Source organism: Pecten maximus, chromosome 2 (assembly GCF_902652985.1).
Source record: "Pecten maximus chromosome 2, xPecMax1.1, whole genome shotgun sequence".
Taxonomy (NCBI): domain Eukaryota; kingdom Metazoa; phylum Mollusca; class Bivalvia; order Pectinida; family Pectinidae; genus Pecten; species Pecten maximus.
Window position 1 is genome coordinate 50,346,849 of NC_047016.1, and position 121,896 is coordinate 50,468,744.

General features: G+C 37.2%; 8 protein-coding genes and 1 pseudogene across 11 annotated transcripts; 6 read left to right on the forward strand and 3 right to left on the reverse strand.

The window, feature by feature from the left end:
* Positions 1–4,882: 4,882 nt before the first annotated feature.
* On the forward strand, positions 4,883–7,412 carry LOC117322379 (sodium- and chloride-dependent creatine transporter 1-like). The gene is made up of 3 exons (XM_033877249.1): positions 4,883–5,097; positions 5,454–5,585; positions 5,960–7,412. Exons 1-3 carry the CDS (start codon positions 4,920–4,922, stop codon positions 6,322–6,324), a joined length of 675 nt encoding a protein of 224 aa, XP_033733140.1. The 5' UTR covers positions 4,883–4,919; the 3' UTR covers positions 6,325–7,412.
* LOC117343585 (sodium- and chloride-dependent creatine transporter 1-like) lies at positions 7,148–15,076 on the forward strand. Its single transcript, XM_033906018.1, has 10 exons — positions 7,148–7,204; positions 8,572–8,706; positions 9,123–9,226; positions 9,994–10,118; positions 10,402–10,514; positions 10,823–10,951; positions 11,702–11,801; positions 12,481–12,581; positions 13,587–13,757; positions 14,707–15,076. Exons 1-10 carry the CDS (start codon positions 7,148–7,150, stop codon positions 14,854–14,856), a joined length of 1,185 nt encoding a protein of 394 aa, XP_033761909.1. The 3' UTR covers positions 14,857–15,076.
* Positions 15,077–16,888: 1,812 nt separating this feature from the next.
* LOC117341571 lies at positions 16,889–19,360 on the reverse strand. Its single transcript, XM_033903422.1, has one exon. The coding sequence runs from the start codon at positions 19,153–19,155 to the stop codon at positions 17,308–17,310; it is 1,848 nt and encodes a 615-aa protein (XP_033759313.1). The 5' UTR covers positions 19,156–19,360; the 3' UTR covers positions 16,889–17,307.
* Positions 19,361–22,095: 2,735 nt separating this feature from the next.
* Positions 22,096–22,186, reverse strand: LOC117322552 (annotated as a pseudogene).
* Positions 22,187–31,865: 9,679 nt separating this feature from the next.
* On the forward strand, positions 31,866–40,191 carry LOC117322380. Its single transcript, XM_033877250.1, has 2 exons — positions 31,866–32,100; positions 32,732–40,191. Exon 2 carries the CDS (start codon positions 32,822–32,824, stop codon positions 39,131–39,133), a length of 6,312 nt encoding a protein of 2,103 aa, XP_033733141.1. The 5' UTR covers positions 31,866–32,100; positions 32,732–32,821; the 3' UTR covers positions 39,134–40,191.
* A 2,273-nt stretch (positions 40,192–42,464) lies between these two features.
* LOC117343595 (ornithine decarboxylase-like) lies at positions 42,465–56,923 on the forward strand. Its single transcript, XM_033906030.1, has 8 exons — positions 42,465–42,555; positions 52,028–52,125; positions 53,557–53,653; positions 54,266–54,342; positions 54,990–55,162; positions 55,588–55,725; positions 55,888–56,053; positions 56,717–56,923. The coding sequence occupies exons 1-8, from the start codon at positions 42,465–42,467 to the stop codon at positions 56,921–56,923; spliced, it is 1,047 nt and encodes a 348-aa protein (XP_033761921.1).
* Positions 56,924–64,006: 7,083 nt separating this feature from the next.
* On the forward strand, positions 64,007–83,137 carry LOC117322381 (peroxisomal trans-2-enoyl-CoA reductase-like). Its single transcript, XM_033877251.1, has 8 exons — positions 64,007–64,130; positions 64,734–64,867; positions 65,615–65,780; positions 66,994–67,075; positions 67,486–67,582; positions 68,113–68,220; positions 68,799–68,910; positions 82,165–83,137. The coding sequence occupies exons 1-8, from the start codon at positions 64,007–64,009 to the stop codon at positions 82,245–82,247; spliced, it is 906 nt and encodes a 301-aa protein (XP_033733142.1). The 3' UTR covers positions 82,248–83,137.
* Positions 83,138–86,737: 3,600 nt separating this feature from the next.
* LOC117322382 (methionine-R-sulfoxide reductase B2, mitochondrial-like) lies at positions 86,738–95,539 on the reverse strand. The gene is made up of 5 exons (XM_033877252.1): positions 95,300–95,539; positions 91,720–91,838; positions 90,726–90,802; positions 89,849–89,996; positions 86,738–89,225 (listed from the first exon to the last, which is right to left on the reverse strand). Exons 1-5 carry the CDS (start codon positions 95,427–95,429, stop codon positions 89,130–89,132), a joined length of 570 nt encoding a protein of 189 aa, XP_033733143.1. The 5' UTR covers positions 95,430–95,539; the 3' UTR covers positions 86,738–89,129.
* Positions 95,540–97,944: 2,405 nt separating this feature from the next.
* On the forward strand, positions 97,945–121,052 carry LOC117322383 (STE20-related kinase adapter protein alpha-like). 4 transcript variants are annotated; one of them, XM_033877255.1, is made up of 15 exons: positions 97,945–98,027; positions 99,980–100,110; positions 102,192–102,206; positions 103,187–103,270; positions 103,690–103,704; positions 105,936–106,059; positions 106,862–106,980; positions 107,897–108,005; positions 108,384–108,507; positions 110,246–110,417; positions 111,217–111,321; positions 111,987–112,056; positions 112,818–112,947; positions 115,369–115,493; positions 116,846–121,052. In XM_033877255.1, the coding sequence occupies exons 6-15, from the start codon at positions 105,999–106,001 to the stop codon at positions 116,917–116,919; spliced, it is 1,089 nt and encodes a 362-aa protein (XP_033733146.1). In that variant the 5' UTR covers positions 97,945–98,027; positions 99,980–100,110; positions 102,192–102,206; positions 103,187–103,270; positions 103,690–103,704; positions 105,936–105,998; the 3' UTR covers positions 116,920–121,052. The 4 variants fall into 4 exon arrangements, with proteins under 4 accessions (XP_033733146.1, XP_033733145.1, XP_033733147.1 ...); XM_033877254.1 differs by lacking the exon at positions 103,690–103,704; XM_033877256.1 differs by lacking the exon at positions 102,192–102,206.
* Positions 121,053–121,896: the final 844 nt, after the last annotated feature.

Consider the following 121,896-nt stretch of genomic DNA (forward strand, 5'->3'; position numbering starts at 1 on the left):
CTTTAGCTAATCGTCATTTATTTAATTTAAACATACGCTATGTAATATTCAATTCGTGAATAAATATAGACTAACAATATACGGGGCATTTATAAAATAACAATAAGCAGTGAAAGTATAGGAAATATATATGAAATAGGTAGGCTATATAATTTTCTTTCTTGTTTGTCCAACTAAATTTTCATTTCCAATTACCTGTAACTAAGTGAAGTCTCTATCGTGATAAACATTGTTTGCTTAATTGTTTTCTTTCACCAATACAAGGACAGTAATGTCCTCTGACCAAGACAAAATAGTCTTTATTTTTTCTTTATCATTACGATTTTTCTCTTTGCTTAACGTTTTCTTTTCTGCTTGCTTCCTTTCTTTAAATACAGTGTAAAAGTAATATTTGGTAAATCCATCAACAGATGGAGTAAGGTGTGTGTATGTGTGTTAGATTTCTGCAATTTTATGATACTGTAATAATGATTATTATTTCTGAGTATAATTGTATACTATGTACTTTACGCGGTATGAACACCTTTGAAAAATAAAACAAATACAACAAAAAAGACAAAATAGTCAAAGTTGGCACTTACTGCTTTCTGCTTCATGTTCATTTTGAATTATGGCAGTAAAATCGGTATGAACGTTACCATTTAATGAGGATGGGTTGGATTTCCAGATTATGAAGTGACCAATGATTGACCACATCTTCTTTGGTCATCGTCTTCATATGACCCTACATGTTTATTTCACTGGGAAAGCTGTTCTAAAAATGTCTTTAGCTAATCGTAATTTACTTTATCTAAACATACGTTATTTGATATTCAATTCGTGTTACCATCTCTCAGACTTATTGTTAACATATCTCAGACTTATTGTTACCATCTCATACACACTGTTGTTACTGTACCATCTCTCAGACTTATTGTTACCATCGCTCCGACTTATTGTTACCATCTCGCAGACTTGTTGTAACAATCTCTCAGACTTATTGTTACCATCTCGCAGACTTATTGTTACCATCTCGCAGACTTATTGTTACCATCTCACACACACTGTTGTTACCATCTCGCAGAATTATTGTTACCATCTCGCAGACTTATTGTTACCATCTCGCAGACTTACTGTTACCATCTCTCAGACTTATGTTACCATCTCTCAGACTTATTGTTAACATATCTCAGACTTATTGTTACCATCTCTCAGACTTATTGTTACCATCTCATACACACTGTTGTTACCATCTCTCAGACTTATTGTTACCATCTCATACACACTGTTGTTACCCTCTCGCAGACTTATTGTTACCATCTCACACACACTGTTGTTAGCATCTCTCAGACTTATTGTTAGCATCTCTCAGACTTATTGTAAGCATCTCTCAGACTTATTGTTACCATCTCATACACACTGTTGTTACCATCTCATACACACTGTTGCTACCATCTAATACACACTGTTGGTACCATCTCATACACACTGTTGGTACCATCTCATACACACTGTTGTTACCATCTCATACACACTTATTGTTACCATCTCTCAGACTTATTGTTACCATTTCATACACACTGTTGTTACAATCTCGCAGACTTATTGTTACAATCTCTCAGACTTATTGTAACCATATCATACACACTGTTGTTACCATCTCTCAGACTTATTGTTACCATCTCTTAGACTTATTGCTACCATCTCTTAAACTTAATGTTACCATCTCTTAGACTTATTGTTACCATCTCTTAGACTTATTGTTACCATATCTCAGACTTATTGTTACCATATCATACACACTGTTGTTACCATCTCTCAGACTTATTGTTACCATCTCTTAGACTTATTGTTACCATCTCTTAAACTTAATGTTACCATCTCTTAGACTTATTGTTACCATCTCTTAGACTTATTGTTACCATATCTCAGACTTATTGTTACCATCTCATACACAATTGTTACCATCTCTCAGACTTATTGTTATCATCTCATACACAATTGTTACCATCTCTCAGACTTATTGTTATCATCTCGCAGACTTATTGTTACAATCTCGCAGACTTATTGTTACCATCTCTCAGACTTATTGTTACCATCTCTCAGACTTATTGTTACCATCTCACACACAATTGTTACCATCTCTCAGACTTATTGTTACCATCTCTCAGACTTATTGTTACCATCTCACACACAATTGTTACCATCTCGCAGACTTATTGTTACCATCTCGCAGACTTATTGTTACCATCTCTTAGACTTATTGTTACCATCTCTCAGACTTATTGTTACCATCTCGCAGACTTATTGTTACCAATTCGTACACAATTATAATCTTAGAGTACACACGCTATACTGGTCATTTAAGTCTGAGGAAGATAACAGAGCGTTTTACTGTCCTTACCAACCTGAATAATATGTTTCATATTTTCTTAAGTAAGACGTTGAAAGGGAAATTCTGATGTCTTTTCAAGTACATTTGTATCAACTCTGTCGATATATTGTGTGCCCGTTGAGTATAACAGTTGCATATATATTGTGTAGATGACCGTTTATTTTGTAGGAAGTGTTCTTCTTTTATTAATAAAGAATGGACATTCAAAGAAATTAACGAAAAGAAATGTTCAGATGATGTCCACAATTACAACTAGGGGAATAAGATAAATGAGCATTTTATAAGACCTAGTTTAAATTCATAACATTATTTTTGAGTTGAGGATATTAACTTCCCTAAAACATCAGATACTTGTTTGTCGTGGTTTTGCAGTAGGTCTTTTCAACTGTAAAAGAATTGCAATGTAAGCAATTAAAGAATTGCATTTATCATATTCTTTGAAGGTAAAAGGGAAACTAAATGGCGAACAAAACATTATATGTTCCCTAGATTGATATCAGTTTGTTTAATTGTCATTGATAAATGGGTCTATGATATATATGTTCGCGAGTAAAAGTGTAACATTTTACACAGTACGCTTTTGTTTGTGTCTTCTTTCTGTCAATGTTTCCCATTGTAGTTTTGGTATCTGTTAATTGCTCTAAATCAGGAAAGCAAGCTGCACATGAACAACAGTCATTTCAAGTTAAAGCTTTATCAGATAAATGTTCTATGCTGGCCCCGTCATGAAAAAAAGATGTATGATTTCAGTTTTGTTATTATTCATTAGGACTCGCTTTGCCATTCCACCATTTGGGAATAAGGAATTAATATTTTTTTGGTTTTTTTTGCACTTTTTAATTATTTGCTTCACTTAGGATATTTCTGATTTTTACGACAGTTAAGATATAATACTCACTTGAATTAATTTACAATAGCAATGTATATTCTACACCATTTATCAATGACATTTGCGCTTCAATTCACTCTTCCTTAAAATCCCATAGATTGTGTTCGCAGCCCATGCGAGTTTCCAATATCTAATACTTGACATCCGATGTGGATGATATTAATATTTTTCCCTAATATGATCTCACATTTTTTACCTTTGTATTACAATCTATATTTTTCTACAATCTAATATAAAAAGAAAAACATTGAAATTAGAAATGCAGAAATGTTATATTAACATATATATATTTCGGTGTACAATGTATTTCAGTATAACTGTATCTTTGCCTTTGATGTTATTGGATCCCATTAAATCGACGATAATCTCGATTGGTGGTTACATGACCACTGTTTATCTTGATCTATAAACAGGATTGTATTCATATTGTCAATAACTGCAATCTGACGAATGTTGTATGGAGACAGCTTTTCAATGTTTCTAGTTTAAAGGTCATATACATAACAAATCCAGCGATATGTTACAAGCCTATAATATGGTTTATTTAGCAGAAGTTACTTGATTAATTGTTTGTTTATATCATGACTAACCATGAGTCTTGCTGCCTCCTGTTATTTGTTAAGCTGTTTGTAAATTTCAACAAAATATACTAAAGTTGCATGTTTCAGAGGGACCCAATAGCTCATTTGTATCATATATATTAGACGATATAGCCTTGCCATGTTGCCTTTAGCACACAATATGAGCAATGGTTTGACATAAAACCTTGTTATGCCGATAAACAGTTTTCTCAGAAACCGGATGTTATTTCCATCTTCTAATAACCGAAACGATACTTTCGGAATTGAAAGTCGATAGTCCTCTAAATAATGAACAATTATGGCATTCAAGGAGGAATTTCAAACATAAAAATACTCTCATTAGACACTATCAAAAACTCTTGACATGACAAGAAGACTTTTCAGAAAAAAAGTCCAACCGCTGATTCAGGGTAAGAGATGCATATTTCTAAAAAAAAGGATCGATACTCTCCAGTTAAACAGCTTGTCTTTAAAATGTCCTTTTTAATATGAACAGTTGTCTTAAAAGTATGATAACTATAGGATAATTTGCATTTCAAGATCATAACAAAATAAGTATTATACATCATAAAGTAAAATCCGATCCAACAAATGTTCCTATTGGGCGCTATAGACAGTTGTATGTATAACAGATTGAAGATTTCCAGGTTTGTATTTGCATCCTACCACAAAATAACTCTAAAGAAGTAACTGTTTCTACAGCAAATTATTAGTGATAAAAGTTATAAGAAACTACAAGTCTAATCATATCATATGACGTAGCTTTGTGCAAATTAGATATTTATTCGTGTTTAAAATTCAAGATTATTCTCCTATATAGTTGTCCCTTAGCAAGTATCAAACATTCAGTAGCATGTCCCCTGACATTATTGGTCGTATCATGAATCTATTATAAGATGATTTTATAAAAAATCAGGGCATATACTTCGATGTTAAATGCTACTTTACGTATGACCTCTGACGGCAACGAGGACGTTTAACACAAAGAGGGAAAGCATGACCACGCATAACCTTCATAAACTTGTCTCCTGCCGGGCAGGTGAATTTATCAGACTCGTTCTAACCGATATCAAATATGGATTGTAACCATTCAAACGGTGCCGAAAGATCAGGAATGCATAAAGAAAAGCAAGGAAATACTAAGAAAGAAGAATGGGGCCGGAAGTTGGACTATATCTTAACAATTCTCGGTTTTCTCGTAGGATTTGGTAACATCTGGAGGTTTCCGTATGTCTGTATGAAAAATGGCGGAGGTACGTTACCTTATCTACTTTGACTACTTTCAATTTTCAGCGAAGTACCGTGTTCTTATTGTTGATAAATTGATATTTATATTACATATATAAACTGTGTATAAAAGGAACATTATGTAAAAAAAATATATTATAAGGTTAATAAAATAAATTTTCATGCGACTGAAATGTATACCGTCTTTAAGATTTGCAAGGATGGATAAGAATTAAACCCGTGTACATTCCTCGTTCTTTGTGTAATTATTAAATGAAATAATTAAATAAACATAAGATAAAATAAATACATGAAATTTTGACATTTCAATGAGTTTATCTTTAAAGAATGGCTTTATCATTTATATAATGTTGATTTGTAGGAGCTTTCCTGATACCGTATGTCCTGACGCTATTCTTCATGGTTGCTCCGTTATATTTCTTGGAAGTTTCTCTAGGACAGTTTTCCGGGAAGTCTTACCGAGATGTTTGGAGTTATTGTCCACTAATCAAAGGTAACACCATAAGACTTTCATGAATGAAGGACCTCACTTCCTGAAATGATATTTTGCCTGCTAATTTTTGGTTTATGGCGCTAAATTCACGAAAATGACACTTTAAAAATGTCCCAATTAAGGAAGAAAATCTAGTTGCTTAATCAGAATAAAAAAAACCAAAAAAACCTTGACTAAATATTGGAAGTTTTGCTTATCATACTGATAAACGAGTATGGAGTGAATAACATGAGGAATTTTATCAAGTCAAACATTATATTTCTTTTAACAGAAATTCAGTTGTTTTGCTGTAGATATCGATTCACATGATACACTTAAAATGTAACATTTCATCACAGAGGAGCCTATTAATGCTTTATTCATTCTGTACCTAGGAATGGGTTTAGGTATACAAATCATGGTTCTGCCCGGATTGTGCTACTACATCATGCTGCTGGCTTGGGTATTTAATTACATGTACTACTCTTTCCAATCCCCGCTACCCTGGAGTACGTGTGGAAACGAATGGAACACGCCTTACTGCTTCAGTTTTGCGGACAACAAACAACAGCAACTGATGACAAACCTTTCTACCACGTATAGTCCAAACTCTACAGGTCAAGGCCTGGATAACTATACAATGCAATACAACATCAGTAATATTAACGACCAGTTCATGTCAAAGGTCAACTCGAGTCTGACGAATGAGACATTAGGGGCGATGAAAGGTCACAGTGCGGAGGAGGAATTCTGGCAGTGAGTGTTATCAGGACATTTTCGTAATGTCGTATTTGTCCATATTTTTTATAAGATAACAAATGCAGCATATGAAATGACCATAATTGACAAATAGGATAGATAAATGAAACAGAAGTTTAATTTGTCGAAAATGTATTCTTTTTTGGCTCCAAAATCGCAGAGAATTGCCTTTGATTGCATCTGTCAAAAACAATAAGTCAGCACCCATGCTGTTTAGCCTTTGTGGCGTTCTAACGTCACACTCTATGTCTTACATACGTAAGCATATGGCGTCATTTTAGATTTATTTCAATATACCAGATTTTGATTTTTTGTTTATTTATGGAGGAACATGTTATGTCATATGTCATATACATTTGTATAAGACAAAGCAGCTAATCTTTACATTTAAATGTGTTATTCGTCCGTTTATGTTGATGTGATTTCTGCTCTTTTAAGTTATCATATCGTCTTTGTACTTTAAAAGTGAATGTTTGGTTTAAATGACGTTCACGGATTACAGGTACGCTGCGTTTACGTGCCAGCACAAAAATTAATCATAATGTAAAATTATTTTGAACTGCTTTTCTCGGCAGGTTGCCGTTTGTGATACATTTCAACGAGATTTATGATTAAAATCAAGAAATAAATGTAGCCCCAATCGCAAGAAAATGTGCGTGAATATATTCATTTGATAATTTTAAGAATCGAGTAAAGACATTGAGTGTGAGTCCTTTTTAAATTGTATATATATATATATATATTGTAGATACAAGGTGCTAGACATATCCGCTGGACTGGAACACATCGGTTCGCTCAATGGAAATTTAGTATTATGTGTAGCCATGGCATGGGTTGTAATATACTTGTGTGTTATTAAGGGCATCAAGTCGACAGGAAAGGTAGAGCAACATAGCCACTTTACAGGGACGTGTCTGTAATTTACGACGGACGACCAATTTTCTTGGTCCTCTCATCGTCTAAGCTTCTTTCGTGTCTTTTTACTTCTGACTTTGTTCCTGATAATTCAATTTGCTTCACAATTTCTCTTTGATAAATACATCTTTGAGCTCAATGATATCTGGGATCCTTATCCTATCCCATTTTCCCCTATTTCCCCATTTTTCCCTGTATTTTCCTTTCTGTTCTGTATTCAGATCCTTTCTTTCCTCTCTGCTCTGCTATATGTCTTTTTCTTTTATTTGGTTCCATCTTGACGCCTGTCCTCATATGACCCTGGCTATCAGTGTCACCTTGAGAGCAGTCCTTAAATGACACTTGTTGTTAATGTCACCTTGACAGCAGTCCTCAAATGACCCTTGTTGTCAGTGTCACCCTGGCGCCCGTCCTCATATGACCCTGACTGTCAATGTCACCTTGACAGCAGTCCTAAAATGACCCTTGTTGTTAGTGTCACCTTGACGCCCGTCCTAATATTACCCTGGCTGTCAATGTCACCTATACAGCAGTCCTCAAATGAGCCTTGTTGTTAGTGTCACCTAGACATCCGTCTTCATATGACCCTTGCTGATGATGTCCCCTTGACACCCGTTCTCATCTGACCATTGCTGTTAGTGTCACCTTGACACCCGTCCTCATCATTTCAAGATAAGTTTTAGCAAACTTCTTCATCCGGTTGATATGACTATAAGAACATAATTATCTACCAATAAGTTTTTGCGTATACATTGTCGAGCTAATAGAACAGAAATTGACATGAAATGTACTTACAATAGTTAATTGTTAATAAAACTAAAATGTGCTTGTTTCCGTTATATCATTTTTGACACATTGATGTTTTTCATGTATAGCAACTAGATAACTATCAGGATACACTACGTTTCTGTTCCTTTATTCACAAAGGATAGCATATGTCACATAGGGAGTCATTATCCGTAGTAGAAATATTACCAAAGGCCCGGGAAGTAGCTGAATATGAGCTGGTGAAATATCAAAAGTAAATATATAATTTGATTTGGTATACTGAACACCAAGGATATCTGTTCATTTCATATTGTTAAAAAAACTTCTCTGACGTCATTGATAAAAATTGACAAGCTTGACTTGTTGGTCAAAGCAATTTGCAAACAGACATAAGGAGAGTGACATAGCCTCTAGTAACATGTATATCTAAGTAATGTTGAATAATGTATTAGCATTGTTGTCTAATAAAATAAGCAATCATAATACTTATAATAGAACCATCAAACTGCTTTTGCCAATGACGTCACATTTCGGTTTCATTATACCCTTTAAACTGTTATGACAGGTTGTGTATGTCACCGCCACGCTCCCTTACCTACTTCTTGTAACCTTACTCGTCCATAACCTTACGTTACCGGGCTCTTTGGATGGTGTCATCTTCTTCATCAAACCAGACTTCAAGTCTCTATTGAACATACAGGTAAGCTTTACGCTGTAAAATAGCCTTTTTACCATTTTACTCAGTGTTTTCATAATCATCCTTTTCATCCTTATGTCTAGCATACGTTGAAACATAGCTTTTTTTAACCATTTTACGCAGTAATTTCATAATCATTCTTTATATCATAATGACGAGCATATGTTGAACAAAAGTTTTTAACCCAGCCATTCTTTTTATGCAAGTATATGATTTTATATTAGGAATTTCCAAAGTGTTCATTAAGATTATATTTTCAAAAATATCTAGTCCTACATATTCTTCATATTCAAAGCTTCGATGTTTGCTTATTAGAGCGTACTGTTCTATATTGATTCAAGATACACTACAATATCACCAATTATGCACTTCATTAAGCATATTAAGCATATCCATCAACCTATTTCATACTCGTTTAGGTTTGGCTGGAGGCCGCTATACAGGTTTTTTATTCCGTGTGCACAGGCTGGGGACTGCACATCACACTGGCAAGCTACAGCAAATTCAATAACAACTGTTTCAGGTAAGATATATAGAGCTTCCCATTTCATATTATACATATATATCATGGGTGTCTGTGTAATATTCCAGAAAATTTGAAATAGGTCGATTACCAAAATTTGAAATAGGTCGATTACCAGTACCTCGTGACATCCATGATATATTTGTTTTATTACATAATCACTAAAACGTTCTTAGAATCACAGAAATCTCGACTTTCCTGTGGGCCTAGAAGTCACCATGACTGTCGTCTGGCAGTGTTGACATCTGAGTGACCAAGACTAAATTCCGAAACGTCACAAATGTTTAATAGTTCGCACGTGTCAGTGCAATAGTCATTTTAGCCGTGCAATAGTTCAAAATATACTTTATGCGTAAAGTTAAGAAAATCAAATGTTTAATGTACTGAAAGATTTATGAAACGAGCACTAGAAGTTTTTTCTTCTCATTTTTTGCAAGATTTAAAGATTTTTATCAAATAAGATATAATTTAGATAATTTAAATGCTAAAAATGCACAGGACAAAACGATTTTGTTATGTCAATGCCTGATGTAACGTTACCGTCCATATGATTTTTCAATGAAAAACGCCTAAGTGTATACAACATTATGACAAATTCAAAAATATAATAACAGACCGATTATATGATAAAATCACAGTCACACCTACATACACTATTTTCAACAGGTTGTGTCACAGGTCATTCAGCTTTTCAAGTGACATTCGCACATGCAGTCTGAATTTATCTTTTTTAACATATTTACTGATATATGTTTTGTTACACTCAGAGATGCCTTTATAATGGCAATCGCCGGAGAAGGAACCAGTGTATTTGGTGGGTTTGTTATTTTTTCTGCACTTGGATTTATGGCGCATGAGGCGGGTGTTCCACTGACGGAAGTGGTCAAATCGGGTATGTTGATTTACAGCCACCTTCAGATAAATGTCGATGTGTCCTATGGTCTGACGTACATTGCAATATTTTATTAACAATAAAAAGGCAAGGCCAAACCTAAAAGTAAGAAAGTATGAGAAAGTAAATAAGCAAATAAAAAGTTTCATTTGAGAGTATGGTAGATGCTACTGACTATTCCTTTTTCCTCTGGAATCTTACGTTTATGTCGCTGTCAACATCTGGTATGCATGAGGATCACATAACGAGAAAATACTCTATTTTTTCTATTGTTATGTTTTAGGACCTGGTTTAGGATTTGTTGCCTATCCTATGGCTCTAGCACAGATGCCCCTCCCCAATCTCTGGGCTGTGTTGTTCTTCATCGCCATGATAACACTGGGGCTGGACAGTCAGGTAAAAACCTTTTTGCTGTATTGAATCAGGAAATAAGTATATTGAAATGAATTTATTTTATCGTCATTGTTGAAATATTATAATCCTCAGTGTATTATAAACAGCATCCAATTTACTACACTATCTAAAACGAGGGGAAGTAAGGGATACAACAGCAAGGTTAGAAACAGTTTTACAAGTAATCTTGATTAAGGATTTAAAAAAGTAATCTTGATTAAGGATTTAAAAAAAGAAAGAAAACTGCATATCTATATCATAAGAAATTAACGTAGAAGGATGTGACTTTTATCATGCGTTCCTTTTTGCAGTTTACCATCACGGAGACTGCATATGTATATTTTGAGGAATCCTTCCTATTCATGAAGAAGAAACAAATGATCGGTAGAGCATGTTTATCGATGATCGGAATTGTCTTTAGTTTACCATTCTGTACACAGGTATGACGATTTTCGGAGACAGTCTCTGTGTTGAATTAATTTTCTTTATTGTTATGTTTTTGTCGCGCAACAAGTTTTATTGCATTGAAAGGCTTTCCTTTTTTATCCTTCACTGCTGAAAATGATTTTTTGATATATAACCCGAATCTATATTTGTATAATAAACACTTGATATTTAAAATCTCAGAATAAAGATTGTTACTCTAATGTAAACAGAAAGAAAATATAAAAAACAAATAATCACATGGAGAGACTACCGAAACGTAAACGAAAACGGTGAAAACAACGCAAAATGTATCCAAAATGTAAATCGACCCCGATACATCTTAACAAGTAACGATACGGTAAAGACCATGCGTGCCGGAATGGCAAACAGAACCCTTACCGATTTCAGGAGGTTCAAATAGTTTTTGAAGCCGTACCCTCAAGCAGAATTTGAAATCGATAAATGTTTTAAAACACATGCCCCAAATGTGCATGTCTGTATCTTTTCCTCTAGACAATCTAAATACAAACTGTCAATTATGTACTGTTGACATTTGATTTATTGAAAAATTAACACTGCAATTAAGAACATAGTGGCCATGCCTTTTCGCTTTTTTTCCTAGATATTATTTGATAATGTATAAACGCATATGTCTGATTGTACTTTGCACTGTAGTATTACATCAAATTGTGTAACTAACACACAGACATGAACAATAATAATTTTAAAATCCCTTTTGTTTATTGGTAGGTTTACACTTTCAGGCAGGAGTATACATATTTCAGCTGTTTGACTGGTATATGGCAGTATTTGGCCCGTTGTTTTTCACATTGATAGAGTGTGTATCGGTATCATGGTTATATGGTAAGTAAAATCAACCCATATAGATCATAAAAATTAATATTATATTTATAAACTAGCACTTGCAAAATAGAAAAATGTCTGTATCGTTATATTTATTTATAACTACATATATGTATATTCTTCTAACCTAATTAACATAATATCCTTTTTAAAAATAGTTTTATACCACCGATGATGTATGCCTTGATATCAGTATTCTGGTATAGAATTTCATGTTGTTGAATCCTTGACGGTTGATATACACATGAACTTGGGCTTGGAAACGTTAGTTGTGAATATAATATATCCTTGCCATGATTGTATTTATTAATCTATTGTTTTACAATAAATTATGTTATACTGTTTTAAATACTATAACTATTCTGGTATATCGTTATGTTTTTAATCTCATACTGCCTGCTTCAAATAATTTATTTTTAAGATATCGGTAGACTTCACCTGAGGTTCAAACGGACCCATCTTCTATGTTGATATCTGGATGTATACATTTAACTTGCTTTTACTGTGTTTGAATAACTAGTTATAAGTATGTATATAATAGAAAAAAATATGCGAACACGTTAAAAAAAAACATAATTAAATATCAATCAAAATGTTTAAACAAAAATGCTTCTTACAACTGGGAACATTTTATGCATACTTGCAATTGGTTTTTATTTTTCCATATTTTCTGTACCAGGAGCCGAGCGGTTCTCACGAGACGTAGAAATGATGATCGGCAGGAGGGTACCAGGCTACATTAAATTTTGTTGGTCTTTCTTCTCACCCCTTCTCTTATGTGTAAGTATATGTGTAAATATATTGAAAACATTCCCTAAACACACGTGTTTTGTACACTGTCGATAGTTCGAACGAGTCGCTAAACTAGTTGCTTTGAAATTTGTTTTTAAAACACCTTAAGAATACCAAGTTTTAAAGAAGTCGTTCTTGTTATCAATAATACGTATATACAAGGCTTATTCAATTAGAAAAAATATTCATTAACATTATGTTAAAGATTGAATTAATACACATTATCTTTATTTCTTTTTGTTTTCCCCGAATCGATACATCGTGGTCTACTTAAAGTTTGAAGCATAATGATGTTGAAATTTTTCAAAATCTATATTTTTTATTCATTTTATTGCATTGCTTTTTTTAATTCTATGCAAACATTTGCAGAAATTAAAACACCTTAAGAATTCCAAGTTTTAAATAAGTTGTTTTTGATCGAAAGCCAATATGGTGGTGACCATACTGCGAAAGTCATACCAACGGACTGTCAACTACTAATTTGCGATTTGAAAACTATAAAAACTATTTTGACTAGTCTAATATAAGCGCTTAAGGAAGATCCTTAGTAATGGAGGAAGCGGTTGGTGAATATCAAGGCATTGTATCTTTAGTCTAAATATTTACGTAACGAAGTATATAAAACGAAGTAGAACGAGAAGTTTTCGATTAAACCTATTGTTTACAGACGTTACTTATTCTTAGACTTCGTGATAGCGTGACCCAAAAATAAATAATCTAAAGTTCATAATAATAAAAAATTCTTATCAACAGAATTAATGACAAGTTTTAGATAAAAGATATACACGATTTTTACCCTGGCATGAAAATATGACCTTGGTGTAATTTTTTTTTGAATTGTTTTTTTTTTTTTTAAATCCTTATTGCTTTTTTGATACAATTGCTTTTTTGATATGGTTCTGCTTACCGCACATGTCAAACTCGTTGATTAATATATATATATGTATTTCTCTATGAATGCTTTATTGTCATATTGACTAATTCCCTGTACAGGTTTTGATGGTAACAAGCCTTGTGTTGTATGTACCACCTACATACGGGGACTATGTATATCCGAGTTGGGCCGGAAGAGCTGGATGGGTGGTTTCTTTGTTGCCAATTATACCAGTCTTTATCATAGGCTTTGGTGTCGTGTACTACTCACCGGGAAAAACAATCTGTCAGGTACAGTTCTAGCCATAAAAACACATTTATGTTTTGTCATAACAAACATTACATGAGCCTCGAGCAAATCCATTCATTCAAGTCGCTTGAGGTATGTCAATTTCTTGGCATCAGATTTTGTAATTTAATCTGTAGTTCGATAAGGCATGCAATGTCCCTGTAATGGTATCCAAATGATATGGTATGTTCCACTACTTCCAATACTTGTTTCCTCTTAAACAACTGATAGCTTTATGAGACAAATATACTTACTCATCTAAATTTTGACATTTTTGGACTAAATTTAATTGCCTCATATGTATAAATACTTTGGACCCTTATCATCATAAAAGGATGAAACAGCTGTATGATGTATCTAGTACTACTAACGAGTCTTAGAAGGATGAAACAGCTGTATGATTGTATGTTTATGTTTTAAGGCCCATCGACAACTAGGGTCATTTAGGGCCAAACAATATACTAACATGTTTTATTTTGTAAGTTAAAATCAGATAAAATTTGTCATTTTTAAAAGCATCCGTATTGTATATTTAGATCATTATGATAAAAAAGTTGGTTAAAAATGGTAAAATATGTATATGTACGAATAGATTATGTGAACAGCTGTATGATGTCTCTAGTACCACTAACGAGTCTTAGAAGGATGAAACAGCTGTATGATGTCCCTAGTACCACTAACGAGTATTAGAAGGATGAACCAGCTGTATGTTGTCCCTTGTTTCACCAACGAGTCCTAGAAGGATGAAAAACTGAATGAAGGAGTTTGGTTTTTATTTTTAGCTCTACTGTATATGACATAATTTGTATTGAATGGCGCTTGTGTTTTGTACAACCCAAGTAAAGGTATACCAATTGCATACTTTGCTCGACAATGGTATCCCAATAATATCGTTCCTGCTGATATCCCTCTCATGTTTTATAACCTTACACATTATTTACTGTGTTACAGAAATTAAGTCATTCTGTGCGACCTACCAAGAACTGGCACCCTGCGGTGGATACAGTCGATTACCTTGCTCTCTCCTTGGAAACACAGGCTTCCGTCACACAGAAAGTTCTCATTAACCTTGGCTTTACGAAGCATCCGGACGTAATATGAGGCATTTTATAGTTAAAATCACTATGTAAGTTAAAATATCATTTGTATAATTATATAAAAAAATATTTTGTAACTCAATTCAATTTTGGGTTTTAAATCAAAATATACTTTTAGATATTCTTCGTAGCATTACTCTTATGAAACAGAGGGGGCATTTTCTCCACTTGAATAATCTCCTCGGAAAAGACCTATGGATATAATAAAACTGAAAAGTTGTATCCTCAAGCTCGTCGTCGTTTTTTATTTGCTTGTTGAGACTGTCTTGAGCTTCTTAGTTTTTTGGTGACTGTTATGATACCTTTGCTGCATTGGTTTGCGAGGCGGAACGGGCCAAACGCTACAGTGCGTAGAATACTCCTATATTTTATTATCATTCCGAGAATACCTTAATAATTTCACAAAAAAACAACAACAAACAAACAAACAAAATAAAAAAACTCTTCCTGTAAACTTTGTTTTATTTTGTTTTACAAAAGTTGTTCATGTCTTTATTAGGTACGTATATACACCATGGCTTTCCTCTGTCAGACCCCTGTGATATATCAATGGTACAATACATAGATACACCACGGCTATCCTTTGTCAGACCATTGAGAGACAAACATAGATACAATACAGCTATCCTCTGTCAGACCTCTGTGAGACATGCATACATAGATACACCAAGCTATCCTCTGTCAGACCTCTGTAAGATATACATACATAGATACACCACAGCTATCCTCTGTTAGACTCTGTGAGACATACATAGATACACCACAGCTATCCTCTGTCAGACCTCTGTAAGATATACATACATAGATACACCACAACTATCCTCTGTCAGACCTTTGTGGGACATACATAGATACACCACAGCTATCCTCTGTCACACCTCTGTGAGACATATATACATAGATACACCACAGCTATCCTATGTCAGACCTCTGCGACATACATAGATACACCACAGCTATCCTCTGTTAGACCTTTGTGATACATACATAGATACACAACAGCTATCCTCTGTCAGACCTCTGCGAGACATACATAGATACACCACAGCTATCCTATGTCAGACCTCTGTGGGACATACATAGAAACACCACAGCTATCCTCTGTCAGACCTCTGAGAGACATACATACATAGATACACCACAGCTATCCTCTGTCAGATCTCTGTGAGACATACATAGATACACCACAGCTATCCTTTGTCAGACCTCTGTCAGATATACATACATAGATACACCACAGCTATCCTCTGCCAGACCTTTCTGAGTCATACATAGATACACCACAGCTATCCTCTGTCAGACCTTTCTGACACATACATACAAAATGACATCACAGCTTTACCCTGTCAGATCTCTGTGAGAGATTTACATACATAGATACACCACAGCTATCCTCTGTCAGACCTCTGTGAGGCATACATACATAGATACACCACAGCTATCCTCTGTCAGACCTCTGTGAGGCATACATACATAGATACATCACAGTTATCCTCTGTCAGACCTCTGTGAGACATATATACATAGATACACCACAACTATCCTCTGTCAGACCTTTCTGAGACATACATCGATACATCACAGTTATCCTCTGTCAGACCTCTGTGGGACATACATAGATACATCACAGTTATCCTCTGTCAGACCTCTGTGGGACATACAAAGATACATCACAACTATCCTCTGCCAGACCTCTGTGAGACATACATAGATACACCACGGCTATCCTCTGTGAGACATACATAGATACACCACAGCTATCCTCTGTCAGACCTCTGTGGGACATACAAAGATACATCACAGCTATCCTTTGTCAGACCTCTGAGAGACATATATACATAGATACACCACAACTATCCTCTGCCAGACCTCTGTGAGACATACATAGATACACCACAGCTATTCTCTGTCAGACCTCTGTGGGACATACATCGATACTCCACAGCTATCCTCTGTCAGACCTCTGTGAGACATACATCGATACTCCACAGCTATCCTCTGTCAGACCTCTGTGAGACATACATCGATACTCCACAGCTATCCTCTGTCAGACCTCTGTGAGACATACATAGATACACCACAGCTATCCTCTGTCAGACCTCTAAGATATACATACATAGATACACCACAGCTATTTCTTTCAGATCTATGTGAGATAAATGCACATAGATACAGCAAGGCTGTATTATTTTCAGACCTCTGTAAGACGTACACACATAAAGCGTCACAGCTGTTCCTTTTCTGTCAACTCTTTTTGAGCTATTTTAACAGATCTTTGTGGGCTATACGAACATGGAGACACAAGGCGATCCTCTGTCCGACTTCTGTGGGACACACATACATAAATATGTCACAGTTATCCTTTGTTAGAGTTCTGAGAGATATACATCATAGATACATCAATGCTATACTTTGTCCGACCTCTGTGAGACATACATATGCAGAGACAAGACATCTATTCTCTGTTAGACATATGTGAGGCATATATACATAGGTGCACCACAGCTATCCTTTCAATGGCAGGATTCCACTCATGATAATGAGTCTTAGATTGAGCTGATTTCCAGTAAGCCCTAATTGCCTTTTGAAAGTCTCCAAGAATTTGATAACAGATCCCCAGGAGAGTGTGAACTATCCAGAATTTGTGTCCCCCTTGTGCTTCATGTTCCTGAACTTTTATCAGGTTGTGTAGGGCTGTATCACGTCCTCTGGTGTCTCTCAGCTCATGGCAGCACAGGAAGCTCAGGAACAGCGCATACGGTAATGGAGGAATAGCTATGTTCCTGTGTTCCTTTAACAGCTCCAGACAGAGATGAGGAAGATGCATCGTCTTGTGGTAAAAGAAAAGGACATCTGTGCATGTTCTCTTCAGCCTGTCTACTGTATTTCCAGGGTGATGAAATTCACGCAAATATAATGCTATCATATCTTGGTGCACTTCACCAATGTTCACTCTGTAATATGATGCTAGTTTCATAACCTGTTGGCTCATGTCTCGGGATTTTCTGTAGTTTCCTGTTAAAAAATGAAAAGTTGCTAAATACAACAGATCTGTGCCCATTGAAGATCTAGGAATCATCCAGTGTTTGCACTTTCTCAGTCTTTGGTACCTTGACTTGTTCTCGCGAGCAAGTAAGTGATCTGCATCAAGTTGCTCTTTTGCTAGACTGTCAAGGCCTTTCGTAGCGTAGCGGTATGCATAGACCTGATCGTCCTCCGATTGTAAAGTTGTTAATGAGTTGAATGCTTGAGTGATAGTCCTGGGTGTGAAACCGCAGATTTCTTTTTCGACTGGCATATAATAAAGTGTCGTCAAATCCTGTCCAAGAATAATTTCTGGAACTAATCTAGGCTTTGCAAGAACAGCTTGCATTGTGATATTACAAAGATCATCCCATATTGAGCTTTCGAAAAAGGTTCCGACAGAAAGACACATCCATTTCAACGTCGAATAGTTGGTCAAAATATCCAACAGTATTTTCTGACTTTGTCCGTGTACTTTCCTCTTGAACAAGTTGTTGGTTGGGATGAAGTAATTAGGACAGAATCCTGCCCTGATCCAAGCAATCAGAATGTTGAAGCAAAACCAAAAGCAATAAAACAAATATTTCTCTTGCCACAACTTTTGACTGGTATTCTCTATTGCATGGAAAAGGACTGTTTTTAAGAAATAGGAGCACAAGATGTCGTCATCCCCAATGGCTTCTTTTAATGTGGCTTGTATCTGTTTTAAGAAATACTTCAGCAGTGCATACACTTGGAGTTGAATGTGACTAAAGGAGTGAACTAAAGACCTTTCTGCTGTTACAAGTGAGATTCTCCATTGTAAAAATGTGCTTTTAGAACATTTATCTCCTACAGGGACAAGATGGCATCCGCTGCGCACAATCTTTTCTATCAGGGTTTGACATGGCCATCCATACAGACGTGTACGAGTAATCCATTCGTCAGCCTCCTTAGGCCAACTTTTACACGAAAAACATTGAACAATATCATAATCAAGCGATATCCTCATCGTAGAACTAGGACCATTTGACTCATGTTGTAAACCTGACAGTTTTGAGCGAAGATTGACATGGACTTCCCTATAAAGATCACTGGAAACAAACATTGAGTTCCCTCTCCTAACAAGTGAATGATGCAAGGCTTCATCGAAGTATTGCCCTAAATGACCAAACTCTAAGTTGACATAACCAGGACGACAATCTGCTGCCTCTCTAATATAAAGTATAGTTTTGAGTGTGTCGTTTGGAGAAATACACTGATCAGGATACATCACAATTACATCACGGTGTACCTCCATAGCGTCATGATCAGACCCGTTCAGGAAAAGTCCTTCTCCGCGTGTTCCTGCGTGAATGGTATAATTATGGCGATGGTCAGAATTCTCGAAAAATTCGCGTAAAATCACTGCCCTTCTTCTGATATTCACCTCCTCCCTTGTCCCTATTAACTTTCTGTCCAGATATTTAGACAAGAGCAAAGACTTTTGTTCATTTCCTAAGGTTTCCATCGTCTCGGGTTTTAATCTGTAAATGGAGAAATCGAATTATTATCTCTGCATTTTTATCAGTTTAGTTAACAGATGCAGTTTATAATCTGGTATGTTAACATAAACATAAACATTTACATAAATTGATAAATATTGCAGATTATGAAACCTACCGTCTATGGTATGTCAAACGTTGCAATATTCAATTATGTGATATTTATATTCAATATCATTTATATTGTATGCTTTCCAGGTGTATTCAATAAGTTTAAATTTGTATTGTATATTATTTGTATTAGTATTCTTTAATTCAATAGGTATGTTATTATTTATATACAGTAATACAATTCTCTATTTATATTCTTTATATCGCCATTTATATTCTATATTTCACATTTGTTTTATATATTTTGTATCTATATTCTAAAACTTTCCTTTTTGTATTCAATAAATCACATTTTTATTTCATAACCGATTCATTTGTAATATAAATAATTTACATTATATGATTTTGTATTACTATTGTATCCTCTTTGCAGTTACATTTAATACTGTTTATATCCAGTGGCGAAGGTCACGTCAAATCTCGCCAACTCTCGGACTTCCGCTTTCTCGCCCTATAGTATTAAGTTAATCATGCAAAATGTACTAAAATTTAAAATGTTTATCTGAACACAGTAATGACAGCCCATCCTTATCACATCATTATATGTTCAACTTAGACAACATCTTTAATTTACGATATAAGTTTAAAAACGTCTTTTTTTCAATTCATCCCGTCAATTTTTTTCTATACCATCGCCTCTGTTGTCCAGCTCATCTCAGTTTCATTTCCCGCTTCTATATCTGAATCATTATCTGTTTCCGTACCAGTATGAACCGGTAGGACAATGTCAAGTGTATCTTCCCTGTTCCCAGTGTATTGACCCTGACTGTTAATAGGACGTTAAACAAAACAAACCAAATCAAGTATCTTCCCATTCAGGAGAATTACTCTCGATTTCGAGTTAATATCGGTAGGCCTAGGCTCCCCCCTAGCGGTAAAAACATTTGTTTTTATCATCCTCAACATATTTCCTTGTCAGGGTATTCCGCAATCGTTGGGCCCTCGAGAGAAAATCTCGTTCGCATAAAGCAGTTTGTAATATTTTTAACTAACATAATTACATTTTGTAGGTAAAGCGTTGTATTTAACAAGACAGTATCGTCAATAATGCATGAAAAGAGTTCATGCGTTTAGCTGACCGTGTCTAAATGTACCTTGCTTGCAACGTCAATTATTAATTTCCTGTATAGCTATTATAAACAACCACCAGGGCCCAGCAAAGCCACATCTGCACACTGGACAAGAACAAAGCCGACGCCGGTTTACACAGAGTAGATTTACTAGTGTTAAGAAGAAAAACGACCTTGAATTAGGACCGATAACAGAATAGATAGAGTCCTGATGAGGCAGATTTAAACTACTATAGATAAAAAAAGAATTTTTCAGGACTAAATTATTCGACCAGTTTAAATAAGGATCCGGACAGGACAGAGTCCGGTTTAGACACTGTAGAAACAAATAAAAAAAATGAATGAAACAATCACAAGGTTAAATTTTAGAAATCGACCACTTGCAGGTTTCAGTATTTGTTTGTTTTTTGCTGTGTTTTTGTTTTGTTTTTGTTTGTTTTGTTTTACATATTATTGTTTACAACGACGAAGGAAACGTAACGCCATAGCCTTCGCTTCGTGAATTCGTTGCAGGCAAGACAATATATCTCGCAATATACCGTATAGTAACGACAGTATCATTCCCTCCCAAAAACACACACCATTTAACCTGAAAATTGGCGATTCTGGTAATTCTAGAAAGTGTTAAAACTTTTCCCCCCTTTTTTTCTTTCTTCGTGTTTATTTATTTGTTTGTAACCCTTTTTGTTATGATGAGGGTAATCTTGCTAGTCCGAGTACGGGAATGTGACCCAGGACAGGGTATACGTAGGCATACAACTGTACAGTTGGCAAAGACCCGTATTGAATATTATTGCAAACAAATATTATTGTAAAATGATATAATATAAATAACAATACAATACACATCCATCTCTTATAGAACACAAATGAAGAGTTTTATAATATAAACACAATATTGAATAAAAATAAGAAATATAGAGTATAAATAGATAATGATACAATAAGAAGAATACAATATACAGTATATATTGACATATAGACTACAAATGCAAAGAGTATACAATACAAATTTAAACCTAGTTAATAGAAATGGGAAATAAACAAATTGAATATAAACATCAAAGTATAAAATAATTGAACGTTTGCCAAGCCATAATCTTCTAACTGCCATATTGGAGCTATAATCTGAGACATAAAAAGAGAAAACAGTGTATCACAACTCTTATTTTGTTATATTTACAGCCAGTTACTACAGTTAATATTATACACTCTATTGCATATGTACTGCCGAAGTAAGTACGATCGTGGTGGTACTGTAGCTGTCTTTTGTACGTATGTTTTAGCATTCACGTGGAAAACAGGGTAAAGACTAATTGCATGTACGTCTTAATAAAATATCAAAATTTCATGAAAAAAATCACCAATACAAAGACATAAAATGCTTTAATTAGCTTATAGGAAAATTAATCAATGGAAAACAAGTCAATCATTTTAAAAGCGAAAACAAATTGTGCTGTATGAATCCTATAAAAAAAAGTCTCGCTTTTCAGCAAAAAATCTATTTTCAACTATAAAAATGTGGAACGATTTTACGTGTCATCCTTGCGCAAGGCTTTGCTAATCTTCTATGTATCGTTCCAATTTTGATTTGAACCAACATCTACTGCACTTTATTTTTTGATAGAATCAACAGGCCATGTACAGTAAATAAATACACTAGACGAAATTCAGTCTCAATACTCAACACAAGGGGAAGTATGTTGTATAAAGGTCATTACCTTAAACACCTACGTACGCAAAATAATATCATACAAGTGTTGCGCCCAATTTCTTTGTTCAAGTATACATTGTTGTACTTTGTTGCAACTTGTACATCTCATTGACGTCTCGTTGTCTACCTGTGCCGCGTTGTGTCTACACTGTCTGACACGAAGGATGCATATTGCAAGTTTGCAAAATGCAAAACAACATCAGACAATACCAGGTTTGGATATAATTCTATGGAAAACGATGAGTTACCAGACTTCAACTTTCATTTCGTCAGTACATTCGTGATCGTAGTCGGGATCAGATGTAAAGGCAACGATAAGGACGGTGGTTTTGTCAAAGTATTGAAACCTACCAACTTCTACGAATAAACAAATGCGTTAGTTCTACACGATAGAGTATTTTTTTTTTTTTTTTTAATTAATTAAATCAGTATGATTCGTCTGGAACAAACTCTTTCACAGTCGATCATGATTTCATCTTTTCCCTATGGATTAATTACGAAATCCAAGTTTTCAAATAGGGCGGTTATTTTTGGCTTATTATAGAAGATTGCAAGTGTCTTTCCGTCTAGTAGGCATACGATTTAAACTCGACGCCGTATCACCGCTACCTTTGATATCTTGACGCGTAATATTTACAAGCGTGTAAAACATTTCGGCGTGATGTTGTACAAATGCTTGGAATTTTTTTTTTATTCGCGCTACATTATATTAACAAAGAAAACAACCAAAGGTACCCTTTTGAAGAAAACCCGAATGAAACTATCTCATCTAACGAAACTTTTTTGATTAATTTGTTTGCTTATATATTTGCAGAAATAAAAGCTGTGATTATTTTAAAGCGTGATTTAGCGAAACGTATAAGCATAAAATCTTTATATATGGAGAGTAAATTTTAGGATGAAAATGTATTTCTGATGGTTTTATCAAGGGGTAAAGATAGGTATAGATATTTGTTTCAGGAGCTGTCGATTCCAAATATGGATATAATGCTGAGCTTCATCATCTGAGATTACTACAAGGACGACAAATAATAACTATTGCCAATATGTATATATACGAGACTGTCTATTGACATTGACAAAGACATTTCGGCGGATGCCTTAAACAAAGGGATTACCGGACACCCCTATCCACAATGTATATCAAAAGCTAACATGAAAAAGGTGGGATTATAGACATTGCCTGATAAAGTATGGTAATGTTAATAATTTGGTAATTCATAACAATTATACAGAGTAAGCCTGTTCTATATCAAACAAAATAATTACTTACCAGAACAACATTCGTGTTGTATTTACATCATCCAAAGCCGCAGTTTTAATCGGTATGTCATTGCGTGATCTGGGAGTCTAGCTTGACTGAGTGACAGTTACCTACTCTAAACATCCTATTACTGTGCGATCATGATATAACTGTAGTCCGACCACCTGTTCCAGCCACTTATCAAATATATCCCGTTTTCACTAACCTTCAGTTTCCTAACACTTGAAAAACAATGTAACGAGCTGGGATGGGATAAACCTAGAAGTAGACGGAAGAAACATACATTTCTGCATCTGTAGAAAATATTACACAGTAGTCGCTTTCCTCTCTTACCAACATTGTAAGTACTTTCATGAATAATATGGATAAACCTTGTTACAACTAAGAATACTAAGTACCTTCAACCGCCGCTATGCCACAGTGAAGATCATTTTCACGTTTATCCCTACTATGGTACGGGATATCAATGACTTAAATCTTGAAACCTTGTAAATGCATCATCCCTTAAAAATCAAAAGTTGATACCAACTGACAATAATATAATATTCTAACATATTCAAAATTAAAGAAAACATATATGAAAATACACTTTTATGTCAATTTAGAAATGGGGTAAGTCAACCGAACTATGACCTATACAAAGATCACATGAAGGCATATCATTTTCTTTATGTGCCCACATTATGTTGTATATAGAAATACTATCGGAAAATATCTTTGTAGTCAGGAATACTTTGATATTGATAAGCTCCTTTATGGTCCTGACAGCTACAATGATGAGATAAATACCCATATCTTTGATAACGTGATTTAATTTATTAAAAACACAAATGGACTGTAACAGCCAAGTTAAGGCATTAAGGCACTGCTGCTTTGGTATATGAATAAATATCTTCTATAAAGGTCATCAGGGCAAAGGTCAAGTTCTGAATTAAGGTTCTGCTTCCTTTGTTTATGAATCAATTTCTTCTATAAAGGTCATCAGGGCAAAGATCAAGTTCTGAATTAAGGCCCTGCTTCATTTGCATATGAATTGATGTTTTCTATAAAGGTCATCAAGTCAAAGGTCAAGTTCTGAATTAAGGCCCTGCTTCATTTGCATATGAATTGATGTTTTCTATAAAGGTCATCAAGTCAAAGGTCAAGTTCTGAATTAAGGCCCTGCTTCCTTTGTTTATGAATCGATATCTTCTATAAATGTCATCAGGTCAAGGTAAAAGGGTCCAGTATAAATGTTTATTTTCTATTATATATATTTAAATCATGGTCACGGCCATGGGATATAAAAAATCACATTTATTGATTTTTTTTCGTGGCTCTTTATTAAAAAAGGACGGAAAGAAATAAAGGATAAAAGTGCTTTTGTATCCACCTGGCTAGGGGCAAGCGGGTGTTCTTCCATCAGTGAGTGACTACTGGGTTGTAACCCTGAAGAACTTTGATGTCTGAAACTCCTGCAATGATTAGGCATTTGCGTCTCATCCAGGAAGCTACTGTGCAATATAAATCATATATTACTTACTACTACATTAAATATCAAAACCTATGTAGTACATTGAAACATTTTATTATGTGTGGTGGTGTATGTATGTGTGTATTTGTATGTGTATATGTGCCAAATATTTTTCATTTTATAATTACCGAATGTAATTTAATTAATGTTATTTTGAATTGAGGAACTTTAATATAGGCTAAAGCCAGATGGTCAATCCGGTTGATGATTATCAATAGAATATGATGAAATGAAATGAAACACTTGTGTCATTTGTATGCGTGAAATAGTTAAGTGTCCTATCACAGAACTCGTTCAATGCTTTGTACATTATATTTAATTAACGAATGTTACTTACTATCCATCAATGTAATGTTATTCATTATAATTGTTCAGCTTATTGCTGTTTTTAATTGCATTAAGGTATTACACTTTTCGGAGATCGAGTCACTTAAATCAGTATTTTACTTATGAAATACGAATGCTTTGGTTTTATTTTGGTTTGGTCTTATTTTGTTTAACGTCCTATTAAGGACGTGCCAGGTTTTGCAGGTGGAGGAAAGCCGGCGTACACGGAGAAAAAACCACCGACCTACGGTCAGTACCTGGCAACTGCCCCACGTAGGTTTCGAACTCGTAGCCCAGAGGTGGAGGGCTAGTGATAAAGTGTCGGGACACCTTAATCGCCCGGCCACCGGGGCCGACGAATGCAAATGCCTCATTACTATAAAGATATGTGTATAAATTCTGATGATTAGCAATCATAAATAATCACGATGAAAGATGTTGGATGTAAATCAATGTTGGAAACAGGAAATACTAAGACAGATCACCAATTATGTCATGTTTCTTAACTAAATATCGTTAACCAATTTAGCCTCGAAATCTTCACAAATGGCAGTTTACTGCTCAGTAAATTACTTCACTTAACATGTTCAATATTTACTGAATTTTGGAATCATCTAGAAGAACTGTTCGAAACTCTATATGAGCTTACATATCGCTACTACGCCAAATATGACAGGAGTAACTTAACCAATTCTTAATATGCATCGTATCTTATCCCAGACCTTAGTTTATATATTTTGCTAACCTATTTCCGAATTATGGCAAAAGTTGCGGAAATATGCATATTTCAGGAGAACATACATTAGCTCGTGTGGATCACCTTCCGCCTTCCGTAAAGTCATGGTAAATACCAGACAGGCATATCACCAATGCACTTGAGAGTCAAGTGTGTCCTAGCATTAGTAAATCAATATTCGAGAACAATGCACACTCGAATCTGTGTCGGTTTCAGGTTAACTCATCGGAGACTGACATTGAACTATGCACTATGTCAGGAATTACCATCAAGTGTATAAGGAAGAATTTTTTCACAATATACGTGTGAAAGAACAGGGGAAAACACATTTTGACAAGCGCCCTCACAGTATTCAAACACAGGTCTCTGGTGTGATAAGCCACGGCTTTACCTCCTTAGCCAAAGAAACAGTCGCCGTCAGCTGAGTGACAGATATCTATTTAAAATTATGTTCAAGCCACACCGATCTGTTCCTTTTACGTACCTAATCATGGATTGGATAATTTATCAAACTGCATGCCGCGTACAAGTGTAAAATAATACATACACTGAGAGAGTAATAAAAACACAAAGCGGCTGTCACAGGAACACTCCTGTCACAAAAAATCCTGATTCAGACGTGATGGTAAAAATATACGTGTATTCATTAAAACGCATGCAGACGTTGACTTGCACGTGGTGTTTTATTGTTTTTATATAAGTAATAGAATTTTATATAGATAATTTACTATTATTGATGCACAATAAAATAACTTCCAATGATTTATAGAATTCACAAATGTCACTTCCGATAAACAGATAAGCGAAAATGAACCGTACAAATAGTGTCATCATTCCCAGAAGGGATTGGCCAGCGACAATTGTCTAAACGTTTAAACTTAACAGAATAATAATAGGTCGACTTGTTTAACATTTTCGGGACATAATTAGTTTCAATGGTGATAGTGGCGCAGCGGTAACGCGTTCGCCTTGAACCTTTACGACCGGGGTTCGATTCTCTGATTGAAGAAGGTATATATTTTCCTGTCTTACTACGTGGTGTTTCTCTAGGTAGGAACCCTCTTGCGCTCAACTACCGGTCAACAAAAGTAAGTAATGTATAAGTGGATATAGGTTGTTTCACTGTCGTTAAAACATAAATAAACGTTTATATAGGGATTGGATTTGTCTTTTATGTTAGCCATGCTTGTAATGGGGAAATTTCTCTAGGAATATAATCTATGGGTCGCGGTAGAATATGTTCTGAGTAGAATTACTCCGTAAATGCATGGTTAACAAATGAGTTCCTGTAATATATTTTTATGTAGATCAATCCGCATTTGTACATGTCATCGTAATCCTGTAAAAGTCGGTTACTAGTTGGAGGAATTAAACAGAGAGAACAGCCGATGATGACTCTTCACTTCAAGTTTAAACTTTCTTACGCTGTGACAAATAGTCCTGTTTTACGTGTGAAATAACCATAAATAACACAAACCTTTAGACATTTTATTAAACTGGTTTTTTTTTTAATATTAACTTTTTTTCTTTATTAGAAAAATTACACTGTGTTTGTTCGTTGAAAATGTCATGGGTTTGGTAAAAGTAGTTCCCGTACCGTAACAATTTTATATACAAGTTCAAAGGTCAATGTGTCCATGCAAGTATGTTAAACAGATACATCTGTTGAATAGTGACAAAGCCTGGCAAGTGTAAATATACTGGTAGATGTTGACTTCTTATACTGTCTGCTTATACAAGATGCCTATTCAGATAAAAAATTATGTCCTATCACTGAACCTTCTCCGAAATTAAAATTGAGGTTTACAATATCACCCAATTTTGCTACTTACACTTGTCATAGTTGTAACATGGACAGACTACAACAGATGGATTATACACTAAGAAATAGGAGTGCGCCAGGAGTCGAACTTAAAACATATTCATATCCATTGGTATGGAAAAAGAGAGACATAGATATTCAACAATTAATCGCTGTTATATGTATTTTACAAGCCGTTTACGAAAATGTACATTATGGAATTAGCGAGTGAGAGCCCCCCTGTGCGGGGACATTGTTTATATTTCGAAGGCTGACCCCAAGGCCCCAACCTTGGCAGCCTTCCAATGTTTACATGTGCTGGGGAATTAATTGCTTGTGTGTAAAAAAAAACCCAAAAAAACATTATGGAATTAGCGGTAACAATCATTATTAAACTGGTTGTAGCATGACATCAAAATGCGCAGTTAGCATCCATGCTTCGGCATAGGAACAGAAGATTTGTATATGTCTGTCTCAAGTCAAATCTAAAACATGTAAATATGAATAATATGTGCTCAATAAAGTACATTTGACATCGATATCACTATACAGAGTCACAGTTTATATTCTGATTGAAGGACTTGACAGTCCTTTGCTGGTCAAGTGCTGTCGATCATCATGTGATCCGCGTCAACAAGGAAGCACGGCCTGTCAAACGGTACAATATACAATGTTTGTCAATATTCACAGTCAGTGGTGAGAATTGATGGTACAACCCCTATTTATATCACCCAAAGCCTAACTGAACTTTCTGTTTCGAGATAATCAGTAGATCACGCGCTGTTGTGAGCCACGCAGCAGATGTTTACGAGCGCCAACTTAAAGGTAGGGGGGAGGGGGAGAGAAAAGGTATGGGAGCATCTGCACAATCATATGGTTTTTCTCCGGGTGCTGCGGTTTCCTCTCATAGTAAAACTCCTAGTGCACTCCTACTTGGCCAACAAGAGTGTTTAAATGGGCAATCCTTCGTTCGAACCCCAGATGTGTGTTGCACAGTAATTTAAAAGATTAATGAATAAAAGATGCTTACACTCATATTTATTATCAACTGTGATGGAATAGATATCATATTTTTACAGAAAATCCGCAAAACTCTTCCGCTCTGTATCCGCATGGGAATAATCGACCACGCCTCCATCGAAAGGGTAAAGTTTATCACAGAATATACAGTGATATACAGTGGGTGTACGTTTTTTATTGTGATTATAAACACCAATTATATAACCTCAATTACAAAGTCGCATAAATATGAGAATCGAAGGGCGCAAACACGTGAGCCGTTTTTACAAAAACTGATGTGTACATGAATGTAAATGAAGAAAAATGTATAAAGATAAAACAAATACACTGCATACTTGTAAAATCATTTATTGTGGTTCGATGAGGTATATATGTGATGTGTCAGCATGGTAACAAGCCTAACTTCGAGCAGAACTTCATTACAAACCTGTCAGTCTGTTGAGTCGACTATCATGCAGTATATCCCGCAGAAACTTTCCCGAAGCATTGCGAATTCCTCGTTCGACTCGACTGACGCTCTCTTTCATCTTTCCAACTAGTTGCCGATATTTATAAGAGTTTATATGGCGTTCGCTATCTTGTCGTGTCCTCATTTTCTTGCCGATTGACCTATATTAGCTAATCGCTAACTCGGGGAGCCGTTAACGCCATTTTCGTTTCTGTTCGTGAGCTTGTCTGCGCATGCTCGTATTGATAGTTGTTGGCGGCAATTAATTTTCGCACTTCGGATCGAAGTGACATTTTCAAAAACCTTTTATTTCTAAGAACTTTGGGTTATCTTCGGGCTTTGGGTGTTGTTTTACGGTAAAGTTTATAAATTTTACTAATTAAGAAAAATTCAAGATTCCCGTTTACTTTTGTTTTTATAGCATAAACTGATTTCAACGACGGAATGCCCCATTAATGTAATTGAGGCTTAGAAACAGTAGGATCCAAAACTGAATTAAGCTACATCATGCAGGCGTTCCTTTCTTCTATAACTTATCAGTAATGCTGAAATGTTGAATACCTTGGAGGTGACCAAGCTAACTTTAAAAAAAGGTCGAAAGAAAATGCCAAAATAAACATGAGGAGGTGCAATAGCCCAATTATTTAATGAATTTAATAAGTTTAATTCTGAATTTCAAAAGAACGTCAAATACATAATAATTTAATTATGTATTATCTGAAATATGTCACTAATGAATTAAAACAGACAGGTTACTGCAACCAGCAGTGTCGACTATCTGTGAAGTATACAAGAACATTATCCACCATAACAAGCCTTCTACTACCTCCGTCTAGGTCATAACTCGTATTTTTTTTTATTATTATTATTATTCTATTTTATTTTAATGTCGAAAAATGTGTCTGGGATATGTTGAAAAACCTATTTATTTTTTGAATATGCATTAATTTGCAATATGCTTTCCATTTCCATCTGTTACCGGTACACGTACTTCGATAATATCATTGCAGTCATGAAAGGTGTATGTCAGTGGGAAAACTCCGATAAATCAACAAAATAATATCTGGTTTAATAAATATTCAATTTGCCAGCCAAAGAATAATGTTATCTTTAAGGGTTTTTACTGTATTGAAAATTACCTCCCATAAAGTAGTCTTCACAAGCTTACTTCTATAACCTATATCAAAGTTCCATTTTATATGAACATAAGGGAAGAAAAAAAGAAAAGTGATCTATTTAACGTTAGCAAAGTTTTCAAAATTGATTATGTATAAAAAAAACACACACAAAAACAATATATATATATATATATATATATATAAAAAAAATTACTCGCCTCTTATGACATGCCGTGAAATAAAGTAGGTAATTCTTTCCACGGCCATTAAGCAGAAAGCAGACTTTTCTAAGACCAGGTTTTGGGTATTACGTAACTTTAGTATTTCCGATATTGAGTTAAATTTTTAAATTCTGCTTTTATGTTAATTATACGATCATATCAAGATGAAATAAAAAGTATCAGACAGAAAATAACAATGATTGTTATTAAACATACGATTGAGGATTATCATGATAAAGGCCAAGAAGTTCGCTCTGTATACCTTGACATTAGCCCTGCAGGTAGGGCGTAAGAATAGTACCTGCTGCCCCGATTTCATGATTGTAAGAGGCGACTAAATTTGAGATTTGATCTTTTCTCTTCTTCATTTACAACTTTCTCCTTCCTAATGTCTCCTTTGACACTGTCTCGCCGACCTTTAGCTAAGCATTCGCCCCTGTGATGACTGCTTTGGGTTCTGTCCCATGGCCGAGACATGCATGTACCAGAGTCAATGAAAATGGTAGATGCAACTCCTGCTAAGCGCTCGGCATTTTGGGAGCGTGACGATTGGTTCGCCTATCGTCAGTATAATTTGACCGGGGCAGATGGTCTGCTGGGTGTCTTCGGCTTCTGCTTTAATGAAGTCGGAGACAAACACGAACATATCGCAGCCTCCCAAAACACCCACATTCACCACAGCCCTACCTCTCCCATAAATAGAAATGGCTTTATCTGTTGATAGGACGTTCACCAATCCAAACAAAAACCATGAATAATTTTTTTTCTGATCAAGTTGTACTCGTTGTCATATTAGTTACTTAAATAGTGTAAAGGGTTCACCCTTGTCTAACCCTCGATATTGATATCGCTTTAACAAAGCATCTTGCCTTACCTTAGGTGTTTACTTTGGTTTGTTTTTGTTTAACGTCCTATTAACAGTCAGGGTCATTTAAGGACGTGCCAGGTTTTGGAGGTGGAGGAAAGCCGGAGTACCCGGAGAAAAACCACCGGCCAACGGTCAGTACCTGGCAACTGCCCCACGTAGGTTTCGAACTCGCAACCCAGAGGTGGAGGGCAAGTGATAAAGTGTCGGGACACCTTAACCACTCGGCCACCGGGGCCTCTTAGGTGTTTAGGTGCTGTTATGTTACCATAATTACATTGTATCACAGGGTTAATTTGATTACAATATGATCCGGACATTACGGTCCGAGTTTTAGTATGATCCGGACATTGCGGTCCAAGCTTTAGTATGATCCGGACATTGCGGTCCGGACGTTAGTCGTACCCTTTGGCAATCTTAGAGGAAGTTTGCAATGGCGTGCTCCGGCACTGTACACATTTCATGTCAAAGGAAACTTTAGGTCCCCCACAGGGTGAGTTTATTCCCTGCCCATATCAATTCTTGCCGATCGAACATTTATTGCATTGATTATATGATTGTCAACATTAGTCTGTAAAAGATATGATCTGTATGTGTGTTCGAAATGTCAGTCATATGAACTGTCTGTCATTCAGTGAAGCACATGGTCCGTGCCATCTAGTCATGTTTAGGATCTATATATGTCAGTATTATTTCGTATATTAGTTTATTAATATGTCTTATGTAAATTCTACTCAGCGACAGTGTAGGAATAAGACATCAGACGAATTATAGTTGTATTTTGGTCAGAAAGCGATTAGGTCAATTCGTCCTATTATTACTTACCTTGGACAAAACGTCCTATTAGTCATTTGAGTTAATTATATCTATAAATGTGTTTTAAACTATTGTTGTTACTCTGTCCATCCATGAATACTCCAAAGATAGTGTATATATATCCAGCAAAGAAATCTAGTCAGTTTATTAAGTGATATTTGTGTTAAATATCCGATTATTGCTCAAAATCAGTTTTGTATTCGAATATCAGTGAAAGAAAGGCATATGTTAGACATAATGGTTTGCATAGTGACAGTGTGTACATCTGTATCATATTCTCATTGTGTTTTCATTTTCATATGTTGTAGTCTTTTACCTTCCTCCGGGGAGTTTTGTGGAATAAAGTCGTATAACATCACAGTAAAAGACCTGCGACTCAGACCTCAGGATCTGTAAAGATGGATTCAATACATGAACAACGCACCAGAAACCTGACACCAGGAGGAGAAACACTTTTCCTAAGCAGGGTAGAAGACTTCTGCAAAAGTTTGTCAAAACAAGGAGAGAGGATTAACGGATTAATCAGTCAGACCATGACCAGTATGGAAGAAGGTTTAATAGATGAGCTAGCTAAGAGCAGGACAGTCTATTTGGATATTTCGAATCAATTCATTGATTTCCTCCATAGGACACGTACCATGGACAGTGCTAGGGAACTTTCTGCTCATGGCCTTATTCGTGAAAGTTTTCTGTCAAAGATTGATTTAGCTTTAGAGGCCACTCAGAAGTATGTACCACCTAAAATAGAACACGAGGAATCAAAATCACCTAATGCTGGACACAAGACACCTTGCCATTCGTCGAAAGCTTCATCATGTTCATCTCAGTCGAGTCGCTCGCACAAGTCGTCTGCAAGTTACATATTAACGAAACAAAGATTGAAACATGAAAGGGCAAAGGTTCAACTAGAATTTATGAAGAAAGAGGCTCAAGTTCTGAAACAACAAGCAGAGGTTGATGTGAGTCTGAAATTGCTGCGGTCAGAAAGAAACTTGAAAGAGGCGGAGGCTGAGCTTGATGCAGTACATGATCTTATTGAGGAAGAGAATGGATCTGTTGATTATGATATAAGGTCGACTAAAAAAGAAAGAACAGCTGCATTTGTGAATAGTGCAATTGATCATGTTGGTCGCGAGGTAATGCAACCAAGTCCTACACCTGGTGTGCTTCAACAACCAAGTCTGTCGCCTGGTATGCTTCAACAACCAAGTCTGTCGCCTGGTATGCTTCAACAACCAAGTCCTGCACCTGGTATGCTTCAACAACCAAGTCCTGCACCTGGTATGCTTCAACAACCAAGTTTGGCGCCTGGTATGCTTCAACAACCAAGTCTGTCACCTGGTATGCTTCAACAACCAAGTTTGTTGCCTGGTATGCTTCAACAACCAAGTCCTGCACCTGGTATGCTTCAACAACCAAGTCTGTCGCCTGGTATGCTTCAACAACCAAGTCCTGCACCTGGTATGCTTCAACAACCGAGTTTGTCGCCTGGTATGCTTCAACAACCAAGTCCTGCACCTTGTATGCTTCAACAACCAAGTCTGTTGCCTGGTATGCTTCAACAACCAAGTTCGTCACCTGGTATGCTTCAGCCAACAAATTCACCTGCATGTGGCATGCTTCGTCCAGAGGCCACCGAATTCCAACCAACATGCAGAGATACCAATGAACTCACAAAGTTTCTAATGAAAAGAGATTTATTATTGTCTAGATTCACACAGTTTTCGGACGAACCACAACGTTACACATTGTGGAAAAGTAGTTTTAAGAATCTCATTAGGGAGCTTGAAGTCACTGCTACAGAAGAACTTGATCTTCTTGTCAGATGGTTAGGACCCGAGTCCACCCAACAAGCTTTGAGCCTCAGGGCTGCACACACTCATGATGAAAGATTAGCAATCATAAGGATTTGGGAGAGACTTGACAGTCGTTACGGCGCTCCAGAACTTGTTATACATTCCTTCAAGAAAAGGCTTGAGGTATTACCCAAATTAACATACAAAGATAATGTAAAGATGTATGAACTGTCAGACCTACTCATTGAGATGCAAGCCTTAAAGGAGAATGTCATGTACGCCACTTCCCTGGCCTACCTAGATTCTTCAGCTGGAATCAACCCCATAGTGGCCAAACTTCCAGCATTCATACAAAGGAAATGGACGGATACAGCGTTTAGATACAAGAAAGACCAAGGCGTCCTTTATCCACCATTCAACATTTTCACTGGCTTCATGAAGGGTATGACAGAACGATTGAACGATCCAGGTCTGCAGTTTGACCCTCAACAATCGACACAGGTCAAAGCCCAGGTTAACAGTGTTGGTAAACGGACCGGAAATAGAATGATGCTGTCTGCTAAGAAGACTGATGTAGAGAAACCAGTCCCTCCAGCTCATATTTGTCCTATTCATGGTGGAAGTGCCCGTCATAGCTTGAAAGACTGTCGCTTATTCCTAGCCAAGACTGTGCTGGAAAGGAAAGAAGTGCTTAAAAAGAACGGTTATTGCTTTAAATGCTGTGAGGACAAACACCTAGCGAAAACCTGTAAAGTAGCTGTGAAGTGTGATATTTGTGGTGGTAGTCGTCACCCTACAGTACTCCATGAACAATTTATCTCGGAGAAGTCCCCACCAGTCCATGGAGGGGAGTGTAGTCCTTCATCACCTCCCGGAAGAGAACCAAACTATCTTCAAGCTAGTAGCAGTTGCACACAAGTGTGTAAGGACTCCAGGGGATTCAGCAAATCATGTGCTAAAACAATTTTGGTCAAAGTCTATCCTAAAGGAGAGCCAGACAAATCCATCCGTCTCTACGCCATAATAGACGATCAAAGCAACATGTCGTTAGCCAGAACAGCCTTTTTCGACAGCTTTGGAGAAAATAGCCAATATACAGAATATACCATGGCTTCTTGTTCTGGACTTAATTCCTCCTCTGGAAGGAAGGCGCAAGGATACGTTGTGGAGTCAATGGATGGAGATTTTGCTCTTGATCTACCAGTCTTACTGGAATGTGACAATATCCCAAATAACCGTAATGAAATACCTACCCCTGAGGCGGCTCACTTCCATTCTCATCTGCGGGACATCTCTCAACACCTTCGACCTCTCGATAGGAACGCAGATATTCTGATGTTGATAGGTCGTGACATGCCTGCAGCACACCACATCATGGATCAGAGGATAGGGCCCTCAGATGGACCATATGCGCAGCGCCTCAAGCTCGGATGGGTAGTTGTTGGTGAGGTGTGTCTTGGTAAAGTTCACCAGACATCCTACATCACTGCAAATAAGGTACACACCCTTGCCAATGGTCGTCCTTCATTATTGGAACCTTGTCCCAATTGCTTCGACTTCAAAGAAGACATTCCTAAGACAGATAACTTCCCCCTGTTTGTAAAGAATCCCCATGATGATAAACCTGGTCTTTCCTTGGAGGACAAAGAGTTTTTGCATGTGATGGACACTGGCTTCAGGAAAAATGATCATGGTCAGTGGGAAGCTCCTCTTCCATTAAAAACGGATCGTCCGCGACTGCCTGACAACAGGGCTCAGAGTCTACGAAGGGCAAGGACCTTGGATACAAGTCTCCGAAGAGACTCTCAGAAATGTTCCCATATGATGGAGTTCATGTCTAAAGTGTTGGATAAGGGACACGCAGAAGTTGCTTCTGATCTTGACGATGAAGAAGAGCGTTGGTATTTGCCTCTCTTTGGAATTTACCATCCTAAAAAGCCAGATAAAATTCGTTGTGTTTTTGACTCTTCGGCTAAGGAAAATGGCCTGTCGCTAAACAGCGTGCTCATGACAGGTCCAGATCTTACTAACAGCCTTCTGGGTGTTTTACTCAGGTTTCGGAAAGACCCTATTGCTATCATGGCGGATGTAGAACAAATGTTCTACTGCTTCAAAGTAGTCCAGGAACACCGCAATTTTCTGAGATTCTTCTGGTACGCAGACAACTCTATTGCCAAGCCGTTGATCGAGTATCGAATGACTGCTCATGTCTTCGGGAATTCGCCGTCTCCAGCAGTTGCAACCTATGGTCTTAGAAAGGCAGCAGAGAATTCTGACGAGGACATTCGGAATTTTGTTACACAGAATTTTTATGTAGATGACGGACTAGCTTCCGCACCGAATGTGACTACCGCTGTATCACTCATTAAGAGAACCCAAAGGTGTCTACAGGAAAACGGTGGAATAAGACTTCACAAAGTTGCATCCAATTCAAGAGAGGTACTTGAAACCTTTGATCGTGAGGACTTGGCAGGAGATATCAGAGATCTCGATCTTTCAACAGACTGCCCACCAGTCCAGCGCAGTCTGGGATTACTTTGGAATCTGGCCTCAGATTCATTTATCTTTAGTGCAGGAGTAACTGAAAAGGCTTACACCAAACGAGGTCTTTTATCAACCATCAACGGTATCTATGACCCAATCGGATTTGCAGCTCCTGTTATTCTGCGGGGTAGGTTGCTCTTCAGAGATCTCGTTAAGTTGTCTTCTGAGTGGGATGAACCTCTGCCAGAGGAACGACGTCGGGAGTGGGAATCTTGGTACAGTTCCCTTGGACAGCTCCGCACTTGTTCTATCCCTCGACAGTATGTAATTGGTACAGTATACGAGGATTTAGAAAAGGAAGTACACATCTTCTCCGACGCCTCAAAGGACGCTGTCGCAGCTGTAGCTTACCTTCGGACCAAAGACACTAATAATCAGATCGGTACAAGCTTTATCTTTGGAAAAGCGAAAGTCGCACCACAGCATGGACATACGATTCCGCGCTTAGAGCTCTGCGCTGCTGTCTTGGCCACCGATCTTGGTCGCACCATAAATGACCAACTGGACATTCCCGCGGAAAACATGCACTTTTACTCTGACAGTATGGTCGTGTTGGGATATTTACATAATCGTGTACGAAGATTTTACGTCTATGTCGGCAACCGTGTGGACAGGATACTTGGCTTTACAAAAGCTTCCCAGTGGAGTCACGTTTCTTCTGAAAAGAATCCTGCAGATGAAGGAACTAGATGTGTAAATGCATGCGATCTACAAGAAAGTATGTGGCTGCAGGGATCAAGTGTTCTAAGGGAGGATACAGATCTTGAGACTCCAGGTTATCCTCTTGTTCAACCAGGCAAGGACGTTGAGGTGAGACAAGAAGTCAAAGTCCTCAAAACTTCCTGTGCAGCACCACAGGGTATAGGAGCTGAGCGAGTCAAACGTTTCTCTACGTGGAACTCATTGGTAAGAGGCATTGCTAACCTCAAGTCCCTTGCAATTGCTAGTAAAAATCGATCAACTACACATACCCGAAGAGTCACCACAGATCTTCTTGAGAAATCCCGGATCTTTATACTCCAGGATGTTAAACAGCAAGTCTACTCTGAAGAACTACAATGTTTGAGGGAATCAAAAACTTTGCCTAGTAAGAGCAGCATCTCTGCTCTGACGCCAATCTTGGATCAAGATGGGATTCTTCGCGTTGGTGGTCGGCTCAACCGCTCAAACTACCCGCTGGAGGATCGGAATCCTATCATAGTGCCTGGAAAGCATCATGTGGCTAGGCTCATTATCGAACATTTTCATTCAGTGGTGCGTCATCAGGGAAGGCATCTGACAGAAGGTGCTGTGCGATCTGCCGGATATTGGGTGACCGGTGCCAAGCGCCTAATTTCTTCTATTCTCCATGCTTGTGTTACGTGCTGTCGACTTCGAAGAAAACCAAGCCACCAACAAATGGCCGATCTTCCTCCTGACAGATTAGAGCCATGCGCTCCATTCACTTATGTAGGGGTAGATGTATTTGGACCCTGGAACATCACAACCAGACGTACTCGAGGAAGCGTATCCCAATCCAAGCGCTGGGCAGTGCTTTTTACCTGTCTAGTATCTAGAGCTGCACATATAGAGGTGATTGAGGAAATGTCTTCTTCCTCTTTCATAAATGCTTTACGCCGATTCATCTCCATTCGAGGACCTGTGAGAGAGTTTCGCTCCGACAATGGAACCAACTTTGTTGGGTGCACTCAAGATATGGGATTCCAGACGATTAGTGTGGATGAACCTAAACTGGCCAATTTCCTATTGGAGAACAGTACGGTTTGGCGCTTCAATCCCCCACATGCCTCCCACATGGGTGGTGTGTGGGAGCGCATGATTGGCACCGCTCGAAGGATCTTGGATTCCATGCTACTGGATATGAAAGGTAGAACTCTGACTCACGAAATACTTACCACTCTGATGGCAGAAGTAACAGCCATCATGAATTCAAGGCCCATTACTCCTGTGTCAACCGATCCTCAAGATCCCTCCGTGCTGTCGCCGTCTGCATTGCTCACCCAAAAGACTTCAAATTCATCCGTTAGTTGTGAACATCTCAGCCAAAAGGACTTATATCGGCATCAATGGAAATGCGTGCAAGTTTTGGCAGAAGAGTTTTGGAAAAAATGGCGGAGAGAGTACCTCGTAAACTTACAGTCGCGCAACAAGTGGCAACAGCAACAGAGAAATCTCAAAGAAGGGGACATTGTGCTAATGAGAGATCGTAGTGTTGCTCGCATGGAATGGCCTCTTGGAATTATAAATCGTGTGTTCAAGAGTGACGATGAACTTGTGCGAAAAGTGGAGATTCGCATTGTACGAGACAACAAAATCTCATATTTTGTCCGCCCGGTGACCGAAGTTGTATTTCTTACCAGTTCTGATTGACTTGGTTTATTTTAGTTATGTAGGTGAAATTATTTCTGATGATAAGAAACTTTGAACATTTCTCATGTTTTCTGAGTGTCACAAATCTGAACAATCTGTTTGTGTTTAAGTAGTGATATAGATCATATCAGGAGGGGAGTGTTATGTTACCATAATTACATTGTATCACAGGGTTAATTTGATTACAATATGATCCGGACATTACGGTCCGAGTTTTAGTATGATCCGGACATTGCGGTCCAAGCTTTAGTATGATCCGGACATTGCGGTCCGGACGTTAGTCGTACCCTTTGGCAATCTTAGAGGAAGTTTGCAATGGCGTGCTCCGGCACTGTACACATTTCATGTCAAAGGAAACTTTAGATCCCCCACATGGTGAGTTTATTCCCTGCCCATATCAATTCTTGCCGATCGAACATTTATTGCATTGATTATATGATTGTCAACATTAGTCTGTAAAAGATATGATCTGTATGTGTGTTCGAAATGTCAGTCATATGAACTGTCTGTCATTCAGTGAAGCACATGGTCCGTGCCATCTAGTCATGTTTAGGATCTATATATGTCAGTATTATTTCGTATATTAGTTTATTAATATGTCTTATGTAAATTCTACTCAGAGACAGTGTAGGAATAAGACATCAGACGAATTATAGTTGTATTTTGGTCAGAAAGCGATTAGGTCAATTCGTCCTATTATTACTTACCTTGGACAAAACGTCCTATTAGTCATTTGAGTTAATTATATCTATAAATGTGTTTTAAACTATTGTTGTTACTCTGTCCATCCATGAATACTCCAAAGATAGTGTATATATATCCAGCAAAGAAATCTAGTCAGTTTATTAAGTGATATTTGTGTTAAATATCCGATTATTGCTCAAAATCAGTTTTGTATTCGAATATCAGTGAAAGAAAGGCATATGTTAGACATAATGGTTTGCATAGTGACAGTGTGTACATCTGTATCATATTCTCATTGTGTTTTCATTTTCATATGTTGTAGTCTTTTACCTTCCTCCGGGGAGTTTTGTGGAATAAAGTCGTATAACATCACAGGTGCTGCGGTTTCCTCTCATGGTTAAACTCGAAGTGCACTTCCACTTGGTCAACAAGAGTGATTAAAGGGGCAATCCTTCGTTCGAACCCCAGATGTGTGTTGCACAGTAATTTAAAAGATTAATGAATAAAAGAAGCTTACACTCATATTTATTATCAACTGTGATGGAATAGATATCATATTTGTACAGAAAATCCGCAAAACTCTGCCACTCTGCATCCGCATGGGAATAATTGACCACGCCTCCATCGATAGGGTAAAGTTTATCACAGAATATACAGTGATATACAGTGGGTGTACGGTTTTTGTGAGCGGCAGCCGTGTTTACAAAAACTGATGTGTACATGAATGTAAATGAAGGAAATGTCTAAAGATAAAACAAATACACTGCATACTTGTAAAATCATTTATTGTGGTTCGATGAGGTATATATGTGATGTGTCAGCATGGTAACAAGCCTAACTTCGAGCAGAACTTCATTACAAACCTGTCAGTCTGTTGAGTCGACTATCATGCAGTATATCCCGCAGAAACTTTCCCGAAGCATTGCGAATTCCTCGTTCGACTCGACTGACGCTCTCTTTCATCTTTCCAACTAGTTGCCGATATTTATAAGAGTTTATATGGCGTTCGCTATCTTGTCGTGTCCTCATTTTCTTGCCGATTGACCTATATTAGCTAATCGCTAACTCGGGGAGCCGTTAACGCCATTTTCGTTTCTGTTCGTGAGCTTGTCTGCGCATGCTCGTATTGATAGTTGTTGGCGGCAATTAATTTTCGCACTTCCGATCGAAGTGACATTTTCAAAAACCTTTTATTTCTAAAAACTTTGGGTTATCTTCGGGCTTTGGGTGTTGTATTACGGTAAAGTTTATAACTTTTACTAATTAAGAAAAATTCAAGATTCCCGTTTACTTTTGTTTTTATAGCATAAACTGATTTCATCGACGGAATGCCCCATCAATATAATTGAGGCTTAGAAACAGTAGGATCCAAAACTGAATTAAGCTACATCATGCAGGCGTTCCTTTCTTCTATAACTCATCAGCACTGCTGAAATGTTGAATACCTTGGAGGCGACCAAGCTAACTTTTAAAAGAAAAGTCGAAAGGAGGTGCAATAGCCCAATTATTTAATGAATTTAATAAGTTTAAATTCTGAATTTCAAAAGAACGTCAAATACATAATAATCTAATTATGTATTATCTGAAATATGTCACTAATGAATTAAAACAGACAGGTTACGGCAACCAGCAGTGTCGACTATCTGTGAAGTATACAAGAACATTATCCACCATAACAAGCCTTCTACTACCTCCATCTAGGTCATAGCTCGTATTTTTATTATTATTATTATTATTCTATTTTCTTTTAATGTCGAAAAATGTGTCTGGGATATGTTGAAAAACCTATTTATTTTTTGAATATGCATTAATTTGCAATATGCTTTCCATTTCCATCTGTTACCGGTACACGTACTCCGATAGATCAACAAAATAATATCTGGTTTTATAAATATTCAATTTGCCAGCCAAAGAATAATGTTATCTTTAAGGGTTTTTACTGTATTGAAAATTACCTCCCATAAAGTAGTCTTCACAAGCTTACTTCTATAACCTATATCAAAGTTCCATTTTATATGAACATAAGGGAAGAAAAAAAGAAAAGTGATCTATTTAACGTTAACAAAGTTTTCAAAATTGATTATGTATAAAAAAAACACACACAAAAACAATATATATATATATATATAAAAAAAAATTACTCGCCTCTTATGACATGCCGTGAAATAAAGTAGGTAATTCTTTCCACGGCCATTAAGCAGAAAGCAGACTTTTCTAAGACCAGGTTTTGGGTATTACGTAACTTTAGTATTTCCGATATTGAGTTAAATTTTTAAATTCTGCTTTTATGTTAATTATACGATCATATCAAGATGAAATAAAAAGTATCAGACAGAAAATAACAATGATTGTTATTAAACATACGATTGAGGATTATCATGATAAAGGCCAAGAAGTTCGCTCTGTATACCTTGACATTAGCCCTGCAGGTAGGGCGTAAGAATAGTACCTGCTGCCCCGATTTCATGATTGTAAGAGGCGACTAAATTTGAGATTTGATCTTTTCTCTTCTTCATTTACAACTTTCTCCTTCCTAATGTCTCCTTTGACACTGTCTCGCCGACCTTTAGCTAAGCATTCGCCCCTGTGATGACTGCTTTGGGTTCTGTCCCATGGCCGAGACATGCATGTACCAGAGTCAATGAAAATGGTAGATGCAACTCCTGCTAAGCGCTCGACATTTTGGGAGCGTGACGATTGGTTCGCCTATCGTCAGTATAATTTGACCGGGGCAGATGGTCTGCTGGGTGTCTTCGGCTTCTGCTTTAATGAAGTCGGAGACAAACACGAACATATCGCAGCCTCCCAAAACACCCACATTCACCACAGCCATACCTCTCCCATAAATAGAAATGGCTTTATCTGTTGATAGGACGTTCACCAATCCAAACAAAAACCCTGAATAATTTTTTTTCTGATCAAGTTGTACTCGTTGTCATATTAGTTACTTAAATAATGTAAAGGGTTCACCCTTGTCTAACCCTCGATATTGATATCGCTTTAACAAAGCATCTTGCCTTACCTTAGGTGTTTACTTTGGTTTGTTTTTGTTTAACGTCCTATTAACAGTCAGGGTCATTTAAGGACGTGCCAGGTTTTGGAGGTGGAGGAAAGCCGGAGTACCCGGAGAAAAACCACCGGCCAACGGTCAGTACCTGGCACCTGCCCCACGTAGGTTTCGAACTCGCAACCCAGAGGTGGAGGGCAAGTGATAAAGTGTCGGGACACCTTAACCACTCGGCCACCGGGGCCTCTTAGGTGTTTAGGTGCTGCGGTTTCCTCTCATGGTTAAACTCGAAGTGCACTTCCACTTGGTCAACAAGATTGATTAAAGGGGCAATCCTTCGTTCGAACCCCAGATGTGTGTTGCACAGTAATTTAAAAGATTAATGAATAAAAGAAGCTTACACTCATATTTATTATCAACTGTGATGGAATAGATATCATATTTGTACAGAAAATCCGCAAAACTCTGCCACTCTGCATCCGCATGGGAATAATTGACCACGCCTCCATCGATAGGGTAAAGTTTATCACAGAATATACAGTGATATACAGTGGGTGTACGGTTTTTGTGAGCGGCAGCCGTGTTTACAAAAACTGATGTGTACATGAATGTAAATGAAGGAAATGTCTAAAGATAAAACAAATACACTGCATACTTGTAAAATCATTTATTGTGGTTCGATGAGGTATATATGTGATGTGTCAGCATGGTAACAAGCCTAACTTCGAGCAGAACTTCATTACAAACCTGTCAGTCTGTTGATTCGACTATCATGCAGTATATCCCGGAGAACTTTCCAGAAGCATTGCGAATTCCTCGTTTCGACTCGACTGACGCTCTCTTTCATCTTTCCAACTAGTTGCCGATATTTATAAGAGTTTATATGGCGTTCGCTATCTTGTCGTGTCCTCATTATCTTGTCGATTGACCCATTAGGTAAACGCTAACTCAGGGAGCCGTTTACGCCATTTTTGTTTCTGTTCGTGAACTTGTCTGCGCATGCTCGTATTGATAGTTGTTGGCGGCAATTAATTTTCGCACTTCGGATCGAAGTGACATTTTCAAAAACCTTTTATTTCTAAAAACTTTGGGTTATCTTCGGGCTTTGGGCGTTGTATTACGGTAAAGTTTATAACTTACTAATTAAGAAAAATTCAAGATTCCCGTTTACTTTTGTTTTTATAGCATAAACTGATTTCAACGATGGAATGCCCCATTAATATAATTGAGGCTTAGAAACAGTAGGATCCAAAACTGAATTAAGCTGCATCATGCAGGCGTTCCTTTCTTCTATAACTTATCAGTAATGCTGAAATGTTGAATACCTTGGAGGTGACCAAGCTAACTTTAAAAAAAGGTCGAAAGAAAATGCCAAAATAAACATGAGGAGGTGCAATAGCCCAATTATTTAATGAATTTAATAAGTTTAAATTCTGAATTTCAAAAGAACGTCAAATACATAATAATTTAATTATGTATTATCTGAAATATGTCACTAATGAATTAAAACAGACAGGTTACTGCAACCAGCAGTGTCGACTATCTGTGAAGTATACAAGACACGTTATCCACCATAACAAGCCTTCCACTACCTCCATCTAGGTCATAACTCGTATTTTTATTATTATTATTATTATTATTATTCTATTTTATTTTAATGTCGGAAAATGTGTCTGGGATATGTTTAAAAACCTATTTATTTTTTGAATATGCATTAATGTGCAATATGCTTTCCATTTCCATCTGTTACCGGTACACGTACTCCGATAGATCAACAAAATAATATCTGGTTTTATAAATATTCAATTTGCCAGCCAAAGAATAATGTTATCTTTAAGGGTTTTTACTGTATTGAAAATTACCTCCCATAAAGTAGTCTTCACAAGCTTACTTCTATAACCTATATCAAAGTTCCATTTTATATGAACATAAGGGAAGAAAAAAAGAAAAGTGATCTATTTAACGTTAACAAAGTTTTCAAAATTGATTATGTATAAAAAAAACACACACACTAAAACAATATATATATATATAAAAAAAAAAAATTACTCGCCTCTTATGACATGCCGTGAAATAAAGTAGGTAATTCTTTCCAAGGCCATTAAGCAGAAGGCTGACTTTTCTAAGACCAGGTTTTGGGTATTACGTAACTTTAGAATTTCCGATATTGAGTTAAATTTTTAAATTCTGCTTTTATTTTAATTATACGATCAATTCAACCTTTGTCATCAGTGAACTTATCAAGATGAAATAAAAAGTATCAGACAGAAAATAACAATGATTGTTATTAAACATACGATTGAGGATTATCCTGATAAAGGCCAAGAAGTTCGCTCTGTATATCTTGACATTAGCCCTGCAGGTAGGGCGTAAGAATAGTACCTGCTGCCCCGATTTCATGATTGTAAGAGGCGACTAAATTTGAGATTTTATCTTTTCTCTTCTTTCTTTACAACTTTCTCCTTCCTAATGTCTCCTTTGACACTGCTTCGCCGACCTTTAGTTAAGCATTCGCCCCTGTGATGACGTCTTTGGGTTCTGTCCTATGGTCGAGACATGCATGATGCAACTTCTGCTTAGCGCTCGGCATTTTGGGAGCGGGACGATTGGTTCGCCCATCGTCAGTATAATTGACCGGGGCAGATGGTCTGCTGGGTGTCTTCGGCTTCTGCTTTAATGAAGTCGGAGACAAACACGAACATATCGCAGCCTCCCAAAACACCCACATTCACCACAGCCATACCTCTCCCATAAATAGAAATGGCTTTATCTGTTAATAGGACGTTCACCAATCCAAACAAAAACCCTGAATAATTTTTTTTCTGATCAAGTTGTACTCGTTGTCATATTAGTTACTTAAATAGTGTAAAGGGTTCACCCTTGTCTAACCCTCGATATTGATATCGCTTTAACAAAGACTTTGATACCCGTTTAATTAGCCGCGTGCATATCAGTGAAGGTCATCTTGCCTTACCTTAGGTGTTTAGTTTGGTTTGTTTTTGTTTAACGTCCTATTAACAGTCAGGGTCATTTAAGGACGTGCCAGGTTTGGGAGGTGGAGGAAAGCCGGAGTACCCAGAGGAAAAACCACCGGCCTACGGTCAGTACCTGGCAACTGCCCCACGTAGGTTTCGAACTCGCAACCCAGAGGTGGAGGGCTAGTGTTAAAGTGTCCGGACGCCTTAACCACTCGGCCACCGGGGCCTCTTAGGTGTTTAGAATGAGTGCGTTAAAGTAAATGTTTATATAGGAACCACGGAACCAAATGATTTCCCATAGACGATAATGTTAACGTTTACCACTGTCCTGCTTAAATGGAGTTTTCAACACTGGTCCTCTAGCCCTAGGAGAATGTCATGTCGCAAAACTGTAAATAGAATATTTAAAAATTCTGCAATTTGAACCTTCTTTTATACGGGGCCGCCACCATCTTGTATTGAATTCAGCACCAAAAATTCACCTAAATTGACCACAAATTACACACTTAATTAATTTCCCTGACAAAAACAGTCTATAATTTTTTTTAACATCTACATGTATTGCCCAGCCAACACATAAAGCTTTGGAAACTTCTCTCACCTGAATATCCAATCAGTAGGCCCCGACGCATTTACCTTCCTATTAAATCTTCTGTCTAAACGGGGGAAACCCACAATCTATTTTTGATTTGGTTCTATTTATTGGTCGCTATAATATCACTTTACCATACGGGGCAATGTCCCCAATAGGAGACTTAGTATTGCTAACCCTATCGGCCCCCGCTAAAATTATTGATAGTGACCCTTGACCTTGGCCTAAAACCTCTGAAACTCCCAATCATCTGAGATATTATATCCCTATATCAATGTGCGAAGTTTGATCCAAAGTCCCTTAAGGAATGAATCCACTAGATCGCTGACAAAATTTAGGTTACGTACGTTCGTTCATGACGGACGGAGAGGAAACGTTTCGTCATCCAGGCCGGTTTCAACGGTAGGGGACTAATAATGATAATTTCACCAGCTTGCTTTTGCTTCAGTTTATACAACGACAATAGAAAAGCTGAAAATGGTTGTCTTAACCATAGATATGGTTTTACCAGAATTTATTAGTAAGACGTGGAACTCATCACTTAAGCATTGAATGACTTTCCGCTTCGGTTTAAAGGCAAAATGACTCTGTGCATTACAGGAAAATAGCATGAAACTTCGGACTCCGTATCAGTATGTAAACACATTATGCAAACACACAGACCGACAATACGGAGCGACTAGATAGATGAATTTAAAAAAACAAAAAGGATATTAACAGCTATTAAAAGCACTGAAAGTTACATACTGTAGAGGCAAACTGAATTAAACTACGTCATATAGATAATTCATTCTTCTACGATTCGACAACGACTAGTACTCCAAGGACCTCAGATGTTGATTACAGGATGCGATCAAGAACTTTAGATTGATCGAAAAAAAAATATCAAACTCTGCAAGATGTAAAAGGCTAGTTATTTTCATATTTTGCAGTATCAAATTTAAAAAAAAAAAACAAGTTCACAACAAACAAATAAATAAATAAAATACGTTGTGTGAGATATTTTAATATTGTGTTTGGATAAGCCTTAATGAATACTGACTAGCACTGAATCGTTGAAAGCATGAAATGGCTGCGTTAAAAACGGCGACGTAATTTTTTTTAACTGATGGGCTAATGACATGTTTAAATGAAATAGTTTCTACTCACCTTTCTGACTTTTCTTGGCCTGCGTCATTACATAGTTAGCAATGTTAGATAACTAAGTACGTCATTCAAAAGAAGCTTAAGCGTCCGTCTTTGTTATAGACTAGAAGTATTTCATTAGTTATCATAATGGCGGATAACAATGTCTCCTTCATGCAGCCATCCAGACGTATCATGTGTTTTTCTTCCCATTAATTCCTCTTAAATAACGTCAATAAAAATATCCACGGTGTGCGGATTAATTTTCTATATCAAATAATAAAATTCTGGAACACATAATATGTATTATGCGCAGTTACGCTATGACACATGTGACAATTTTAGTTTGTAACTTAATTACCGACTGGCTTGAATATGTTTTATGTTATAGAGAAGTTATACCTAAATATGGAAATGTGATTGACAGAAGAGCAGGAATGCGATAGATTCGACGCTTGAAACAGTATAAATACCGCAGCTTTGAAACTGACATTACACACGCGTTCTTCAGTGGAACGAAGAGGACCGCCGACGGACCTGACTCGACCACCTTACATCTCGTTAGGATTGTCGTTCGATAGAGAAGTCCTACTTCTGACAGAGGTGGGTATGATGTAATGCTTCTAGTATTGTTTACATTTAAACCGTGACAAATCAACAAAAATGTGTAAGCACTGACTGACACAACAATAGCTATAACTAACTTGTTTCGCTGACCTTCATAACCTTACTTGTTGAAGAAGATGATTTGAAAAAATAGCTCTGTCGAAGGTGAGGTGTTTTTAATATTTTAACGATTTAAAAAAATTAATTAATTGTGTAATTGTGTAATTGTGTAGTGGATTACATCTGAGCAATATTCCATCAAAATATTTATTACAGCATGTTTCAGAATGAAAATATTATAAGAAATATTGAATATTATGATTATCTTATGATAATACTATAATACTACATTGTTATAGATGTACACAGTAAATAATCCTGTTAAAGGATCTGAGTCACACAGGCAGCCACATTTTATTTCCAATTGATATGCTGAAAAAAAAAAAACAATAAAAAAGACAGATATTTTGAGAGATATGTGTTATAATGTATGTGGTTCGGAGATTTGTAGCTCGATACCAGGCTAAAATTTATACTTGATAAAACAATACGATAAAATCTGAACAGTAACAGAGCACAAAATCAATAGCCATACTGTGTTTACGAAGTGTAGAATTTTTCGTACTGCAGAAATAGTCTGGTGAATATTTCAGTTTGTAAACAAGATATATACACAATCAAAAAGGATATTTGATAAAACAAATCGTATTTTGATTTCATTTTAACTATTATTAAGGGTTCCGATATTCCAAAAAAAACTCAATATAGTTATGTACTATATATAAACATATTTGATATATACAAACGGATTATCTCGAATAATCTGTCGGTAAGAATTATCTCGAGTAATCTGTCGGTAAGAATTATCTCGAATAATCTGTCCGTAAGAATTATCTCGAGTAATCTGTCGGTAAGAAATATCTCGTGTAATCTGTCGGTAAGAAATATCTCGTGTAATCTGTCGGTAAGAATTATCTCGAATAATCTGTCGGTAAGAATTATCTCGAGTCTCGAATAATCTGTCGGTAAGAATTATCCCGAATAATCTGTCGGTAAGAATTATCTCGAATAATCTGTCGGTAAGAATTATCTCGAGTAATCTGTCGGTAAGAATTATCTCGAGTAATCTTTCGGTAAGAGTTATCTCGAATAATCTGTCGGTAAGAATTATCTCGAGTAATCTGTCGGTAAGAATTATCTCGAGTAATCTGTCGGTAAGAATTATCTCGAGTAATCTGTCGGTAAGAATTATCTCCAATAATCTGTCGGTAAGAATTATCTCGAGTAATCTGTCGGTAAGAATTATCTCGAATAATCTGTCGGTAAGAATTATCTCGAGTAATCTGTCGGTAAGAATTATCTCGAGTCTCGAGTAATCTGTCGGTTAGAATTATCTCGAATAATCTGTCGGAAAGAATTATCTCGAATAATCTGTCGGTAAGAGTTATCTCGAATAATCTGTCGGTAAGAGTTATCTCGAATAATCTGTCGGTAAGAGTTATCTCGAATAATCTGTCGGTAAGAGTTATCTCGAATAATCTGTCGGTAAGAATTATCTCGAGTAATCTGTCGGTAAGAATTATCTCGAATAATCTGTGGGTAAGAATTATCTCGAGTAATCTGTCGGTAAGAATTATCTCGAATAATCTGTCGGTAAGAATTATCTCGAGTAATCTGTCGGTAAGAATTATCTCGAGTAATATGTCGGTAAGAGTTATCTCGAGTAATCTGTCGGTAAGAGTTATCTCGAGTCTCGAGTAATCTGTCGGTAAGAAATATCTCGAGTAATCTGTCGGTAAGAATTATCTCGAATAATCTGTCGGTAAGAATTATCTCGAGTAATCTGTCGGTAAGAATTATCTCGAGTAATCTGTCGGTAAGAATTATCTCGAGTAATCTGTCGGTAAGAATTATCCCGAATAATCTGTCGGTAAGAATTATCTCGAATAATCTGTCGGTAAGAGTTATCTCGAGTAATCTGTCGGTAAGAATTATCTCGAGTAATCTGTCGGTAAGAATTATCTCGAGTAATCTGTCGGTAAGAATTATCTCGAGTAATCTGTCGGTAAGAATTATCTCGAGTAATCTGTCGGTAAGAATTATCTCGAGTAATATGTCGGTAAGAATTATCTCGAGTAATCTGTCGGTAAGAATTATCTCGAGTAATCTGTCGGTAAGAGTTATCTCGAGTAATCTGTCGGTAAGAATTATCTCGAGTAATCTGTCGGTAAGAATTATCTCGAATAATCTGTCGGAAAGAATTATCTCGAGTAATCTGTCGGTAAGAATTATCTCGAGTAATCTGTCGGTAAGAATTATCTCGAATAATCTGTCGGTACATGCTCGAAATATTTTACAAAATGCTTTGTCATATTTTGACTGTTTTGTTCTTCTCTCTGTGGAGAGTAAAGCACAAGATAGTTCCAATTATACCTGCAAGACTTTTTACGTATCTCTATATACTGGCAGGGTGTCGTAATGTCTTATAAAAAAACCAACAACAACAAAAAACAACAAAAAACAGAGAACATCCAAAGAAGGACGTAACCGTTAGTCTAACTTTAAACCTATAAAATACGAACAAAAATATAGATTTATATGAAGACCCTTGGAGCTTACACAGGTTAGATGGAACATGAACGTAGACAAATTAAAATCTCGCTATGTTTTGTATATATATATATATATATATATATAACTTTATCAAGTTAAACTTCATAATCTCTTGAGGATTTATCTTCGTTTAATTTCCGTCAAACCAGCTCAGTTACGTCAACATTCATAAGTGAAGTACGTCATTAATATCTAAAAATGGAATGTGAACCAACCATGCGAGCGCCAAATTACATCTCCGGATGACAAACCGAAAAGCATGGATTTGTCTATTAAATACCGAGAAGTTGCACTGCCATTTCATGATTGCTTTTCACGTTTAAATTATATTTAAGTTTTGTCCAACAGACTCACGTTGTCTCTGTAAATCGTAGATGACGTTGGGTTTTTACCCATTCCATTTCGTTGCCTCTGCGGAAACAACCAGTGCGTATAGTCGACTTTGGGCTTCTGATGCGTAACTTTAATCGCCCGTCCGTTAGTCTTCAAAACAAACTAGCTTACGTGCATAGCATATTTCCTGCGGCTCATTTGTATTTAGAGAGTATTAGAGATAAGAGGTTCCCTGTAATTAATGGGTAGTTTCCAGCTTTTACTTAAATTATGATATACTACGGTATTGATTCTCAAATTATATCATCATTAGTATATATATTCTATCATTTAACCTATTGTTGTAATTTTGTAAGAGGGTAGTTTTTAAAGTATCTAAAGATCTTCCCATAGATATTTCAATAATGTTGGGGGTTCATTTAGATTTAGATTGTATATATAATGTCACTTTCAGCTACCTAGCTTACATCTTGTTTCGAATAAATAGCCATTCTTAGCCAATCTTAATCGAAGTGTGGTTATTTCATTTAGCCATTTTATTCCCTTTGATGTTATATACATTTGTATTCACAAAGTCCATATCATCTATTTATTATCTCTTATCATTTTAACGCCTTTTTTATTTTAATGATCTAAATGTATAATCCGAGTGCTTTTAAAAATGAACATTTAACCTGATTGTTGTCTTCGCCACCCACGCGTTTGTTCGAAAGATAGTAAATGAATCATCATGGCCCTAAATGACGAGAGCCGTCGATGTGGCGTTAAATCCAAACAAACTAATAAACAAAACAATCCACACCTACATCACCATGTAGAGTTTAACAGTCGGCGCCGTTACAATTACTTTGAACAATTTGTGGAAACTTTGTGAGACTTTATTTTGTGTTGTGTGGTGCACTATTTGATGACACGTAATTAAATCATAGACATAAATACCTTTTAATTGCTTTCAGACTTAAGGGCAATGGAAGAGGATGACTTACAGATTGTGAAAGTTAGATGTTCACACAGAGAATATATCCAGCGTCAGATTAACTACCAAACAGAACTGGTAAGATCGGCTCACATACTATCTTATTGGGGAAGAAAATCATGTTCTACGATCAGTGGAACCTTCAATTAAGACAATTCTTTTCGAATATCAATATTTAAGTTTTTGTTTGTTTTTGTTCATGTTCTTGTTCATCATTTAATGTATAAACAAACAGGAGAGTTACAGACCAGTACGGTCCTTCAGCATTTCTGTTGAATATTACAATGCTATAATTGTTCAGTTAGGTAGTTGGCGTTGAATACTATTGATCTTACTAACTTTTTGGGCATATTTTATCTTTACGAATGTATAATTTAATTTTGCTTGTAACAAGCATTTTCATTGGCTCAAAAAATTATGTTATCATCTCATAACATAAAAAAAATAAACTGTGACGTCAGCGGAGTAATCGTTGTTCACGGGATTTTGTGTTTATAGATGTGTTTTTAAATATCTGGAGCAAAATAAACATGTTAAACTTAATGAAAATGTCTCTTATCGTTGTTAATTAAATTATAAGGGTTAACTGTAATATTTTTTTTACGTTATTGAGCAATAACACACAAAAAAAACTGGGGTGTACTCTTTTCATAATCCGCTTCGCGGTTTATTCAGAGTACACCGCAGTTTTTTGTGTTATTGCCCAATAACGTAAAAAAAATATTACAGTTAACCCTTAAATAGTACGAAGTACGTTATTCATACTCGTGTCCTGACCGGGTCCCGAGCACGCCTCGCATTCTACGACACCAAATCGCCTCGTCAGAAATATCCGCGAATAATCATCTTCACATACCTTCTTCTGGACTGCTGGATTATCGCTGTGGTCACGTGCGTTTATAAATATAGCAACAAAGAGCCCGACAACTTTTACATCCGTGAGTAATGAGTAGTAACACTCCCACACTATAATCCGCTATAATTTAAGTGCGTCAACGTATGTGACACTGTCCTCAGATTGTTTAAATATTCAAAATAAGGATTAAAAGATTATTTGTTTATTACAATTTAAATGCACAATTATATTTTCCCTATGATTGCAATGAACAGTTTTGCGATTCTGCTCTTCCGGGTCCGAAAAACAACAACAACAACAATAACAATAACAACAACAACAACAACAACAACAACAGCAGCAACAACAACAAAAAACAAACAAAAACAAAAACAAAAAACAAAAAACGAAAAAAAAAAATTAAAAAAAAAAAAAAAAAAATAAGGAAAATTAAAAAAAAAACAACAACCGTTGTTCATATGTATTTGTTGTCGTTGCCATCATTCTCATCCGATGAACAATGAAATACGTACCGGTACAAGTTTGTATGTTGAAACATATCTTTGTCCGTGATAAATATATCTTAGCATAAAGTATTTGATGTCGCCGACCTTAATTAATGCCATATGATTAGTTAGGATATTAGAATATTCTACATGCAATATTAACGGCAGGAAATAGACGATCCCCTGGCAGTAGTTGACATTGATGAGTTGGTGGAGAGGTACAGAAAATGGTACAAACTACTTCCAAGGGTTGAGCTCTTCTACGGTAAAGATATTTTATTAATTCCTATTAATCATCATACTTTGTATATGTATACTTTCTTATATTTATACGACGTATAATATAAAACTAGTGTCTTTGTAATACTTAGTTAAGGGTCATCTAATAGCAAATCCAGTGATATTTTACAAGCCAATAATTGACTACAATGGTGACACAGAAGTACCTTGATCAATTGTTAGTATGTATCATTGCTAGCCGTGGACCTTGCTATTAACTTGTAATTTGTTAAGATGTCTGTACGTTTCAACAAAACATGGGGATATAATTAGCTCATGTTTATCACATATATTGCACAAAATAAGCATGCTGTTATGCAAGTGTCTATAAAATACACAATTTGTTTGACCGGATTTGACTTTATATACGTAAAAACATTGATTCCTTTAAATGCAAATGGTGGTTGTGAATAATATCACACAAATATGGCATATAGGGAAAACAAAATCACTGTATGCCTTAGAGTCAAATAAAGTCAAACATATGCTCCTTTTGTGCGTTATAGACACTTATGAAAAAAGACTGATAACAGTTTAACAACACGTTTCTGGGTCCCTTTTCATTGTTTGATACACAAAACTAAATTGTTTTCAACAGCTTTAAAATGCAACAATGATAAGAAGATCGTTGATACTCTCGTCAAGCTGGGGAGCAGTTTTGACTGTGCAAGCAAGGTATACACTTAAGATATTTTCCCATTATAACCTGCCTTGAATCTATCAAGGAGTGCATTATGCATTCATATGCCAATATAAACAGTCAAAAGACATTTATATATATACGTATGTTTCATAGATTCCCGATAACAGTTATTAAAAGGAAAAGGAACGGACTTTTCAGTAACTACACACTGTAACCTATAAGTCAATTCCATATTAACACAAATCCGATATCGAAAGTTTTTGGAAAGAAATCCTTAAATTATATTCACCAGGATCCCATTTGTCTGTAAAAGAAATGATATCTTTATAGTGTAGCTGTCTTTAATTAAACAATAATGTATCAAAAAATCACAACTCAAAAATGATTTTCTTACACTTTAATATATCATATGAAAGTATCATCACTCGATCATTTGGATGTTGAAACTAACAACGCTCATGTTATTATGACATATAGTTTGATGTCGTATTACACAAATATTACGTTACAACAGTGACGTGATATTATATTAATTTATTTTCATATGACGAAAAGTATGACAGCACTCACATGATCAGTATTGCCCGAAATACCGTTTGAAGCATTTATTATAGAATGTGATTATGTCAAAGGAAATGATAAAAAAAAATGAAAGGCTTTCTTTTGTTATGTTAAATAGGGCGAGATTAAACAGATTTTGGACTGTGGAGTTGATCCCTCTCGCATCATCTATGCCAATCCGTGCAAACAAAACTCGCATGTATCTTACGCCCTGAAACACAATGTGGATTTGATGACATTTGACAGCGAAAAGGAACTTACCAAAACCATGACGATATGTAAATCAGCAAGGTGGGTTGATACATATGTTCAATAAATAAGGGCATCAACTAGGATTTCGATAGGATATGTGGCTTGATTTCCTTTTAAAAAGAGTCTGCAGATTTGAATGGAAGCTGACATTGACAGCGATTGTTTTGATATATTATTTATTGATAAGAAAAAAACCAAGATGAATATGAACCAACTTAAGTATAAAACCGCAATACAAACAAATATGTACTAAAACAGTGTAATGTAGCAACACAAACATCTAGTACTAAAAAAGTGCAATGCAGCAACACAAACATCTAGTACTAAAACAGTGTAATTCAGCAACACAAACATATAATTACTATAGATGTTTGTATCACTGAACTATTGCTGCACTATTTTACAGGTAAGTATTACTACACATTTAAGAAATGTTAAACTGGTACTAACGCACTACATTCCAGGTTGTTGCTACGATTCCGGCCAAAACACACGTGTAAAGTAGTCTATGACTTGGGAATGAAGTTTGGTTGTGCCCTCGAAGAAGCTTCGGATCTATTTTTATCGGCAAAGAAAAAGGGATTGAATATCGTTGGTGTGAGGTGCGTAGCATACATAGATAGTATATGAGTTTTTCGTCATCACCAGCATAACTTTACATATATTATAGTTTCTTCGTTCTTAGAACAAAGTGCTCTATACCTAAGAAATAACTTGTTAAATATTCAAAATTGAAGATACTCCTTCACATGTATTTGTTACAGTTTCCATGTTGGAAGTAATTGTCTCAGTTCCGATGCATTTTCGTCATCAATCAAAGAAGCAAGGATGATATTTGATATCGGGCTCCAGGTCGGTTTTGCTATGGAGATCCTTGATATAGGAGGTGGTTTTAGGGGCAGAGATATTGATCACCCGACTATAGAAGAGGTATGTAAATTGGTTACCACGACACATTACCGAACAAGGTTAGTTTGTTCACCATTGGGATAGAGGAAGAATTTAGGGTGTGTTATGTTCCTAGTATTGATAGATTTGATATTTTCATTTTGTTCGATATGTATACAATGTACAACGTTTTCACGTTTTTAAAAAGAAAGAAAGAAAAAGAAAAAAGAAAAATGCTTATTTTGAGATTATTCAGCTAATTTCTGAAGTTAGGAGAGGGTATAGAGAAATCAATGTCTGTCTGTCTGTCTGTCTGTCAAATGTTGTGAGTCTGGGCTTTTTGTTTTAGATTCTTCGATCCGCCAATTTATGGCAGTATGCCATTTTAGTAATGATTACCCCCCCCCCCCCCTCCCCCCCCCCCCCCCCCCCCCCCCCCGGGCCTATTTTAGACAGATGATGTGTGTATAACTCGTTCAATAGCTTTCATCCAAACTTCTCATAACTATGCACATATGTACATGGAAGATTTACAACTTCTTTGAGTACTGCTTTGAACTGTTCTTTTAATGCTATCCATCTAGTACAATATTGTATAATAAATTGAAATGAATTAATGTGCTCAATAAAAAGGATATTCAAAAAATAATCATGACAAATATTGAGATTGTTGTAAACACCGTATTTCAATTTATTTGTATAAAGAATGCAGCCGTTATCAACCAGAGCCTGGATGAGTACTTCCCTGAAAGAGACGGAGTAAAAGTCATCGCTGAACCAGGACGGTACCTCGTGGAAACTGCTGTCAGTACTGGAGTGAATATAATTGGACAAAAGTTTGTCTATAACAATGGTACGTTTAGGATATACATATCAAATGTACGTTTCAATGATGGGTTGAACATAAAGTAAGGAATAGGTATACTGCTCATGAGCGAATCTAAGAAAGAACAAATAAAACGGGTTCTAAGAAAAGGAGAACATTGAATAATGGCCGAATTTTCTCCAGCGAGAAGGCAATGATAGGTACAATTGAAATGTGCAATATAGATTATTATTAAATTATACCTGGGCTGATTATGAGACATATATCAATGTACATCTTAAACATTCATTTTCAATCGTTCCGTTTGTTTATAATTTCAGACAAAACCATCATTGAACATGCCATGTACAACATTAATGATGGCATATACGGATCATTCAGTCGAATTAATGATGGAACAAGAGTGTTGATAATGTCACCGATTACTGGAAAGGTTTGTGTTTATAAATGCTCTTTTATTTCTTAAAAATTAAATACGAAAAATTGTTTCTAAAAGTAATTTACTCATGCATATGTATATCGTTCCCAGAGGTCACATAATGGTTGTGATTGCGATTGCCCTAGGACTCCAAAAATGAAATCTTATGAGACCTTTTGAAAAATATATTAGTAATTGAATTGGTAATTAAATGCTTCTTTATAATCTTTAAGATTTTGCTATACCATGTGCAAAGTTCGATAATATGGCCTCGTTGTTATTATTTCAAAACAAACGTTGCAAAAACTGTAATAATGACGTCTCACAACATTGCTTTAAATTATCAACAGTGACGTATTGTTTCAATTGTGTATCAGATTGTATTTACATCCTTTCCAGGACAGAAAGAAAATACATAAAAGTACTTTGTGGGGTCCAACATGTGCAGTCACGGATTGCCTGGCTGTAGGTATCCATTTACCGTTGATGGAGGTCGGAGAATGGGCATGTATAAGTTACACAGGAGCGTACTCGTTCTGTCGCTCGTCCAAATTTAACAGCATGCCATTACCCAGGATGTATTACTTCTGTTCACGCGACACTTGGTATGTACCTTATTAAACCCTTGCCGGTGAAACTGTGGGACTTTAGGTACTTTTAGGTTTCCGCAATGCTTCAAGATATGTTGGTCAAAGTTTTTATGTAACTTCAGTATGAGTTGCTACAGATCAACTTCGAGTTTCAGTGTTTTTGGGTCAAGGTCACTGTTACTATTTTAGTAGGGACCGGTAGGGGACTTGTATTGCTTGAGCAATACCCAGTATGCTCGAGTGGTCCTGTTGTTTCACAGAAGGTCTTCTGTATATCACATCATCATTACCTTGTCTGTAAATAAAAAGTATTTATTTCTAATAGATTAAATCACCAGTTATTCATCTGTATCAAAAATGAAATAATGATAAGTGTTATCAATTGTTATTTTGCATTTTGATTAACACACTAATAAATAGATAAAGAAATAAACAAAAACACCCCCCCCCCCCCCCCCCCCCTCGTAAAAAAAAACAACAAAAACGTAAAAACTGATAAGGATAACGATTGCTTATTGGACCGAAAGTTACATAATAAATTAGATAGAATTTATTTATTATGATACAATTTCTCAATTATTCGCTCTATTTAAATGAAGCACAGACATTTAGAGGGTATATTGCGTAATGTATGTATTGTATGTACACTGTAAAAATATATAACTGTCTGCTCTTGTTATCATCTTTTGTCGGTAATGTAGCATCTTTAAATAAGGAATGTGAACATTTGATTTACTGCAGGGAGACCTTGAAGGTCAAAGGTTAAATGGAGAAACAAATATCACATTATTGACAGCATCTGAAACAATGGTAAGTGTTGTCTAATAATTTATCCACTTCTTGTTAACGTAATGTCACTATAGTTGAAATTGTCATAATTCAAAATCTATGTATATCCTCTTCAACCTCCTTCGTTGTTATGACGACAATGAATAATCCTTATAATCAATTATACAGCAGCTTGGATATACAAACTATGTCAATTTCTTTTTAGGAATATTCGCTTTGAAAAAAATATTCCTTTTGTTATAGAGTGTATATAAACCAACAGAATTGTTAAAACGAAATGTCGACAGTTCAAAATCAATATTTATATCACAACTAGCGACGCCATATATTATTTGTCTTCGTTTTGTCAAACCTGTTGTCAATTTACTTGTAATTAATCTCTTATTTGGGTTTCATTTCGAGATTGGTAAGTGGATAACGTAGAATTATGTAACACAAGTCGATGGTGAAATATTGAAAAAAAACTGCAAATAAACGCATTTTAGTATTGTATATGTGCGTGATACGGTGCAATATCTGAGGACTTTCTACATACCTTGGAATCCGTCTTCATTATCATTACAATATGTTGCTTTTCAAGATAATCAATAAAATTATTTCAATGCCTATGAATATTTAAGACATGTCTGTTTATTCAATTTTAGGTACAGCTCACTGAAGATAGCATCGATATTGCTGCTGCTGCTGTCTTTCTGTCCTGAATGTTTTAATGAGAAAGTTTACTTGTCTTTATCCATTATCAATTATCTGTACATCCAGTGACTCGGACGAGTAGAGATTTGATTATAACCTGAGTATCACCTTGGACGTTTTGCGATGAAAAATGCATGTTTGCTATTCGAACAAAGCATTCATAACATTTTCTTCATCGATCATATGTTTATTCTAGTATCTAACGAAAAAATGTTCATTAGGAACTGGTAATTATATCAAAGAATACTGTCGATAAAACAATTGAGGAGTGAAAGAAAATTTGAAAAATATGGTGTCTAAGTGACGGAAAAGGATCCAAAGGATCACAAGAACGGGAAAACTAGACAAAGGAAAAAGAGGTGGATTTACGGACAGGATCCGTGTCTTTATGTTCATATAGACAGTTCGTCTGGAAAAAAGCAGATAAATATATACATTGTATACGGAAGCCTGTTAGTGCACATGTAAACAAATACAATGTCGTCATTCCAACAGATGCATCACAAAACATATATGATCACACTGTATCTACATTATTATATCTCTATTTACCCAGATGTGCCTAAAATCAACATAACGACAAACACATTTTAATGATATAATTCGATAAAATGTACCCTGTGTAATGTGTGTATACTTTGTTTTGCCTCCTCCCCCAACCCCACCCTCCTCTAAAAATAATAAATAAATAAAAGAACAAGATAAAGCCATTTGTTTACCTGTTAGACCAGAGCGAGGCTCAATGTTGATGATGGTTTGTATGTTGTCGGCGCTTTACTGTAAGCAGAATATAAAAATGTACTGTATATTCTCAAGTTTAAAGAAACACTCGATCATCTGTGTTCCGGAATATTACATGTATTATATTATATTTATTTCAAGACACGTCTTCCTTATAAAGCTTTTGAAAAGAATAATATGTGTTTCGTGAATCTGATTTAAATCGGTACTGCTCGGTGCTGTGCATCACGTTTTATCTGTTGAAGACCGTTAAACCATAAAACGATGAATCAGTAGGCGGTCTTCCACAACTGTTACATTCTTCAGCACATCTGTTGTGTTCATAAAGAAACAGTGATGCACAAAAAGACGGCAGCCAAACTCAGCAGAGAGGTGTTAGCTTTCATGATTTAACTATACATCCTATCGCTAACTACAGCCATTGCAGAACAGCAAAACTTGTGTAAAATCTAAAACTGTTTTCAACGTTTAAAGTTCTCAAACAAGGTATTGAAATAATAGAACAACTGCAGTAGATGGATTCACGAAAATTGATTTTGGAATATCTTAAGGAAACAGAAATTTCATCAGGTAGTTATTTTGTATACTGTTATTTTGTATACTGCTTAATGTTACCGCATTTATGTAGTTTGAAGATGGTTTCAGTGCCTCCATCCCTCCCCCGACTCGCATTTGCCAATTGATGAACTCTCCAACCGACAATACATACGATTTTCCATCATAAGACCGATGTTAATTCACTATAATGTAAACTCCAATACACATTGGTGTGACATCCCTCACAATCCATCTTTAATCCCATGTATTACTAAGCGTCAAGCAAGAAGAACCTATAGAACCATTTGAATGGCTAGGTACTGAATGACAGAACCATGCAAAAGGAGGATTCTTATCTCACGGGTGTCCTACTTGAGATGGTTTGGAAAGAAATTGGATGACTATCTCTAGCATTTCTGGAACTGGGAGCTAGATGTGAGGTGGTTATGGCAATTTCCAGACATGCTAGACCATCCAATTTCTTTCCAAACCACCATAGTGATGGATTTTATAGAACATGGTCAGCCTTGCGTCTTTTCTGTGGTCTGCAAAAAGGATGCGAGGCTGGCCACTAGTACTCGGTGCAGTGTTAAATTGATACTGGCAAGCGCTACCAAACACTAGGTAAACCTTTACATGTAGACGTTTATGGTATATAGAGCCGTCACACCTTAATGTTTGGTGATGGCCTGATCCCAAACAATTATCACTGGTGACTACAGTTAGTGACATACCAGTATATGTATATGTACCATGGAAGATTGTAAGGATATATATATAAGTATACATGTTTGGTCTCTGTTCTCCTATTGCAATCTGCCTGTCAGGTAGCACATCAGATGATGTAGACCACTGAGGAGTGTCGAATGACACGTGCACCCGCGCATGACTTCACACTCATAGGAAGGTGCCGTATGCAATGGAGCACACGTGCACAGGTAATACTGGGTACTCAGTATGGTCACCACATTGGACAGGCAGGGTAATACATAGTGTATATGTATATTAACAATTACAATTGTACGTAAATGTAAATATCATTAACCAATGTTCATCATATTGGCCCCTCTAAGATTTGGTATAGTATCACTGAAATTACTAGAAGGTGCATATACAACATTGTTTATCAGTACTATTTAAGGACAAGGATTAAGAAAATAAGATAATTCACTACTACATGTACTAGATAAACTATAAACCTTCAAAGCAATTACGTGGTTCATAAGAAATCACTGGCAATCAATTCAGCAAATATAGTACGCAGTCTCTTTATTGATTAACATACTCCATTTGAAATCAGAATGTGGCGATTGCTTCCATTCTGTCCTTATCGCATCAGTACGTCCATTCAAATGTTCCTCCGTTACCTCTGAGAAGTTGAGCATGTGATTTCCTATCCTTTGACAGATTTGGTCATTGAACGTTTAATGGCGGACAACATGGTCTCGTTTGGAAATGTGAAGTTAGATGTGTTCGATGTTTGTTCGTATGCCTAGTGGTTCCGTTTTCACGTTTGCATGTAGGGGGAAATTTGAAAGATCGCCTCAAGAAAACTGACGATTGCGGCCTGCTTTCTCTTCAATATGATTATTTCCTCCTCTGAGGTGAACTTGACCTTGACTTTGGCCGTCCAAAATGTCTTCTTCAGCTCAAACTCCTTGAACCTTTGATATTTCTGAAGAACTTTCTCTCCCTTCACTCCAGAGATATATTTAGCTGTTGATAGGTATGTTAAACAAACCAAACCAAACCAAACCAAATCAAACCAAACCAGTGATATATTGTCATAGAAAAGGTTCAGAGGTGGCTTATCCCTCTACATCTACGAATTCCATCCTTTCTTGCGGACACGTATCCATCCAAATGATGCTTGTTGTACCAGAACATGACGTCCATCTGGTGTTTGGGAGGGGAACACGTGATCAGCTTCACAGACATTGTATTGCAGGCCCCTTCAACAGATAGCAGATCGCTAACATAGGACTAGGCTATCGGACATAATATTTCAGCTTACTATGAACTTAGAAGTTATTTCTGTCGTGCCTACTTGTCGCAGGACCTTGTGGAATAGAGGAGCCATTATTACATGTACAATTCTCAGAAGATCTCTGTTCAGGCTCAGATACATTAATTGAATTCTTTAATATAATCAAATAGATAGATAAACCTGGTATCTGTAGAAAACATTTCCGGATTGCAACTCACGTCTTTTATATTACTAGATACTATAGATAGATAATTTTCTCAAGAAATTTAGAAAGTACACTAAGCATGTTTAAGGGTCTAATTTTTTTTTTAATTTTAATTTTTTTTTCTACAATAAAGGTTTTACTTTTGTCAGTTTATCGGGAACTGATCCGGTACTAATAGATTAGTCTCATCTTCACCACCAAAACTCAGACATTATGTCAGAAATTAATGAAAGGGAGTAAATGAAATGGAACATCGTGATATATGGGATTAAGGAGTGTAATTCGACCTCAAAAGAAACCAGAAACACTCACTATATGAAGCATTTGGCCAATTTTGTTGGGAAAATGCGACGTGAGGAGCAAATAAAAGGACATCAAAAGTCACGAAACTCGGGAGATACAAAGAAGATAGATCACAGAAGGAAACCGCTTAATTAATAACAAAAGAAAATTAGACCCTTGTTAGTGGTATTTAGCAGTGTGGACACAAAGAAGTCGTTATTCAGGAATATACTATTCTCTGACTATATAGGGCCGTGTACCCATGAGTACTGGTCTCATTTAGTTAGTTTATGCAGAGACTTGTATATCAGATATACGTCTCTGGTTTATGGACAAAATCGGCTAGGGTTAGGGTGAAATAGTCCGTCATTGCCATGGCTGCCATTCACAATTGTAGCTTTAAATTGATTGAGCATTCGCCTTATTCGCCTGATCTCGCTCCATGAGACTTGAAATCATCTATTTCCAAAACTGAAAACAGCTATTTCAGGCACCCTAGCTAAGCCTAACCCTAACATGCAGTGGTTGACTTTCTGAACACCCAAGAAAAGGAGTTCTATAAAAGTTGCATTGAGGCCCTGATACTGAAGAGGATTATGTAGAAAAATAATACAATATGTCCGCCAAAATTCAAATCCTTCAATATGACGCTTACAACTCAGCCCTCGTAGAAGGTATATATACAATGTATATATACAGTATATCGTTTGATTGTGATTACAAACTATCTTATTTACACAAAGTATAATACTGCTGACGATCAACACCAAAATATCGCAATATTTTACAATATAGACAACATCGGCCGAGAGTGTGAGGTTGTGTGTCCCTGTATCAAAATATATTGATTTGTTCCGGATCTATGTATCCGTCTCATCTTTTGCTGCTTAGACAATCCTTGATCATGTGATCACTGTTTTGTTCAAAATGGCGGCCGCCGTGAAAGTATCGAGTATTTTTCGTAAAAGCCTTTTCAAGGGAAAAGTTGCTATAGTTACAGGTGGTGGCACTGGTATTGGTAAAGCAATAACAGAGGAACTTCTTCATTTAGGTAATCAACTAGTTTTAAGATGAAATGGGTTAAGTATTATCAATTTATATCTACAGTTTATACGGTACAAAGTGCTAATCGGGTTACCAATGTTTTGCATTTTATTTCATTATAGTGTAGCCTATTCATTTGACCACCAATTTTAGTAGTCTTGGTGGTTATTGGCTTATCATATTATCATTTTACAAGTCCAATGGAATTTCTCTACCTCCGTTCCTGAGTATAAATTCCTCAATCAGACAAGAAAAGCTATGAACACTAATGAAGGTTACTATTGGTATTGACCGACCATAGTTTTTTCAGCAAGTAGAGAAAAGCATACTGAATATTCCTGCTTATACGGTTGAATTAAATTAAGAATAAGGGAATATTTATAGCTCACTTCTCTAGACCCAATATCTGACTGATAATACTGTAGTTCACATACAGATCTGACTTTAGCTATACAGTAATTAGTATGTATTATTAGTATTATGTACATTGTACCAGTAGTATGTTGTAATTCATTCTAAAATTATCAACATTAAGCAGGTGAGCAATACTATATTTAGCGACAATATATATGTAGAACAAAATATATAGTTTTATGTTATTTTGTTGCAGGATGTAAGGTTATGATAGCATCGAGGAACATTGACAGGCTACAGAAAGCAGCAGAGGAAATGAGGTTAACCATTGTTCCTAATAAACCAACAAACCTGGCTCATATGCAGTGCAACATAAGAAAAGAAGATAATGTAGGTCATATAAGTAACTTTTTCTTTAAATAGAGAATTTCTTATCATTTCCAGTCCTAATGGTATTTGTGTAACAGGAGAAGGAGAAAATGTACATTGTAGCAGCCAGACCAAAGTTCGAACCTGGGACCCTCCGAACTCTAGACGGACACTCTACCACTGAACTACCTGGTCGCTGATGATTGACCCAGTCCAGTTCGGCTACATTCCTCCCTCCTTTTTTTCAAGTCTTTGCACCCGAAGACAACGAGTTCAGATATCACCTTCCTAAGCATACTCCCAATGCTTTAAACAAGAGTAGGCAAGCTCGTCAATTATGTAACAGGAGAAGGAGAAAATGTAGCAGCCAGACTGGGGTTCGAACCTGGGACCCTCCGAACTCTAGACGGACACTTTACCACTGAGCTACATATGGTCACCGATGATAGACCCAGTCCTGAGTTCTGCTACAATTAGTTTGCATCTGTGGTTTATGAGCTTACACTGACAAGAATGTAAAAATGTTGGTGTATTCAAGGCATATTCAACATTCAAATAATACCTATAGAACTTTTAATCACAATTTCAGAGATGAGATGAGGCTTTAAAACAAGAACATCAATTCAAAGTTGATTATACAAATTATTGTGGCATCTAATATTAAAAAACTAGTTTTTTGCTGAGAAATTTATGTTGTTTTGTGTACAGGTTTGGTAATCACATACAATTTCAATATTATATAATAATTACTCCTTTTCCCTTTTTCAGGTTGAAGAATTGATTTCAACTACTCTGAATCAATTTGGAAAAGTGGACTACCTGGTAAACAATGGTGGTGGTCAGTTTCCGAGTCCTGCCAGTAACATATCAGTCAAGGGCTGGAACGCTGTGATAGACACAAATCTCACAGGAACTTTTGTCATGTGTAGGGAAGGTGAGTGTCAGTCCTCTATCAAATCTCACAGGGATGTTTGTGTAGGGAAGGTGAGTGTCAGTCCTCTATCAAATCTCACAGGGATGTTTGTGTAGGGAAGGTGAGTGTCAGTCCTCTATCAAATCTCACAGGGATGTTTGTGTAGGGAAGGTGAGCGTCAGTCCTCTATCAAATCTCACAGGGATGTTTGTGTAGGGAAGGTGAGTGTCAGTCCTCTATCAAATCTCACAGGGATGTTTGTGTAGGGAAGGTGAGTGTCAGTCCTCTATCAATCTCACAGGGATGTTTGTGTAGGGAAGGTGAGTGTCAGTCCTCTATCAAATCTCACAGGGATGTTTGTGTAGGGAAGGTGAGCGTCAGTCCTCTATCAAATCTCACAGGGATGTTTGTGTAGGGAAGGTGAGTGTCAGTCCTCTATCAAATCTCACAGGGATGTTTGTGTAGGGAAGGTGAGTGTCAGTCCTCTATCAAATCTAAAAGTGACCTTTGATATTTATATGGACACCGTGAGTGTCAACCCTACTTGTGAAATTCATAATTACGTTAACATATTAATTTCACAATGTAACCAGATGGTAAATCACATGTGATATATATATGTACATGTATATAAAAATTAATAGAAGTAAAGGCCTTGTGAATGATAAATATAAGAAAAATGAAACAAAAATCAAGATTTGATGCAAGGCCTTTGCACCCTCTTCTGTTTCTTCAGGCGGGACTTTCTTTCAAGTTTATCTATATCTGTAATTACGTTGACAAGTCATCAGTTGTTTACTGCAATTTTTTGCAACACTGCAAAAAATTGCAGCTAGTTGCAACAACCTGTTATTAAAAGTTCTTGCAACAAGTTCTGGCAAACAAAACAAGGGGCCGCGGTGGCCGAATGGTTAAAGTGTCCCGACACTTTAACACTAGCCCTCCACCTCTGGGTTGCGAGTTCGAAACCTACGTTGGGCAGTTGCCAAGTACTGACTGTAGGCCGGTGGTTTTTCTCCGGGTACTCCGGCTTTCCTCCACCTCCAAAACCTGGCATGTCCTTAAATGACCCTGGCTGTTAATAGGACGTTAAACAAAAACAAACCAAACCAAACCAAACAAAACAAATTTGCTGCAAACTTTACATTTTTGTAAGGGCAGCTGGCACTGCTAATACTTGAAAATTACTCTTCCATGATATTTTTACCTATTGCCTTCATTTTTGTTTTTCCAGTGTACAGTCAGTGGATGGAAAAAAATGGTGGAGTAATAGTCAACATTATTGCTGACATGTGGAAAGGCTTCCCTTCCATGAGGTAAGTAGAAATTAATATGTATCATGTAACACAGTCATACTGTTCTGTGTAAAAAAATTCCAATAAATGCTACAGTGGAATTCATTATCCTGTGATAAGGCCACTTCTACTTTGAATCAGAGCTTATGTGTTGGTCACCTGTGCTATAGATATATATCATGTTTATTTAAAAATTTGTTTTCAAATATAGAAAAGTTGCATATCAAACAAGTAAAAGTAAGTTTTAAAACAATTATTTGAGGTTAACAATATTGTATGATAGAAAAATTGATGTGTTTGAACGAGTAGTGTTGTTTGAGGGTTAGGGTGTGGGATGGGTTGAACGAATAGTGTTTTTGAGGGTTAGGGTGTGGGATGGGTGGGGTGTATATCAACCCGTACCGGAAATGTTAATGCTGGTTACATTGTAGTCACACTGGAGCTGCTCGGGCCGGTGTGGACAACTTGACCAAGTCACTGTCTATAGAATGGGCAGCTGATGGAATTAGAGTGAATGCTGTAGCTCCGGTAAGGTCATAAAGTATGGGAACCAAAATAATGATTATAGATTAAAAACCTTTGATTCGATAGAAAATTTATAAGTCTGACATTAGTTTTAAGTATTGCCAGAGCTGAAGAAGCATTCTTAAATGTGTAGGATCTATGATATTTATCATCTTAATTGATATAACTATAAATTATACTGTATAATGAAAAAATATTTGATACTTCCTTTTACCTCACTTGAACATTGCGTGAGAAATGCTATTTTTGTGTGTTGAATATCGATAGGAAATTATTATCAGTGCGATGATAATGAGTGGCCAGAAAACAATTGCCTATTATCTCCTTAATTAAGATACAACGGTGAAGTAATGTAAGGTATTTTTTAAGTTCACTTCTTCACCTTCACAGTCATTACCCAGAAAACTGGTCAGATGTCTTTCACATGATCATATGACTTTATGCACATAGATTTCTGAAATGATGATTCCCGTAAATATCTGGATCAAGTACTAATAACCTTTACAGAGAAGTCTGGTTTATATTTAATGCAGGGAAGTTCCATATATTCAGAGACTGCTGCAGCAAATTATGGTGATAACAAAATATTTGATCACATGATCGATGTTTTACCGGTGAAACGACTTGGAACTCCAGAAGAGGTAGGTGACCATTGTCTGGTTGATGTATACTGTATATTATGGTCAAACTTTGTGATCAAACTTTTGTTATCTTTTACTCTGATAACTCGAAGACCCTGCTTAAAAAATGAAAATTCCGCTCTGACAGTAAAAATTCTGTATAAAAGATACATAGTTATCTTGAATACTCCGGGTACGTCAAGTTTTCCCCATGACCCTGCTGACTTAGAGACAATGAGGTTTGACTTTATACACAGTACTTGTACATAGGTATACACAATGAGGTTTGACTTTATACACAGTACTTGTACATAGGCATACACAAAAGTCTGTGTAGACATCTACTCATGTAGTATACACAGCCCCATGACATTAGTTAAGTGTTCATAATAACAGAAACTGTATATCATTTCCCCTTTACATTCTGTCCATTTATTGGACGCAGATATTTGACTCTAGGACTGTGGGATGTGGATTTCAATTACTAAACCTATATCTTTAAATTCAGAACTTCAAAATTTTAGAAATAGATTCTGTGTTTATTTCCAAATTTCATGTTTATTTACTGTTTCATATTTTATTTACTTTTGTGGTTTCAGATATCTTCCTGTGTGTGTTACTTGTTATCACCTGCTGCTAGTCTCATCTCTGGAGAAACGGTCAAAGTAGATGGTGCTGCTAGCTTGTACCATACAAGGTGGGAGATCAGGGGTGAGTAGTGATGTTAGTCTGTACCATACAGAGTGGGAGATCAGGGGTGAGTAGTGATGTTAGTCTGTACCATACAGAGTGGGAGATCAGGGGTGAGTAGTGATGTTAGTCTGTACCATACAGAGTGGGAGATCAGGGGTGAGTAGTGATGTTAGTCTGTACCATACAAGGTGGAGGATTAGGGGTGAGTAGTGATGTTAGTCTGTACCATACAAGGTGGAGGATTAGGGGTGAGTAGTGATGTTAGTCTGTACCATACAGAGTGGAGGATCAGGGGTGTGTAGTGATGTCAGTCCGTACCATAAAGTGGGAGATCAGGGGTGAGTAGTGATGTTAGTCTGTATTATACAGAGTGGGAGATCAGGGGTGAGTAGTGATGTTAGTCTGTACCATACAGAGTGGGAGATCAGGGGTGAGTAGTGATGTTAGTCTGTACTATACAGAGTGAGAGATCAGGGGTGAGTAGTGATGTTAGTCTGTACTATACAGAGTGAGAGATCAGGGGTGAGTAGTGATGTAAGTCTGTACCATACAGAGTGAGAGATCAGGAGTGAGTAGTGATGTAAGTCTGTACCATACAGAGTGGGAGATCAGGAGTGAGTAGTGATGTTAGCCTGTACCATACAGAGTGAGAGATCAGGAGTGAGTAGTGATGTTAGTCTGTACCATACAGAGTGGGAGATTAGGGGTGAGTAGTGATGTTAGTCTGTACTATACAGAGTGGGAGATCAGGGGTGAGTAGTGATGTTAGTCTGTACCATACAGAGTGGGAGATCAGGGGTGAGTAGTGATGTTAGTCTACTATACAGAGTGGGAGATCAGGGGTGAGTAGTGATGTTAGTCTGTACCATACAGAGTGGGAGATCAGGGGTGAGTAGAGATGTTAGTCTGTACCATACAGAGTGGGAGATCAGGGGTGAGTAGTGATGTTAGTCTGTACCATACAGAGTGGGAGATCAGGGGTGAGTAGTGATGTTAGTCTGTACTATACAGAGTGGGAGATCAGGGGTGAGTAGTGATGTTAGTTTGTACCATACAGAGTGGGAGATCAGGGGTGAGTAGTGATGTTAGTCTGTACCATACAGAGTGGGAGATCAGGGGTGAGTAGTGATGTTAGTCTGTACCATACAGAGTGGGAGATCAGGGTTGAGTAGTGATGTTAGTCTGTACCATACAAGGTGGGAGATTAGGGGTGAGTAGTGATGTTAGTCTGTACTATACAGAGTGGGAGATCAGGGGTGAGTAGTGATGTTAGTTTGTACCATACAGAGTGGGAGATCAGGGGTGAGTAGTGATGTTAGTCTGTACCATACAGAGTGGGAGATCAGGGGTGAGTAGTGATGTTAGTCTGTACCATACAGAGTGGGAGATCAGGGGTGAGTAGTGATGTTAGTCTGTACCATACAGAGTGGGAGATCAGGGGTGAGTAGTGATGTCAGTCTGTACTATACAGAGTTGGAGATCAGGGGTGAGTAGTGATGTTAGTCTGTACCATACAGAGTGGGAGATTAGGGGTGAGTAGTGATGTTAGTCTGTACCGTACAGAGTGGGAGATCAGGGGTGAGTAGTGATGTAAGTCTGTACCATACAGAGTGGGAGATCAGGGGTGAGTAGTGATGTTAGTCTGTACCATACAAGGTGGAGGATTAGGGGTGAGTAGTGATGTTAGTCTGTACCATACAGAGTGGGAGATCAGGGGTGAGTAGTGATGTCAGTCTGTACCATACAGAGTGGGAGATCAGGGGTGAGTAGTGATGTTAGTCTGTACCATACAGAGTGGGAGATCAGGGGTGAGTAGTGATGTTAGTCTGTACCATACAGAGTGGGAGATCAGGGGTGAGTAGTGATGTTAGTCTGTACCATACAGAGTGGGAGATCAGGGGTGAGTAGTGATGTTAGTCTGTACTATACAGAGTGGGAGATCAGGGGTGAGTAGTGATGTTAGTCTGTACCATACAGAGTGGGAGATAAGGGGTGAGTAGTGATGTTAGTCTGTACCATACAGAGTGGGAGATCAGGGGTGAGTAGTGATGTTAGTATGTACCATACAGAGTGGGAGATCAGGGGTGAGTAGTGATGTTAGTCTATACCATACAGAGTGGGAGATCAGGGGTGAGTAGTGATGTTAGTCTGTACCATACAGAGTGGGAGATCAGGGGTGAGTAGTGATGTCAGTCTGTACCATACAAGGTGGGAGATCAGGGGTGAGTAGTGATGTCAGTCTGTACCATACAGAGTGGGAGATCAGGGGTGAGTAGTGATGTTAGTCTGTACCATACAGAGTGGGAGATCAGGGGTGAGTAGTGATGTTAGTCTGTACCATACAGAGTGGGAGATCAGGGTTGAGTAGTGATGTTAGTCTGTACTATACAGAGTGGGAGATCAGGGGTGAGTAGTGATGTTAGTCTGTACCATACAGAGTGGGAGATCAGGGGTGAGTAGTGATGTCAGTCTGTACTATACAGAGTGGGAGATCAGGGGTGAGTAGTGATGTTAGTCTGTACCATACAGAGTGGGAGATCAGGGGTGAGTAGTGATGTTAGTCTGTACCATACAGAGTGGGAGATCAGGGGTGAGTAGTAATGTTAGTCTGTACCATACAGAGTGGGAGATCAGGGGTGAGTAGTGATGTTAGTCTGTACTATACAGTGGGAGATCAGGGGTGAGTAGTGATGTCAGTCTGTACCATACAGAGTGGGAGATCAGGGGTGAGTAGTAATGTTAGTCTGTACCATACAGAGTGGGAGATCAGGGGTGAGTAGTGATGTTAGTATGTACCATACAGAGTGGGAGATCAGGGGTGAGTAGTGATGTTAGTCTGTACCATACAGAGTGGGAGATCAGGGGTGAGTAGTGATGTTAGTCTGTACTATACAGAGTGAGAGATCAGGGGTGAGTAGTGATGTTAGTCTGTACCATACAGAGTGGGAGATCAGGGGTGAGTAGTGATGTTAGTCTGTACCATACAGAGTGGGAGATCAGGGGTGAGTAGTAATGTTAGTCTGTACCATACAGAGTGGGAGATCAGGGGTGAGTAGTGTATTAGTCTGTACCATACAAGGTGGGAGATCAGGGGTGAGTAGTAATGTTAGTCTGTACCATACAGAGTGGGAGATCAGGGGTGAGTAGTGATGTTAGTCTGTACCATACAGAGTGGGAGATCAGGGGTGAGTAGTGATGTTAGTCTGTACCATACAAGGTGGGAGATCAGGGGTGAGTAGTGTATTAGTCTGTACCATACAAGGTGGGAGATCAGGGGTGGGTAGTGATGTTAGTCTGTACCATACAAGGTGGGAGATCAGGGATGAGTAGTGATGTTAGTCTGTACCATACAGAGTGGGAGATCAGGGGTGAGTAGTGATGTTAGTCTGTACCATACAGAGTGGGAGATCAGGGGTGAGTAGTGATGTCAGTCTGTACCATACAGAGTGGGAAATCAGGGGTGAGTAGTGATGTTAGTCTGTACCATACAAGGTGGGAGATCAGGGGTGAGTAGTGATGTTAGTCTGTACCATACAAGGTGGGAGATCAGGGGTGAGTAGTGATGTTAGTCTGTACCATACAGAGTGGGAGATCAGGGGTGAGTAGTGATGTTAGTCTGTACCATACAAGGTGGGAGATCAGGGATGAGTAGTGATGTTAGTCTGTACCATACAGAGTGGGAGATCAGGGGTGAGTAGAGATGTTAGTCTGTACCATACAGAGTGGGAAATCAGGGGTGAGTAGTGATGTTAGTCTGTACCATACAAGGTGGGAGATCAGGGGTGAGTAGTGATGTTAGTCTGTACCATACAAGGTGGGAGATCAGGGGTGAGTAGTGATGTTAGTCTGTACCATACAGAGTGGGAAATCAGGGGTGAGTAGTGATGTTAGTCTGTACCATACAAGGTGGGAGATCAGGGGTGAGTAGTGATGTTAGTCTGTACCATACAAGGTGGGAGATCAGGAGTGAGTAGTGATGTTAGTCTGTACCATACAGAGTGGGAGATCAGGGGTGAGTAGTGATGTTAGTCTGTACCATACAAGGTGGGAGATCAGGGATGAGTAGTGATGTTAGTCTGTACCATACAGAGTGGGAGATCAGGGGTGAGTAGTGATGTAAGTCTGTACCATACAGAGTGGGAGATCAGGGGTGAGTAGTGATGTAAGTCTGTACCATACAGAGTGGGAGATCAGGGGTGAGTAGTGATGTTAGTCTGTACTATACAGAGTGGGAGATCAGGGGTGAGTAGTGATGTTAGTCTGTACCATACAGAGTGGGAGATCAGGGGTGAGTAGTGATGTTAGTCTGTACCATACAGAGTGGGAGATCAGGGGTGAGTAGTGATGTTAGTCTGTACCATACAGAGTGGGAGATCAGGGGTGAGTAGTGATGTTAGTTTGTACCATACAAGGTGGGAGATCAGGGGTGAGTAGTGATGTTAGTCTGTACCATACAGAGTGGGAGATCAGGGGTGAGTAGTGATGTCAGTCTGTACTATACAGAGTGGGAGATCAGGGGTGAGTAGTGATGTTAGTCTGTACTATACAGAGTGGGAGATCAGGAGTGAGTAGTGATGTTAGTCTGTACCATACAGAGTGGGAGATCAGGGGTGAGTAGTGATGTTAGTCTGTACTATACAGAGTGGGAGATCAGGAGTGAGTAGTGATGTTAGTCTGTACCATACAGAGTGGGAGATCAGGGGTGAGTAGTGATGTTAGTCTGTACCATACAGAGTGGGAGATCAGGGGTGAGTAGTGATGTTAGTCTGTACCATACAGAGTGGGAGATCAGGGGTGAGTAGTGATGTCAGTCTGTACCATACAGAGTGGGAGATCAGGGGTGAGTAGAGATGTTATTCTGTACCATACAGAGTGGGAGATCAGGGGTGAGTAGTGATGTTAGTCTGTACCATACAGAGTGGGAGATCAGGGGTGAGTAGTGACGTTAGTCTGTACCATACAAGGTGGGAGATCAGGGGTGAGTAGTGATGTCAGTCTGTACTATACAGAGTGGGAGATCAGGGGTGAGTAGTGATGTCAGTCTGTACTATACAGAGTGGGAGATCAGGGGTGAGTAGTGATGTTAGTCTGTACCATACAGAGTGGGAGATCAGGGGTGAGTAGTGATGTTAGTCTGTACCATACAGAGTGGGAGATCAGAGGTGAGTAGTGATGTTAGTCTGTACCATACAGAGTGGGAGATCAGGGGTGAGTAGTGATGTTAGTCTGTACCATACAGAGTGGGAGATCAGGGGTGAGTAGTGATGTTTGTCTGTACCATACAGAGTGGGAGATCAGGGGTGAGTAGTGACGTTAGTCTGTACCATACAAGGTGGGAGATCAGGGGTGAGTAGTGATGTCAGTCTGTACTATACAGAGTGGGAGATCAGGGGTGAGTAGTGATGTTAGTCTGTACTATACAGAGTGGGAGATCAGGGGTGAGTAGTGATGTCAGTCTGTACTATACAGAGTGGGAGATCAGGGGTGAGTAGTGATATTAGTTTGTACCATACAGAGTGGGAGATCAGGGGTGAGTAGTGATGTTAGTCTGTACCATACAAGGTGGAGGATTAGGGGTGAGTAGTGATGTTAGTCTGTACCATACAGAGTGGAGGATCAGGGGTGAGTAGTGATGTTAGTCTGTACCATACAGAGTGGGAGATTAGGGGTGAGTAGTGTATTAGTCTGTACCATACAGAGTGGGAGATCAGGGGTGAGTAGTGATGTTAGTCTGTACCATACAGAGTGGGAGATCAGGGGTGAGTAGTGATGTTAGTCTGTACCATACAGAGTGGGAGATCAGGGGTGAGTAGTGATGTTAGTCTGTACTATACAGAGTGGGAGATTAGGGGTGAGTAGTGATGTCAGTCTGTACCATACAGAGTGGGAGATCAGGGGTGAGTAGTGATGTTAGTCTGTACCATACAGAGTGGGAGATCAGGGGTGAGTAGTGTTGTTATTCTGTACCATACAGAGTGGGAGATCAGGGGTGAGTAGTGATGTTAGTCTGTACCATACAGAGTGGGAGATCAGGGGTGAGTAGTGATGTTAGTCTGTACCATACAGAGTGGGAGATCAGGGGTGAGTAGTGATGTCAGTCTGTACCATACAGAGTGGGAGATTAGGGGTGAGTAGTGTATTAGTCTGTACCATACAGAGTGGGAGATCAGGGGTGAGTAGTGATGTTAGTCTGTACCATACAGAGTGGGAGATCAGGGGTGAGTAGTGATGTTAGTCTGTACTATACAGAGTGGGAGATTAGGGGTGAGTAGTGATGTCAGTCTGTACCATACAGAGTGGGAGATCAGGGGTGAGTAGTGATGTTAGTCTGTACCATACAGAGTGGGAGATCAGGGGTGAGTAGTGTTGTTATTCTGTACCATACAGAGTGGGAGATCAGGGGTGAGTAGTGATGTTAGTCTGTACCATACAGAGTGGGAGATCAGGGGTGAGTAGTGATGTTAGTCTGTACCATACAGAGTGGGAGATCAGGGGTGAGTAGTGATGTTAGTCTGTACCATACAGAGTGGGAGATCAGGGGTGAGTAGTGATGTTAGTCTGTACCATACAGAGTGGGAGATCAGGGGTGAGTAGTGATGTCAGTCTGTACCATACAGAGTGGGAGATCAGGGGTGAGTAGTGATGTTAGTCTGTACCATACAGAGTGGGAGATCAGGGGTGAGTAGTGATGTTAGTCTGTACCATACAGAGTGGGAGATCAGGGGTGAGTAGTGATGTTAGTCTGTACCATACAGAGTGGGAGATCAGGGGTGAGTAGTGATGTTAGTCTATACCATACAGAGTGGGAGATCAGGGGTGAGTAGTGATGTCAGTCTGTACCATACAAGGTGGGAGATCAGGGATGAGTAGTGATGTTAGTCTGTACTATACAGAGTGGGAGATTAGGGGTGAGTAGTGATGTCAGTCTGTACCATACAGAGTGGGAGATCAGGGGTGAGTAGTGATGTTAGTCTGTACCATACAGAGTGGGAGATCAGGGGTGAGTAGTGTTGTTATTCTGTACCATACAGAGTGGGAGATCAGGGGTGAGTAGTGATGTTAGTCTGTACCATACAGAGTGGGAGATCAGGGGTGAGTAGTGATGTTAGTCTGTACCATACAGAGTGGGAGATCAGGGGTGAGTAGTGATGTTAGTCTGTACCATACAGAGTGGGAGATCAGGGGTGAGTAGTGATGTCAGTCTGTACCATACAGAGTGGGAGATCAGGGGTGAGTAGTGATGTCAGTCTGTACCATACAGAGTGGGAGATCAGGGGTGAGTAGTGATGTTAGTCTGTACCATACAGAGTGGGAGATCAGGGGTGAGTAGTGACGTTAGTCTGTACCATACAAGGTGGGAGATCAGGGGTGAGTAGTGATGTCAGTCTGTACTATACAGAGTGGGAGATCAGGGGTGAGTAGTGATGTCAGTCTGTACTATACAGAGTGGGAGATCAGGGGTGAGTAGTGATGTTAGTCTGTACTATACAGAGTGGGAGATCAGGGGTGAGTAGTGATGTCAGTCTGTACTATACAGAGTGGGAGATCAGGGGTGAGTAGTGATATTAGTTTGTACCATACAGAGTGGGAGATCAGGGGTGAGTAGTGATGTTAGTCTGTACCATACAAGGTGGAGGATTAGGGGTGAGTAGTGATGTTAGTCTGTACCATACAGAGTGGAGGATCAGGGGTGAGTAGTGATGTTAGTCTGTACCATACAGAGTGGGAGATCAGAGGTGAGTAGTGATGTTAGTCTGTACCATACAGAGTGGGAGATCAGGGGTGAGTAGTGATGTTAGTCTGTACCATACAGAGTGGGAGATCAGGGGTGAGTAGTGATGTTTGTCTGTACCATACAGAGTGGGAGATCAGGGGTGAGTAGTGACGTTAGTCTGTACCATTCAAGGTGGGAGATCAGGGGTGAGTAGTGATGTCAGTCTGTACTATACAGAGTGGGAGATCAGGGGTGAGTAGTGATGTCAGTCTGTACTATACAGAGTGGGAGATCAGGGGTGAGTAGTGATGTTAGTCTGTACTATACAGAGTGGGAGATCAGGGGTGAGTAGTGATGTCAGTCTGTACTATACAGAGTGGGAGATCAGGGGTGAGTAGTGATATTAGTTTGTACCATACAGAGTGGGAGATCAGGGGTGAGTAGTGATGTTAGTCTGTACCATACAAGGTGGAGGATTAGGGGTGAGTAGTGATGTTAGTCTGTACCATACAGAGTGGAGGATCAGGGGTGAGTAGTGATGTTAGTCTGTACCATACAGAGTGGGAGATTAGGGGTGAGTAGTGTATTAGTCTGTACCATACAGAGTGGGAGATCAGGGGTGAGTAGTGATGTTAGTCTGTACCATACAGCGTGGGAGATCAGGGGTGAGTAGTGATGTTAGTCTGTACCATACAGAGTGGGAGATCAGGGGTGAGTAGTGATGTTAGTCTGTACTATACAGAGTGGGAGATTAGGGGTGAGTAGTGATGTCAGTCTGTACCATACAGAGTGGGAGATCAGGGGTGAGTAGTGATGTTAGTCTGTACCATACAGAGTGGGAGATCAGGGGTGAGTAGTGTTGTTATTCTGTACCATACAGAGTGGGAGATCAGGGGTGAGTAGTGATGTTAGTCTGTACCATACAGAGTGGGAGATCAGGGGTGAGTAGTGATGTTAGTCTGTACCATACAGAGTGGGAGATCAGGGGTGAGTAGTGATGTTAGTCTGTACCATACAGAGTGGGAGATCAGGGGTGAGTAGTGATGTTAGTCTGTACCATACAGAGTGGGAGATCAGGGGTGAGTAGTGATGTCAGTCTGTACCATACAGAGTGGGAGATCAGGGGTGAGTAGTGATGTTAGTCTGTACCATACAGAGTGGGAGATCAGGGGTGAGTAGTGATGTTAGTCTGTACCATACAGAGTGGGAGATCAGGGGTGGGTAGTGATGTTAGTCTGTACCATACAGAGTGGGAGATCAGGGGTGAGTAGTGATGTTAGTCTGTACCATACAGAGTGGGAGATCAGGGGTGAGTAGTGATGTTAGTCTGTACCATACAGAGTGGGAGATCAGGGGTGAGTAGTGATGTTAGTCTATACCATACAGAGTGGGAGATCAGGGGTGAGTAGTGATGTCAGTCTGTACCATACAAGGTGGGAGATCAGGGATGAGTAGTGATGTTAGTCTGTACTATACAGAGTGGGAGATTAGGGGTGAGTAGTGATGTCAGTCTGTACCATACAGAGTGGGAGATCAGGGGTGAGTAGTGATGTTAGTCTGTACCATACAGAGTGGGAGATCAGGGGTGAGTAGTGTTGTTATTCTGTACCATACAGAGTGGGAGATCAGGGGTGAGTAGTGATGTTAGTCTGTACCATACAGAGTGGGAGATCAGGGGTGAGTAGTGATGTTAGTCTGTACCATACAGAGTGGGAGATCAGGGGTGAGTAGTGATGTTAGTCTGTACCATACAGAGTGGGAGATCAGGGGTGAGTAGTGATGTTAGTCTGTACCATACAGAGTGGGAGATCATGGGTGAGTAGTGATGTCAGTCTGTACCATACAGAGTGGGAGATCAGGGGTGAGTAGTGATGTTAGTCTGTACCATACAGAGTGGGAGATCAGGGGTGAGTAGTGACGTTAGTCTGTACCATACAAGGTGGGAGATCAGGGGTGAGTAGTGATGTCAGTCTGTACTATACAGAGTGGGAGATCAGGGGTGAGTAGTGATGTCAGTCTGTACTATACAGAGTGGGAGATCAGGGTTGAGTAGTGATGTTAGTCTGTACTATACAGAGTGGGAGATCAGGGGTGAGTAGTGATGTCAGTCTGTACTATACAGAGTGGGAGATCAGGGGTGAGTAGTGATATTAGTTTGTACCATACAGAGTGGGAGATCAGGGGTGAGTAGTGATGTTAGTCTGTACCATACAAGGTGGAGGATTAGGGGTGAGTAGTGATGTTAGTCTGTACCATACAGAGTGGAGGATCAGGGGTGAGTAGTGATGTTAGTCTGTACCATACAGAGTGGGAGATTAGGGGTGAGTAGTGTATTAGTCTGTACCATACAGAGTGGGAGATCAGGGGTGAGTAGTGATGTTAGTCTGTACCATACAGAGTGGGAGATCAGGGGTGAGTAGTGATGTTAGTCTGTACCATACAGAGTGGGAGATCAGGGGTGAGTAGTGATGTTAGTCTGTACTATACAGAGTGGGAGATTAGGGGTGAGTAGTGATGTCAGTCTGTACCATACAGAGTGGGAGATCAGGGGTGAGTAGTGATGTCAGTCTGTACTATACAGAGTGGGAGATCAGGGGTGAGTAGTGATGTCAGTCTGTACTATACAGAGTGGGAGATCAGGGGTGAGTAGTGATGTTAGTCTGTACTATACAGAGTGGGAGATCAGGGGTGAGTAGTGATGTCAGTCTGTACTATACAGAGTGGGAGATCAGGGGTGAGTAGTGATATTAGTTTGTACCATACAGAGTGGGAGATCAGGGGTGAGTAGTGATGTTAGTCTGTACCATACAAGGTGGAGGATTAGGGGTGAGTAGTGATGTTAGTCTGTACCATACAGAGTGGAGGATCAGGGGTGAGTAGTGATGTTAGTCTGTACCATACAGAGTGGGAGATTAGGGGTGAGTAGTGTATTAGTCTGTACCATACAGAGTGGGAGATCAGGGGTGAGTAGTGATGTTAGTCTGTACCATACAGAGTGGGAGATCAGGGGTGAGTAGTGATGTTAGTCTGTACCATACAGAGTGGGAGATCAGGGGTGAGTAGTGATGTTAGTCTGTACTATACAGAGTGGGAGATTAGGGGTGAGTAGTGATGTCAGTCTGTACCATACAGAGTGGGAGATCAGGGGTGAGTAGTGATGTTAGTCTGTACCATACAGAATGGGAGATCAGGGGTGAGTAGTGTTGTTATTCTGTACCATACAGAGTGGGAGATCAGGGGTGAGTAGTGATGTTAGTCTGTACCATACAGAGTGGGAGATCAGGGGTGAGTAGTGATGTTAGTCTGTACCATACAGAGTGGGAGATCAGGGGTGAGTAGTGATGTTAGTCTGTACCATACAGAGTGGGAGATCAGGGGTGAGTAGTGATGTTAGTCTGTACCATACAGAGTGGGAGATCAGGGGTGAGTAGTGATGTCAGTCTGTACCATACAGAGTGGGAGATCAGGGGTGAGTAGTGATGTTAGTCTGTACCATACAGAGTGGGAGATCAGGGGTGAGTAGTGATGTTAGTCTGTACCATACAGAGTGGGAGATCAGGGGTGGGTAGTGATGTTAGTCTGTACCATACAGAGTGGGAGATCAGGGGTGAGTAGTGATGTTAGTCTGTACCATACAGAGTGGGAGATCAGGGGTGAGTAGTGATGTTAGTCTGTACCATACAGAGTGGGAGATCAGGGGTGAGTAGTGATGTTAGTCTGTACCATACAGAGTGGGAGATCAGGGGTGAGTAGTGATGTCAGTCTGTACCATACAAGGTGGGAGATCAGGGATGAGTAGTGATGTTAGTCTGTACTATACAGAGTGGGAGATTAGGGGTGAGTAGTGATGTCAGTCTGTACCATACAGAGTGGGAGATCAGGGGTGAGTAGTGATGTTAGTCTGTACCATACAGAGTGGGAGATCAGGGGTGAGTAGTGATGTTAGTCTGTACCATACAGAGTGGGAGATCAGGGGTGAGTAGTGTTGTTATTCTGTACCATACAGAGTGGGAGATCAGGGGTGAGTAGTGATGTTAGTCTGTACCATACAGAGTGGGAGATCAGGGGTGAGTAGTGTTGTTAGTCTGTACCATACAGAGTGGGAGATCAGGGGTGAGTAGTGTTGTTAGTCTGTACCATACAGAGTGGGAGATCAGGGGTGAGTAGTGATGTTAGTCTGTACCATACAGAGTGGGAGATCAGGGGTGAGTAGTGATGTTAGTCTGTACCATACAGAGTGGGAGATCAGGGGTGAGTAGTGATGTTAGTCTGTACCATACAGAGTGGGAGATCAGGGGTGAGTAGTGATGTTAGTCTGTACCATACAGAGTGGGAGATCAGGGGTGAGTAGTGATGTTAGTCTGTACCATACAGAGTGGGAGATCAGGGGTGAGTAGTGATGTCAGTCTGTACCATACAGAGTGGGAGATCAGGGGTGAGTAGTGATGTTAGTCTGTACCATACAGAGTGAGAGATCAGGGGTGAGTAGTGATGTTAGTCTGTACCATACAGAGTGGGAGATCAGGGGTGAGTAGTGTTGTTATTCTGTACCATACAGAGTGGGAGATCAGGGGTGAGTAGTGATGTTAGTCTGTACCATACAGAGTGGGAGATCAGGGGTGAGTAGTGATGTTAGTCTGTACCATACAGAGTGGGAGATCAGGGGTGAGTAGTGATGTTAGTCTGTACCATACAGAGTGGGAGATCAGGGGTGAGTAGTAATGTTAGTCTGTACCATACAGAGTGGGAGATCAGGGGTGAGTAGTGATGTTAGTCTGTACCATACAGAGTGGGAGATCAGGGGTGACTAGTGATGTTAGTCTGTACCATACAGAGTGGGAGATCAGGGGTGAGTAGTGATGTTAGTCTGTACCATACAGAGTGGGAGATCAGGGGTGAGTAGTGATGTCAGTCTGTACCATACAGAGTGGGAGATCAGGGGTGAGTAGTGATGTTAGTCTGTACTATACAGAGTGGGAGATCAGGGGTGAGTAGTGATATTAGTCTGTACCACAGAACAGGGATAATTTCAGATTTGTTGTGAGAAATGATTCAGTTAAAATTTTCTTTGAAATTCATTTGAAATCTGAGGGTCGTAAAGTTATGTTATCTTTGAACTTTCTGATCAAAATTGGTTTTAACTTTAAGATAAAAAACAAAAATAAAAACATTCTTATTAGAAACTCAAATTAGAATAATGAAAATAATAGAAAATTCAAGTTAGGGAAAAGGAAAGAGGGCTACAGTCTGCTTGGTTCAATCTTGGTCTGCCCCTGTAACAGATCTTTCTCTGACAGTATTTCAGCAACGAGGTGAAGTTACCGTATTTATCCACTAATGAGCCCCTTCATTTTTGCAGAATTATCAATTTTGAAATAGTAAGCTTAAAGTTATTCAGAGAACTTTATAAGCCATCCGTAAACTTTGACACTAAACTTCTACACTAGTGGAGGGGATTTGAGGATAAATACAGTTATGTTATTGAATGGTAGCAATAAACTGTTGAAGCCCTACCATTTTATGTCCTTATACATCAAATCCTGTCATTTATGTTACAGATCACAAGAAAATACCAGCATTCACATGGAAAGATTACAACCCGGAAGATGAAGACGATGACGGACCAAAATCCAAACTATAAATTACTTTGATGAAGTGATTGCGTGGATGTGCGAGTGGAAACTGTCGAGTGACTCATAATTACCGTGTGGACGGCAGCTGAATTATGATTTAATGATGTCAAATATAATCAATTTTTACTTAAGTTTAGATAGAACACCAGGAATTTTTTGTTTTAACTGCAATTGGTTGTGTTGATTACAAACACATTTGTATACAGTTTTCAATCTTAAAAATACAATGTGAAAATATTTTAAACAGTTTTAATTTCTGAAGTTTCTGAAGTGTAAACTTGAAGATCAAAGTTAGACCATTAAATTGAGGATATGAATTAATGATTTATTACATTAAGACAATATGTATAAATATAAGAAAATGTTTGTGCTAAACAGTTCTAATTTTGTACTTGAGGTAAAAAATTAGAGAAAATGGAATAATTGCTACAATGTACCCTAGACAATATATCCTTCCATTTATTTTATAAGGCTAGCCACTGAGCTACAACTAGTACAATAAGATATATACATGTATATATTTGTTATTTTCTCATTAGCAGTCTTTTATACCTGAATCTACATGTACTGTCTTTCTGTCTACACCAACTAAAGCTTCTTGAACATTTGACAATTTTTTTTTGAAAGTTAAGATTTCATTCAAGTTCTTTCCCGAACTGTCCAGATTTATATCATCAAACCAAATGATATTCCCTGTAGCTGTGGAATAAATAGGAACTGAATCTATATTTGTTGTACCTTGCTGAAGTCCATGTTTGATCGGAATAAGGCTCTATAGTGGACAATCCATTCAAAAGCTATTCTTGTCATACTGTGATAATCAAACGGTGTAAATATTTAATTGTTGTATTTCAGGATTTGTAATATATTAATAATAAATGTATTATTATGAACTGTTTGTATTATCAATTATTTTTTGTATTATCCCTTCTTTACTGGATCCAGGAAAGTTTTAATCAGAACTATATATATGTATGGTAATTCCTTGATCTGTCAGGAAATTTGCGCGTTTCTGTAACTCGGAACATCTGTGACAGCTTGTCTGACCTGATATATGTACTGTATAGGTAATTTATTAGTTTGTATAAATAAGGACCATTTCAATAGTATAGAACATAAAATATATCACAAGTGATGGTTTTCAGAGTAAAATCTCAAAGGACTTCCCATGCATTAATCATAAATAAATTGTACATGTACATGTACAGTGTTTTTATGCGATACACATGTGTATAACCTATTTATGATCAAAGGAAAATCAAACAAAATTAACAAAGAACAATAACTTCACGAAATATGAAAAGCAAAATCAGGATAACTTTATTTCCAATTAATTAAATTCATGAGAAATTCAAGTACACTGATGATACAAATTATGACATATTTCCATCATAAGTCATAATTAATATATATATATATATTTTCACTCTTTAACATTTGAAAATAATAACACAAACTACATTAAACATTCTTGTAATTTAAAATTCAAAATCCGTCGACGAGTAAGTTTAACACAAATTATCAAACATCAGTAACAACACAACTTTCTTAACGGAATTTTTTTTTTCATTTTAGAGTTACCTCCCTTCGTACACTAATCGAAGGGAAGGAAGGTTTTAACATCTGAATGAATTTCAGTATTTATTTCTGGCTACCATTTTAATTACAATTATCATTCTTTGACTCAGTTAAAATAATACAGACAAGTTGAAACATTCACATATTGTCTTTGCAAATAAATAACTTCTAAATTATTATGAAACAACTGCTAAAATTGAAGGCATGGAAATCAAAAGTCTTCAAATGATTTCATTAAATGAGAACGCTTGACTTTTGAAGACTGATTCTACCTACATTTATATGTTTATGTTTTAGATATAACAACAAAAAATATCGAAAATATACATCAAGCTAAAGGCAGCAAGTTGGAAAGATACTGTTAACATTTTATTTTTGGTAAATTTTCCTCACTCAACTTCATCCAGTTCATCTAGATTTTCTCAGTGAAGCATTAAGTTATATCCCGAATACACATGGTGTTGACTACTATCCCAAACCCGAATGGTGCAGTATACAATATATACATAACCCTTGTTTTATCGACTGAATTGTATAAATAATGTTTGGTGGTTAAACCTGTGGCAACTCCATTAATGTAAAAAGACACATTAAAGGATTTACTAGAGCCAAGACTGCATCCGTCCACACACATCAGGTACAGCTTTGGTCCAATCCACCAAATCCATTATTTTAATCTTCAATCCATACATATATATATATATATATATGAAGCAGTATATCAACTTTTACAATTCAATGTTATAAGAACTGCTTGGTAACACACAATAAGATCTATATTGTAAGTTTTCTATTCTGAATGACAGAGATTCTTTTTTTCATATATGAGTCAATAAATCATTAACAAAAACCTACCATTATCAACTAGATTCCCATTTTTTTATTTATTTTTTTTTTATTTCAAGAAACTTATTATTTTATAACTACAGATTATTTTCCACTGAACTGGATTCACAGTGGCCTTCAAACAGGATTTCAATAAATTTCCTTAAAAAAAATATTCCATCAACTGTGACTGCTTGACATACAGCATTAATAGAAAATATTACATAGAGGTTGGTGTGTAACACTTAAATGTAACAAGAGGCCCATGGGCCTTAACGGTCACCTGAGATTTGAAATATTTCAGTTAATTTAATTTACCCTTTTTGGCCCCGCCCATCAGCCCTCAGGGGTCAGTCAGGGCCAACATATGCATATTATCAAACTTTCATCCCATGCTGAAAATGTTAACCAAGTTAGAATGAATTCCAATAGAAATCAAACAAATCAGTCAAAAATGTAATTTCCCTATATAAACTATAATCAAATTTAACCCCTCCCCAGGGGAAAACTTATGACCCCCGGGTCATTAAATTAATAAATTTTAGTAGAGCACCTTAAGACCCTTCCAACTATGAAGAGTATTTGATTCTACCTTATTTCCGTCTTGAGAAGAAGATTTTTGAAATTTCAGCCAATTTGACCATTTTTAGCCCCACCCATTAGCCCCTGGGGATCAGTCAGGGCCAACATGTGCATACCATCAGACTGCCATCCAAAGCTGATAATGTTAACCAAATTAGAATGAATTCCAATAGAAATCAAACAAATTATAGTCAAAAATGTGATTTCCCTATATAAACTATAGTAAAGTTTACCCCTTCCCCAGGGGCAAACTTGAAACCCCAGGGTCATGAAATTCACAATTTTAGTAAAGCATCTTAAGACCCTTCCAACTATAAAGAGTATTTGATTCCAACTTATTTCGGTCTTGAGAAGAAGATTTTTGAAATTTCAGTCAATTTGGCCCTTTTTAGCCCCGCCCATCAGCCCCTGGGGGTCAGTCAGGGCCAACATGTGCATTCCATCAAACGGTCATCCCATGCTGATAATGTTAACCAAATTAGAATGAATTCCAATAGAAATAAAACAAATAAAAGTAAAAAATGTGATTTCCCTATATATACTATAGTAAAGTTTACCCCCTCCCCAGGGGCAAACGTGAGACCCCTGGGTCATGAAATTTACAATTTTGGTAAAGCACCTTAAGACCCTTTCATCTATGAAGAGTGTTTGATTCCACCATATCTGTGAGTAAAGAAGAAGATTTTTGAAGTTTTAGTCAATTTGACCCTTCTTAGCCCCGCCCCTCAGGCCCCTGGGGGGTGGGGACCATATAATTTACAATTTTGGTTGACCTTTAGCCATAAAAGCTTCCTGCCAAATTTCTTTGAATTTGGTTTAGGGGTTTTGGAGAAGAAGTCGAACATGTAAATTGTTTACGGACGCACGACGGACGACGCACGACGCACGACGACGGACAAAAGGGGATTAGAATAGGTCACTTGAGACTTTGTCTCAGGTGACCTAATTATACAAAAAGCTTCAAGCTGGGAAATGTAACAAACCTGTTTTCAATTATCAAATGAATTGATTAATGAGGTGGTCAGATGTATTATTCAAGTTTATTGATTGGTTGTCTTCATTAATGAAGTGTTCTAAACAATATGTTGTTATTGTTTTAGTACAAAATTGGTAAAGGGGACTAGACTAGAAGTCTGAGGAACAAAAGTCCAAGAATATCCTGAGATTCTAACATAAATGTTTTAAACTACCATTAAAAAGTGTAATTTACACACAAATGTTATGTATGCACCATAAAAAATCACCTTAAAACATCTGAAACAATGTAATTACAATTTGAATTGTTTGATGAAGATCACAGACTTGAAGACTAGATGCAATCCTGATGACAAGGTAAAATTCCTAATTGGCTTGTACAGATAAAGTTTATTTCCAGTCTTTTGAAAGAACTACATTTGAATTGAATTCCCATATTAAGATTTTGAAAATAATATTGAACATTTTTTCTCAGATTTTGCAGCTTCATTTTGGATAAGCAAACTTTAAGATGTGATTAATTAAGGTTAATTATATATTTTTTTTTTTTTTTTTTTGTAACAAAACCTCCATTTGTTGTGGGTAAATTAGGGTCAATCACGTTAAAATTGTGTAAAAAAATAGTTGTCAGGTGTCATTATTTTCCTTTATAAAGTCTTGTGTAGCTGACATACACTTTTACAGCTTTCAGCATATTCTAAGCATATTTTTCACACATGTTATAAATCTGTTGCATTTTCCCCCTTTACCTTTTCATAAGACATTTTGTTTTAGAATCTTCAGCTCAATTTCCTCCTTATCTTTAAACTTTTAGGGGAATTTCACAGCCATCTAAAATATATATGAGACAACTACACAAAGTATAAACAAGTATAAATGCAGGGCACATTTAAAATTTACAGAACTCAACAACAGATATATACAAATATATACAAATCTATGTTATATATAGACAAGACTTCTTTCTTTTTGAAACATTTCTTTAATATTTAAAAGCTACTAATACATGAAAACAAAGACTTGTTATGCCCTATCTATTTTAAGAAAACAAAACAAGTTTGAAAATGGCAACAAAAATAAGTTAACAATCCTGTATCATGGTTTCTCAAACCTACTTCAACTTTGATAACCTCAAATCTACCTCAACTTTACAACAACTCTTATGAGTTTCAGAGTTGTTGATTAGGTATCTAGGGGTAGGGCTGTATAACATTATATTAGAAATGTTCAGAAATTATCTAATATTTCAATAATATTTCAAGTTTATAAATCTATTTACATTTTATTTTGTACTTTTGTGTAGCATTCAATAAGTATTTGTTTTCTAATTAAAAACTAAATTACTTATTTAATTAAAGTTACTACACCTGTAATAACTGCTCTTGCTAATTAGAATACAGATCCTGGTTACCTCCCCTTCAACCCCCTCCCAGTATGAACTGTTAAGATTGGCTTACAGTTCTCTGAATAGCAGTAGGTAGAGCTTAAACGTATACATAAAACTGTAGGATTCAGAACAGTTTAAATAATACTTTACATTAATATCAATAATATTCATCACTAACTGTAAATATACAAACTTAAAACGAACAATTTAAAAACGGAATACAAGAAATGTATATCAATTAACTTTTCTTCAAGAAATCAAAATCCAAAGATAGCAAACAAATGTGTGAATATATGACAACTATGAAGTCAAAGTTCCTTCACATAGTCTCAGGGACAGTGTTCAAAGTGGAGACAAATCCCTTATCAACATCCATTCCAAATTTAAGCAGAGTCACAATGGTCACCATCTTTGAATAGTTTACAGGAAAAATTAACAGAAGGATTAGAAGAATTCGGCAAACAATAACAAATAATCTGTAACTCCGCACCTCTGGAAAACTTTTTAGAACAATTTATCCAAGGGATATTATTCTGTATTAGAGCATTGCGAGACTTACAAAATTTAACACAGTCTTCCAAAGAAATACATGGACATATAAAGTTGTCAATTTTATATGACGAGTATATGCTGCAGATAACTTTATGCAGTAACAGCTGAATGATATTCGAGTCCACACCTATAAGGCTATAGCACACACTGGTAGGCAGTAGAGTACTAAAGATGTCAAAATGAATGTCCCAAACTCTGTTTGGAGGACATCATGATGATGACAAGTAAAAACGACATTTTCCCAAACTCTGTTTGGCAGGACATAATCTACTAGAAGTCTAATTAAACTCTGATCTTGCATTTCACTTCTGTTACATATGTATCTCCATATAACAACGTACCAAAGAGGAATGGGAGACTTGATTTTGGTTAGACTGACTACATGACACATTTGATTAAAGAACACATTAAGTTATACACAGTGATATTTTCAGGAAAACACTCGTAATAGATTGCAAGTATCGCTTTGAAATATATTAATTAGTTATATGAATTTAGAATTACTATGCACTATAAATATCAAACAACACTTTTATATATGTAAAAGTTATATGTCAAAAGTGAACCAATTTAGTAATTTCATGCTTGACATTTCAGACAAATCAATAACAGATATCTGGTCATTATTTTAGACAAATCAAATTTCCTGACATGCTTAAAAATTAAAAAAAAAATTGTTTAATTCATTTTCATTTCTGGAAACATTTGCATCTCTCCTGAACAACAATGGTCAATTTCCTTTCATCAATTTAAAACCTCTTTTCAGTTGTTTTTTTACTAATGATTACCTGAGTCTTGTGTATCGATCTTTATCAGATTTTCTGATTATCAGTTATCTAAATCTGAACACATTTCATCCAAAAACCAATCTAGAGGTTCTACTGTGTATATAAAGAATAAATAATTTTTCCTTGAATGGTGCCATTTTCTGCCCTTAAGTTTTCTGAGACAAAGTTTGAGGGTTGTATAAATCACCAAGTGTCCGGCAGGGTTAGGTCTCACGAAACCACAGGGATCTGCTGTTTATACAGAACCTTTCTGTATTATTCGGTCCATCTGGGAAAACGTGACCAAGGTGGGAATCACACTGCAATGTCAAAACAAATAAAATTAAACATGGCCAAAACATGAATCAATAAAAGACAAGCAATCAGAGTAAGAGAGCAACTTACACACAGACAGACATGCAATATATGTCATTATTGTCACTTATTTATAGAACGTTTCTAGAGATTATGATACGAACATTTATATTTTTAAAGAACTTTACTTTTCCAGGTAGATGAAATCTATCTAAGAGGACATGTATCTCTAAACTTAAATAACAATAAATGCTTCAACTAGTCCTCAAAATGAAAAGCTCTGATTTAAAAAACATGGACATGCATGCATACACGTATGCAATATACATGTATTCAGAACCTGTCCCTACCACCACTTTCTAATCTATGTATGACCTACATTTCTTATTATGACCTTTGACCTGATCTGTATTTCTGTATATGATTACCCAGATATCATCTTTGACCTGACCTACTTTTATCCCCAGGTGACCAATGTCCTGGCCTTGACTTGTGTATATTATGACCTTTGACCTAACCTCCCTTTTTACAAATGATCATTGCCCTGACCAAAATTTCTGCATGATTATGACCTTTGACCTGGCCTTTTTTGTCGTAACCTATATTTCTGACCTTTGATCTGACCTACCTTTTTACAGATGACCTCTGTCCTGATCATGCTGTCACTGTTGTCAGGTCTTCTCAGGACATTTGAGCTTCTCTCATCTCCGGAGGTTTTGCTGTATACTGCTGTAAATGAAGGCCATCCTGTACCGGAATCATACTTTGTTTCAGAGCTAGAAAAGATGCACCATTATAACATAAAATTTTCAGTACACTTTTGATTATCTCATCTCATCGGAACTCTTTAAACTCTATGGATAACAGGGATGAGAGCGCCTGAACGTAAAAAGTCTGAAATTCCAATTTGTAGTGTTTTCTATGAGGAAATATTGAAATTAACTTTACAGCCAACATGTGAAAAAGTCTGAAATCAGATTTTTATCTGAAAATTCTCTATATGCCTGGGATAACAAAAGTTGTCTGGTGATTAATGAATCCTGAACAATAGATTTGTCTGAATGTAGGTGAATTATCATTTACTTGAACAACATTGTTGCACATTCACCAAAAATGTTACCATAACTGTATCTCATATTCTATCTTTAATTCAGGTTTTAAATGATTACATACCAATCCTACGATCTCAAATGTCACTCGGGGTAATTTACTTCACCAAAACTGATAGCAAACATACCACAGCCAGCAACATAATTCAATATTAGGTAAAGTCTCAATATGGCTCAAGAAAAAATTACCATATTTACAAACAGTACTTGTATGATTCTAACAAACCAGTGTTAATGTTTGCATCAACTAGATGTAAACTGGATACAGTAACATCAACAACATAAAATCTTACATATATACAGTCTGACACCTAGTATCAGGGCCAAGGGAGTAAAAATTTACAAATCCTACATACAGTCTGACACCTACTGTCAGGGCCAAGGGAGTTAAATTACCTGAACAATTCTGCTCCACAGCAAATACAGTCATACATCCCCTTCTCAAATTTATTTGTATAGGCACCAGTGAAAGGCTGAAACAGAACAAACATAGCTTTGAATTTGTGTAATCTTCTTCTTTTTAACATTATTCTAGAAAGCAGTTGTTTGTACAGTGTTGAATTTCAAGATTTCCTAATTACAAAGTACAATGTATACAACTCCAGTGTTACATGTAGGCTGTCTTAAGGGGATATGAAACAGTCAGGAAATAATAAACCGATTGTCATGAAAATTGACATGAAGATTGACATGAGTGATCTATGTGCCACCATTTGCTTTGCTGCAAAAAGATAATATGCCTTTCCATTCAACTTTTTGGAGAAAAACGTGCAATTTTTCAAAAATCGATTATTTCAAAATGGGGATGATAAATTCTCTGTAAAATGAAGTAATTACAGGATCACCGACCAAAATGCCTATAGATATCTTATACATGTATAGATCCATCAACACTCAGGGGGAGATAACTCTTACGAATGATTGAAAATCTTTTACTTTGGAGAAGAATGCTTCATATCCCTAAAAGTTATCAATCAACACTCAGGGAGGATAACTCTTACGGGTGATTGAAAATCTTTTACTTTGGAGAAGAATGCTTCATATCCCTAAAAGTTCACTGTCATATCGAGTTAGCATTAAGACTCACATCATTACATCCTCCACTGAAATTATTACTCGTCCAATGAGAGGCCTAAAGGCCATTATAGCGGAAGGTAGACCTGTTAATAATAATCATGACATCTGAAAAATTGACTTTTTATATCGGTTTTTAATGGCGCAAGATATATAAATACAGGTCAATGATAATAAAATATCAGAATATTTCAGACTAATCTTGACACAATTCACAGAAGTTACAACTCTGGAACCCTTTGACATTACAATTGTATATAAAGCCACTCCAGTTAATGGCAGAAACTCAGAAAGACAAATAGAGATAAAATCTTACCGGTTCTGTATTTTTTTCTCGGCATACCAAGTATTGCTCAGGTGTGAGACGTTCTTCCCATTGTTTATTGGAAAATGTTCTAGGGTCCTCGGGATCAAACTGTGCTGATGGCGACGCCCCTACAACAAAATCAAGCTGATGATTTAGTTCTAATTGAAGTAGTAATAATTTTCCAGCTTTGATAACTTAATTACACAGATACATCCAAAATGAGTTGAGGTCACGATAGCTCAGTCGGTCAGAGCTTCGGCCATGTAATCTCAGGTGAAGACCTCAGGTGTGTGGTTCAACACTCCCTTACCTGTGTCGGTTTGTGTTTCTCGGTAAGCTGAGAAATACAAACCGACACGAGTTAACTGCCTTGATTTAATTAAGTGATGAGCACTGCATGGTTGAGTTACTATTATCAACAGGTTTAGCGTCTGCTACAACAACCTTTCCATCTTTTGGCCTTTCTATGGATAAGAAGCAAGCCAAACACTGATTTATAACTAGCTCTATTTATGATCAGAGCATCCAGTTGACCTCCGATTTTTAGTAATTTCAAAAGTCAAATCACATTTCTCAGATCCGAGGGTTAAAACATGTCAAATAGCAGTTTATTCAAATTGCAGATAGTTCTGGGAAAGAAGGACCCTTGCCTATATCTAGATCTGGAGTGAACTGTTGTGCTTGGTAGGAGTATACATTAGAGAATCTGCTCTGTCGTGAATCGTGATTGGGTTTTGAGATTATTTCCTGGACTGAGATTTTGTTTTGTGTAATTTTGTATAACACGTAGAGCCGTGCATACCTACGTCTGGCATAAGGAGTGCCCAAGATTTAAAACATGTCACCAACGCTAGAGGTTCAAGGAATTTGTTGGTGACATAGCATGCAGCCCTTCTCTGTACCAAATCTATTATGTCAATCACATTTTAGAAGAGGGTCCAAAATAGGAGATTTGTACTCAAGGGATTGAATGGACGAGTGACATGTAGACATGTTCTTTAATTCCCCTGAAACTTATTTTTCGGCATAGCCGTATAATATTCTTTTGACCCCGAATGTGACACGACAGGTGGCGTTACTGGTCAAGATGATGTATGTGATTGGTCAATGTAGCGGTAAATGCAAAATGCAGATATGCAGTTAAAAACGAAACAAAGTTAAGAATGCAAGCTGAATAAGTGGAGGTATCTTTTCAAATGACACATTAATAAAATTATATTCCTGATTCAAATGTAGTCTTATTATCACCGAAATTGATTCAAACTGATATAATTTTGTTATCCGTGCTGAAACGCATTAGTTCCTTGATTTATTTCACCAGCAGTTTTACATTAAAACCACCAGCATTAAAACTATGCCGTTTATCTTTTTTAAAGATATTTCTTGTTAATTTTCTTTTCAGAAACTTGTTTGCTTTCACATTGATATTATTAATGTGGGATTCTAATTTAAGATCTGATTGTAGTGTGACCCTTACGTAAGAGTGTAATGGGTATGATGTTTGTTACGACTTATTGAGAGGACATAGCACCTGTCTGGGTGAAAAGTCAAAACACATTTTCCATTTTCTTTCCTAACTCTCAAGTTCCAGCAGATCAGATTGGAGGTTGGCTGCATCCTCCTTGCTGGCCATAGCCAACTACCTCGAAAAGACAAATTGAAGAAGAGAGCCCCACAAGAATATCTTTTTATGTATTATACAGGGGTTGACACTAACTTAATCACCTTGACAGACCAGGTTTTGGAATGAGGCAGCCTGGGCTGCCAAAGGTGATGCCCCGGCCTCTTGGGGGGATTAGGGGACATTATCCCTCCAGCCCTTACGTCAACACTGAGGAAAATATTGAATATTCTAGATGCAGTTTCCTGCATTCTAGTTCATTCTGAGCATAAGATATAAGACCTTACACCAAACGTTTTCATTAAAAAATTCTGAAAATAAAATTATTGAAGTCAAATTGAAGAAAACTTAGTTTATCATTATACATTTGACTGAAAATGTTGGCAGCCCATAGGGCTGCTGGTCTGGACATTCTAGCAGCGCGACCTGATTCCAGGCAGCCCAGGGCTGCCGGGCTACTGTTAGTGTCGATCCCTGATTATAAAAATAGACTTTGTCCGAGGAGTGACCCCTGGACCCCAGACTCTACATTGTCACACTCTGACGTTCCTTCTGACACCATAGTGATAGAGATTATGTACTTTAAAAGTAGAGAGTATAAGGTCGCCTTACTAGCTCAGACTAGTGGGAATTTCCCTTTAGCCTAGTGGTAGGATGTTTGCCTTGAGAACGAAAGGTCGCTTGTTCGAGCCCAAGCGTGGGCAGGTTTATTTTTCATTACTCCTTCCTATTACAAGGAGTGACTGACCTTAGCAAATGCTTTTGAAACATCCAAAATGGTAACATCTGTTTATTTTCCAATTTCTACATTTTTTGACACATTGTCTTAATATTCTAAAAGCTGAGTTTTGACAGATCTGGAGTGCCAATTCTTTAAAAACCGCGTTGGACAGGGTATATCTATCGTCTGCTACCCACGGTTCATTACAGTATGCTACACAACTGTAACATAGCGTAGTGCAATCAACCATGGTTACCCGACTTACCTGACGATGGGGTATGTTAGGCCTATCAGATTCTTTAGATTCTTTATTTTGCCGAGAGCCTTACGGCTCATAGGCGCATCAACAATACATGTACAAAGAATACAATTATTCACGTCTAATAAACACACTCGCACACTTTCACACTCATTCACACACTCTCACATACACCAACATAAATAAATAACTACATACTCAAGGAGAGTGATGGCTATGTGTAATAATACACAAAACTTAATTAACACACAAAAGTGTTAAATGGTAAAAGTAAGCATTGTAAAACTTACACATAATTAAGTACAAACTCATGATAGGGAATTAATAATTGAATATGTAAGAATAAGCTGCAGTGTTGTGCACTATAAATACTAAAAAAAAAAAAATTACTGGTTATCACGCTGCCTTACAGCAAAATACAAAAATTTAGCAGTGTTGCATAGTTCTTTGACATTGTTTACACTCAAAAGTTTTATTAACTTAAACACACTTGGACTTTTGTAATAAAAAATTTTAATGTATTTTTTCCTTAATTCCTTAATGTGACTGATGTGTACTCTATATATAATATAACGGACTTGAACAAGTCTAGCTACTGACACCCGATACAATATTAGGCCTACCATATACTGGCATATAGGCCCACATATATGTAATAATGTGTTAAGTGTGTACATACATATGTTTATAACACGATAACGACTTAGGCCTATGAGCAGACAATTTGTCTGAGTAACTGAGTAACTCGTCCAACGATGTTTTTGTTTACGTGACCTCGTTTCAACATCCCATGACATCTGACAACAAACACTTTGAATCGATATCTCTGTAAACAAAACGGTAACATACATTCATAAATGATATGTGCTACAGAAAAACATGTATGATTAAGTTACACATTCATTGCATATCAATCGTCAACCAAATGTGTGAAAACAACAGATGAACGATTTCTCCTTCAGTGACCCCTCGTTCACTTTACACTTACATCTGACGACTTGCTGAAGCGGTGGCAAAATCGTTTTCACTGAATTTGGAGTTGCTGCTGTCTTTGCAAGCACCCTGGACGTGCAAGCTATACGGCATAAACTGCGCAACATTTTCACCGAGGAAGACATTTATAAATATATCCCGTGTCTTTTCACTTGGCCTAGACCGTTTTGCAGGCCGGAGGAAAATTTCTCAGTGTGACGTCATGGAATCTCCCCGCGGAAAATTCTCGAGCAGACGTTAGGGGAATTCCCTCTGTGCTAAATATAAAGAGGATTCCATGTTTACAAATCACCTTGGATCTAAATATAATTTGGCGCAGTGGGTCAGAGACCTATGTAGGTCTCTGACTGGGTTGACAATTTATTAAATATTTTGTGGTCACTCATAAAGATAGAGAAAAGTCACTGGATTGCCATGATAATGAAAAAAGAATATAAATTACATATATGGTGCGGTGCTAGGCCTATTTGTGTAGAGAGTTTCAGTGAGTGGCACGCGTTTACATGTGTCAGCTATCATAAATAATGCTGATACATTGGTTGAACCAGGGACGTATAATATATATATGTCCCTGGTTGAACAATGTACATTTCTTATACTCCCTATAATTATGTTATCAATTGAGTTTCATTTTAATTATACAATGTAATATGTATATATGTCTCTGGTAATGTATATAAAACACCATTGCATATAAACATGCATTTTATACATAGACAATTCTATACAAGTACAGCATGCATAATTTAACTTTTGAACTTTTTTCATCTTTTTTTTTCAATTTTGCGGTCATATCTATATTTAATCATTTATATTTTACGGGAGAAGGTCGATTATAAGCTTTAAACTTGTGTCTGATCCCATTTGTATATTTGCAAATAAAATATGTTTAAATCAGATAGTGAAAGGGACTTTTTATTTTATTTTGTCCTTGAAGGGATACAGTTGTCGACGACATAATTTATTTTTCGTTAGGTTATACACTGTATATTGTGTATTAGAATGTTATACACCTTTGTGACGTACACATCATTCGGTAGGATTATTCTGTTGTTTTTTGTTTGTTTTGTTTTTTGTTTTAATTTTCGAGGAGAGCTTTATTTAAATTGCAATTTTCATTTTTTGATTCATTAATTATATTGAGTCGAGACGACTCTCATTGTTGATGATGTTGCAATTACCTGAAAAGAAATGAAAATCATTAATATCATGAGTTCTAACCCACATATTAGTTCGCGTGGGGAGTTTCACATCCGTTTAAAACGGACTTAACCAATTGTTACTTCTGCGCATGTACATTGGGGGGGTCTTCAGTTAGCACATGTCATACTCTGTTGTCACACGCAGACTTATTTGGAATGCACGTGTTAATAACAAACATAAATACATACAGTTTATAGCACACGCTACTTCCGTTATAAACCTTGTGTTTCGTTCGCCTGTCCGGCCTACTTCCAAGTCCATTGATTTCATTGGCATTAGAAAAATATACCAGTTTGCCGGAAAAAAGTCGTGATATGTCATACGTGTTACTTTAAAAAGTCGCTAGACTAGCTATAAAGTCAGGAACTGGCGGAAATATACCGTGATACGTGTCCCTTTAAGAGGTGCTACGTATCACTTTTAAAAACGATTTAAATCCAATGATATATGTACAGTATTTGTAATAAGACGTTTCTATGTATATAAAATTAAAAAGCAGGTTTGGACATAATCACCAAGTTCACGTTTGCGAGCTGGCGATGTCCTTGCTATTTTTGAGTGTCATATTATAGTATTTAAAACGATGACATAAAATGACACCATCAGCTAAATATAGGGACACGCGACATCGTGGAAAATTCCGTTGACAAATTATAAATGAATAGGACGAAATAGTAAGTTCGGTCTTTTATTACACTTGACTAAACGAATCCTTAGGACTTTACATAACCGATTACCTTTGGCGAATATTTTCTAATTACAGTAGTTATAAGAGTAGCAGAGCCAAAGAAATGCAATGTCGAGCGGGACACAGACATTAATTAAGTTTAATTCGTTTTTATGAACACACAAATCAGTAGAAACAAACATGTATATAAAATAAAATATGAGTGAGGTTACCAAATGGATAATTTTTTGTGGTTTACTGGATATAGATTATATTATAAACAATGCTCACCCAAAGAACACCACATGTTTTTTAAATTTATTTTAAATTTATAGTGATCTCTAATTTAAATAAGATGTATATCTGAATTAACTGGGTAAAAACTCAAACGGCTTGCCGTATATATATATATATGTGCGTCAAAATTTAATTCCAGGTTTTTAATTTAACCACGGACATAGATTCTGTGGACGAACCTTTTGATAAGTTAAAAAAATCGGTTGAAATCGTTCAATAGTTTTGAATAGGACTTTTGGTTATATACGTCAAATGCCTATACAAGGTCAGGATAACCTTTTATTGGTTTCTTACAGAGACCTATATTAATAGTAGATCTATATAGGTCTCTGGTTTCTTATAAATAACGATTTTCGTTTTGGCCGGGCATCACTATCAAACGTACGAAAATTATTCAGGGTACTGTGCAAATGGCGTAAATGTTTTTGCGTTAAAGTTAAGCGCTATTTTGACTCTACTTTGATAAAGCATGTGAACGACTCTGATGGTGTGATTTGACGTTTGTGGGTTCTTGTTCGTCTTGCAAACTGTCGACAAGAAAAAGAGAAGTCTCGTGGTAATTTAGCTGTTCATCAATATAATTTTGTGAAAGATATTTTTACACTATATGTTTAATAGAATGATGCAACACATATTGATAAATTATACATGCGCACATTTTTGTGACAGGATGGCTCACTCATCGCTGACCGATTGGTTGTTTCAGCAAAAACTTGCTGCAACGTATTAATTGGGCCGTTTCATTGTTGAAAACACAATTGTGGCTTTACGATATATATCGATTTATAGGCCTAATGAATACTGAAGCTAACATTTACAATTTCAAATTGCCACAACTCGCAAATTACTCCCAACAATGTTCAGTACAGTGACAGTAGAGGACTACATCAGCTAGGCCTAGCTAAAGGTCTTTGGCTAATTTTGGTTCAGTAGAGGAATACAGGACGAAAATCTTATGCCCGGCGCCTTGTCTATTGGTGTTAGAACAAAAAAAAAGAAAAGATCAGAGACATTTAACTAGCTGGTTTGCAATAAAAATGATTATTGAATAGTTGATACGTTAACCTGGTATAAAGATCTCGACAGGGTATATTGGACGACCATTTTCATTACAATTGAAAACTGATTATTATTGCAGTGTGGCAGGTTAAATGTAAATTTATATAGACATAAGTATATTACATAGTGATATCCTTGTGATACGTCATCATCCAGTTTCGTACTAGTGGGAATTCCCTTTAGGACGATCATTAGAATGGAAAATTTGTAAGCAAAGGATTGTTTGAGCAAAAAATTTGATCCCTGGTGGAGACAAGCTACCCACATTCTGCTGCATTTGGTGCCATTAACCACTCCAAGTGAAAGCTACAGATATATATTATAACAGGGTTTCCACCTCTCACGTCCTTAGTGGGAGACTCACGATATTGGAAACTTTCTCCCACGAAGACCTCTCTCCTGCAACGTGAGACAAAATCTCATGTTTTTCAAAAAAAATCTCTCGCCATCTCACGTCAAGCCATTACTAATGTACCAGATTGCATGTCATACATGCAGTGCCTTCAATTGTCAATCATGTCTGGTCCTTATCAATCAGAACACTAGGGCCATGGCTTGTTTGTGCATACACAGCAGGTGTAAAGGCAATTACTATGACATAATTAGGAGTGGGCTAGTCCGTATTCAGACCGGCTGGGATCAGCCATATGCATCAAATCTTGGACCCTTTGGTCATTTAAGCAATGGAACAGTTAATTAATAATGTTTGTGATGAAAATTAAAGACAGTCACTTCAAAAACAAACACTTATAACGACTGACAATGATTTACTCACATGAAAATGATATGAATGTGGAAACATTGTACTGACAGTAACAAAACATTTCACTCGGAACACCTCGACCGATTCTCTTGTACAGTAAATGAGTCATCTAACCTAGATGATCGTAGAGAATTGGCCGAGGTGTTCCGAGTGAAAACATTTGTACCGACCGCCATCTTTGAAAGGGTTATAGTAAAAGAAGAGCTGAAAGCCGCTATTCAATTCCGGATTTTTTATATCATAATTTATATACTGATCATGCAAAATAAAAGACAAAATCACTTTTTTCTTATTTTTACTTACCATATGGCATCTAGATGTGTATCTAAAAATATTTTAATTCTTTTTCCTGTTAGACTAATAAAACAATATTGGGTATTTCACGATGAAAACTACTGCATACAAATTTTTCATTTTGTTAAAATGTCGCAGCGCTAAATCTCCCACTTTGAACAATCCCTTGGTGGGTCCAGATCTCCCACTTTGGCATCTATAGAGAGTTTGTGCTAAGGGATCAGGGTTTAAACCCCGGGGGAAGGAAAATTACTCACTTTTCTGTGACTGCAATAAACACTAGTTTGTGTTTTGACCATGTTTCCATTACCGACATTATTATTATGACAGAACTGCATTTAATACAATGTAATAAAACATCAAGAATAATAAAGTTTCATTTCTTATTTCAGATAAAGGTACAACATCGCAGCAGTTTTATTGGTGTTATCCAAGTGAACACCACATAACTGTGTAGGAGAACAGGAGATTGGGTTGATAGTGTTACAGATGTACATAGATTTGCTGTGTCATGTCCCTTCTGGTAAGTAATTTATATAATATTTGTGTACAGTAGCTGCCCATAATTCTGTAAAAGTTTAATTTTATTATAATATTACACTATGCCAACCATAACCCAATTATTAGCTCACCTGGTCCGAAGGACCAAGGTGAGCTTATGCCATACCGTTGCGTCCGTCGTCTGTCGTCCGTCTGTCGTCCGTCGTCCGTCCGTCCGTCAACAATTGACTTCTTCTTCATAACCACACATCAGAATTTGACCAAATTTGGTCAGAAGCATCCCTATGGGTAGGGGACTCAGAATTGTACAAATGATGGGGCTGACCCCCTGGGGGCCTCTGGGGAGGGGCCAAAAGGGGTCATTTTTGCGCTATTGATATAAACGACTCTTCTCTGAAACCAAGCAATGGCTATCACTCATATTTGCCTGGTAGCATCACTATGGGGTGGGGATTCAAAATTGTACAAATGATAGGGCTGACCCCCCAGGGGCCTGAGGGGTGGGGCCAAATGTGGTCAGTCTGGCTATATTGATATAAACGACTTCTTCTCTGAAACCAAGCAATGGCTATTGCTCATATTTGCCTGGTAGCATCATTATGGGGTGGGGATTCAAAATTGTACAAATGATGGGGCTGACCCCCCAGGGGCCTGAGGGGTGGGGCCGAATGTGGTCAATTTGGCTATATTGATATAAACGACTTCTCTGAAACCGAGCAATGCCTGTCACTCATATTTGCCTGGTAGCATCACTATGGGGTTGGGATTTAAAATTGTACAAATGATGGGACTGACCCCCCAGGGGTCTGAGGGGCGGGGCCAAATGTGGTCAATCGGGCTATATTCATATAATTGACTTCTTCTCTGGAACCAAACAATGGATATCTCTCATATTTTACTGGTAGCATCACCTTGGGGTAGGAATTTGAAATTGTACAAATGACGGGGCTGACCCCCTGGGGTCTGAGGGGCGGGGCCAAAAGGGGTCAGTTTTACAGAATTGATATAAACGACTTCTGCTCTGAAACTGAGCAATGGATATCACTCATATTTACCTGGTAGCATCCCTATGGAGTGGGGATTCAAAATTGTACAAATGGTGGGGCTGACCCCCAAGGGGTCTGAGGGGCGGGGCCAAAAGGGGTCAATTTGGCTCTCTTAATATAAACGACTTCTTCTGTGAAACCAAGCAATGGATATTGCTCATATTTGCCTGGTAGCATCCTTATGGGTAGGGATTCAAAATTTTATAAAGGAAGGAACTGACCCCCACTCCCCCCGGGGTGCAGAAGGCGGGGTCAAAAGGGGTCAATTGGTTTAAACAACTTCTTTTCTGAAACTAAGCAATGGATATCACTCACATTTGTGTGGTAGCATCCCTATGGGGTTGTGCCAAAAGTTAATTTTATTTCATGGATTAATGCATTTTTTTACATCAAATCCTCACTTACCCATATAAAATGCCTATGATATATTGACATAGCAATACCAGCGACAAATATACTTAATCATCATTCTTGTTTCATATCTCATGAAATCCAGGTGAGCGATACAGGCCCTCTGGGCCTCTTGTTTTGGTCAACTCTTCTTATAAGGACAATACTCCATATAAGAATTGTTTTTACTTTTCAATTGAAAACCACAAATAAAAAAAATCATACAGTATTAAAAAAAAGTGAAGTGCCATATCTAAATGAAATACCTGTAACCTATTGAGCCTCATAGTGAAGGTGGATGGGTGTGGTGCTTATAACAGGGATGTCTCCAGGACAATGAAAATATTTGTTATTGGGCTGAGGTCTTTTTGAGCAGTGAATGGACACTATTCCCAATTGAAATTATTTCATATTTAAGATGATCCCAAAATTTGCGGTTAACTGTTACCCCTGGAAAGGTCTTTCCCAATTTCCCAATTTTTTCCCAAAATGAGACAAAAAGGCCCCATCCCAAAACCCTGGATATGTATCTAACTATTTTCCAAGGCTTCATGAGCTTTACCTTATTGTACAGTTACATAAGTAAATTAATATATGTATGAAAACAATGAAATGTTGAGTTTTAGTTTTAATCATTGAATTTAGAGACGTTTTTGTCCTTTTACAGGTTTAGATTTTAAATGTGAGTGTTATGTTGACGTATATTTTTAATATTTCATAGATTAAATGTAGATTTAGATGTGTACAGTTCTAATTAATTATAGTAAATAATAACTGCATTAGCCTTTATTAAGTGTCCTCATTTCTAAGATCAATTTATGTTAATTCTTTGTTTATATTAAAAATTTCACTATTATTAATTTCTCATTTCTTGCTGTTAGATATGAGTTGGCACATACTGGTGTTGTGAGTCACTATGTAAAAGTCCTTCTTAGAGATATTGTATTGGCATGAATCGATCATTACAGATATATCTGCAGTTCATCCTTCTTGATGAACATACATCTTGGTTTAAATTTTTAATTGTAATTGTTTAGTTATAATTAGGTAGATTGAACCTGTTTAGGAAATTTTATTAATACTTTGTATTTCTCCAAGTAAGTATTCTTTGCACTTTTTTATTATTGCAACTTTTTAATTACTCTTAATTATATATAATTGGCTCGTAATACCGGTAATTTATTTCATCAAAGTCAATTGACTATTATAAGAATGCCATAATTTCATTTTTATGCTTCTCATTGTTTTGCATTCCATTTGTTAGAAGAATTTATGTTTTAACAAGGAACGCATACATTATACAGTGAAATGATAACCAGGTCACAGACACTGTACTTAAACTTTTGCCATTATTGTCACAGATATTGACAGTTTCTTGACGGCTATTTACCTTGTTTCTTAGTATATGTACTTACACAGCTTACTTTGCACAGTAAGGTGTTATTAAGGAATACAAATGTATCAGATTATACTAACCTCCCAAGTTATTTCTAAATGTGTTTTTCATTCCTCATTATGTGACATATTATATAAAATTATGTTCTGGAAATATCAGTATATCATTCATTGTGATTTACCGATGAGAATGAAAACAATATTAAGGTATGGTGCTGAGCTCCATATGTACCAGTATATGGACATAAGTAATATTTCTTTTTACAGCAACAATGCACCTGTGCCAGTTCGAAAACCCAGGAGTCACCAACATCTGTACCTTACAGTCGTAAACACCCTAGCCCGTCTGCGGTATGTTTTAAACTTTTCGTACCAATCTGTTTTTCACAGTCTTTAACACCAAAGTGTGTCCATGGTAATTTGTTTCCCTGAATTAAAGAAAGAAATGTCATGATTTTTTTTCCCTTTATGTTGACAACAGATTTCAATGATATGGCCATCCCAATCGTATAGTGAACAGTCATGATCATCAAGGCTCTTTCATTTCGCTCTTTGCTTGACACTGAGGAAACAGACATTTTCAATCTTACAAGCTTTCAATCGCTGTTTGTGTTTAAAATCAACATCTTTCCAAATTAATCATGATCATTACAGTATATATGTTGTATTCGTATTTTGAGTTTTTTTTACCGCATGCTGTGCCTCAATTTTGAGACTCTATGTCCTAACACCTGTATAATTGTAAATTAATAATGTTATGGTTTTAACAGTAAAATCTATCTTGAGTGAGTATAGCAATTATTCCTTTTTACCTGTATTCTTTGTCATTTTGTTGTTGTTTGTGGGAAATTAAAAAAAAAAACCATCATTATATAGTACCTAGTTTGTACAATGTTATGTTTGTTTAAAATATATCATGCATCAATATAAATTATTAATAAAATCAAAATTATTAATAAAATCTGAAAAGGCAAACTGTTATGGTATTATACTTATTAAGTGAAATACATATATTGTAAATCACTTATATTTCACGTGGGATTTATTTTCACGTTAATAAGCAAGCAGAGTCGATCGCAAATTCAAATTCTTCGCTATTATTTGTATGAAAATAACACCTTGGGATGACGACCAAGCTATCAGATACCGATTTAGAAACTTTACAGAGTCTATGGCTCTAATAGCTCATCATTCACGAATTAATAGTCATTTCTAAATCAGCGTTCGCGAAATCATTTGTTTGCTTATATAATCTGTCTGAAGACGTACGTAAGTTTGCAAAATAAAGTATTTGCGAAATCTAAGTGATTTACAGTAAGTTTTTTAGACTAATATTTTTGAACTCCGTATTTGAATTTTTATCAATAATTTTCCAATAAAAACTTTTAAAAAAAATATTTTCAGAAATCATTTCTATATCAGAAGTTTTTTTTCTTCTAATGTAATTGATTTCGTTGTCCCATCCATGAATATTTAATAAGTCCCTAGCTACCATGAAACAAACAGAATGTGTTAAGAATAACTGACACTTTTCAATATACAACACAGATACTATATCATTAATATTCTTGGCAGCTCTCAAGCTATCACTTTACCCATATATATACCGACAGAGTGAAACAAAGGGAACCAACTCTGATAGATCAGAATCATACCATATATAGGGGTTGGCATTTTCAAGGTAGAACCTGACACAAGAGGCCTGTATTGTTATATGTGCATGTGACTGCCTGTTGTATTATTCACAGAATATTGGTTATACCTGGTTGTCATGTCTGTAGATATTTAAATAATCTAAATACTTAAAAGGGTGCTGGGTATTGCCATATATTTTTATTTGGTGTTTGTTCACAGTAAAATAAAGAATAAGTTCATCATGTATAGATCATTTTGAGAGAACTATTAATAGTTTTCTTACTGGACTACACTGAGAATTTCTTATTCGGGTAAGTTTTTTCACAACGCTGTTGGATGATCCAGTTCTTCTGCTGATAATTTCTGGTTTGTTAAACATGGCAATTAGTTGTAACATTTGCATAGTTTCTGTTTCATGTTGAAGATTTGCATGACACTTTTAAGTTCACCAGCATGCTTTTCTCTCATTTTCACCCCTCCCCTCCCCTCCATTTTTACCAGAATGTTTTTTTGAAGATGAAAATATAAGCACCATTTATTATTATTTTATTTATTTTATTTTTATTACTATTTAATGATGAAAATTCATAATTTATACATATATATATATACATGTATTACAATTGGCATTTATTAGAGGGAAATGTTATAAATAAGTTAAAAACTGTGCAGACAGATACATTTTTCATATATGATCCACAATCCAGCTTCTTTGATAGAAACAAATTTGTACTGATAATGATTTCTATACCTTAAAGTAAAAAAAAAAAAACCAATTATAAAATATAATAATATAGTTTAAATATACTTTATATCTGAAACACTGACATTTTCCCAGTAGTTCTACCACCCCGGTCCATATAGAGTAAGATTTTATTAAGGACAGGGGATAGTCATGTATTAGTTTAAGCCTTTCTTGTCTTGAGGGGATGTACATTTGGAATTTATCTCACCACATAGTCATCATACATGTCAAATGACAGTTTATTTCGAAATCTGCAATACTATTTGACAATTTGAACCTATTCCCTTTTCTGTTAATGTTTAAATTTGTAACAGGAATTCAGTCGTAATCTACAAGGAACGATCATAAGCTGATTTGCTGCGTGTAATAATATGTTATTACCATATTTGGGTATCGCTGAAATCCAATTGCTGGCTGCTATAGCAACATGGTAACAAGATATTTTTGGAATATTGACAATATATATGTTTCGGAAACGACCATGGGACATCTGTACCCTGTGGAGTTTGTAGATTGGTAAAATCACAAAATGCAATTTTTGGATAATTTATTGAGAGGAAGCAGAATTGAGTAAAAAACATGCATATATGTCCTTTGAGACCCTGCTTATATATAATGTCTTTGTTTATTTTTTAGAGTTCTTCTCGGAAAGATGGAGTGAGCCAAGGAGGCCCAGAGGATAATCAAATACATTCCACGATGATGTCATCAGGCAGTTTTGCACCCGATACAAAACATTACGAGTTGTACACTGTTATAGGTTAGTGATTTATGGTAGAGTTTGTTGTTTGGGAGGGGGGAGGGGGATGGGTCTATAGAACAGCTTCTACAAGTTTTCGCTGTGTTTATTTTGCCTTTAGCTTGCTGACAGTGTCGGTAACCGTTAGCTTAGTCTAAAAATCTTATTCCATAGACATAGATACAGGCAATCATTGATCATTTAGTTTATAAGCTGTGAATGTAGGAACACAATATATAGCTCCGTAGGTAGGTATAGCATCAGACAAATTCTGTGGTGAGGATAGAAATGAGTTTGATCTCTACCCTGATGAGGTGTACAGGTCTCCAGAAGAGGAGACACATGCTGATTTCTGTTTTCATGATTGTGGCCAAGGGCGAGACCACAGTTGCTCTGAAGGACATTCGGAAGGCCTTCTGTATGTTGTTAAGAGAGGTAGCCACAAACTACTACAAAGAGATTCCTTTTTAGAATGGCCCTGACTGTTGAGGGGATGATAAGCCCAGCAAACAAAATAGTTATAAGGTGTCAATACTTTTTGGCTAGGCAATTTGAAGATCAAGTTAAAAAACAAGTTCAGCAAAAGTGCTAGATATGTATCAATGCAGATAAAGTGAATGAATTTATGCTACCTCACTGTAATGTTTTGTCAAAATAAATTAGATCTTCACCCATATTTGATGTTGACATTACCATCACCATTCAATGAGATACAGGCCCTATTGGACTTTTGTTTTCTCTAATGCCATACCTGCAGCCTTTACTATCTTCTCTCAGTGAACCCGAGAGCGTTAAGATCATGTCTTAATTTGTTGTGTTGCAGGACGTGGTTGTAATGATGCGGCTGGTATCATTCTTACCAAGCATATACCCTCAGGCAAACACATTGCCATCAAAAAGACGAACCTTGAGTCATGTGACATAGACTTCTCTGTTCTCCAGGTAGGTAATGGTGTGTGGGTAAGCCAAATAGTTTGTTGCCTAAGGTATTAACTAAAACTCTGTTCTCCAGGTAGGTACTGGTATGTTGGTAAGCCATAAGTCCTCAGGTATTAACTACAGTAACCTACAGCATGTTATATGTACCATAGGTCATTGCTATAGCTTCTGTTTCACTGACCTAAAAGGTTAAGCTCCATTTACCTCAAATTAGAAACCCAAGTATGAAGTGCCCTGCAGGTAGGGCGACAGAATTGTACCTGCTGCCCCCATTGCATGATCGTAAGAGGAGACTTAATTTGGGATCTTATCTTTTCAACTTTCTTCTTCCTAATGTCTCCCTTGATAATAACTCCCCCTTTGTTCTCATGAGGAAGGCTTTGGGTTCTGTCCCCTGGCCCAGACATTGCAACTCCTGCTTAGCGCTCAGCATTTTGGAATTGGGATGATTTCTTTGCCGTTGTCAGTATAATGTAACCAGGTGGGGCTTTCTGCTGGCTGTCTTCATTGAGGTAACACTATATAGTCGGCATCAGTTTCGCGCTATCACAAGAAGATAAGCATAAAACATACTGCAGCCTCCAAAATTTACACATGCATACACTTCAGGCATGCATCTAACACACAGACCTAAGGGAGGCCGTACTTAAATGACCTTAGCTGTTGATAGGACATTGAACAGTACTGAACCAGACCAACTATTTAGTATGAATGTTTTACCCGATTTGATCCTACATTATATAAACATAATGATGTAAGTGTGCACCCATTTCCTCCACCTCCACCTGGCACGTCCTTAAATGAGACCCTGGCTGTTAATAGGACTTTAAACAAAATACACCAAACAAACCAAACCAAGCACCCCCCCCCCCCCCCCAATTTGTGTACATATTAACCATAGTAGTTTGCATTGTTACAGAATGAGGTGATATTGTGCCGGCAGCTCCAGCATGAGAAAATCCTGCCTATGTTGACTACCTTCATTCATAACCACGAGCTGTGGACGGTGATGCCACTCATGGCCTACGGTCAGTACATTAAGTAGACATTTCCTTTGGTTTTATTAGTTATATCTATTACTGCAAGCTTTGGCTACCATCAACATATAAGTCAAAATTGGTATGTACTGCAGAATATTGGTGTAACTTGTGAAGTTGTGATAAGAAATAAAGAAATGTATTACTGAACAACTGAGGAGCATTGTAAAGTGTTTTTTTTAAGGATTAAAGAATTGTATGTTGCACAGGAATTTTGATGTCCATTGTTGTTTATATAAGCTTGTCTTTTCCTTTCATGAACAATGAATATCCAACATCATTTGAAGTCATTGAAATAAGAATAGATGCACCATAATCAGAAGAAGTGAAATTATTTATAGCTTGTTTTTGTGACAAATTATGTTACAGGTTCCTGTAAGGATTTGATCCACGCTTATTTTACCAATGGTCTGCCAGAACTAGCATCCTCCTACATTCTCAGGGACACACTTCTCGCCCTGGAGTACCTACACTCAAAAAGTATCATACACAGGTAGGTCTCCTACACAGGTTAGTCTCCTACACAGGTCTCTTGTGCACAGGTAGGTCTTGTGCACAGGTAGGTCTCTTACACAGGTAGGTCTCTTACACAGGTAGGTCTCTTACACAGGTAGGTCTCTTACACAGGTTAGTCTCCTACACAGGTAGGTCTCGTACACAGGTAGGTCTCTTACACATGTAGGTCTCTTACACAGGTAGGTCTCCGACACAGGTAGGTCTCATACGCAGGTAGGTCTCCCACACAGGTCGGTCTCTTAAGCAGGTAGGTCCCATACACAGGTAGGTCTCCTACACAGGTAGGTCCCATACACAGGTAGGTCTCCTACACAGGTAGGTCTCATACACAGGTAGGTCCCATACACAGGTAGGTCTCCTACACAGGTAGGTCTCCTACACAGGAAGGTCTTCTACACAGGTAGGTCCAATACACAGGTAGGTCTCCTACACAGGTAGGTCTTCTACACAGGTCTCCTACACAGGTAGGTCTCGTACACAGGTAGGTCTCCTACACAGGTAGGTCTCCCACACAGGTAGGTCTCCTATGCAGGTAGGTCTCATACGCAGGTAGGTCTCCTACACAGGTAGGTCTCCTACACAAGTAGGTCTCCCACACAGGTAGGTCTCTGACACTGGTAGGTCTTCTACACAGGTAGGTCCCTTACACAGGTAGGTCTCCTACACAGGTAGGTCTCCGACACAGGTAGGTCCACACACAGGTAGGTCTCCCACACAGGTAGGTCTTCTACACAGGTAGGTCCCTTACACAGGTAGGTCTTCTACACAGGTAGGTCCCTTACACAGGTAGGTCTCCTACACAGGTAGGTCTTCTACACAGGTTTCCTACACAGGTAGGTCTCCTACACAGGTAGGTCTTCTACACAGTTAGGTCTCGTACACAGGTAGGTCTCGTACACAGGTAGGTCTCGTACACAGAGCTTGTCTCATCAAAGCAAGAAAAATCTGAGGTGTGATTACCTGAGTCCAGTGGATTTAGTCTGTAGTTTTGTAAATACTAGTGACTTCTTGCTGGATAGGCATGTGCAAATTTTATTGTATTGAATTGTTACCTTTTCCTTAGAATGTTTTATAATGTTACTGATTCAGTTTAATTGCACCGTTATGTTTCAACTTTAGGCAAATACGTTTGAACATAAACTTGCCCGAAAGACTGCTGATGGTCAAATTCTTGTCCTGGTCATAAACTTGCCCGAAAGACTGCTGATGCTCAAATTCTTGTCCTGGTCATGAACCTGTTTACATAATCATTACACATTTGACACTCGTTTTACATTGTACAAGCAAGCATGAAAAATTACACATTAAATCAATTGTGCTAATGTATAACAAAAGCAACATGTCAAGTATTGTGAATTAAACGCTCCTGCCCAGTCGGCATCAGTTTGTATGTGAACTTGATCATGTTAGATTTTCCTATAGCCGTTTTATTAACAGGAGTGCTGTCAGTCCAAAGGGTTCATGCAGAAACAACAAGATAGTATTGATATATATGTAAACAAAACCGTTTTCTGACTTGTAATCAAGAAAAGTGGGCAAAATATAAACAAGAGATACATTAACAGTGAAGGCCAGGTGTTCCAGAAGGATGAAAACCTTCTGTAATGGCATCTTGTCATCCAGATCCAGGAAATATCACATTCTGAAATTGAGAACAAAGGCTATGTTAGAAACATTGTGCACTTTCTTTAATTGTTTATCATTTCTTGTAACAGGAGTGTTCGAGCCAGTCATATCTTGGTTGCTGCCTCCGGAAATGTTTGTTTGGCAGGACTGAGGGATGCTCACAGTATGATACACCGAGGGCAGAAACTGAGAATTGTTCACGACTACCCTCAACACTGTATCAACTCCCTACAGTGGCTTAGCCCTGAAATCCTGGAGCAGGTGGGTAACACTTCAATCTGTATTTTGTAAGGAGAGGTCAATCACAACAGGCAAAGAGGCCGGGATCATCAGTTTATTGTCAGTCAACTATTGTATTTACCTTTACTTATTTAGCTTTCTTATCCATCGATCACCCTTCATACCTAGAATATCCAGGTTGGAAGGTTAGGAAGTTCGGAACCCTTCATCCACCTCTGAAGACAACTGGTGTTGGACCTATCCCCCTTTTCCTACTTCTGTACTTTTTTATAGTGGAAGACTGAGTCCAACTGGTATCATTATGATAATAATAGTTTAGCTGTAGTTATGATTGTGAGAAAGGGCTTCCATGTTTGTTAAAATGTCACAGAGGTCAAAATTTTCAGAATCTTCAATGACTTCTTCTCAATAACCAAGAGGCCGATAGTCATGTTATTTAACCATTGGTATGCTTGAATTAAGGACTACAAATTAAAGTTGATTAAAATGAATGATCTTGCTGTACTGTCAAGGGTCAAATGTCTTAATAATCTTTAAACAACTTTTCGATAAGTTAGTGGCCTAGGACTATGATACTGGGAGAATGGAATACTTTGATAACAGACTGAAAAGTTTGTTCAATTGAATGACCTTGACCGGCCTCAATCTAATATTGGCTTGTCTATTTGAATGTATATTAAAATGAAGATGAAAAAATTTGAAACTATTAATTAGATATTAAAAAAATATTTAAAAAAAATTTAAGTTACAACTTTGCAGTCATTGCTCATGGATAAAACAATAATCCCACATTCCATGAAAATAATCTCTGTGCTTTTAGAACTTGACGGGATACGACTGTCTGTCCGATATCTACAGTGTTGGAATAACAGCCTGTGAACTGGCGAATGGCTACGCACCTTTTACTGACATGCCTGTCACACAAGTACGTATACTAACAATTTGGCTGTCAGTCATTTTCTTCTACATCTCTGGAATATGTCATGACAAAACAGAAAGCCATCTTGTTGATGATGTTTGTTGACTTTTATTTTGGACATTACATAAAAAATCAATGCATGTGGAAGGTAAAAGTGACCAGCATTCGTGAGAATGTGGATTATAGGTCCTTTGTTGTCGGCAAAGGAATTATATCAATCTAGCAATTGGTCAGGTTAAATAAAACATATGGCTGAGTGTAAATGTTGAACTGACCAAGGAACCCTTGGATTTTGAAAATGTATATATGAACCTTGTAAATCACAATAATCAATGATTGTTTTTTAAGATGTACAGAAGATAGTATATCCAAAATCTTAGGTTCCATGATTGATAAAATTATGTTTCATTTTGACGGAATTATTTTCAAAGAAATCATGGAAATAACCCTAACCGTCACTGTTGCATTTCCGTGTTTATAATTTTCTAATATTGATTTTATAAAAATAAAGTAATTTGCAGCTCTATTGATAATGGTTGTCAGGTTTCAGAGTCTCTTAAACAGCCTGACAAATGTTATCCTCTCTAAGAAAAAGCTATAATGGCTATAAGGTAAATCTTAAGCTAAGATATATTTGAGGAACATTGGTTTACTCTGATGTCTGATTACAGATGCTGCTGGAGAAGGTAAATGGTACAAAACCTGTCCTAGCAGACAGCACCACTCTAGCAGAACTTGTGGGTGAGGAAAATTTATTCATTTATTTAATGGGTTTTGCGTCCGCTATTACAGCCTTGTGGCCTGTCAGCTGCAAGACAGGCTGCAAGCGTGAGGAAAATGTTAATGAAGGTTCTTATCTAATGTCCAATGGTGGCACATCACAAGTAAGGACCAATCAGCTGATCCACTGCTGATGTTTAAATTGACCAATCAGATCTGATGTTGATGTTTGAATAGACCAATTGGAAATGATGTTGATGTTATAATCTGGTGTTGATCTTTAACACAACCAATCATATCTGATACTGGTTAATCGATCAATCAAATCTGGTGTTGGTCTTAAAGTCGATAAATCAAAATCTAATTTTGACTTTGTTTTAATTAAGCATGTTTGGTATTAATGAGTATGTTGAAATTCAAAACAAGGTTAACATGAGTTTTTGATTTTGAATAGTAAATCGTGTTCAGATCAGAATAATTTGAGAAACAGGGTGACAGTTACAATAAAAAAAAAACAATGATGGCACTAGTGGATCATGGAATTGTGGATTGAAATTCTTCATAAATTGAGGAATTCTATAACAAACCCCAGGCCATTATCACATTTCTAATGATCACATGTTAATTTGTGACTAGTAACGGTCACAGTTTGAAGAAGGATATGTGATATAAAAAGGTTAGTGTACAAAGTAAAGTTGATGTACATGTGATGTGCTACCTATGATCTGATGATACGGAGTACGGGATAAGATATGATTATCTCCCTTTTCCTTGATTTTCAGGTCCAGATTCTGGAGTCGACAGTGAAGCTACCAACAGCAGAGAGATCACCGACCTTGCTAATGCCCGAAAGTTCTCAAATCATTTCCATAATTTTGTTGAAGTGTGTTTGGAGAAAAGCCTGGATACAAGGTCAGTTGTCAATAAGGGCTAATCCATGAAAGGATCTATCTGGCCCCAGAACTCCAGAATGAATCACTTCAGTCAATTGTTTGATTTCGTACCTCTTACTTCTATTACATATAAAGGGAATTATCCAAAGAAATTCTATAGGTGGTACCCTGAAACAAGAACTGAAGTCCTGGGGTAGATGTTTTACTGGAATAGCCCTGAGCAGGACATTGTTAGTGTATAACCCTTTCTTACAAAGCAATGCTTTCTTATCCTGTTTTGTTTTACCTGTGGTGAAAGTAAAAAAAGCGAGACTATGGCATTACTTTACTGATTGTGATGGAAATGACATTGCCAACAATTTAGTTAAAAGTGTTTTGTATAGATCTGTTGTTTAACAAGAGGCCAAGGGCCTCGTAGCTCTCTGGACGTTGATTAGAAATCCAGCTTGTTTGTATATACAGTTCCTTGCCAATTTCAGTCTTATTTTTTTTTAATTTTGCTATATATTCTCTGTATTTTCAACTTTTTCAATGAATTTTCCTGACTTTGTGTATTGATCGTTTCAAATGAAATTTTGTACTCTTATAGAGAATTGTTTCCTGTTTCATCTCATAATATTTTCACTGTTTTCCGATGTATATGACTAGAGAAATGTTATTCATTTATTAGTCACCAAAGGTCACATGTCAAATTGGTCATCAATATAGTACCAATGCGACATACTTTCAGCTTGCACATTATCACTACATAATACAAATCATCAATATATATGCATATGACTATAATCAATTAGAAACCTATATTCTCTCCAAATTTGATTTAAATTATCACAAGTTTTCTGATATTTACCATATTTACACATGGTACATTTTATACCCAAAACACATTTGTCAACAGTTACATGTATTAGTGATTTAAAGCTATACACTGGGTAACAGGACATATTTCAAATACTAAGTAATAGCTCTGGTTTGGTTTGGTTTGGTTTATTTTGTTTAACGTCCTATTAACATCTAAGGTCATTTAAGGACGGCCTCCCGTGCGTGCGACATGTATGAGTGTGTTGAGTGCGTATGTGTGTTTTGGGAGGCTGCGGTGTGTTCGTGTCAAGTCTCCTTGTGATAGACCGGAACTTTTGCTGATTTAAAGATAGGGCTCCATTCCCATGCTTTCAAGAAATTAAGTTATTATTATGAGAGAAGATAAACAATTGGAACTACTAAGAATACATAGTAATATTCCATATCAGTGTTTGCTAGGGACGTATACACATATACTTCGCGAGACACCCTGTACACTGTAGCAGACGACATACTGTGTATAATGTAACACGCATAGCAGCAAATTTTTGCAGCGTCACAGGGATACGTGTGTTGCAGCACATTGTTATATACACATCACAGTGGGTTGATATAGGAACTTTGCCTCATAACTCCTCAGAATAACGTTCGGCATGTCCCTGTGACACCGAGAATGTCCAAAATGACACCGTAAATTGACGATTACTCGAAAATGAAATCATTTAACAACTCAAATTTCTTGTCAAATCTAGTTCGTGTCGACCCCAATCATGTGTCTTGAAATCCATTCTGACAGTCCCACTGTTTCTGATATCCTCTGTCCACAAACTTTTAATAATTCTACCTCCGGCAAAAACATGAGAATGACTGCGTAAGCTCTCCTGGACTCCGTCCAGAGAGCTAAAAAGTACTAGTCCAACTGAAACCTGACTTGGTCTACATACATATATATATAGCTAGATGACATAGTGGACATCTCAACACACCCTTCATTTAAAGAAGATCATCCAGAATTAACAGTCAAGTGACCCTCGTTTTGATGCGAAAGTTTTTGCCTCAAACGTGTGCATTGCATGTAATTCTTGTCGAGCAATTAGTGGTATCTAAACTGATCACTAAAACGGCTGGATTCTTGTATTTCTTGTGGAATCTATGGGCTGGGTTACACAGAACCACACCGAACATTTTACATGGATGTTGGATCTCCCATCTCCAGTATGATTACTAAGATGTTACAGATCTCCAGTGTATGGGTACAGTGTATGAGAGAATTCGCATAATTCATTTGAGGGTTTTAAATAAAGTTTTCAGCTAAAATTTATTTTAGGTAATGAAAATAATAAATAAGATATAAAAATATCTTGCATGTTCAGAGACGAATCATATTATTTTTGGAAGTAAAAACATACATTACTGTGTATCACTGATATCGTTTGTATATAAAGTCAGTAATAACATGGTAAAAGTTTTGATATTGGAGTTACTGTTATTATTTCAAAAAATGTATAGAATGAAACTTAATTTAAAGTGTAATTAAACTAAATTCAAAGTGTTTTTAAACTAAATTCAAAGTATTTCCATATAGCTCTTCAGTTATGTTTGCTTATTTAAAGTAATTTTTGTTCTTTCATTTTTCCAGGCCAAGTTCTTCCACATTGTTAGGTCATTCATTTTTCAAACATCTAAAGAAAAGGACGTCGGAGATGCTACCATCATTACTTCAACCATTATCTCCTCTCACAGACATCAGTAAGATACCTAAAGGTAAATAGTTAGCTCCCCTTGTCTTACTGACAACAGCAAGATACCTAAAGGTACATAGTTATCTCCCCTTGTCTTACAAACATCAGTAAGATACCCAAAGGAAATGGTTATCTCCCCTTGTCTTACAGACATCAGTAAGATACCTAAAGGTACATAGTTATCTCCCCTTGTCTTACTGACAACAGCAAGATACCTAAAGGTAAATAGTTATCTCCCCTTGTCTTACAGACATCAGTAAGATACCTAAAGGTACATAGTTAGCTCCCCTTGTCTTACTGACAACAGCAAGATACCTAAAGGTACATAGTTATCTCCCCTTGTCTTACAAACATCAGTAAGATACCCAAAGGAAATGGTTATCTCCCCTTGTCTTACAGACATCAGTAAGATACCTAAAGGTACATAGTTATCTCCCCTTGTCTTACTGACATCAGTAAGATACATAAAGGAAGTTGTCTCCTCTTGTCTTACTGACATCAGCAAGATACCTAAAGGTACATAGTTATCTCCCCTTGTTTTACAGATACTTTGTACGATTAGTAATGGGATACCTTAACTTTCATCAGTTTGTAGGGGTAATATTTAGGGGCCGCGGTGGCCGAGTGGTTAAGGTGTACCGACACCTTATCACTAGCCCTCCACCTCTGGGTTGCGAGTTCAAAACCTACCTGGGGCAGTTGCCAGGTACTGACCGTAGGCCGGTGGTTTTCCTCCACCTCCAAAACCTGGCATGTCCTTAAATGACCCTTGCTGTTAATAGGACGTTAAACATAAATAAACCAAAGTAAGGGTTATCTCCCCTTGTCTTACAGACATCAGGGCTGGTTCGTTATTGTTGTCCAAACAGTTGGACCAGTTGGACCAGTTGGACCAGTGTTGTTTGTTAATGAAATAAAGACAGATCTGGTGATCTGATAATGTCTTCAAACTAATCTTGACGAAGACTTCCAAGCCTGTATAAACATTTGCATGTCCATCAAGATATATGTTTGAAATATCACATTTAAAAACTGACAAACCGGTTTCTCAGCATAAATAAACTGGCCCCAGCAATAACATAGGTTTGTAAGGGTTATCTTCCCTTCTCTTTGCCGCAACATACCAAAGGTTTTGATGTCAATGGGGGAGAGAATATTGAAGTAAAATATTACACACTTATTACCAGGTTCTCAGTTCAGTCCCCATGTGACACTTGGATTAAAGAGTATTCACTGTGTGTCACACAAGCTTGGAGTAGAGGACTTGACTGATAAACTTGACATTCTTTTGTCTATTTGATGAATTTTTATATTTTTTGTTCTATGCAATACTCGTTCATTATATTTTGTAAACTGTTTTCTTCTATTTAACAGCCGAAGGAGGGGATGTAGATGACATGGCTGAGGAAATCAACAATATGTCCATGGAGGAAGGCTGGGAGTTCTAGAGGCCTGGGACAGGATGGGACGAATGAGTTGTATGTTAATTTGCAATGACATGGAGGAGTTCTAGGGACATATGAGAGGAGGGAACAATGAGTTTTTGGTTAAGCTGTGATGATATGGAGGAAGACTGGGAGTTCCAGGAACCTGGCAGACGACAGAGCAAATGAATTTTAGGTTAAATTATGATGACATGGAGAAGAACTGGGAGTTCGGAGGGACCTGGCAGAGGACAAAACTGGTTAATCTGCGACGATGTGGAGGAAGACAGAGTTCCAGGGACCTGAGAGAGGAAGGAACAAATGAGGTTTAGGTTAATCTGTGATTATTAAGTGCTGTCCTAGAGACAATAGGAAGATTACGTGGGGACCAAAGAGAATGTGGAGCACAAAGTTATGGTTTTAAATGTTTTGAACCAATGGAATAGAAGGAAAGAATTCCAGGAACATCTGAGGGATTTGAAATAGCAGCAGCCTCCATGGACATGGATATGAGGTAGCTCCTCATCCAACACTAGGACAGGAGAACGGGAAAAGAAATCTTGGATATGGTTCAATGAAAACAAGGCTTGTTAAAGGGTTGTTAATGACTGTCTAGTACAAATGAACATGTTGGAAAATGCCATAACAAGATTCTTTGAAAATCCTGTTTATTACATTCAAACTGCCACACACATATAAGATTTTGATTTGTTCGAACCTACATATAATTATATGGCATTTATCAAAAGTCAGTTTGAAAAAGTTTCAAAACAAGTTGAAATGGAAACAGATTCAAAATGCATTTACTTTTTGGGGAAAACTATTTTGAAAAAAATTGTCTTTTGGCCATTTTGCCATCTTGAGTTGATTTTTTGGTCTCAAATGTTATGTATCAACACAATGAAGTTTATTATTATTATAATATGTCTGTCTTTTATTCTGATGCAGAGCTAGTTTATATAAACCCTTTCCCCTTATCTCTCTGGTTCAAATTCTGCATTTATAACTTTTCATAAAGAATTCAATGTCTACAAACTATGCCATTATCATATCATTTACAGCTGTCAGATCAACTTTCAGTAAAACTCGGATTTAATATCTGAGAATATAATGTGCTGTATATTTGATACACAGTCATGACTCACCTTGTCGGTACAACCTCTGTCTGAATATTAATTATTATCTGAATATTATTGATTAGACTGGCCACCTGTCTATAGAATATTAAAATTAAAGATTAAATTGTGGTCTTTGATTTCGGTCTTGAGGATATGTCTGATCCTAAGTTTCAAACTAGGGGGAGATAATCCAGTATTAGAATTTTGTAGATCAAATCTGACAAAAAAACTTACGGGCTGGTGGCCAGTCTAATCATTGATGAAAATGGAAGATTTCTGAAGAACTTTTTGTTGTGATAGTTTGACTTTAGAATGTATTTCTTTACTGAGGTAATACCCACTAAGATAAGACAAAAGAATGATATTGGTCAAGGGCTTTTTCTGAGGGCCTTTTGGGGCCGTTTATGGACCCCATTCCCAATTTAAATTATTTCATATAAAAGCCAAATTCCCAAAATTTAAAGTTTACTCCTTAAAAAATCTTTTCCAATTCACCAATTTTCTTCCCAAAATGAGAAGAAAAGACCCCATCCTAAACCAGTGATAAAAGCTCTGGGGTTGCGTCAAAATTTTGTCATTATGTGATGCTCTAGGATACAGGGGGACATTAAAAATTCATAATTTTGTTGATGATGGTAATGTGAAGCTACGTTAGATATGATTTCACAGCTGTAGGTATTTCAGGGGTCAGTCTCCTGTATTCAGTTCATGAAGGGAAGCTCATGATATTGTCAGTTTTTGTTTTGTTTTTGTTTTGTGGGATATTTCTAAGCCCGAATTCTGAATAGGAGAAGTTGTATAAGGTCATAAATCAGAATATATTATAAATATACAATGTATATTATATTTGTTTTAAATGTAAGTGAAACTTATTCATCCGACACATCATTCATAATTTGTTTTAAAATAATGTGCTCAGTATTATACTTGCACAAATCTTCAATCAATTATTAGTTCAAAATACAGAAATTCAAATTTTTTATTTTTTTTTAAGAAAAAAAAAAAGAAACTGTTAATTCATCTTCAGATTATTTATCTTAAAATTCTGTTTACATCATCTTTTGAACAAAATGGAATGTTGAAAGTCAAACAATTCATCAGCAAACAGCTACATATTGGTTTAGGATACCCTTTTAAAAATTGGCTGTGTGTGATCTAGATGACGATTACAAAATAAAAGTAGCCTAGTTTCCCCGCACAGGAGCAATCAGAAATACATCTGTACATACTGATGTACATCACTGATCTGCCTATTGCTAGGTTTCGTGTTACCAACTATAGTCAGTGTATTACAGGTATTCAGTATCTCGGAGACGGGGTCACATAAATCACAACTCGGGTAAACGTCACCATTGTATTACAGGTATTCAGTATCTGGGGGATGCGTTCACATATATCACAACTTGGGTAAACGTTACCATTGTATTACAGGTATTCAGTATCTCGGGGACACGTTCACATAGATCACAACTCGGGTAAACGTCACCATTGTATTACATGTATTCAGTATCTCGGGGGACGCGTTCACATAAATCACAACTTGGGTAAACGTTACCCTTGTATTACAGGTATTCAGTATCTGGGGGACGCGTTCACATAGATCACAACTTGGGTAAACGTCACCATTGTATTACATGTATTCAGTATCTCGGGGGACGCGTTCACATAAATCACAACTTGGGTAAACGTTACCCTTGTATTACAGGTATTCAGTATCTGGGGGACGCGTTCACATAGATCACAACTTGGGTAAACGTCACCATTGTATTACAGGTATTCAGTATCTTAAGGACGGGGTCACATTAAATGTTTTGTAATACATGTAATTAACAAACTAAGAAAAGGGTTACAGCATGGTTGTTTTATTTCTTTTTCAGATTTTTAGCTTTCTTTGGAATAGATCTTAAGCAAATCTCAGAAGGGAAAAAAACATACTAAGATAAGTTTTGTTATGTGCTGTTTATGGTTGATTTAATCATGGGATTTTCCTATAAGTCAGAGATTTAATGTAATATACACTGGTATATGGTTGTTACCAGTCAGCTGGACAATGTGTACATGTTTTGTTGTGCAGGAAAATGTTATCAAACAACCTAATAGACTCATTGTAAGTTATCAACTGGGAGATATTTTTCAGTGTTAAGACTTACGTGTCTGGGACGTTTTCATTTTGTCTTCGATGATTATTTTGAAAAAACTTACTTGAACAAGTTGAAGTAAAACAAAGTTTAAACTAAGGTTTGTATCGGATTATTTGTTCAAAAATTTACATGTCTTGTATCATATTGAGATTATGTTGATTGAGGATTCAGCAAGTTTGGCACAGTATTTTAAAGACCATTTTAGGTTTTAAATTTGGAATTCTGAATATCATCCTTCAAAAGACCTAGCGTACCTCTGAAAACATAATTACTATTTAGAATCTAGAATAGATTTATTGAAGAAATCATGCATTTTATGGATACACCACACATGAAGAATTGTCAACAGGGCATTTAAAGTCTAAGTATTTACACTGTATCCAGTCTAGGGGCCTGGGCCCAACTTAGAACCAAAGTATGAAGTGGGCTAATGGCAAGATAGAATAGCATTTTTTTAAAAACATTTTGACTGAATTGCGATAGCCCTAGATGGACTTATTAGCAGACATTTGCATGAGCTAATTGGCAAATAAATACAGTATTTCATTATCTGTAATATATCTAGTTATTTCTGTTTTAAACCAAAATGGAAATGTATGTTCAACATGGAAAAGGCTAAGTAAATGTACCCTAACAAAATGTTCACTTTTTAAAACACAAGTTATTGTTGAAAATTGTCTTTAGATGAATCAAAAGGAAATGAAGTACTGGAACTTGGCGGAATTCAAAGTCATCTTTAAATGCAAGTTTATTGTATTAACACATGTACACTGTAAAGCTAACAAGTATATGGTTGATATTAGATTCTATCTTTGTATACATGTACTTGTAGTATATTTGTTAAAAAAACATTGTTGTTATGATAATTGTAATGAATAAAATATGTTGAACAAAACCATTTCCGGCACCATTGACCTTTTTATACTACATTTTTGTATACATATACAGTAAGAACTGTTGCCATCTCCTGAAGGCGTTTTTGTATGTGGATATGTTCAGAGCCATGGAACATTTGTATTTTATATAGTAAGAATTGCATTGGCTTTAAAATGTTTTAGCGTCATCAGTGAGTTGATTAATGGGTGGAAAATACAGTGAAATCACTGAAATAATGCTCCCCTAGCAAAAATATTGTGTTTGATACCGATTAGGAGGTATGTTTTTCGAAATAAGTGGAGGAGGTATGTTTTTGATATAAGTTGAGGAGGCATGTTTTTGATACCAGTGGAGGAGGTATGTTTTTGATACCAGTAGAGGAGGTATGTTTTTGATACGAGTCGAGGAGGTATGTGTTTGATACCAGTGGAGGAGGTATGTTTTTGATACCAGTAGAGGAGGTATGTTTTTGATACGAGTCGAGGAGGTATGTGTTTGATACCAGTGGAGGAGGTATGTTTTTGATACGAGTCGAGGAGGTATGTTTTTGATACCAGTAGAGGAGGTATGTTTTTGATACCAGTGGAGGAGGTATGTTTTTGATACCAGTAGAGGAGGTATGTTTTTGATACCAGTGGAGGAGGTATGTGTTTGATACCAGTAGAGGAGGTATGTTTTTGATACCAGTAGAGGAGGTATGTTTTTGATACCAGTAGAGGAGGTATGTTTTTGATACCAGTGGAGGAGGTATGTTTTTGATACCAGTGGAGGAGGTATGTGTTTGATACCAGTAGAGGAGGTATGTTTTTGATACCAGTAGAGGAGGTATGTTTTTGATACCAGTAGAGGAGGTATGTTTTTGATAC

Bases quoted from the DNA above. Each gene is read 5' to 3' on its own strand.
- LOC117322382 (XM_033877252.1), bottom strand. From the start codon at position 95,429: ATGTCTTCCTCGGTGAAAATGTTGCGCAGTTTATGCCGTATAGCTTGC. The intron at 91,839-95,299 runs GTAAGTGTAAAG...ATTTTGTTGTAG, and splicing joins GCTTCAGCAAGTCGTCAGAT to GGGCGTCGCCATCAGCACAG. The intron at 89,997-90,725 runs GTAATTTAACTC...CATCTTTTCTAG, and splicing joins TGTGGAGCAGAATTGTTCAG to CTCTGAAACAAAGTATGATT.
- LOC117322379 (XM_033877249.1), top strand. From the start codon at position 4,920: ATGGATTGTAACCATTCAAACGGTGCCGAAAGATCAGGAATGCATAAA. The intron at 5,098-5,453 runs GTACGTTACCTT...GTTGATTTGTAG, and splicing joins CTGTATGAAAAATGGCGGAG to GAGCTTTCCTGATACCGTAT. The intron at 5,586-5,959 runs GTAACACCATAA...TTCTGTACCTAG, and splicing joins TTATTGTCCACTAATCAAAG to GAATGGGTTTAGGTATACAA.
- LOC117343595 (XM_033906030.1), top strand. From the start codon at position 42,465: ATGGTAGATGCAACTCCTGCTAAGCGCTCGACATTTTGGGAGCGTGAC. The intron at 53,654-54,265 runs GTAAAGATATTT...TGTTTTCAACAG, and splicing joins AAGGGTTGAGCTCTTCTACG to CTTTAAAATGCAACAATGAT. The intron at 56,054-56,716 runs GTATGTAAATTG...ATTTGTATAAAG, and splicing joins ATCACCCGACTATAGAAGAG to AATGCAGCCGTTATCAACCA.
- LOC117322380 (XM_033877250.1), top strand. From the start codon at position 32,822: ATGGATTCAATACATGAACAACGCACCAGAAACCTGACACCAGGAGGA.
- LOC117343585 (XM_033906018.1), top strand. From the start codon at position 7,148: ATGGCATGGGTTGTAATATACTTGTGTGTTATTAAGGGCATCAAGTCG. The intron at 10,515-10,822 runs GTAAAAACCTTT...TCCTTTTTGCAG, and splicing joins CACTGGGGCTGGACAGTCAG to TTTACCATCACGGAGACTGC. The intron at 12,582-13,586 runs GTAAGTATATGT...TTCCCTGTACAG, and splicing joins TCTCACCCCTTCTCTTATGT to GTTTTGATGGTAACAAGCCT.
- LOC117341571 (XM_033903422.1), bottom strand. From the start codon at position 19,155: ATGGAGGTACACCGTGATGTAATTGTGATGTATCCTGATCAGTGTATT.
- LOC117322381 (XM_033877251.1), top strand. From the start codon at position 64,007: ATGGCGGCCGCCGTGAAAGTATCGAGTATTTTTCGTAAAAGCCTTTTC. The intron at 64,131-64,733 runs GTAATCAACTAG...ATTTTGTTGCAG, and splicing joins AGAGGAACTTCTTCATTTAG to GATGTAAGGTTATGATAGCA. The intron at 68,911-82,164 runs GTGAGTAGTGAT...TTTATGTTACAG, and splicing joins TACAAGGTGGGAGATCAGGG to ATCACAAGAAAATACCAGCA.
- LOC117322383 (XM_033877253.1), top strand. The intron at 108,006-108,383 runs GTCAGTACATTA...ATTATGTTACAG, and splicing joins GATGCCACTCATGGCCTACG to GTTCCTGTAAGGATTTGATC. The intron at 108,508-110,245 runs GTAGGTCTCCTA...TTCTTGTAACAG, and splicing joins TCAAAAAGTATCATACACAG to GAGTGTTCGAGCCAGTCATA.